Source organism: Loxodonta africana, chromosome 9 (assembly GCF_030014295.1).
Source record: "Loxodonta africana isolate mLoxAfr1 chromosome 9, mLoxAfr1.hap2, whole genome shotgun sequence".
Lineage (NCBI taxonomy): Eukaryota > Metazoa > Chordata > Mammalia > Proboscidea > Elephantidae > Loxodonta > Loxodonta africana.
This window is the reverse complement of record NC_087350.1, coordinates 78724583-78868761: the sequence shown is the minus strand read 5'-3', so window position 1 is coordinate 78868761 and position 144179 is coordinate 78724583. Positions and strand designations below refer to the sequence as shown.

The window sequence follows — 144179 nt, the reverse complement described above, 5'->3', positions numbered from 1 at the left end:
GACCCTCCACAGTTCAGTCTTTCCCGACATGAAAAACACATCCCGAATACCACAGCTTGCCTCAACACGCTTGTGCCAGTGGATCCAGCCTGTGGGTTGCTGGTTCTCGCAGGGTCAGGTCTGGCAACTCCTTGCTGCTTCTGAACCATCTCTCCCTCTCCCTGCCACTCAGTTCAATTCTCAGCTTTGCCTTTGATGTTCAGGGCTCCTAGATTGTCATATACAATCAATTCGCTTTTTTGGGGAGGGTCTTTGTTGTAAGAGGGACCACAGGAAAAGTCTGACTACTCCACCATCTTGGCCCCACCTCCCTTCCATCTTCTTCTGATGCTTCCTGCATTGTTCAGTATTTTGCACATAGAATCCTTCAATATTGCAACTCGAGGTTTGAATTTTTTCTTCAGTTCTTTCAGCTTGAGAAATGCCACGCATGTTCTTCTCTTTCGGCTTTCTATCTCCAGATCTTTGTACATTTCATTATAACACTTTACTTTGTCTTCTCAAGGTGACCTTTGAAATCTTCTGTTCGGCTGTTTAAAGTGATCATTTCTTCCTTTCATTTTAGCTATTCTACTTCCAAGAGCAAGTTTCAGAGTCTCTTCTGACCCATTTTGGTCTTTTCTTTCTTTCCTGGCTTTTTAATGACCTTTTGTTTTCTTTGTGTTTGATGTCCTTGATGTCACCCCACAACTCACCTGGTCTTTGGTCATTAGTGTTCAAAGAGTCAAATCTATTCTTGAGAAGTTCTCCAAATTCACATGGGATATACTCAAAGTTGTACTTTGGCTTTTGTGGACTTGTTTTAATCTCCTTCAGCTTCAACTTGAACTTGCATATGAGCAATTGATGGTCTGTTCTGTAGTCATTCCTGGCCTTATACTGACTGATGATATTGAGTTTCTCTCTTGTCTCTTTCCACAGATGTTGTCAACTTGATTACTGTGTATTCTATCCAGCGATGTCCATGTGTATAGTTGCCGCTTCTGTTGTTGAAAAAAGGTATTTGCAATGAGTAAGTCATTGGTTTTGCAAAATTCTATCTGTGATCCCCAGCATCTATCACCAAATCTTCGTTTTCAGCTTTCACATTCATATCACCAATAATTATCAATGCATCTTGCTTGCATGTTTGATCAGTTTCAGACTGCAGAATTTGGTAAAAATCTTCAGTTTCTTCATCTTTGGCTTTAGTGGTTGGTGTGTAAATTTGAATAGCAGTCATATTAACTGGTCTTCTTTGTAGGCGTATGGATATTATCTTATCACTGACAGCATTGTAGTAGTCCAGGAAAGATGCTGAAATCTTCTTTTTGACAACAAATGCAACACCATTCCTCTTCAGTTTGTCATTCCCGGAATAGTAGACCATATGATTGGCTGTTTCGGCATGGCCAATACCAGTCCATTTCAGCTCGCTAATGCCTAGATTATCAATCTTTATGTATTCCATTTCATTTTTGATGACTTCCAATTTTCCTAGATTCATACTTCATACATTTCACATTCTGATTATTAATGGAGGCTTGCAGCTGTTGCTGCTCATTTTGAGTGGTCCCACATCAGCAAATGAAGGTCCTGAAAGCTTGACTCCACCCACATCACTAAGGTCAGCTCTACTTTGAGGAGAAAGCTCTTCCCCAGTAGTATTTTGAGTGCCTTTCAACCCGAGGGGCTCATCTTCCAGCACAATACCAGACAATGTTCCACTGCTATTCACAAGGTTTTCACTGGCCAATTTTTTTTTAGAAGTAGATCATCCGTCCTTTTTCTTAGTCTGGAAGCTCCAGTGAAACCTGTTCACCATGGGTGACCCTGCTGGTATTTAAAATACCTGTGGCATAGCTTCCAGCATCACAGCAATATGCAAGCCACCACACTACGACAAACTGACAGATAAGTAGTGGTCCCTAAATTTAGACCACATCAAATTCCCGGGCAGGAACTTTCCTCCCACTATTCTCTGAGAGAGGATGGTGACCAGTGTAGATAGGCATATACCCTGTCCAGCATGAACTTTCTGGCATCAATGTTTGCTCTCCCAGTTACATTGAGGAAGGTTCCCCAATGGATGTGGTAGTTGGACTACAGTGAGGTGGGGCTAGAGGCAGGAACACCAGTTAGGAAGCAGTCAGGCTGTCAGCCCAGGACTCAGGAAACAAGAAGACAGCCCAGCCCATTAGCACTGAGGCATGATTTATGAGCAAATTTCCAATGGCTGAGAACAAGAAGGGTGTGCTCAGAGATGGAGGTCTCTCAGGGATTCTGCCAAAGGGAGAATGGGCCCACAGTCCTTCCATGAGGACAAGGCAAGGAGACAAGACTCTGTGAGTAAGGAGTGGAGGGAGAAGTTTCCCAGTGTCCTCTCCTTCACTTGTCCTGATTGGTGCCAGGCAGATTAGGCAGATAGAACCCTCTCCTCAGGCTGCCCCTGGTGGTCTCTACTCCATCAGCTCACTGGGCATTCCTTGGCTGACTGGAACAGGGAACCTGGGATTTGATCCTGCTGCTGTCTCTCCTCCATCCTCACCCCAACCTTCACTCTGAAAGCATTGTGTGCTCTCTCTTGCCTTCAGGCCTTTGCCTAAGCTGCTTCTCCCTTAGGAATGCTTTTCCTGTGAGGAATTCTCCACTTCTTCTTCCTCCACAGTGCAGCAACTGGAGCCCCAGCTGAGTGAGCGGCTCACTCCTTTTACTCCCACACAGCTATAGGGCTGTATGCCTCGCCTTGGGTTGTCACTTCTATCCCCATGCAGTCTGTCTGTCTCCCAGGATGAGCTCTGAGCTCTTCAGGGCCAGAGGCTATGTCTCATTCATACTATGACCCGCACAGTGCCCAGCACAGTGTAAAGCCACATCACGTGCTTAAGAAGTGAGGACAGAGAAGGCTGAAAGGAGGGGGCGGGGTGGCAGTTTCCTGCTGCTTTCTGTGGAGCTAAACTGTCCAATCCAGTAGCCACTCGCATATGGGGCTACTTAAATTTAACTTATTTAAATTAAATCAAATCTCCAGTTCCTTAGTCATATTAACTACGTTTCAAGGGCTCAATAGTCACATGTGGCTAGTGGTTACCAACTGGACATTGTAAATATAGAACATTTTCTTCATTGCAGAAAATTCTAGTGGACAGTGCCATTCGTGAAACTTAAACCATCGCTGCAGCTCTAAGGGAGAGCAGACCACTCTACACACTCCGTGCTCTCCAGTCTAGCACCTTGCACAAAACCAAGCACATCTTCCTTTTTCATCTCTCTTCTTTCTTTCCACCTATCTTCTCCACCCCTCTCCTTTCTCCGTCCCTCCGTAGGATCAGGAGAATAATTCTGAAGCCCTTCATGTGCAAGGGTCCGCAGTGTTCACAAGCCTTTTTATAGTCTTCGTATCTCAGACTCTACACTCAAGTCCTAAAAGGCATGCGTTATAATTTTCATTTTACATGTGAGGAAACCAAGTCTCAGAAAAATGAAGACACTTTCCCAATGTTACCCAGCTGCAAATTTTGGAGGCTAAATCAGACCTAAGTTTAGACTCCAGGCCCTTCTTTTTCCCCAGTGCCATATTGCCTCCCACTACAGGGTCATCTATCGTAATTCTACCTGCTATTTAGTGCACTAATCCCTTCAACAACAACCCTTTCAAGGGTTTATCCAGCTTTTGTTTAAATACTCCCCATGAAGTGAACTTCACTACCACTTCCTGAAGCAGTGCAATCCATCTTTGTATAGCTCTACTATAAAATTCTTGCTTATGATGAATCAAAATCAGTCTTCTTATAATCCCCCACCCTGGAACCTAAGAAATCATGTGATAATCCCCCACCCTGGAACCTAAGAAATCATGTGATACAGCCACAAAAATGTCTTCCATTACATCAAAGCCAGCTAGATTCCAGCCCCAGCTCACACCTCCACTTAAAGCAACCCTTTTTGCCCTTGGTTATTTAAAATCCAGCCTCCCTCCTGTGGATCTTCCCCACTGGCTTTGCCCCCTGGGGCTCCCACAGACAGAAGTGGTGACCATGCCCCCAAATTTGCTTTTGTCCTAGCTGTGGCCTCAACAAGCCATCAGAGACATGATACTGTCCCATTAGCGCAGAAGCCTCTTTATTCCATGGACCCCTCAAGAGGCCAAAATCATTTCAATAATAATCACCACTGCCATGTGTTCACCATGTGCCTTATTAAGTGCTCTGCTTATATTTGATCTCCAATAACCCTGCAAGGTGGTCGTTATTATTCCCATTTCAGAGACAAATAAGCTGCATATATACATGCCTGTTACACCAGGTAAGAAGATAGTTGCAGGTATCTGGAGAATAGATACAACCAGAGACAATTTTGGTTTGAGCCTGGGTCAGTCCCAGGACACAAGGCTCCAGGGAGAGTGGAGGAGTTTAGAAGTATATAGAATCTGATTATGAGCACAGTCCTTGAGTTAAGTCTAAGGTAAACTGCAGTCATTTACCAGCTGTGTAACCTTGAACAAGTCCCTTCGCCTCTCTGAGCCTCCATTTCTTCATATGTAAAATAGAGTTAGTACAGAGTATGGAGCTCAGAGAGTTAAGGTGAGGAGACAATGAATATTTTAGCTCTGTGCATGGTGCTTAGAAAGTGCGCAGCAACAAGAGCTAATACTGATACATCGGTAGTATCATGGAGAGACCAAACTGAGGCACAATGGCTTCCTGCACCCCCACATTGCTCCCCGAACACTCTTGATATCTGAGATGAGTTCAGATGTACTAAGTAGTGGGGAGGGGGGAGAGAGTGAGGAGCTGTGAGGGGCAGGGGCTGCCCCTGTGGGCCGCCAGGCATTACGTACAGCTTTCTACAGAAAAGAGAGAAGGGAATGGAGGAAACAAGGAGAGAGAAGTGGGGAGACAGAAAGGAAGAAGAAACTAAAAATGAAGACACCTCACTCTTGAGGAAAACGTGGCTTTGGGCAAGTTATTTTCCTCTCTGAGCCTCCATGCTCAACTTTATCAAACGGGGTAATAGCTCCTCACTTGGTGAGGGTGAGGTGAGGCGCTGTATGCGCAAGCCCTGGTCAGGTGTAGCCTGCAGGGGTGCTCGGTGAAGGTCCGTCTGCTTCTGGAGCAGCTGAGCAGCTCTTGTGGTGAGTTCTGGGCATCATGGCAGTGGCAGTCAGTCAAACAACAGAATACCTACAGTTTCTGGAGCACCTGCTGTGGGGCAATCCTGACGCGACCCTGGAGGAGGTTCCCTATCCTCAGTTTACAGGTGAAGAAACTGGCAGTTCAGTAGGGCTTACATGCCCACAGTCACTCAGTAAACCAGTTCTGTCCAGAGCCTAAGTTTCTTTCCTGACAACAAGCTGTGAAGACCTGTGAGCCAAGCCCTGGGTGCGGGAGTCTTTCAGCACATCTTCCGGCATAGGGGTCACCTCCACACACAGGGACCGCTCCCACTGTGTGTAATGGAGGGGCATTGGGCCACCATCCAGAGCCCTGAGTTCTAGTCCCCTCTCTGCTACAAAACAGCTGTGTAGCCTATGGCTAGTCCTTTCCCCTCCTAGGACTCCTGGGGTTTTCAGACTCTAACACTTGGAGATTGTGCAGACAGTAAAAATAAAAAGCTAGCAGAAAATCAGAGAAGCAAAATTTCTTAAATGGGAACAGAGTTCATTGTGTTCCTCCACCCTTAATAACCACTAATTAGTTAATTCCCCTGGCAGCAGGGTCAGTTATTGGGTATTATTATCCCCAATTTACAAGCAGGAGGTTGAACAGGCTCCAGGCAGGGATGGGATCAGTGAAAACAGCGCAGATGCTACAAATTGCTTCAGGATTGGGGAAGAGGGTGGTAGAAGGGAGACGGAGGCCTCAAGGGGGAGAGCCACACAGGAATTTGTTCCTGATCCTCATGGAGTTGAAGTCCCTTCAAGGGCATCTGAACCAGTGCTTCCGTGCACAGATGGGCAAACCAAGGCCCAGAGACTGGGAGATTCTGGCCCAAGGTCACACAGCCAGAATTGCAGATCAGGAGCACATGGTGCCGTGGCTGCTCTGCTGGGGGAGGGGGCTGGCTCCTGAAAGCTGGGCTCCCTCTGTGGCCCTCCCTGAATTCCTGGAGAAAGCAGCCAGCTGTAAGCCCCTGGGGATTATGTGTGTACTAATGGCCTGTGACAAAGGCAGCAGGATAAGCTCCTTGCTTTGCAGACTAAACAAGGCGCAAGAAGCCAAGTCAAACAAAAGCTGAGGTTTTCTGTTGGCCCGGCTGGTGGGCTAAAAGCTACTCAGCCTCGTGGGGGGCGAGGCCCGGAACCACCTCCCGGAATCCACTCTGGTGGCCTTTCTGCCTTTTGCCACTGAAGACTGGACGGAAACACATCCATGGCACATCTCTTCACGTCATGGCCACGCCTGCTTTGCAGTGTAAAATGTGCTTTACCACACTGCCCCTGGACAGGACACTGAGGGGCAAAGAGGGAAGGAAGACGCTTGTTCAGTCATATGGCAAGTCAGGCAGGACACTGAGACCCAAGGCCTCCTGCTTCCCCAGTCTACCACCGCCTTCCAATTATTCATTAAATTACTGCTGAGTGACACGTGAACACTGGGACAGAGGGAAATGTAACACTGGGATTTCTATCTGAAGTATTTTCCTGCCTAATGTCTCATCTGAGTCCATAAGCACAGGCTTTGGCAGCAGACAGGTCTGGGTTCAAGTCCCACTTCTTCTTTCTAGCCAGTCCCAAGACTTTGGCAAATGAGTTCACCTTTCTGAGCCTCAGATGCTTATCTCTGAAATGGAAGAAATAACAGTAACCCCCTCTTAGGGTTATTAGAATGATTAAATGAGTTAATGGATGCAAAGACTTTTGCTCCACGGTTGGTATTCAGTAAGCACTCAATTACTGTTGCTGCTATTAGCAACTCTGGCACTAACTGGCTGGATGGCCCTGGGTAAGGCTGAGGGTAATGTCCTCCACCTGATCTAAGTCTCACATTTTTCTCTCTCAAATGAGATGTCACCAAGACTTCTAACTCCAGAGCTCTGTGGTCTCCACCAACTTGTGCCAACTGAGACGACGGACCCCAGAAGCAAGGAATGAAGGTGGGAGCCTCAGTCAATTTCCTGTTTCCCTTTCTAGACCTGGCTGCTTGCCCCACCCCCAGCCACACACCTGCTCCAGGATGTCCTGGGTGTGAGTCCCCACTGCAGCCAGTCTGTCCATTTCCAGAACTGCTGCTGAGTCGTCCCTGGTGCCCTTCCAAAGATTTGCACAGGATTACAAATTATGAGACTTTTGACCTTAGGGAGAATTTGGAGATTAGGGCTGAGGATGAGGGTCAGGAAGATTTGGGGGCTGTGAGGCGAAAATAGCATTCCTCTCTTACCTGGGGGTAGTGTCTGAAAGGTATAAAAACGAACAAACAAAAAACCCAAACCCGTTGCTGTTGAGTCAATTCCCACTCATAGTTAGTTACCCTAGAAGACAGAGTAGAACTGCCCCATAGGGTTTCCAAGGCTGTAATCTTTATGGAAGCAAACTGCCACGTCTTTCTCCCGTGGAGCAGCTGGTGGGTTCAAACTGCCAAACTTTTGGTTAGCAGCTGAGCGCTTAACCACTGCACCACCAAGGCTCCTCCCTAAGGGTGTAGAGAGAGAAATCCTCCCTGCATTGCCTCAGGGAAAAACCGCTGGAGACACAAACACCCTCCTATCTCCAGAGAATTTACGGTCTCCAACAACCCCTTAGTCATATGACACAAGAAGCCCTCATGACAGCCCAAATTGTGCAGGAATTTTTCTGGTCCTTTCTGAACACAGCACCCTTCATATATTTTAGAACACCATTCTGAAAAAAAAAAACAAAACTGACAATGATTTGGTTTCAGGCCTGCAGCCATTTCTCACTCCTTTCTTGCTGGTTCCCAGCATGAGCAAGAAGGGATCTGCCTGGTGGGGATTAATGCATAGAATTCTCTCCCAGCCAGCGAGGTGGCAACAGGACTCGTGAGGAGATTACCTACCAGCCCCTGCTTACCTGTCTCTGTGTCAAGTTTAAGCCCCTGGAGGGTTGTGTGTAACACTCTTTACGAATCTTGAAAAATAGAGACCCTATAGCTGGGATTACAGGGTGTGGAGGCATTCTCGCCTTTCACATTGAGGCTTCGGATGCCTGCCAACTTCACTGAATCTGCCAGTTGCTGAGCCCTGCTTTACACAGAAGAAATTGATTCCAACCTGATTAAAATTAGTCACATCCCTCCACCTGGAGCAAAGGAGAATGAAGAACACCAAGGTCACACGACAACTAAGAGCCCAAGAGACAGAAAGGGCCACATGAAACAGAGACCTACATCATCCTGAAACCAGAACTAGTTGGTGCCCAGCCACAACCGATGACTGCCCTGACAGGGAGCACAACAGAGAACCCCTGAGGGAGCAGGAGATCAGTGGGATGCAGACCTCAAATTCTCATAAAAAGACCATACTTAATGGTCTGACTGAGACTGGAGGAATCCCGGCGGCCATGGTCCCCAAACCTTCTGTTGGCCCAGGACAGGAACCATCCCCGAAGACAACTCATCACACATGACTGGACAGTGGGTGGGAGACAGATGCTGATGAAGAGTGAGCTAATTATATCAGGTGGACACTTGAGATTGTGTTGGCATCTCCTGTCTGGAGGGAGGATGGGAGGATAGAGAGAGTGGGAAGCTGGCAAAATTGTCACAAAAGGAGAGACTGGAAGGGTTGACTCATTAGGGGGAGAGCAAGTGGGAGTACGGAGTAAGATGTATGTAAACTTATATGTGACAAACTGACTTGATTTGTAAACGTTCACTTGAAGCTCAATGAAAGTTAATAAAAAAAAAAAATTAGTCACATCCCTGAAGCCCTTTATCTTTGGAACACATCCTGGCACTGACCAATTTGGATTCAAAGGAGTGTTTCCAGACACAGGTATAGTTAGGAAAACGATGGATTCATGTTAAAGGCTCTGCTCTTCCAGACACTTGCTGTATGACCTTAACCAAAAAACCAAACCCAGTGCCGTCGAGTCGATTCCGATTCATAGTGACCCTACAGCACAGAGTAGAACTGCCCCATAGTTTCCAAGGAGCGCCTGGTGGATTCGAACTGCCGACCCTTTGGTTAGCAGCCGTAGGTCTTAACCACTATGCCACCAGGGTTTCCTGTATGACCTTAGGCAGGTCATTTTCCCTCTTTGGGCTTTGGTTTCCTAACCTGTTACCAACAGATAATAACCCCTGTCCATGCCTATTGTTCATGGTTAGGTAAAGGTGCTTTCTGAAATACGTATCATGGCACAAATTTAAGTGCTTATCACTGTCTTCTGGGAAAAAAAATGCTGAGAGCAATGTCTTCCAGGTCTCAGTCCATGGTGGAAATGTGGGGTAGCAATCAGATGGTTGTTATTGTGAAGAACAGGCTGGTCTTTATTCTGAGTTATGTATTTCCTACTTATTTTCTTTTTGGTTGTTAAGATTTTTTTTTTTTTTAATAAAATGACAGTAAACCATAGTTTTTTTTTTGCTAGTTTCTTTGCCCTGACCTGGTAAATGAAAAATCACCAATGCTGTGTAGAGTCCCCCCAGTTTGACTTGAAATATTGGCTAGTCTAAAAGTCTATGAACCATTGGCTTAATGGGCCAAGATCGTACCTGCTAAACTGTTTTTATTGGCAGGGAAGTGGCTAAGCTGTAGCATCTCAGAACTGCTGCAACCATGGGGACCCCAACCAGAAGAGCCTCCTTCCAGTCAGAAGAGAGTGTATGGTTCCCTCCCTCCACCATTTACCTGAAAGCTGCAGGCTCAGAGCACAGGAGCAGGGAAGCTGTCTGTACTCACACTGAAGGTCCGAGCACTTGGGAGAGCACAGCAACAGGCAGAAGTCAGTGCTGCCTAAAAGTAAAGCCATTCTTGGAGTAGGAAGTATTTCTGGCAGACGCTTTGTAGCGTGTAATGCCATCACAGTGGGAGGGAGAGAGACTTCTAATTCTCCTCTCTTCTCTCTTCTACCTTTCTAGACCTCCCATCAGTCTGAAATTGTTTCTCCTAAGTTGACCCTCAGTTTTTTTTATGTTTTTTTTTTTTTTTAACCTATTTTCCACTTCAGAGCGTTTCTATGTACAACATCATGCCTAACCCAGCCAGGGCAGGCTCCCCTCTTTTCATAAATCATTTTATACTCCCTTGGAAGGGTCTCTAGGGAAGAGAAGATTCAATATTCTTTCAGTGTCTTCTCTGAGTTTCACAGGCTTTCCTGAAAACTGCAAGTAAACAAAAATATTTTTGGTCCTGAAAAAAAGAAGCAAATGTTTTAGGAAATGTGCAATTTCCAAGAGGCAACATAGTGCAGTGGTTAGAGAATGGACTAGTTTCCTCATCTGTAAAATGGGGATAATAGTAGTTTTTTTTTTTTAACTCATAGATTTGTTGTGAGGATTAAATATACTAAAACACATGAAACATTTAGAACAGGGGTTGGCATATAGTATCAATATATAGTATCTGTTATTATTATAGGCATTTTGTGTTTTAATAAAATAAGTTTGCCTCAAAATCTAGATAAATTCCATCCCAAGGTGTGAAAGGAAGTTGTAAACTATAATCTCAAAAGTACTCCCTGTAATCTGATTACTCACAGAGAAAAGGAGAGGTAGAAAAAAGCAGAGTGGTGTGAAATGTCTTGATTTTCAAAACAGCAAAAGAAAGTAGGTCTTTAAAAGTACATTGATCTTCCCATCACCATAGGCATACACTCACTACTTCCCAAAGAATGACTCCCTGTCTTCCACTTTCCCCCCACCCAGGAACCAATAACCATTGGTCTCTATATATTTACCTGTTCTTGTCATCTGCTGTAAGTTAGGTCCTTGTCCTTTTGTGATTGACTTATTTCACTCAGCGTAATGCCTTCGAGGTTCATCCATCAGGACTTTATTTCTCTTTATGGCTGAGTAGTATTCCATTGCATGTATGTACCATATTTTGTTTATCCATTCATCTGTTGATGGGCACTTAGGTTATTTCTACCTATTTGCTATTGTGAATAGCTGCAGTGAAAATGGGTGCACATATGTCTGTCCAAATTGCTATTTTAGGTTCCTATTGATCAAGTACTTGATAGATGAATCCTGATCAAATGGGGGAAAATGTGGAGTAGAATTTCAGTTTTCTTATAGAATCTAAACTTACTGGGCTTGTTGACTGGAGGAACCCCTGCATCTGTTTCCCTGGAAAAAAGTCTTCAAACCTTGAATGAAAACTATATCCTGAAGTCACCTTTAAACTATAGCTTAGTTGAATTAGTAAAGAATGTTTGCCTTGAGCATTGTGCTCTTTTAGAGAATTATCTACATGAGATCAAATTGACAACAGGAACTCTAAAGCACAGATAAGTAGTTTAGGGGACATAAGTCTAAGTCAATGGTGGTGAAATAATATGAGTAAAGATAGCAAGAATGGTGACAAAACATGAAGAATGTGACCAATGTCACTGAACTATACATACAGAAATTGTCAAATGGATGCATATTCTGCTGTGTATATTTTCACCGAAAATGAAATAAACATATTTTTTAAAAAGATCAATTAAAAAAAAAAGCCTGCACTGATCTTATCAACAATGAAATCTCTTAGAAAGTAAAACAAAATGCCAAAGAGATGGAAAATAGTGGAGAACATGTAACAAAATTAGAATATTGATTCAGGAGAGTTGACTAATTGTTAATTCCAGGGAGAGAGAAAAGAGAGAATGGAAAATTATTTTTAAAAACAATATATTTCTCCATAACTGGAGGACATAAGTGTCCACAATGAAAGAATTCTTGAAAATAAGCTCTATGAATTAAAAAAAGATCCACACCAGGCAATCGCTGCAAAATTTTAGAACACTCGTGATAGAGAAAAGATCCTATAAGCTTCCAAAGCACAAAAACAGGCCACATACAAATCATCAGCAACCAAAATTACTGAAGACTTTTTTCTCAAAAGTAACACTAGAAATCAGGAGACAATGGAACAATGTCTTCAAATTTCTAAAGAAGACTATTTTTCTAGTCTAGAATTCATTGTCCAAGCAAACTACCAATCAAGTATGAGAATAGAATAAAAACATTTTTATGCAAGTGACAAAATATGTACTTCCTATCAGAGCTGAGTCAAGTCACATCAGAGGCTGAGGCAAAAGAAAATCAGTTACACTAAGCCTGTCTTTATTTTAAATTCTGATGCTTTATTCATCATGGATATTTTTTAATTAATTTTCTTAATATTACATTAAAATGTTTTTATCTTGATTACTGAGTGTTTGGTGTCCCCTTAAATTTTATGCTCAAGGCAAGTGCCTCATTTGCTTCACTAAACCCCAGTCTCATTTCCCACAATCTTTCTCAGGAAATTACTAAAATAAGTGCTCCATCAAAACAAAGGAGAAAACTAAGAAAGAGGAAGGCATGAATATAGGAAGCAGGGCATGCAACACAGGAGAAAGACGAAGGGAATCCCTGGAATGTTGGTAAAGGGTGATCCTAGGGTGATGGCTGTGCATGGGTCACAGAGGCCAAAAGATCTAGATTGGAGAAAGTCAGAAGACTCCAGGAGAGACTTCTTAAAGAAAACGAAACTTTCATCTTCCACAATGGTAAATCTTAAACTTGAAAAATTGGATAGTAGCAATTTAAACATGTTATTTAGAGATATGGAGTGAAAATACAAAAGAATTTAGCCAAAGAGTTAAAAAAAAAAAAAAGGTTGTCTTGCAGGAAGGAGAAATGGGAGAAGGAAAACAAGAGGGCTGCTCTTTTTTGGTACCAAATCTCATAGTGCTATTTGACTCTTTAAACTACGTGTATGTACAGCTTTGGTAAAAACAAAAACTTTTTTAAACTGATGTGTTGATAGGTGTTTTACAGGTTAGTTGTGACTAACAGGTACACTGAAACTAACAGGTAAGCTGAAACATTTGGGAATAATAAGGGAAAAAAAGTACAGAGAAAAAAAATCAAATTAAAAAAATCAAAGTGACTACTAACTCCAGGAAAAACAAAAAGAAGTAAAAGAGAAATATAGTATAATACTTAGCATTGAACAATATTTATAGCCATATTAATGTACACATTGAATATTGATTACACCAAAAATTAGTACAGTGAGAGAATGGAGGGAAAGTTAAAAAAGATTAATTAAAAGGGCTAAATCCTCTTCTGTAATAATAGGAAATCAACATATAATGCCTAAAATTGATAAATCAAGAAACAAAAGTATGTTGTTTAGAAATGCAGATAAAAGTATCAGAAGAAATAGCTGAAAGAGTAGGAAGTAATTATCTGGGGGAGCTGCCATGAGGAGTAAGAATGAATAAGAGAGTTAATTTTTATTATAAGTAAGACCTTTAGTATTATTTAACTTTTCAATATATGTACATGTATTTCTTGGATTAAACTGAAAATTAATTTAAAAATAAAACTAGAATCACATGACAGCTACAAGGAGGCTAATTTGGACTCCAAATAAGGAAGTACTTTCCAATACCTGGAGTTTTCCAACAGTGGAACTGGCTGCCCCTACAGATAGTGAGTTCCCTGTCATCAGAAGTATTTAAACAGAAACAATTTGTTCAGCTGTCAGAAATAAGGTAGAGGGCTCCAGCTTTGACCGGGAGGTTACACTAAATGATTTTTCTGACCCGTTTCACCTCCAAGACCCCTTACATTCTACACATCTGTGAAGGCTGCAATGTTATTGTCATTTACCTCCTAAGTAATATATCTTTGCATTTAATAAGCACCTTTTTTGTACCTATTTTTTTTCTTGCACTGCACCAGGTACTGGGTCCTAGGTCAGGGAAACCAAAATAGGTATACTATAGTGTCTGCCTATATAACAGTCATTGAAGTTCAGTGCTGGAAAGCCCCTCAGTATTTGGCTGATGGAGCCCCTCATTATACGGAGAAGGAAACTGAGGTCCTGAGAGGGCCAGCAACTTGCACAATGCCACCCAGCATTTGTGGCAGAGTCAGGCTCACATCCAGGCCTCTTGATTCCTATGCCAGTACTCTTTCTGTCACAATGCCTTCTCTGAGAAGCGTTGTCTTAAAAAACAACAAAAATGAAGCTTCTTCACAGTATTTTAATGATCTCAAGTTGACATCATTACAAAACAAAATTTATTTATTTATTTTTTTACTGTAACAAGGTTTGGCTTCTTGGATATCTGCTTCAGAAGGGCATGCAGTGAGCCTGCTAGACACACTCAGTCAAAATTCAGTGAACCCAAACCTCCAAGTCATTCACCAGAAAGAGCTAAACCAACAGAAATGAAACTAACTGGCATTGCTTTGTCTCACCATCTTGTGAGATGCGTGAGAATTCTTAGGTAGAGAGTTAGCCTATGGGTAAAACCCCAAATCATTTTGTGGAGTTTGTTATTGTTCCAATAGCTAGAAGACAGCCAACATCTGCATGTACCAACATCTCTGTGTAGTATCACTTCCTGGATCCTCGTTGCTTGATTTGGTTGTCCTGTCTTTGCCACCTTGAAAAAAGTACCATAATCTTGCTGAGCTTCAATTTCCTCATCCTCTTTTCGAAACTAAGAGTCATGATGGGTGTTAAACTAAACCACTGGTTCTGAGCCAGGGGCTATTTTGCCTACTATGCCTGCAGGGGACATTTGGCAACATCTGGAAACATTTTTGGTTGTCACCACTGAGATGGTGACATCCATTACTGTCATCTAATGTGTAGACGCTGGGGACGCTGCAAAACATCCTACAATGCACAGGGCAACCCCCAACACACACACACACACAGAATAATCCAGTCCAAAATGTCGATAGTGCTGCTGTTGAGAAATCCTAGGCTGGAATCTTTGTCTGCAAGTGACAGGAACTAAATTCCAACTTGTTTGATTTAAATAAAAAAAAAAAAAAGAGAGAGAGGGGTGGTTATTGGAAAGATATTATCATTGCTTAACAAAAGAGCTGGGAAAAAAAATCCCTCAGGAAGGATATGCCTTGGTGAGTAGAATGAGTGAATTCAATCCCCATCTGTTCCACCTGGATTATTTCTCCCCGTCTCTGTTTTTCTTTCTTTCCCATGTGACACAGTACTAGCCACCCAAGCTCTGAGTTCATATCCTCACAGCTCTTCAAATAGACAGGAAATGTCCTTTTCTTTCCCAGTTTCACTATGACAAATTCAGGGAAGAACCTCTGATTGGTCCATGTCTTAGTTATCTAGTGCTGCTGTAACAGAAATACCACAAGTGGGTGGCTTTAACAAATTTATTTTCTCACAGTTTAAGAAGCTAGAAGTCCGAATTAAGGGTGCTGGCTCTAAGGGAAGGGCTCTGTCGGCTCTGGAGGAAGGTACTTGTCTCTTTGGGCTTCTGCACCTCTCCCTCTCTTTCTTCTCTTCATATGGCTTGGCATTTCTCTTCTCCCATCTCTGCTTCTTTCACTTGCTCGTTTAATCTCTTTTATATCTCTAAAGAGATTAATTTAAGACACCCCCTACACTAATCCTGTCTCAGTAACATAACAAAAACAACCCATTCCCAAATGGGATCATAACCACACGCACGTTGTTATTGTTTAGTGCTGCCAAGTTTGTTCCAACCCATAGTGACCCTATGGGCAACAGAAGGAAATAGTTACCAGTGAGCCCTCCTCACAATGGTTGATATGTTTGAGCTCATTGTTGCAGCCACTGTGTCAATCCACCTAGTCAAGGCTGTTTCTCTTTTTCACTGACCCTCTACATTATCAAGCATGATGTCCTTCTCCAGGGACTGGTCCCTCCTGATAACATGTCGAAAGTATGTGAGACGAAGTCTTGCCATCCATAGGCATAGAGATTAGGATTTGCAACATCTATTTTTGAGGGACACAATTCAATCCATAACATTTCACCCTTTGGCCCCCCAAGATTCATGTGCTTACCACATGCAAAGCACATTCACCCCATCACATCATTCCAAAAGTCTTAAATCAACTCCAAGACCAAAATCTCATCTTCTGAATCATCTAAATCAAATACGGGTGAGACATTAGGAATATTCCATCCTGGGACAAAATTCCTTTTCATCTGGGAACCTATGAAATCTAGAATACAGGTTATCTGCTTCCAAAATACAATGGCAGAACAGGAACAAGGTAGACATTTTCATTACAAATGGGAGAAATTGGAGGGTAAAGAGGGATAACAGGCACCAAGCAAGTCCAAAGCCCAGCAAAACTATTTACATTAGCTCTTAAGGCTTGAAAATAATTCTCTGTTCTCTGAGACCATCTGGGCAATGGCCCTGCCCTCCAGATTCTGGGTGTTGGCCACTCTCCCTGGATTCTAAGTGGAGGCCCTTCAGCCCTGGGCTTCAGCTCTGCCTTGCAGGCCACTGGGAAGGCAACTCTGCTCCCTTGGCTTTAGGCAGCCCCATTCTCTTAGTACATCAGAGTGGTGACCAACTCCTTTGGCCCCAAAAATCCCCATTCTTCTGTCCCTGGGACATGGCAGCCCCATCTCCTCAGCTTTAGGCAGTGGCCCCATTCTCCTGGCCAAACTGAACAGCAAACCCACACTGTTCAACTGAGTTGGTGAAGATCTGACTCTTTGAAACCTAGGAAGCTGTAGCTCTACCGTTTGACATCCCAGAGGCCCTGGCCCCACCCTTTGAGACTCCAGAGGCTGTGGCCTCACCCGTTGAGACCAGGGCAGGTCTGCTTCCTGTTCTCCTTCCAACAGTCCTGCTGATCTCTGAGCTGCTCCAGGGATGGTCCTTTTCTTGTCTTGGAGGACAACAGATGTAGCTCCTTTGGCCTGTTCCTGCCTACAGAATTCCAAGAGGCAGACAGCCTTCTTTCCTTTTGATCTTTCTCTGTCTGCTTCAGTCTAAGCTGATGGGTTTTCTGCTGTGGTAGTTGGTTAGATCCATCAGTCACAGGCTTTATCTCTTTTACAAAAGATTGTGTACCCATGTCCTTAGTGAGAATTCTAGGACATGTGTCCTTAGTTTGTATAACAGAATTTTCCAAATCTTTCAGTTCTGTGTTCATTTTGCACAGTTTATTTTTAAGTCCATATCTTCCCTCTCTCATTTTACTGTAAGTGGCAAGAGAAACCACACGGTCCCTTTAAGATCTTGCTTATAAATCTCATCAGCCAGATATCCAAGTTTATCACTTACAGTTCTACCTTCCAACAAACATTTGAACATAGTTTAGGCAAGTTCTTTGCCACTGCATAAAAAGCATGAACCTTCCTCCACTGTCCAATCACACGTTCATCATTTTCTTTTAAAGCCTCACTGGAAGTACATTTAACGTCCACATTTCTAGCAACATTCTGTTGCTGGTTCCATATGTATTCTCTAAGATGACAGAGACTTTCTCTATAACTCTCCTCAATTCCTTCTAAGCCCTCACCAGAATTGTCTTTGACATCCATAATTCTACCAACAGTTTCTTCAAGGCAATCTAGGGTTTTACTATTAGGCATCTTAAAACTCTTCCAGCCTCCACTCATTACCCAATTCCAAAGCCACTTCCACATTTTAGGTGTTTGTTAGAGCAGCACCCCCACTTCTTGGTATCAAATTCTGTCTTAGTCATCTAGTACTGCTATAACAAAAATGCCATAATTGGGTGGCTTTAACAAACAGAAATTTGTTTTCTCACAGTTCAGCAGGCTAGAAGTCTGAATTCAGGGCACCAGCTCTAGCGGAAGGCTTTCTCTCTGTGTCAGCTCTAAAGAAACTTCCTTGTCTCTTTGAGCTTCTGCTCCTGGGCGATCTTCATGTGCCTTGGCATCTCTCTTCCCCCATCTTTGCTTTTTTCCACTTGCTTATTTAATCTTTTATATCTCAAAAAAGGTTGACTTAAGACACACCCTACACTAATCCTTTCTCATTAACGTAACAAAGACAATCCATTCCCAAATGGGATTTTAACCACAGGCATAGAGGCTAGGATTTACAACATGTATTTTGGGGGGACACAATTCAATCCATAAGAGTCTGCCTTGGGTTTCATGCTCAGTTCTGAACCAATGATTAAGGCCAGACAGAGTGAAGTACTATACAGTGATTGACCTAGCTTGGGACTCATGCTCACCCCTATGGCCAGAAGGATAGAATCTATTTCCTGAAGTGAGGGAAGAAGTTCTGGACAAAAACGATATGGAATAATAGGGTATTGGATATAAGGGTCAAACATCTGGGTGCTATTCCTGGCTCTGCCTCTAACTTGCAGTGTGACTGTGAGCAAGTGTCTTCCCTTCTCTGGACCCCAGTTTCTTACCTGTACAATGAAAAGGAAGACCAGAGGTCAAATGGCTTTTCCATCTCTAACATTTGATAACTTTTGGTTGGTTGTTAAGTGCTATTCATTACCCTAACAATGACAACATTTGAAAATATTTGCTAAATCCACTCAGACTACTGGTTCCAGGATATAATATTTTCAATCACATCATACGCATGTGAAAGCTGGACAACGAATAAGGAAGACCGAAGAAGAACTGATGCTTTTGAATTACGGTGTTGGCAAAGAGTACTGAATATCCCATGGACTGCCAAAAGAACAAACAAATCTGTCTTGGAAGAAGTACAACCAGAATGCTCCTTAGAAGCAAGGATGGCAAGGCTGTGTCTTACGCACTTTGGACATGTTGTCAGGAGGGATCAGTCCCTAGAGAAGGACATCATGCTTGGTACAGTGCAGTGTCAGCAGAAAAGAGGAAGACCCTCAATAAGGTGGATTGACACAGTGGCTGCAACAATGGGCTCGAGCATAACAACGATTGGAAAGATGGCACAGGACCGGGCAGTGTTTCGTTCTGTTGTGCATAGGGTCGCTATAAGCTGGAACCGACTCAATGGCACCAAACAACAACAATGGAAAAATATAGACAACTTTTTAATGATAATGAAAACAGCATCAACTAAAATGCTATAGAATCTACTCGTATTTCCAAAATGGTCCATGTATTTCTTTGTGTTTCTCAATTCAGACACCCCAAAGCCAATTATACGTTGTTTTTTTTTTTTTAATGAATTATTAGTGATAAATTCAAGGAAAATTGAATAAATGAATAAAGTCTGCTTTCAACTTGGTATACAAGTTTTATCTTAAGCCATACTGTGAAACGTATATAATCAAAACAAATAGATGATGTAGGGAAATCCCCAACAATATGGAAGATAAAGCAAAGATTTCAATGTCACCTACCATTCATTCATCTGACAAATATTTCCTGAGTACTCACTATGTGCCAGGCACTATTCGGTGATCCTAGAATTCATCAGTAAATAAAACACAGGTCCCTCCCCTGTGGAGCTTACATTCTAAGTGGATGCAGTTACATCCTAGTGATTGAAAAATAATTTCTTGAGTCCTAGTCCAACATCAGGAGAAAGTCAATACCTCTCAGCCCTTGCCAACCTTTCCATCCCCAAGAGAAATCCCGCTTACATACTCCAAATCCCACCAAACAGAACTTCTGGCTTGCCAACTCCAGGAATCACTAGTTCCTTACACCTCTTCTACTTGGAACCCTTTTGCCTTCTTCTCACATTTGTGTCCCCTCCTCTGGGAAGCCTCCTCTGATAGCTCTTCCCTCCTACCCTGTAGATTTAGCCCTTCCCTCCTCTCTGCTTCCAGAACCTCCTACGGTTGTATACCACACAGCATCTCTCGCTTTAAATTGAGATTATTTATGTCACTGCTTCCCTCATTGGACTGCAGGTTTTTTTTTATGGAAAGGAGGGAGTTTTATTTACCTGAAGGTTTTCAGAGCTTAACATTTAACACACACACACTCACACACCCCAAACCTGCTCTTCCTCCTCTGCTCCTCTTCTCAGCGAGTGGCACCCATATTCGCCCAGCTGCTCAAGTCAGAAACCTGGGCATCATCCTCAGTGAATCCCTGTCCCTCACCTCCCACATGCAACCAGTCCCAAGGCTCATCAAGTCTACCTCCATATATAATCTCACCTTTGGATGAATCACTCACTTTCCTTGGCCTGGGTCAATCTTGCCCATCCCTCATACCTGGCTAGTTCATTGCTCAGAGTCCCCTTTAACCTTGGCCTTCTCCAGGAAGCCTGCCTTGATCCCTACCCCTCCAGGCTGAGCTGGGCATCCCATCTCTGAGCAGCTTAGCACTCCTTTGTTTCCCAATTTGCATGGCAATTGTCCTTATCTCCTATTAGACTATATAAGCTCCATGATGACATGATCATGTTTATGACTATATCCCAGCTCCTAGCCCACTGCCTGAAATATGGTAAAAAAAAAAAAAAAATAGGTAGCCACTAATGATTTTTTAATAAGTTCAGGATCAAACTCATTTGGAGTCAAAAAGCCTGGATTCTACTCGTCTACCATTAACTATTTGGGTCATTATGCACTTAACTTCTCTGAGCCTCAACGTTCTCATCTATGAAATGGTCATTATAACTCCTTCCCAGTCTACCTCCAGAGCTGAACAGAAGGATCAAATGAGCTTTTTATATATATACACATATACATACACACACATATATGCCATTTATAATCTCTAAATAATTTTACACAGGTAAGGAATTATTTTAATTTTTTTTTTTTTTTTTTTTTTGCATTTTCTCTGGATCCTTGCAAATACAATTAGGTGCTGCTCACACTTGCATATTACCTCTAGGTGCAGCATTCAAGAAGAAAAATGTTGCCACTGCTCATCTCTGAGGAGATTTAGAAATTAAACGTTATGATTAAAGAATGGCTAACAGAACATCTTTGAAACAAATTGTACTGGAGGCACTACTGGAAACAACCTAAATTTTACTTAAGCAAACAACACCAAATTGCTACAAATTTTTAAAAGCTAGCCATTTATAATACTGCTATTAAGGAAATAACTGACAACTTAGAACAGAATAGAAAAAAAAAATCAAAGCAATCTTGAATTCAGTTTTACACCTACCAAATTAGCAAAACCACTTAAAAATGGTAACTCTTGATGCTGTTAGAATATAACCTGTGCATACCTTTGGGAAAATAAATTGATAATATAATATGTCAAGGACCAAAAAATAATTATATTCTTGGAAATTAATCCTAAACAAAAATGTCAACAGAATAAAAAGGCTTTACATGCAAAAATATGCAGTATTACTTGTAAATAATCAAAAATTGCAAATAACTACAGTAGTAAAGAAGTGATTTGGTAAAGTACGGCACATCCACTGAACGAAATATTTACAGTCACGGCCATGGTGTTTGTGGTCCCATCGACAAAGCCCCTGAGAGCCCTACTGGGCTGTTTCTGCGTGTTCAGGAAAGCGCCAAGCTCTCAGAACAGATCTTTGCTTAAGTGTTCAAGCAGGACAAGGCCAAGTTCTTCAAGGTGTTCCCAGTGAAGCTGTTCAGCTTAAGCCAGAGTTTGTGAAGTACCAGGGGCAATCAGCTGGCAGGAGCTCCAGGCCAGGTTGCAGCTAGCACTGGGCCCTCCAGTATTCCAGGAGCTCGGTACTGATTCTGCTCACAATGGGGCTATCTATACTATGCTGGCCTTGAAAGAGACTGTGGACATCTGAAGCACGGCTATGTCTTCTGCACTACTGCAGTTGGCTCCCCACCAAAATTAAGAAGACAGCCCAACTCTCTGGGGAGAAGAAGCTAAGTTCATTCTAAGAAGCAGGTGGTAAGAAGGCCTTTGACTCTGTGCTTCATGTTTGTAAGAGGGGTCCCAACGAACTACGCCTCCTGGTATTCACATCCTTGTGTATCTCTCTCCTTGAATCCAGGCTGGTCCAGGGACTCACTTGTAACCAACAGAATACAGCAGAAGTGATGCTGCGTGACTTCTGAGGCTACATCAGAAAAAGCCTTGTAGTGTCTATCTAGAGCTCTTGAAACACTTTCTCTGGAGCCCGCAGCCACCACATAAAAAGTCCAGTGACTGCCATATTGGAGAAGCCATGTGTAGGCATTCTGGTCAACGGTCCCACCAAGACATCAGACATATGAGCAAAGCTATCTTGGATCCTCCAGACCGTCCCACCCCCCAAATGAATCCCCCAAGCAACCTCAAAAGAATACCACATAAAGCAGAAGAAGCACTCAGCTGATCCCAGCCAGAGTTCCTGACCCACAAAATTATGAGACATAATAAAATTGTTGTTTGAAGCTAGTAAGTTTGAAGATAATTAGTATGCAGCAATACATAACCAGAGCACCACCTTTGAAGGATGCTCAGGAATAAACTCATTTTTCCAAAAACAGGTAAATAGTCAAGCATTTATCCTGCTTTTCCTTAAAGAACTGTACTTCATAGTTACCAAATAATTGATGAGAGCAAACTCTTCTTTATAGAAAAATCACAGCTAATAAATGAAAAGGAATATCAGAATTCGAATACCACCATTTTGAAATCCCTAGTGAAATAATAAAGCTAGGCAATAATGATCATCAATGACTGCTAAACTCATCAGGCAAAAAGTTGATGAGGAACATTATAATGGATGGATTAGGCTGAAAACACTTGAACCCATTGACCAATATCTGATTAATTACCCAAGATGAGAGAAAACCAGACATTACATGGCTCTTAATGTAAGGCAACAAGTCTTATATGGCACCCCCTCTGAATAATTCCAGCCCCTAAATCAAACCTGAATCTGAGATAACATCCAGATTTCACCATCAGGGCCCAGAAAAAGAAAAAAGACAAACCTTAAAAAAAAATACACAGCAAAAAGTGGGGTGGGGCGGGGGGGAGTGTGTTGTTTCCAGTGAAAAATCTCTGAGTGATCTGAATGCAAGAAAGACCTTCTTTACCTCTTCCCCCCTCACCAAATCCCCCTGCACTTACAGGCATCTGAAGTCACATTTTAAGGATGCATAATGGCGGGGAGTTTGGAGAGGGAACCAAATTATTAAGGAGGATTATACTGTCACCACTTGACACAATGGGGACTGCTGCTTTTAACTACTTTAAACAAGTCTTACTTCATACCAGAGCTGCGATTCAAGAAGGCGTCGCCATGGGAAGTGGATTCTGCCCACAAGATCAAATCTTTCTTCCTGGCTGAGTCTTTGAGTGCAAGCTCCCTCCCTACACAGTGAGAGGATAGATAGGGCTCTCAGAATGCACTTGAAATTCTTTTTTTTCCTTTTCATGGTGCCCTTGCAGCCAGGTGTCTTGGGAGGCCCAGGAATGAAGGCACCTCTGGATAAAGTGGTTGTCCTGCCTGAGACTGCAATCCCCAGTCAAGTGACTGCCCTTCTGTGGGTCTTTCTTTCCTCCAGATGAAATGAGAGGTAGTATGGCATAACGTTAGCCAGTGGGCTCTAGAGACAGGTGATTCCGTGACTCATCAGCTGTGCAACTGTGGGCAAGTTACAGAACCTCTCTGTGCCTTGTTTCCTTTTTATAGAGATGATAATATCTACTTCACACTGTCGTTGAAAGGATACATTAGATCATGTATGTACAGTGCTCAGCATACTCAAAAAATAGTTATTGCCATTATTTATATCTCCATAAAATATGGATGGGACCTAATGATCTTTAAAGATTTTCCTAATTCTACTGTTAGAGGTCTCAATTCATTTATGCTGGTGCTAAGGAGAAGGCATACCTGACATGGGAATTAAGGGCAAAAGTCAGCATACTCAAAATTACTCTTGTTAATCCCTCCATCATCCACTAACCTCTCAATCACTTGCTTCTCCATTCAGAGGTCTGGGCCATGGATTGATGGTAGCTGAGGGATCTTTCAGGGCATGGCATCTTGTCTCCTCCTAGGACCTGGAACATGAAAGCCTTAGACTCTCCTCCAATCAGAAGCAAAACTGCACTTCCTCCATTGCCTCTGAGTTCTCAGACATAGTCCTGGAGAGGGCCTCAGGGGTCACCTTCTATGATGGTTAATATTGTGTGTCAACTTGGCTGGGCCATAATTCTCAGTGTTTATATGGGATCACTCCCATGATGGGATTTGCTATGAGCACCCAATCAGTTGAAAAGGAGCTTCCTTGGGCATGTGGCTTGCATCCAAATATAAGCAGAAGGTCTGGCTTTTGCTTGCTCTGGATTCTGCATCTGGCTCCTGTTCATCTGACCTCCAGTTATTAGGACTTGAGCTAGCAGCTTACCTGCTGAACTTGGAATTCGTCAATCTTCACAGCCTGTGAGCAAGAGCCCTGCTCTTCGACCTGCCAATCTTGGGTTCGCCAGCCCCTGCGGCTACGTGAATCAGGAGAAGACTCTAACCTGATCCATGGATTTGGGATGCTCCAGCTTCTATGATCACATGAGCCATTTCCTTGATATAAATCTCACTCTCTATATGTATTTATACACTTTACTGGCTTTGCTTCTTTAGAGAACCCACCCTAAGACACCTTTCATAAAGTTCAGGGACGCCATGTGACATGGTCATCACCCAGTAATCAGGAACATGCTGCTTTGTTAGGCTCATTGACCTGTTCCCATCATTCCAAACAAGTGTTTTGAGCATCTACCATGAACAAAGTATGCTGAGCACTGTAGGAACAGAACAAGTCAAAGGTGATTTGCCCCTCGGGAAGGGCACAGTCTCCTACAACTTACAGATGTGGGCTCCAGCAACAGTAAAGTATAGTCAACAGTAGCCAGGGCCACTGGAAGCAAAAGCAGAGACTAACTACGGGGACTCAAGAGACAGGAAGAGTAACCCCATTTTCCTGGGAAGGTGACGTTGGACCTTGTCTTAGGCTGGGTTCTCTAGAAAAGCAGAGACTAACTACGGGGACTCAAGAGACAGGAAGAGTAACCCCATTTTCCTGGGAAGGTGACGTTGGACCTTGTCTTAGGCTGGGTTCTCTAGAAAAGCAAAAAAGTAAAGTGTACAAATATATATAGAGAAAGAGAATTATATCAAGGAAATGGCTCACACAGTTGTACAGCCTGTAACATCCCAAATCCATGGATCAGGATCGAGGCTTCTCCTGAGTCACATAGCCACAGGGCCTGCTGAACCCAAGATCGGCAGGTTAGAGAGCAGGGCTGTTGCTCACAGGCAGTGAAGATCAGTGAATACCAAGATCAGCAGACAAGACAGCAGGTAAGCTACTAGCTCAAGTCGTCCCAAGAACCAGGGGTCAGATGAACAAGAGCCAGCTGCAGGACCCAGAACAAGCAAATGCCCTCCAAGCCCTGCCAGAACATCCACCCACACTTAACGCAGGCCACACACCCAAGGAAACTCCCTTTCAGCCGACTGGCTACTCACGGCAGATCCCATCGTGGGGGTGATCACATATCAAATCTGAACAGGAAAGTGACCACATCACATGACTGCAAAAACACTTAGAATCATGGCCCAGCCAAGACGACACACAATCTTAACCATCATGCACCTTAACCTTGGAGGACAGGGAAGATCTGAAGTGCAAAAAATGGAGAAAAGATACCTCAGGATTAGGATGTGGCACGAGGCAGTGTAAAGGCAGTAATGCATGGGTTGCATCTGCAGAATGGTAGGTAGATCATACGGTTGGTTGAACGGGAAGCTGAGGCTGGAGAGGTTAACAGGGCCAGGTGGTGAAAGACCTTAGGTCAGGCTGAGGAGAGTACACTTTGTTGTGTTGGCAGCAGAGAGCCGGAGAGATGAATCTGGGCTTGGGAAGAGGACCCCAGCTGGGTATAAAGCTCTCCTCCACATACCTGTCCTAGACCCTTTCCTAAGAAAATGCACAGCACCCCCCTAGATTTGGAAAGCCCCAATCATAAATCTTTTGGCCCCAGAATCAATCCTTTCCACAGTGGCTTCAGCAGCAACTTTAGGGTCAAGAAAGGCAACCTTCTGGGGTCATGAGGAAATTCTCAGAAAGACCAAGAGAAAAAACATACTTTTTTTTCTCTACATAAATGTCATTTCTGGAGAAACCACATCAAGATGGAGTAGGGGTAGCGGAGGAGATGAAGGCTAAACGTAAGGAAGAAAGGATAGTGGCAAAGCCAGCACACTAAATAACCTGAAGGCTCACCTGCTGCAAAACACCCAGAAATGCAAGATACATTTTATGTTTTAGTCATTTTAGACGTATAGCTGAGTTCACAGGAAAATAAGGGCATTTTCCAAGATTAAAACCGAGTGACAGCTAAAAACCAGAGTAGAGAGGGGGCTGCTGCAGCCATACAGAGTGTAAAGCAGGAGCTGTCAGGGCAGCGGTAGAACTGGGAGGTTGCCTCCAGAGCAGGAGGGAAGCTTGGTAAGGATTGTGCTAGAAGGGCCCTGAGAGACTCACGCTGTCGTGCTTCTGAGTCCCTGACTGCCCTCTGCTTTCAGTGCTTGGAAAAGCCATGAAAATTTTGTCTCAGGAGACACTGGGACAGTGGAAAGAACCACTGACCTGGCTCTGCCTCGAGCTTCCCGCATTACTTCTTCCCTTCTCTAAGTCTCAATTTTGTCATCTTTTAAGTGGAAATGATGCCATTACAACTGACCTCATCTGTTACAGGGAGGATTTATTCATTCGTTCATTCTACAAATATGTATTGAGCAGGGAGTATGACAACGGCTAAGATATGGAATTGAACAGGATAAAATCCCTGCCTTCAAGGAGCTCACATTCTGATGAATACACAGATAAAATATAAAACAATATGGAAGTGTGGTTGCAGAGATATGTATAAGGTAGAGAGAAAAGCCAAGGTCAGGAGGGTTGGCAGACTCTGGAAGAGATGATGTCTGAGCTGTGTCTTGAAGGAGGAGTAGGAGTCATCTTTCACCACCTAAGCATGGAGTTCAGAGTTGATTTCCTAATTCAGTTTGAAGCCACTGGGTGTTCTTGCCATGTGCCTCCTCAGCATATGGACAGTAGCTCAAACCACACGAGTGGCTGAGATTATCCAGAGAAAGTCTGTAGAGTGACAAGAGCTGTAAGGCAAAAGTGGACCCTGAAAAACACTAACATATTAGGAAAGGACAGAGAAAGGGGAGTCACAGAGAAAACAAGTAACAGGAAAATTTAGTCTCAAGTGTACCAAAGGGGTAGGGTATCCAGAAGGAGAGGCTCCTCAGCTGTCAAATGCAGAAAAGAGGTCAAGTCAGATAAGGACTGGAAAGCTTCAAATGGGTTTGGCTATTAGGAGGTCTTGGTGTCCTCAGGGAAAACTAAGGTGGGACTGGGGGCAAAGTGCAGTGGGTAGATAAGTGAACAAGCAGTGATGAAGGAGGGATGGTAAATATAACCACTGTGAAAAAATTTAGATAAGAAATGTAGACCAGTTGAGAGGTAGATACAGGAAAGATGATTGCTGGAACAAGATCGTGGAGAGAGCAGGAGGGGCCGGATGAGGTTCAGAGTGGAGGTGGAGGGATGGACCTTCACCAGAACGACAGACACTCAGAGTAGCATGGGAATTGGGGTCTCTTAATCTAGGAGCTTTGGTTTCTGGAGACGACTGAGGTAACCAGACATGTGAGGCATCTCGGGATTAGACATGAAGGTCTCCTAGAGAAAGATGGACTTGAGACAGAAGGCATGTGGCTGATGGGCCACAGTTCTCTCCTGTACCTGCTAGTGGTGCAGCAACCACAGAGTGAACCTCATGAGGGACTGTTCTCTTAGCTGGTTGGCACTGGAGTTCACTGTGAGGCTTCTGGGCAGGAACCACCTACCTGAAACTGGATGCTTAGCCTACTTTTCTCTCTGGTGGTGCAGTGCTATGGCGATCTGAAGCACGAGGTATGCAAAGCCTGCCACTTTGCTCCTGGATGGTGCCATGGTGTGGCAGGCAGCTCCCAAAACATTCCACACAAGTGCTATTCATCTGAACACCATGGCGGTTTCTCAGCTGGAGTCTGTAAACCCACCCTCAAGCTTTCAGAGAGGATTTTAATTTTTTTTATCTTGATAATAGATAGCCTTAACAAATTATAATATTCTACATCAACTAGATGTAGGGTTGCCAAATAAAACACAGGATTCCCAGTAATATTTGAATTTCAGAGAAACAATGAATAATTTTTTAGTATAACTATATTCCAGATACTGTATGGGACATACTTATATTTAAAAATTACACTTTATCACTAACTATTGCCACCCAGTGCCAGTGCCCATGTTTGCACTGTTTATGATGAAATTAGGGCCAAGCAGTGGTACTTCATCTGTAACCGTCAATGAGAAAAGAAAGGCAGATGCAATCTCAAGGTGATGCGCTCATGCCAAATGAAGATGAAATGATATCTCAGAAGTTAGAATAAGAGAAAAGTTGCGGGAGAGCTGAGTCTTCCCACATACACAGTAGGGTAGCCATGATGGATTCAAAAGAACCTGCCCCTTAACAGGTCAGCCCCAACAGGTCAGCAGATACTCCAAACAAATTGGAGTATCTGCAGGAGAGGAGAAAGAAGAGGGAACAGAAAAATATTTAAATAAATCATAATCAATGACAACATACTGTATGATTCCACTTATGAAATGTCTAAAATAGGCAAGCCTATAGAAACAGAAGGTAGATTAGTGGTTGCCTAGGGCTGGGGAGAATGAGGGATCAGGAAATAACAGCTAAGGAGAGCAGGGTTTCTTTTTCGGGTAATGAAAATGTTCTAAAATCGACTGTAGTGAAGGATGCACATTATCCAAACATATACAATTGTTTTTGTTGTTAGCTGCTGGGGAGTTGATTCCCACTCATGGCGACCGTTTGTGTGTAAAGTAGAACTGCGCCATAGAGTTTTCAAGGCTGTGACCTTTTGGAAGCAGATCACCAGGCCTGTCTTGCAAGGCACCTCTGGGTGGGTGAGAACCGCCAACTTTTTGGTATTATACTATACTTGTGTAAGATGTTACCACTGGGGAAGAATGGAGGAAAAGTGCACAAGACTTCCCTGTATATTTATTTGCAACCTCTTATGAAGCTATAATTATTTCAAAATAAAATATATTTTTTAATGATTTTAACTCATTTGACCCAAAAGACAGCAAGAAAAAAGTAAAACGGGAACAAAGAACAGATGGGACAAATAGAAAACAAAGAACGAGATGATAAACCTAACCATATCAGTAATCACATTAAATGTAAACAGCCTTAACATCAAACTAAAAGGCACAGATTATCAGATTGGATTAATTATATTAAAGAAAAGCTAGACCCATCTATATGCCGCCCATAAGAAACACACTATATACAAACAGGTTAAGGAAAGGGATGGGGAAAGATATATCATGCTAACACTAATCAAGACAATGCTGGAATATCTACATTAGTACCAGACAAAGTAGATTTCTGAGCAAAGAACATTGCCAGAGATAGAAAAGTTCATTTTATAACGATAACCGAACCAAACCTGTTGCTGTCAAGTCGATTCCAACTCACGGCAACCCTACAGGACAGAATAGAACTGCCCCATATAGGGTTTCCAAGAAGCAGCTGGAGTCAGAGATTCTAAGCAGAAAAGGTGGGAGAACTGTTGACTGCGGTTACACGTAGAAGTACCCTTTCTCTCAAAATGTTTCTGTACAGTGAGCCAAAATTGCAGATAACCCAGGGACAGCTAGGTGATAACTCTATTTGACTCTTGGCTGCTAAGTTTAAGGTCGGCAGTTCAAACCCACCAGCCACTTCATGGGAGAAAGATGTGCAGTCGATTTTCTTAAAGATTACAGCCTTGGAAACCCTATGGGGCAGTTCTACTCTGTCCTATAGGCTTGATGTGAGTTGGAATCAACTTGATGGCAATGGGTTTGGTTTTTTTGTTTTGACATGGGCAGATTAACCAATAAGCAAGATACGCACAGGATTAATTGTGTTTACTTACTAATCTCCAATGCACTATTTCACATGAGTTTCACCATACCTTTCATGTGGTAAAAACAGGTGAAACTGTGCACTAGATTAGTAAGTAAGCACAAGCAAGCCCTGTGTACCTTGCTTATTGGGTAATCCATCCCTGCAGTGTATACCATTCATTACCTCCACAACTTGTTCAACACCCATCCCCTACGCCCAGCTGTTGTAGGAACCCACTAGATGGGGCCTACACTCAGAAGTTTAGACAAGGTGCTATGGAAGCATAAAAGAGGGACTAATGAATTTTTTTAGAAATGCTTTAAATTTGAGATAGCCATTTTTTCTGTTTTCATGATACAAACATGGGTCCCCACCTCGACAGCTCTGTGGCTGTAGGCAAATCCTTTCACCTTTCTGAAGCTCAGTTTCCTCAACTGTAAAACAGGAATAATAAGACCTACCTCCCATGGTTGTTGTGAGAACAAGAATGAGATAATGTCTCTGCAAGTGCTTTGTAAACTGTAAAGTTTTGTTTATCAGCCCAAGTTAATGCCATCACCATCATCATCGTCGTGACTGCTCCCCAGGGTGGTTCAGCCCAGAGGAGAGAGGGGATCCCAACCTGCCCCTGAGACTCTGCTGGAGGCAGAGCCTCTTTCTAATTAACTCTACCTGGCAGGAGTTCCTTGCTGGACATGTTTGCCTACGAGCAAAGAGCCAGGTGAGGCTTCCAGGGGCCGCCCACTGGCCCTGATGCACGGGGTAGGAATGGTGACTCACCAGCCTTCCTAACAGCCTCGCTGACAGGCTTCTTGGCCCAGCCTGGCAGAGGCTATAGAGGGCTGGCACGGGTGCAACGGGACCATTGGGTCTTTAAGGAGAGAAAGATGGTAAAATGGAAAGAGAAAGAGGAAGAAAAATGAGAGATAAAGGAAGATTAACTAAGGCAAAAAAAGGCAGAAGTAATGAAAAGGGGAGGAAAGAGGAAGGAAGAATGAAGGGGAGGGAAAGGGAGGGAAGGGGAAAAGAAGGGAGGGAGGAAAGGGGAAAGGGAGATAGAAAGGGGACAGGAAGAAGGAAGAGAAAGAAAGGAGAGAGGGAAGGACGGGGAAGGAAGAAGGGGAAAGGGAGTGATGGAAGAAAGGAATGCGGGAAGAATGGAAGGAATGAAACGGAAAAGAAAAGAGATAGAAGAAGGCAGTTAAGGGATGAAAAGGAGATTTTTTAAAGTAAAAGAAAAGCGGGAAGCCGGAGCTCGGTACAAGGAAGGACCTCGAACCAGCTTCTTCAGCGGTTCGGACTGAGCGCGCGGTGGGCGCGGAGGGCGCAGACAGGCGCGGAGGCGGGGTTGCTTCCCGTGACGTCATCGCGCTGCACCGCCTACCAGTCCCCGCGTCCCGGCGTTGTGAAATCGCTCGCCGCTGTAGTCGCCGGCCCGACGCGCGGGTACAGCTCTGCTTGGGTGGCTGCGAGTCCCTTGGCCTTGGCCTTCTGCGCGGCAAGCCCAGGCGGCGGGCGGACGATAATTGCCCAGGGACGCAGCACTTATCTGGGCCGGTTGTGCAAGGCACGCGGGAGGGAGGGCCCGGGGCGGCGGCTCTCACGGCTCAGCGGCCAGGCATGCGCGCGGGGGCGAGGGGCGGGCGAGGGTCCCAAGAAAAAAAAGGGCGCCTCCAAATGCTCCCGCTCGAGACGCCGCCCCCTCTGTAAGGAGCTGCGGAAGACCGCGATATCTTCGCTGGTGATGGCGAAGGAGGGCGGCCCTGCCGCCTGCTATCTTGTGATGTCGGACAGGTCACTTCGCTTTTGGCCCAGGGTCCTGTTCTGTATACCAAGCCCACTGCCGTCGAGTCGATTCCGACTCGTTGAGTAAAAGCACTACCTCTCGTGGTGATGGTGAGGAATTAATAATGTAGGTAAGACCCCTAGAACAGTGCCCAGCAGGTAACAGGTGTACGGCGAATGGGGGCAATTATTTCTCTTATCCCCCAGCCTGAGTGCTCACGCCACGTTTTATGGGGGGCTCTGCTGTCTGGCCTTCAATCAAGACCTGGGTTCAAATTTTGCGTGCTACTGGCTTGCTGGATGACCTTGGGGAATTTACCACCTCTCTACCGACTCTACCGACTCGACGGCAGTGGGTTTTTTTTTTTTTTTTTTGCCACTGAAGCTCGATGGTGATGATCCCCACCGGAGCAATCTGTTGGGAGGGTTAAATAAGGTGATCCTTGAGAAAGTGTCCGGGACATACTTTATCAGACTCTGCCAAGGCTCCTTTCCCTTAGCTTCCATGGCAATGGATGCTCCTGGTTTTCTTCCTCTCTAGCTTCTCCTTTCCAGTCTCTTTGCAGGCTCCTCCTCCCTTAAGAGTTGATGTGCCTTGGGGTTCTCTTTTAGACTCACCCTTGTGACTGCATCCTAAGACTTCAGGTCCCAGCAGCCACTTGTAGCCCACACCTCTCTTCCGTTGATCCAGATATTTACAGGAGACTTCCATTCTGTTTGGTCCCACAGGAACCTCACGTTCAGTGTGTCCCAGGCTGAACACATCGTCTTCCTATCCCCAAACCATAGGACAACTTCTAGGTTCTCCATTCTCTCCAGGCCAGAGGGTAACCTTAAGGCTTCCCCCTCTCATCCTCTAATTATCCAAACAATCACTAAGCCCTGTCCTTTCTACCTTATTAATGTACCTTCAGTCTGTCTTCTCTATTCCATCTAAGTGTCCCATATTGCACACTTAGAGGACTTCAACAACTAAGTGTCTCCCTGTCTCCAGTCTTGCCCCCTCCAGTCCATTCTCTGCACTGAAGCCAAAAGGACCTTTCTGAAATACAAATCTTGTCATTTCACTCCACATCTGTTTCCTGTGCATCCTTCCAATTTGTCTGGTTACTCACCTGCCCTCCAAATTCTAGCTACATGGCACTTATTTCAGTTCTCAGAGTACCATGCCTCTGGGCCTTCTCAAATGCTGTTCCCTTTGTCTGGAACACTGTTGTTTTTGTTAGGTGCCATCAACTCAGTTCCAACTTCTAACAACCCTACGTGCAACAGAACAAAATACTGCTCAGTCCTGCGCCATCCTCACAATCCTTGTTATGCTTGAGCCCATTGTTGCAGCCACTATGTCAATCCATCTTGTTGAGAGTCTTTTTTTTCCATGACCCTGTACTTTACCAAGTATGATGTCCTTCTCCAGGGACTGGTCTTTCCTAATAACATGTCGAAAGTATGTGAGACCAAGTCTTGCCGTCCTTCTAAGGAGCATTCTGGCTGTACTTCTTCCAAGACAGATGAGTTTGTTCTTTTGGCAGTCCGTGGTATATTCAATATTCTGCGCCAACATCACAATTCAAAGGCATCAGCTCTTCTTCAGTCTTCCTTAATCATGGTCCAGCTTTCACGTGCATATGAGGCAATTGAAAACACCATGGCTTGTGTCAGATGCACATTAGTCTTCGAGGTGACATCTTTGCTTTTCAACATCTTAAAAAGGTCTTTTGCAGCAGATTTGCCCAATGCAATGCGTCATTTGACTTCTTGACTCCTGCTTCCAGGGTGTTGATTGTGGATCCAAGTAAAATGAAATCCTTGACAACTTCAGTCTTTTCTCCGTTTATCATGATGTGGCTTATTGATCCAGTTTTGAGGATTTTTGTTTTCTTTATGTTGAGGTATAATCTATACTGAAGGCTGTGGTCTTTGATCTTCATTAGTAAGTGCTTCAAGTCCTCTTCACTTTCAGCAAGCAAGGTTGTACAGTCTGCGTAACACAGGTTGTGAATGAATCTTCCTCCAATCCTGATGCCCTGCTCTTCATATAGTCCAGTTTCTTGAATTATATGCTCAGCATACAGATCAGATAAGTATGGTGAATGGATACAACGCTGATGCACACCTTTCCTGACTTTAAACCACTCAGTATCCCCTTGTTCTGTTCAAACAGCTGCCTCTTGACCTATGTACAGGTTCCTCATGAGCACAATTAAGTATTCTGGAATTCCCATTCTTTGCAATGTTACCCATAATTTTTTATGGTCCACACAGTCAAATGCCTTTGCATAGTCAGTAAAACACAGGTAGATATCTTTTTGGTATTCCCCACTTTCAGCTAGGATCCATTTGATATCAGCAATGATAGCCCTGGTTCCACATTGTTTTCTGAATCTGACTTGAATTTCTGGCAGTTCCCTGTCAAAATACTACTGGAGCCACTTTTGTATCATCTTCAGCAAAATTTTATTTGCATGTGATGTTGATGATATTGTTTGATAATTTCTGCACTCGGTTGGATCACCTTGAGCATAGGCATAAATATGGATCTCTTCCAGTCGGTTGGTCAGGTAACTGTCTTCCACATTTCTTGGCATAGACCGGTGAGCACTTCCAGCACTTCATCCGTTTGTTGAAACATCTCAGTATTCTGTCAATTCCTGGAGCCTTGTTTTTCACCAGTGCCTTCAGTGCAGCTTGGACATCTTCCCTCAGTACCATTGGTTCTTGATCATATGGTACCTCCTGAAATGGTTGAACGTCAACCAATTCTTTTTGGTATAGTGACTGTATTCCTTCCATCTTTTGATGCTTCCTGCATCATTTAATATTTTCCATGTAAAATCTTTCAATATTGCAATTCAAGGCTTGAATTTTTTCTTCAGTTCTTTCAAACCCTTTTGGTTTTCTATCTCCAGATCTTTGCACATGTTATTATAGTACTTTGTCTTCTTGAGCTACCCGTTGAATCTTCTGTTCAGCTCTTTTACTTCATCATTTCTTCCATTCGCTTTAGCTACTCGACATTCAAGAGCAAATTTCAGAGTCTCTTCTGACATCCATTTTTGTCTTTTCTTTCTTTCCTGTCTTTTAAATGACCTCTTGCTTTCTTCATGTATGATGTCCTTGATGTTATTCCTCAGCTCATCTGACCTTTGGTCTTTAATGTTCAACGCATCAAATCTATTCTTGAGGTGGTCTCTAAATTCAAGTGGGATATACTCAAGGTTGTATCTTGGCTCTCGTGAACTTGTTCTAATTTTCTTCAGTTTCAACTTGAACTTGCATATAAGCAATTGATAATTGATGGTCTGTTCCACAGCCGGCCCCTGGCCTTGTTCTAATTGATATTGAGCTTTTCCACCATCTCTTTCCACAGTAGTCGATTTGATTCCTGTGTATTCCATCTGGCAAGGTCCACGTGTATAGTCGCTGCTTATGTTGTTGAAAAAAGGTATTTGCAATGAAGAAGTTATTTGTCTTGCAAAATTCTATTGTGCCGTCTCCAGCATCATTTCTATCACCAAGGCCATATTTTCCAACTACCGATCCTTCTTTATTTCCAACTTTCGCATTCAGATCACCAGTATTTATCAATGCATCCTGATTGCATGTTCAATCAATTTCAGACTGCAGAAGCTGGTAAAAATCTTCAATTTCTTCATTTTTGTCCTGTTACATCCCTTTTATTTTGCCCGCTTCTACTTATCCTGCAGATGTCTGCCTAGACGACACTTCCCTTTGTGGAGCTTTCCCTGATTTCCCCGACCCCTGCCTAACTTAGGCACCCTCCTGTTTTCTCTGTACATGGGAATACATGAACTCAAATAGTGAGTTTGTTTTGATACAGACTTTCTAGAGAGCAAAAGGAAATGTGTGTCAAAAATTCTTAAACATGTCCGTATCCTTTAACCCAGCAATTCCTTTTTGAGAAATTTAATCCAAGAAAATCTTAAAGATGTACTGAAATATTTAGAGACACTGATATTCATTAGAGTGAAAAAATGTAAATAACTGAAAGGTCCAACAATAGGGGATTGGTTAAATAAATGATATCATATCCACACAATGGAATACTTTGGAGCCATTAAAAATGTAAAAGACTGTGTAATATAAAAGTGGTCACAATATAATGTTAGGTGGGAAAAACAGGTTGTAAAATGTTAGGTATATGTTTATAGTATGCATGTAATTTTTAAATATGTTAAATCTTATGTTAATGAGACAGCATTAGCAAAGGGTGTGTTATAAGTCAATCACTTTTGAGATAACACAAGAGATTAAACAAGTGAGAAGCAGAAAGGGGGGAAGATAGATGCCAACCCAGATTAAGACTGTCCAAAAGTGGAAGCTCAAAAGAGACAAGGACCTTCCCCGAGAGCCAACAGAGAGAGAAGGCCTTCCCCTAGAGCCGGCACCGTGAATTTGGACTTCTAGCCAAACGAAATCAATTTCTGTTTGTTAAAGCAAAAAAACAATTTTTTTTTTTTACACAGAAAAAAGTAACTGGAAGGCTATATGCTAAAATGTTAATAGTAGTTATCTCTGAGTGATGGGATTATGGGTGATCTTAATTTGGTCCATTTTGTTTATTTTCTCCTATAATCCTATATTTTCTCTCTAGTTATGTGATTTTTTTTTTTTTTTAAATAAAATGTTGACAAATTGGAATGATTCTCCAAAGGCCTGAGCCAACCTTGCTGGAATGGTTGGACCTCTTGTGGCTCCTTACCTGTTTGAGAGGGGAGGGGCCTAGATGCCAGGCAAAAATGCCTCTCACCTTGTCTGACTCAAATACATGGCAAAGCCAGGAGGAAGAAAAAAACAATTGCTCTTTTGGTATAAATGGATACAGGAGGAGTTTTCATTCTTTGGAAAACTTGGCTTGGGTTTTTCTAGACTGGTGCTATTCAACAAGGCCTTGGAGATCTTCAGATCCCACCCCCTCATCTTGGAATTGGGGAACTGGAAACCTAAAGATGATTGGTGACTTGACGAAGATCACAGAGGAAGGTTAATGGCAGAGCTGGAATTTGAACATGTTTGCTTAATCCCTGGTACCTGCTTATTCCAACATATATTCCCACCCCCATCCTCCACAACTGATCCCAAGTCTTCCTCTACACACACACACACGCACGCACGCACGCACGCACACACACGCACGCACAGCGTACATGCGCTGACCTCTAGTTTTCCATCCAAAATCTATAGATGCAGAAACTAGACCAGCCTTGGATTCACTTGATTTATTACTACAAGAAGTTAACCAGGCTAAATCCCCCACCAAGCTCTCTTCTAAAGAGAAAAATTCAACTCTGTAATGATTATGTTCCAAACTCAACAGTTTTCTGTTTTGTGCCAGGCAGTTTTACATAAATCATTCTTTTCTAATCTCCAAACAACCCTACAATGTAGATACTTCATTGTAATTTTTCCTACGTCATTTTTCCGTACAAGGAAAATGAAGTTCAAATGGGCTATATTACCTTTTCAAGGTCACGGCAGTAAGTGGCATAGCCAAGATTTAAACTCCTGTTTTCAGGAGACCCCAGCCTGTACCAGTGTTTCCTTGGTCCACAGTGCCACACCAGCACACAGGTCCTTTTTATAGTCTCCAGAGAAGCATTTTGTGACTCACAGGAAATTGGAGCTAAAGAGACCTTGCAAGTCACCCAGTACGGCCTCCTCGTTCTTCAAATAAACCATGTTGTACAAAATGGTTTAAACCTTGAGCTCTGGACAGAGGACCTGAGTTTGAATTCTGCCTGTGCCACTAATTGTGTACCTTTGGGCAAGTTACTTAACCTCTCTGTGCCTCACATTCCTCATCTGTAGAGTAGGGATAATAATAGTACTTAATTCAGAGAATTGCTATGAGGATTAAATGAGTTACTACATGAAAGTACATAAAACAGTGCATGGCACATGGTTCTCCATAAATGGAAAGCTTTTATCGTCATCATCATTACACTGGACCATTATTACTACACTAAAGGTTTATGATGGGGTCTCCTGAGCCTTTTTTTTTTTTCACCCCACTGGGAATCTGCCTGTGGACTGCACATGTAGGCGTGACCCAAGTCTTTCCATGTGGAACCAAAAAGAAGCTCCTAAGGTCATGGCTGCCCCCAGTTGAAGGTATTACTAGCCTGTAGGAATAGTCAATAAACCTTGCTCAGTGAGTCAATGAGTAAAGACGTTGGTGAGATGCCAGTCAACTCTCCCCTCGGCTCTCAATGTGCAGGCAAGAGGCAGTGACACAGGGAAATGGCACAGGCAAAGCTGTTCTGGATGAGCCCTAGGGGACAGCTGGACACCCCTCTTCATCTTCAAAAAGGTGGTTCATGGGGCAACACCATCTGTTTCTAATGCCCTAAAGGGAAAAATTTGGCTCACTCAATTCAAGCACTTCTACAATTATGTTATTTGCTATGTTCCCAACTCTGTAGAGAGGAAAGTAAGTCAGCTCCAGGCCCTACTCTCAGGGAGCTCACATTCCAGCAGAACAAATAAACCATGACAAACTGCTATCCTGCAAGGTAGAAAATACTTGAGGCCCTGAGAAAGGGACAGATCAAAGACACCCAGAATCTAGAATAAGAGCTCTCACAGACAGTGTGGCAGACTGAGTAATAGCCCCCAAAGATATCCACATCCCAATCCCTGGGACCTGTGAATGTTACTTTACACAGTAAAAGCGATTTTGCTGATGCGGTTACATTAAGGATCTTGAGATGGTGAGATTGTCCTGAATTATCAAGTGGGCCTTAAATGTAAATCACAAGTATCCATATACAAGGGAAGCAGAGGGAGATTTGTCTACAGAAGGGGAGAAGTGATGATGGAAGCAAGGAGTTGACGTGATGTAAGGAAGGAGCCATGACCCAAGGAATGCAGGCAGCCTCCCAAAGCTAGAAAAGGCAACAGATTCTCCCAAAGAGTCTTCTAAAGGAACCATCCCTTCCAGCTTCTTGAATTTAGTCCATTGAAACTGATTTTGGACTTCCGGCCTCTGGAACTGTAAGAGAATAAGCTTATGTTGTTTTAAGACATTGAGTTTGTGGTAATTTGTTAGAGCAGTCATATGAAACTAATAGATAAATTGCTGCCTTTATATGCTAGGCACTAGAACTGGGTTTTATATATGAACTCTGGAGCTAGACTGCCTGGGCTCAAATCCTGGCTCCAGCCTTTCCATCTATGTGGTTTGGGTCATCTTACCTCCCTGTGCTTCAGTTTCTTCACTTACAGAAGAAAAATAATAATACCCCCAAAAAAAATTTTTTTTTTCATTAGAAATTATATTAGGAATGGTATGTAGGAGATATTACTAATGCTTTGGTTTTCCTTTTCTACGTGGACATTGAGGAATCTACACTTTCCCTTAAAGTAAAACGGAGCCCTGGTGGCACAGTAGTTAAGAGCTACAGCTGCTAATCAAAAGATCAGCAGTTTGAGTCTACCAGCCACTCCTTAGAAACCCTACTGGGCAGTTTTACTCCGTCCTATAGGGTCTCTGAGTTGGAATCCACTTGATGGCAACGGGTTATATGAAGTAAGATAGCATCAGGTGATTAGTTCTAGCCGATGAAATGTAAGCCTCCAGGCTGAGGCGTGAAAAGCCCATTTGTGATCCGAGCCGTGTAGCCTCTGATATCCTTATGCCTGTGGGCAAGTCACAAGCTCTCTCAGACTCAATGATGTGAACGTCTCCAATGTCCTTTCCAACACTCACTGTCTAGGACCCTCCACATCATGCGACAAAATGAGCAATAATGAGAGGAAGTGAGAAGTGAATTAAAAGGGTTCGGGGGGGCAGTGTGGATCACATGTCGGGGAGAGGGGAGAATGTAGTCCCCAGAGCATGTATGCTGTTGTTGTGTGCCATCGAGTCGATTTCAACTCATAGTGGTCCTACGTGACAGAGCAGAACTGCTCCAGAGGGTTTCCTAGGCTACAGACTTTACAAGAGCACATCACCAGGTCTTTCTTCCACAGAGCTGCTGGGTGGGTTCAAACTTTCTGGTTAGCAGCTGCGGGCTTATCCACTGTGTTGCCAGGGCTCCTACAGCATGTATACCTACCACCAAAGATGATATTAGATGGCACCAGGATGAACTTAGTTATTATCATAGCTCATTAATTTAATTATGGCAAATGATACAGATTTTTCATCTAAAGTTTCTTTCTAGAATAAATTTATGTTTTTAAAAAAGCAAGTTAATATAAAGATATTAATGAAATAATCTCACAGATGGTTTGCAGATAGGGTAAAAATTGTAAAGGAGGAATCAAAAGACTGAAATACGGGCAAATTTCCTGGAACAATGAAAAGCTCGTGGGCTTTGAAATCAGACATCTCTGGGTTTGCATCTAGTTCCTTCACCTGGCAGTGTGGCCTTGGTGAAGGTACTCCAGCTCTCTGAGATGGCTTCCTTATTATTTTATAATGGAGATTATTATCCCTACCTCATAGGGTGGGTGTGAGGATGATGACTTACTTTCACCATTGTTTGACCTTGTAGTCTTCCTTCTTATTTTTACCTGTGAGTTTTGATCCATCCAATTGAATCCACATTCCAGAAGACCTAGCTAGGTTCTGGGGGTGCAAAGCCTAGTTGGGCCAGCTTCCTACCCTCTAGGAGCTCCCAGACTGGAGAGGAAGATTGACACCAAAAAACTGGCACAGCCCAAGTGCCATGGGAGAGGGGAGATTCAGTGCTGTGGAGGCTCCAAGGAGATCCACAGGAGTCAGGAAGGGATATTGAGTCATGAGTAAGATTTCAATGGCAGATGTGGGCAGGGATGCATACCAGGTTACCTCACCTCTCTGAGCCTCAGTTTCCTCTATCATAAAACACAAACAATACCACTTACTTTTGCTCTGCTACTGGGAGGATTAAGTGGGATAAAGTATGGGAATCACCTACCACAGTGCAGGGTTCCAATAGGCCCTGGATAAATGGAGGCAATTACTTTATTATTATGTGGATAATAAAGCCCCAGTGGGTGGCCCCCTTCCATAATGGATTTATTCTCTCCTCCCCTGTGACTCACCTCCAGGGGGTTGCCCAGGGGCAGGGATGGCCCAGGCTCCTGGGCAGGTTGGAACCACAACACTCCCTGGAGAAAAACCTTTATTCAGAAGAGATCAACCCTCCCCAAAACCTCACCGTGTTCCATGCCCATATGTTACAGCCACAGATCCTTGGTCCCCAAGAGAAGAAACATGATCTTTCTCACAGTATCAGGGCTGAGCCTCAAGTCCAGATTTCCCCCATCTGAAGAGTGAAAGACCCTGTCCTCGTGTCAACTCCAGATCCTCCCAGCTTCACCCTCAAGAGCTGGCTACGCGGGAGCCCAGAGAGACCACCCGTTGGGAAGAAACAGGAGCCTTGGGTTCTGGAGACCTCGTTTAAATCTACCAATTTGCTGCCTAAACCAGGATAACAGGAACAGGAAACCAGGATAACAGTCCCTTCCCCCTCTGAAACTTCCACCCAGGACTGACAATCATAAACCAACAGGATGGCACCGGCCAATCAAAGCAAACACTGGCAGGGTCCTGGCAGCACCCCCCAGCCCCCAGGTGTTAACCCTTTGCCTGCTGGGGCTAGGGCTGTCCTGGGATTCTGGAAAGAAGCAGCAAAGCCAGGATAACAGGATGCAGCAATTCTTAGCCCCACTCATACACCTCTCCCTCACAGGGTGGTTGTGAGGGTCAAATGAGCTAGATGAGAGATGCCTTTCTCCACAGCTCATTCTTCCCTCGCCCCCCTAACTATGAAGAGAGAACTATGATATGGAGCCCAACCTCATCATTTCACTGATGCTGGTCTTATCCAAAGTCACACAAGCGAATCAGTTGCTCAGGCCATGGCTGGAACCAGCCTCCAGCCTCTAACCTGGTGTGCCTTCTCTTCTCAACCTGTCCAGGTCCAGAACTGGAAGCATTCCTTGACAGGGTGGGTGGTAAACAGACCAGATGAGAAGAGAGTGAAGGGGTGTATGGGGGAGGTGTTAGAACATGCAATATGTGTAGTGTATTTCCCAAAGTGGAAATGGGCCAACTTCACATCTCTCACCTCCTTCCCCCTCACCTCCCCTCAGGTGTCTAGGACTGGTTTTGACATACACCAGCTCCACCTCAAGGTCAAATTTGCATCCTCCAGTCCCTCTCTGAGGAAGGTCCCATCCCCAAGGGAGAGATGAAGACCTCATTCTTTTTTTGTTTAAGTTTTATTAAAGTAACATTTATATATCATAAAATTCATCCATTTTAAGTGTACAATACAATAATTTTTAGTAAATTTGCAGAGTTGTGCAACCATCACCACAGTTCAGTTTTAGAATATTTCCATTGTCCCACAAAGATCCTTCAAGCTGATTTGCAGCCAACCCCCATTCTCATCCCCAACCCTAAACCTAAAACAAACCCATGGCCAACAAGTTGATCCCGACTCACAGCAACCCTATAAGACAGAACAGAACTGCCCCATAGGGTTTCCAAGGCTGTGATCTTCACGGAAGCAGACTTCCACATCTTTCTCCCACAGAACGACTGGTGGGTTTGAACTGCTAACCTTTTGGTTAGTTCTTAACCACTGTGCCACCAGGGCTCCTTATCCCCAACCCCAGGCAACCACTAATCTGTTTTCCATTTCTGTAGATTTGCTTTTTCTGAACATTTCATATAAACGGAATCAAACAATAGATAGATCTTTGTGTCTGGCTTCTTTCACTTAGCGTGATGTTCTTGAGGCACGTCCATGTTATAGCATGTATCAATGCTTCACTCCTTACCTCATTTATTTTGTATCCTTGATACCCACACAGTGCCTGACACGTTGTTCTTGTTGTTGTTAGCTGCAGTCGAATTGATTCTGACCCGTGGCAACCCCATGTGTTCAAAGCATAAGTGCTCCATAGGGTTTTCAAGGCTGTGACTGTTCAGAAGCAGGCCTGTCTTCCAAGGCAGCCCTGGGTAGGTTTGAACCATCAACCTTTCGGCTAGTAGTCAAGCACCTAACTGCACTACCCAGGGCCTCCTCTTTGCACATAGTAAGTGCTAAGTAAAAGGCTGAGGAATCCCATAAAGAGATCAGATGTCCTTTCAAAATGAAGAAGTCCCAGTCATCCTCCAAGCTGCTGGGGACTAGGTGTTGGATCACCATCCCGCTGCCAATGATTTGAATATAATAATTTGTTTTTTGTTTGGTTTTGCTTTTTGTGGTAAAATATATATAACAAACCATTTTCCATTTTAACCTTTCCTAAGTGTACAATTCAATGACATTACTTGCTTTCACCATGTTGTGCAACGATCATCACTATATAAACTCATTGCCATCGAGTTGATTCCAACTCATATAGCGACCCTATAGAACAGAGTAGAGCTGCCCCAGAGGGTCTCCAAGGAGTAGCTGGTAGATTTGAACTGCCAACTTTTTGGTTAGCATCCGAGCTCTTAACCACTGTGCCAACTTGATAGCAATGTGTTTTTAAACTCATGACTGTACAGCAGTTTAACTGCCATGCCCTCGACCTCAGGGGGCGTGCAGCAGCATCCCATCCAATTATTTTGAATTTGCCCTTATTCCCCCATCATCCTGGCTCTGAAACCACGGTGACTCATTGCTCTGTGATTAACTCTCCTTCTTCAACTCCCGGTGGCTGAATTGCCTGAACTAGTTGGAGGAGAACGACACTCCAAATACAATTAGAGCTCTCTGAGTGGAAAACAGCTCTGTGGAAGGAGATATTTATCCTGAGTTGGCAAGGGCCACCCCCTGTCTCAGGAAGATAAGAAACCGAAGTTTTCTCCCTTGCCTCGGCACCGGTTTAATTGGTAGCTCTAAGAAGGAAAAAGGTTGACTGTCTTTTGTATGGTTAATACAGAAATATCTCTATAGAAAACATAAGCATTAAGTATTTTTTACGTGGGTTCCTGGACTCCCGGCCTCTGGCCTCTCAACGAAAATATCTACTGACTTTCTATTATTGTGTCAGGCACTGTGCTAAGTATAAACAGAGGAGGAGCACAGAAGTATTTTTTTTAAGTGTAGGCCCTGGAAAGAAGTCCCTGGGTGGTGCGAACAGTTAAGCACTCAACTACTAGCCAAAATTTGGTGGTTCAAACCCACTCAGAGGTGCCTCGGAAGACATGCCTGGTGATTTGCTTCTGAAAGGTCACAGCCATGAAAATCCTATGGAGCAGTTCTACACATGGAGTTGCCATGAGTCAGAATTGGCTCAATGGAACTGGTTTGGTTTGGGTTTGGGAGATGGAAAGACCTTATACAGAAGTCCCTCTTCCCCTACCAGGACTTTACAATTGCAGCCCTGCAGTGGAACAAGTTGTCATCACTCCTGGCATGCTCCACTCCATCTTGGAGACCCCAGAAAGGCCAAGGCTCCTTCTGTCAATTCCCCCAACACACCATCTACCTCATCCTTCATCATCCAGGGCAAATGCCCTTCCTCCAGAAGCCTCTTCCCACTTCCTAAATGCTGATACAGGTTCTCTTGCTTCTGAGATTAGCTGCCAATCTCTCTTGTGGCCTTTAACCCTTCCTACCAAGATTAGAGTGCTTGTTGTACGCCCCCCAGCTGGGTGAGCTCAAGAGCAGCATGCAGACCTGACACACAGAGACGCATAGCATGTTAGATGCAGGTCTGAATGGACAAACTGAACTTTCACGGGGCTTCTGGGTTCACAAATACTTTTCACACCTACACCTCCCCTTCACTTCCAGCATTTGCAAACTCCCCTTCTCTGAAAGCACTGGGTACACCCTGACTTGTATTACTGATGTCTGTGTCCAAGGAGGCTCTATACTCAAGCCTCTGAGCTCCCTGAGGAAGGGATTGGGTCCCAGGCATCTTTGTATCCAGAAATAGTTATTGCAAGACTTTACACAGGATTGAGACAAAAATTTGTTGGACTAAATTTGTTTTGCTTTAAAAAAAAAAAAACTTTAAGCCCCAAAATATTAATCACAGAATTATATAGTTATACTTGAGGTAACCTGGAAATAACCTAAATATCCAACAATAAGGAAATGACTAAGTTAATTATAATGAAGCTTGATGAAACATTCTGTAGCCATTCAAAATAATAAAATAAGTAATAACTAACAACATAGGAAAGCTTTTATGAAATAAGCAGAGAAAGTAGGTCATACAAATGTATACACACACTGATTACAGCTACAATTACTGACATGTATTGAGTACCAAGCATTTTATAAACACCATCCCATTTTACTCTTACAACGCTTTGAGTCAGGTATTACTATCCCACTTTTACAAATAAGAAAAAGGAGATTTGCACAGGTAAAATAAAATGTCCAAGGCCTCACAAAAACAGTTGGTAGAAAAAAAAAAACACAGCATGACTCAAACTCAGGTCTGTGCTAACCCAGAAGTCCAAGCTCTTAACCACTTTGTTATATTGCCTTCCAGCAAAATTAACTGTATAACGTAGCATTCCTGGAGAAACGAAAGCTGAAAATATTGTTCAGGGGGCCAGGTGATCTAAACAATGTTACTCAACATTATTTGAATACTAATTTTTAAATATTTTTAAGGATAAGAAACAAGATGTCAATGATGGGATTTCCTAAGGGCAGCAAAGTGGAAGAATAGCTGGAGACAGGGTATGCAGCTGAGAGCTTGGCTTGGGGATCAAACCAGGAAGCAGTTTTACCAGACAGGGGAGCATGACTTACTCACCTCAGTGTCATTTGAGGCCAGCACAGGGTGGGCAAAAGCTTCAGAAATGCTTAGTTGGTGAATGAATAAAGGAATGGATGAGTGACCCTGCAGAGTTGCATAGTAGGCTGCTGATGCTGACTATTGGGAGAAGTGATGGGCTGGTGCCAGGTACAGAGTATATGAGACCCAAGAGACAAAACAGACAGAGAGAGAGAATGTGTGTGTAGGTGGAACAAGAAAGGCAGGAGTAGACAAAGCCTTAGAGAGGCTGGTAAGACAAGCGTGAGGGGAAAGGGCTAGAGAAAGAGATGATCAGAGAAAAGGGGACTGGCCAAGGGCTTCTGCCCTCACTGGAGTCTTCACAGCAGACTGGACTTGATCATTCTCTGATCCCTCTCAGATAACACCATGGGGGTCTCCACCAGAGATCACCAGAAAGCCTGCCAAGAATTCAGCCATTCCTCATTCCACCTACTCCAGCCTCCAGGTTTTGTCTTCCCCTTCTTGGCCTGAAAGGTTTGGGCTTCCTGCAGACAAATCATGCCTTGTGAGCTGCTTTGCCTTCATTAGCTCATCTCATCCTCCAGCAATCGTGTAGGTAGGTTCTAGTATTACCCCCATTATACAGATGAGGATACTGAGACTTGGAGAGGGAAAGCAAACTGTCCACAGTCACATTCCTAGCGAAGGCTGCGCAAGGAGTCTGCTGGACTGGGTTCAAATCCCAAGACTGCCATTAATTCTCTCACCTTCCACACATGTAAGGTGGCATTAGAGATCCCTGCCCTCCTCCCTCCCAGAGTGGCTGCTAGAGTTATTGAGGGGATGGATTCAGAGCCACTTTGTAAATTAGGAAAACAGGAACTGGGGTGGGAAAGGGCCCAACCTGGGTTCAAATTCCAGCCTTATAGCTCACTTCCCGGTGACCATGACCAAGTTAGCCACTCTGGACTTATCTTTTTACCTACAAAATGAAGGGAGTAACACTGACCAGTGAGGATGTAATTAGATATCAAAAGTCAGGCATTTAGCACATGCCCTGACACAGGCAACCTAGGAAGTAGTGTCTCTAATAATCATAGAATGGTCAATCCAGGGGAAAACCCAGTTGCATAGTGGTTAAGAAATATGGCTGCTAACCAAAAGTGCAGCAGTTTGAATCCACCAGGCGCTCCTTGGAAACTCTATGGGATAGTACTACTCTGTCCTATAGGTTCACTATCAGTCGGAATCTACTCAACAGCAACAGGTTTGATTTTTTGGTTTGTCAATCCAGAAGCTCATTAATCATAGTATTTTGTTCTCATCAAAGGACAGGAAGCCATAGAGTCAAAGCCAGACCAGTATCAGGGAATGTTATTTACATGGAAATAAGAAAATTCTGGATAAACAAAACCAACCCAACCAGGTGTGAAAAATGAGATCCTGAGGCATTTGTATTTTTAGAAGCCATTTTGCCTGTCATTCTTGTTTCATTTCCCTAATTCTCTGTGGGGACAGGTTTTAAAATAATTTGACTGCTGATCTTCAAACACACCCTCACTCAAGGAGGTCAGCCAATGCCCTCCATTCGTTTTTCATTCATTCAATTGTTTGTCTATTCAGCAGTATTTACTCAGCACCTGGTGACTCAGTGGCTGACCAGACAAATTCTTGCCCTCAAGGAGCTTCTAGTCTTGTATAGAAAACAGACAAACCAACCACAAGTTGATGGGGAAGAGGGACAAACACAGAGAGCTTCCCTGAAGAGTTGGCATATGGACAGCTCTGTTTTCTTCAAATTTCCTTACTCCTTTCCTGCTAACCTGGAAATAACAACAGATAAAACAGCAGCCTTGGACCCAGAAATTGCTTTCACATATTGAGGGTGGCAGAGCCAACCAGCCAACCTGAATCCCTGATGGCCTAGTGGATCCAGCTATCTACCTGCTGTCAAGTACACACCAATATTTTTACTATTATATGAGAGTTATTAACTTTTATCTTTAAGTCACTATATTCTGAGGTGCCTTTGTCACAACATCATCTTAAGAAATTAAATAAATAACAACAGAATAAACCTAAATAAAAGTGAATTAATAAAATATTAAAGAATATGAACAGAAAGTAAATAATGTAAACAGAAATAAACTGCAGTAGAGAGGATCGAAAGTTGCCTCTTGGAAAAAATCTCATAAAATTGACAAAATCACATGTAACTAATTAAGAAAAAAGAAGATACAAAAAAATTAGGAATAGAAAAGTAAACATAATACCTACTGCAGTGATTAAGACTGAGAAAATATGCCAAACAACTTTATGCTAATAAGTTTGAAACTAGGTGAAATGGATAAATCCCTAGAGAAATATAATTTATAAAAACTGACTTAAAAAGAAATTAAAAACCTAAGTAGTCCTACAATCATGAATACTTTGAACTAAGTGTTAATTGTTAATTCAAAGGAAACAACAAACCCAAAAGATTTTAACAGCAAGTTCTTTCAAACATTTAAGAAAAGAATAATACCAATAGAGAATAAGAGATTATTCACCAATTATTTTATGATGCTCCCATAAACTTGAGATGAAAGCTTGAAAATAGCATTAAAAGAAAGGAAATTACAGACCAACCTTACTCATGAGCTAGATACAACAATCCCTGATAAAATATGGTGAAACATTACAACATTCCTTTAAGGTAGAGATCAAAACAAGGATGGCCATGATCATCGCTTGCATTCATCATTTTATTAAAAGCACTAAGGCAAGAAAAAGAAAAACGTTACACATAAAAAAAACACCAAACCCAGTGCCGGCTCATAGCGACTCTATAATACACACACACAAAAAGAAGCAAAAGTGTCATCCCTCACAGATTACACAATTATCCATGTAGAAAACCCACCCAAATCTAGCATAAATTATTAAATTTAATAAGATAGTTTAACCAGTCGCTGGATACAAAATAAATGTAAAAAAAATTTTTTAAACTTGTATTTGCAGCCCCCAGCAACAGGTGGAAAATGCAATTTAAGAACACTTGACATTTCCTATTTTACCCCCCAAAAAAGGCAAAGTATTAGGAACAATTTTAATAAGATGTGTAAGACTTTTATGGGAAAAAAATAGAATGCCATATTGATAGACATTAAGGAAAAGCTAACTAAACTGAAAAATATAGCATATTCATGAATTGGAAGGCTCACCATCATATAAACTTTTTAGCTTCAGCTACCAACTTAAGGGAAATACAGAAGACAGAGAAAAGGAGAGACTGGCAGGAGGGAGCTGCTGACTCATTAGGGGGAGAGTAAATGGGAGTATGTAGTAAGGTATATATAAGTTTATATGCAACAGACTGACTTGATTTGTAAACTTTCACTTAAAGCACAATAAAAATTATTTAAAAAAAGAAGAAGAAGATAGAGAAACATGTCAGACTACACCACAAAAATACAATCAGGAAAATCTAGGATATGGGAAATTCTACGAGGCCAACAACACCCAGTTCCTTCAATAAATAAATTTCAAGGAAAAGGTTAAAAATGAAGTGGGGAGATATATATAAAACGGGACTTAAAACACTCACAAATAATCCCAGGCAAAATATTTAAAAAATCAACAAACCAAATAACATTTATGAGACAACTGGAAATATGAGCCTTGCCTGAAAACTTAATAATATTAAGGAATTACTGTTAATTTCTTTAACGGGACAATTATATTGGGAGTTTGTAATCTTTTAGACATATACACTAAAATTATAAGAAATGAATTTATATGCTGTCTGGGATTTGCTTCAGAATAATATGATAGTAGGGGAAGGTGGGGGTATAAATAGGGCAGAAATGGACAAAGATTGTTGGTTATTGGGGCTGGGTGATAGGTGCCTGGGGGTACGTTATTCTATTTGTTTTTTATATGTTTGAAATTTCAATTTTTTTCCTCTTTTTCTGTCTATTGTAGTTAAACATACACACCAAAACATTCACCAACATAACAATTTCCACATTTACAACGCAATGACATTGATTATATTTTTCATGTTGTGCCACTGTTATTGCTGTCCTCATCCAAAATATTCCATCACCGTTAACATAAATTCGATGCCCCCAAACAAAACTCCCTCTCTCCTCCTCCCTCCCACCTGGAATTTCATTTTTTTTAATTACATATATTTAAAAAACCAAACCCCTTACCATCGAGTTGATTTCAACTCATAGCAACCCTATAGGACAGAGTAAACTGCACCACAGTGTTTCCAAGAGTGGCTGGTAGATTCGAACTGCTGACCAGTTAGCAGTCTGAGCTCTTAACCACTGTGCCACAAGGTCCTGATATATATATATACATGTATATATGTGTGTGTACGTATGATATGTATGTATGTATGACATAGACGTATATGATATATATGTATATGAATATATATGTGTATATATCATATGTATATGTGTGTGTGTATATATATGTGTGTATATATATATATATATATGGAGCCCTGGTGGCACAGTGGTTAAGAGTTTGGTTGGTAACCAAAAGGTAGGCAGTTCAAATCCACCAGCTGCTCCTTGGAAACCCTGTTGGGCAGCTTTACTCTGTCCTATAGGGTCACTATGGTTGGAAATCGACTCGACAGCAACAGGTTTGGTTTTTTTTTTTTTGTATATTATATATATATATATATATATATATATATATATAACAAATTTTCTTTAATTCATTTATAGATTTAATATGATCCTAATAAAATCTCAACAGGAAACTGATTAAATAAGTGTAAGATATATGTGTTAATAGAATACCAGGCAGCCATTAGAATGATGCTCTTGAAGAATATTTAAGGACATAGAAAGTTGTTTATAAATATTGGTAAGATAAAAGGCAGATTATAATGCATTATGTATAGCAAACACCCATTTATGTTTTAAAAAAAAAAGGAGGACAGGAACTGGGATAAGAAGGTTTTGCAGAAGGTTAAGTATCAGAGAGGTTAAACTAGCCAAGCAGTTCTTAACCTTCACTGTACATTAGAATCACCTAGGGAACGTTAAAGACGTGCAGATGCCCAGGCCCCACACCAAGAGTCAGTTTCACCCGGCCTTAGATGAGGCCCGAGCAGCGATAGATTTTAAAACATTTCCAGGTGATTCTAATGTGCAAGACTAAGAACCAGTTATCTAGACTTACAAAGAGAGGTGTAGATGGATGGAGAGCAGGAAGATCAACAGATGATGATGATGATAAGAAGAAGAAAGAGAAGGAGAAGGTAGGTAGGTAAGTAGGTAGGTACGTGGGTAGAAGACCCTCAACGAGATGGACCGACACAGTGGCTGCCACAATAGGCTCAAGCATAACAACAACTGGGCAGCGTTTCTTTCTGTTGTACCTGCGTTGCTATGAGTCAGAACCCACTCCAGGGCACCTAACAGCAATGTAGGTAGATAAGTGGGAGACTTGAAGGAAGGCAAGAAGGAGGGAGAAAAAGGAAGAAGAAGAAAGGAGGAAATTTAGAATGACACAGCCAGATCAGAAATCAACCAGAACTCAGTCCCTAGATGAACAAAGAAGAGAGTGAAACAAAAGTGAATATGGAAAAATTAAATTAAAAAGTAGATATGGCCTGCTGATCGCAATGAAATTTGTGGGTTATCTATTATTTATTAATTTAGAAACCATACCTTCTACTCATTTTCTAAAGGTATTTGAGATGTCTTAAAAGTTAAAGAGCTATTAAAAAATAAGAATAGAACCAATGAAAAAGAGCAGAAGATGTTACCAGGCAATTGGGATGAGTTTGCTACAAATGGCACAGCTAAATATGTCCTGAGTCTCCTAGCAGCTAAGGTGAAAGAGGAAATCCACCAGGTTATTGGGTTCTCAGTATATATTCACGGGCTGTTTGTATATGAAGGTCTCCCTCTTATTTCATTTGGCCCACTTTCTGTATCACATCCCCAATGAATCCAGGAGTGAACGTGAGTCTTTCCTTTACAAGGTTTGACTCAGCTAAGAAAGGAGGATTTGTCTCTGCTGGAGGGGACAAGTCAGAGCTCAGCTCCCTCCCCTGTGGAGTGCTAGACATCTGCTCAGAACCTGTCATCAAACAGCTCTGAAGAATAGCAGCTCCTGCCTGGCCTTGGTAGGCCGGTTTGAATGGCTGTTTGTTCAGCCTGAGCAGGCAGAGTCGGCCTGACAGTGATGGCCTGGTCGGTATTATGTAAGGGGACCCCCGCTTACCTGCCCATAGACAGACAAAGGGATGATTTGACAGGCAAAACAGAGCCGGCCTCCTCACTCCCAGGCAGCCAAGGGGCTATTCAAAGCTTGGCCTGGAAGATTTTCATGAGGTGCTGACATATGAAGCCGGAATGCGGCAGGAACACAGCAGAACTGACACCCCATGCAGTCAGGCATGGCAAGTGACTCCACATATCCAAACTGGGCCTTCAGGAGCTTTGACTAGGTCCCACCCATAAGAAAGAGGGAGAAACCTTGGGGGTGAGGGCCCCAGTTTCAGGCCTGAGCCTTCAGCAATCCTCACCTTTGCCACCACCCTTGTTACTTGTTCAACTGAGGAAAACCTTCCAGACCAGGCCTCTCTCCTTGAAGCACAGGACTAGGTCTAAAGAGTGGGGAGCACTTGGCCCCTGGGTTACTAACCAGGCTGGCCCTTGTCAGCTGCTGGTAGGGGTGGCAAAAGAACAGTTATTCAGTGCCTACCGCATAACAGGCCCTTGCTAGGGGGCTCTGCCCTCAGTCAATGATTTCGTCTTCACGGGAGCCCTAGAAAACATCCCGTGATCACTATTTTGCACATGAGGAAATGAAGTCTCCAGAAGAGTAACTTGCCCAAGGTCATACTGCTAGGAAATAGCAGAGCTGGAATTTAAACCCAGGACGCCCCAGCAGCTGAGTTGGACCTCCATTTACAAAACGACGCAGGTGGATTGGGCACTCTCTAGCAGCCCGTTTCAGCTCTGATTTTGGGTGATTCTGTAGGGGTAAGGGGAGAGAAAGATCACACTTTCTGCAGCTACCCTACCCCCTTAAAAAGCCAAAGCTTATATTATGGTCACGTTTGAGGATAGGCCAGGAATATTCTAATATAAATAATACCAAAACCAAAAACCAAACCCAGTGCCGTTGAGTCGATTCCGACTCATAGTGACCCAATAGGACAGAGTAGAACTGCCCCATAGAGTTTCCAAGGAGCACCTGGCTGATTCGAACTGCCGACCCTTTGGTTAGCAGCTGTAGCACTTAACCACTATGCCACCAGAGTTTCCATAAATAATACATATTTATATAAATAAATGTATATTTTAAAATATTTATATAAGCAAACGGCAGATCTGTAAGCCTGATTCAGTCAGAAGCAGGCAAGCAGCGTTCTGAGCAGCCAGCTCCTTCAGTCTATGTACAGAGATTGCTCAAGTGCGCACAGCACATTACAGTGTGCAAAGCCCTTTCCCTCCTTTCTCTCATTTAACACTCAGCATGGCCCTCTGGGAAACCTGGGTGGCATAGTGGCTAAGTGCATGGCTGCTAACCCAAAGGTCGGCACCTCGAATGGGCCAGGTGCTTTGGGAACTTTATGGGGCAGTTCTCTGTCCTATAGGGTTGCTATGAGTGGGAATTGACTCAAAGGCAATGGGTTTCATACCGCCTTCTGAGGGGAACAGGGCAGATGTCATCATTCCATTTTACTGACCAGGAAACTGATGCCACAGGGATGAAGTGACTTGCCCAGGCGCATAAGGAGAATAATACCAGAGCTGAGATGTGAACCCATAACTGGGTCCCTGACTCCATTGTCCTCTTTTCCTTTACACAATTCACCTGTAAACAGCAAGGAAGAGATGAATTCACTCAATCAAAACCTGATTTCGAGGCTTTCAAGTTTACCACCTGGTGGAAAACGGCCCAGTACAATGGAGCATTTTAAAGTCAAATTTGGGAAGAAGGGTGCATGCTCTGATACCAGGTGGGCTTGTGGCCACGGACAGTCAGCCTTACAGGGAGGCCAGAGGCCAGGCCTGTGCCCCCAGCATTGTAGCGTGGCAGCTGGAAGGCTGGAAGACATGGAATCTCTGAACACTGAAATCCTGAAATACTGCCAGATCCACAGATAGATAGCCACTGCCTGAGCCCTCAGCCACTACCCGGTGCACCAAGCTGTCCTGGTTGTCTGAGCCCTTCCCCTGGGGCTTTCCCCAAGATCTGGCAACTAAAGGGTTAAAGCCTGGCGCCCGGGGCAAGGGACTCTGTCCTAGCATTTCATTCTGATTGGTTCCCTGTCCCAGTGCTATAGCACTGTATACATTCTTTTCAGTCAACGCTCTTGCCCTACTGGTTCTTAAATATTTTTAATATTATGCCATTTGGCTAAAAGAGACCTTGGGGGAATGTCTCAGTGTATCCCAATTGTTTTGAGTGTCAGGATAATTTTTTAATTGCTACACATTTCACAGTCCTTGCAACATACATACCCGTACAATGGAAATACATTTTAGTAACCATTGAGTGAGAAAATTAGTCAAAAAATTACCAAAACTTCAGTAGCGTCTTTAAATGAATTTGCATTTTATTTATCACACAGCTTTACATACATTTGAAAATATAATCAGTGAATAATTTAGCAATACCTATATACTGGGGTTTGTGAGTGATTTGGAGTCCATGGGTGATGCAAATGGTTAACATAGTCGGCTGCTAACTGAAAAGATGGAAGTTTGAGTTGACCCAGAGGTATCTCAGAAGAAACGCCTGGCAATCTACATCCAAAAAATCAGCCATTGAAAACCTTATGAAGCACGGTTCTACTCTGACACATATGGGGAGACCATGAGTCTGAGTCAACTTAAAGGCAACTGTTTTTTGTTTCTGTTTTTTACTGGATGAATAATTCAATCAATAGACAATGTCTAGTGCTTAAATGGAAACCCTGGTGGTGTAGTGGTTAAGTGCTACAGCTGCTAACCAAAAGGTCAGCAATTCAAATCCACCAGGTACTCCTTGGAAACTCTGTGGGGCAGTTCTACTCTGTCCTCTAGGGTCACTATGAGTTGGAATCAACTCGATGGCAACAGGTTTGGTTTGGTTTTAGTTTTAGTGCTCATATGTTTTGCAGCACATCTTGCAGTCTTCATTTCCATGGGGTGAGAACCACTAATCTAGCCAACCAAACCTCGCCCTCAATTTTATGGTGAGGAAACTGGAGACGAGTGTGGACCTGCCCAAACTTATTAGTTACTTAGAGCTAAAACTTGAAGCAGCTTTACATCCAAGATTAATCAATCTTGGGGTGTCAAGTGGTGTTTTATCAGGGGATGCTGACAGGGCAGAGGACATCTTGGGCCACAGAAACTATTCATGGAGGTAGCCAGAAACAAAGACCTACTGCCCTTTATAGAAAATATGGATATAAAAAAAGTCTATAAGGAAAAGCACAAACATACTGAAAATGTTATGGTAATGAACACATAGATAACTTTTTACAATCTCATTTCCCAGATTTTCTGTGTTGTTGTTAGGTGCCGTCAACTCGGTTTCAATTTATAGCGACCCTATGTACAATGGAACAAAATACTGCCCTGTTCTGTGCCATCCTCAAAATTGTTGTTATGGTTGGGCCCATTGCTGCAGTCACTGTGTCAATCCATCTTGCTTAAGATCTTCTTTTTCAGTGACCCTCTACTTTACCAAGCATGATGTCCTTCTCTAGGGACTGGTCCCTCCTGATAACATGTCCTAAGTATGTTAGATGAAGTCTTGCCATCCCTGCTTCTAAGGAGCATTCTGGCTGTTCATTCTTCTGACAGTCCATGGTATATTCAATATTCTTCTCCAACACCATAATTCAAAGGCATCAATTCTTCTTTGGTCTTCTTTATTCATCGTCCAGCTTTCACATGCATGTGAGGCAACTGAAAACACCATGAATTAGGTCAGGTGCACCTTAGTCCTTAAAGTGACATCTTTGCCTTTTAACTCTTTAAAGAAGTCTTTTGCAGCAGATTTGCCCAATGCAATGTATCATTTGATTTATTGACTGAGTGTTGATTGTGGATACAAGTCAAATGAAATCCTTGACAACTTCAATCTTTAATTCATTTATCATGATGTTGCTTATTGCTCCACTAGTAAGGATTTTTGTTTTATGTTGAGGTGTAATCCATACTGAAAGCTGTAGTCTTTGGTCTTCATCAGTAAGTGCTTTAAGACCTCTTTGCTTTCAGCAAGCAAGGTTGTGTCATCTGCATATCACAGGTTGTTAATGAATCTTCCCCCAATCCTGATGCCGCATTCTTCTTCATATAGTCCAGCTTCTCTGATTATTTGCTCAGCATACAGACTGAGCAGGTATGGTGAAAGGATACAACCCCGATGGACACCTTTCCTGATTTTAAACTACGCAGTATCCCCTTGTTCTGTTCAAACAACTGCCTCCTAGTCTATGTACAAATTCCTCATGAGCATAACTAGGTGTTCTATAATATGGCTATATTACTTTTATCTTTAAGAATTGATCATTTTTCCAAAATTTGAAAACTAAGAACAGAATAAAGTATTTATTCCATCTATGAAGAACAGAATAAAATATCCCAACTATGAAGAAGTAATCTTTCTCCTGCAGAGTGGCTGGTAGATTCCAACTACCAATCTTTCTGTTACCAGTCAAGCACTTGAACGACTGCACCACCAGGGCTCCTACAGGCAGTTCTACTCTGTCCTATGGGTTTGCTATGAGTCAGAATTGACTTGACAGCTGCAATAGGTTTGGTTTGGTTTTGGTATGAAGAAGCAATGATTCCTATTAATTGAATCCATAGAAGAAATTAAAAAGGAAAATATTGAAACATATGACTATATGAAGTTTTTAAATATACCCAATCAAAATTTAAAAGGATAAGGAAATCAGGCTAGGAAAATATTTGCATCAAATTCATCAAGGCTACACACTCAAAATATAAGCTTATTAATTTTAAAAAATCAACTCTCAAGTATAAATAGGAAAAAGAGTTGATTTTCAACAAAGGTGTCAAGGCAATGATAATGATAATCTGTTCAACAACTGGATAGTCATATGGGGGGAAAATGAACCTCAGCCCTTATCTTACATCATATTTTAAAAGTTAGCTTGAAATGTATCATCCATCTCAATATAAGAGCTAAACCTTCTAGAAGACAAAAAGAATACCATAGTGACTTTGAGTTAGCCAAAGATTTCTTAAATAGGGCACAAAAATCACTAACTATAAAAAGAAAAAATACAATAAATTGGACTTCATCAAAATATAACATTTGCTCTTCAATATACACTGTTACAAAAAGAAAAAGGCAAGCCACAGACTGGGAGAAAATTTATTTGCAAATCATATATGTGACAAAGGATAGTGTCTTAGACTGGGTTCTCCAGGGAAGCAAAACCAGTAAAGCATATAAATATACATAGAAAGAAATTTATATCAAGGGAACAGCTTACGCAGTTGTAGAGGCTGGAACGTCCCAAGGTTGTGGATCAGGATAGAGGTTTCTCCTGATTCACATAGCTGCAGGGCCTGGTGAACCCAAGATCTGCAGGTCAGAGAGCAAGGCTCTTGTCTACAGAGTGTGAAGATCCACGGATCCCAAGATCAGCAGGCAAGGCCCCAAGGCTTCTCCTGATTCACATAGCTGCAGGAGCTGGTGAACTCAAGATTGGCAGGTTGGAGAGCAGGGCTCTTACTCACAGGCTGTGAAGATCAACAAATCTCAAGGTCGGCAGATAAGCTGCTAGCTCAAGTCCCAAGAACCAGAGAGCAGACGAACGGGAGGCAGCTGCAGGATCTAAAGCAGGCAAAAGCCAGAGCGTCCATTTATATTTGGATGCAGGCCACACACCCAAGGAAACTCCCTTTCAACTGATTGGCTACTCACAGCAGATCCCTTCATGGGGGTGATCACATATAAACACAGAAAATCATGGCCCAGCCCAGATGATACAAGATCTTAAGCATCACAGACAGTATCAAAAATATACAAAGAACTCTTACAACTCAGTAAGAAGACAAACAGCCCAATAAAAATCGGCAAAAGATTTCACCAAAAGCACTACATCAAAGAAGATTGATGGATTGAATTATGTCCTCCCAAAAATGTGTGTAACAACTTGGTTAGGCCATGATTCCCAGTATTCCGTGGTTGTCCTCCATTTTGTGATTGTAATTTTGTTAAGAGAACTAGGGTGGGATTGTAACACGACCCTTACTCAGGTCACCTCCCTGATCCAATGTAAAGTGAGTTTCCCTGGGATGTGGCCTGCACCACCTTTTATCTGTCAAAAGAGGTAAAAGGAAAAAGAAGGAAGCAGAAAGTTGGGGACCTCATACTACCAAGAAAGCAGCACTGGGAGCAGAGCACGTCCTTTGGACCCGGGGTTCCTGCACCTTAGAAGCTCCTCAGCCAGGGGAAGATTGAGGACAAGGACCTTCATTCAGAGCTGACAGAGAAAGCCATCCCCTGGAGCTGACACCCTGAATTTATACTTGTAACCTACTACACTGTGAGAGAATAAATTTCTCTCTGTTGAAGCCATCCACTTGTGGTATTTCTGTTATAGCAGCACTAGATGACTAAGACAGAATTTGGTACCAAGAGAGTGGAATGCTGCTCTAACAGATAACTTAACTGTGGAAGCGGTTTTGAAACTGTGAATGGATTGATTTGCAACAGCAGCAGAGAACCTGCAGTGGCAGAGAAGTGGCAACAGCAGAGAACCAGCAGGAGCAGAACCAAGAGACCATCACAAGACAGCTCTGGAGTAGACCCATGGAGCGAGAGAGCTGAGTGCCTGTGCACAGGAGGCTTCCTGGCAGAGTGGGGTGCCTCCAGGAACTTATCAGTGGAGCTAGGCTTGCTGACCCATGGAGCCAGACAGCTGAGTGCCTGTGTGCAGGAGGCTTCCTGGTGGAATGGGGTGCCTCCAGGAACTTACTGGTAGAGCTACAGAGCTTTGGAACACTTGCCCCAGCAGGGATGTGGGTGTGAGGCCCAAGGAGCTGTGTGAGGCCCAAGGAGCTGAGAGGCCAAGAAACCAGGAAGTAGAAGCTGAAGAGACAAAGAATACAAGAAGCTGAGGTGCCTCAGTCTCAAAAGGTATGGACATGTCCTATGGGGTTTCAAAGGGTGGAGCTATGGACTTTGGTGTTTCTAAGGGTGGAGCTGCCACTCAGATGGACAAAGAGAATGGTGTGCCTAAAGCCGAGGGAGCAGAGTTGCCATCCCAGTGGGCCTGGAAGGTGGAGTTGAAGCCCAGGGCTGAGCAGCCTCCACTCAGAATCCAAAGAGTGTGGCCAATACCTACAGTCTGGAAGGCACAGCCGTTGTGTAAATTGTCTCAGAACAGAGGGTTATTTTCAAAGCTTTGAGGGCTAAAGTAATGTGTTCTGCTGCCTTGCTTGGTGCCTGTTATCCCTTCTTTTCCTCTGGTTTGTCGCATTTGTAACGGAAATGTCTAGCTTGTGCCTGTTTTGCCATTGTGCATTTGGGAGCAGATAATTTGTATTCTAGATTTTACAGAGGAAGAGGTATTTTTGGATTTTGGACTTGGAGTTAGACTTTTGCTATGATATGAGAGGATGAATATGTTCTGCATGTTGCAAGGATATAATTTTAGGGGAGGACAAAGGATGGAATGTCATGGATTGAATTGTGTCCCCCCAAAAATGTGTGCATCAACTTGGTTAGGCCATGATTCCCAGTATTCTGTGGTTATCCTCCATTTTGTGATTCTAATTTTATGTTAAGAGGATTAGGGAGGGATTTTAATACCCCCTTATTTAGGTCACCTCCCTGATCCAATGTAAAGGGAGTTTCCCTGGGATGTGGCCTGCACCACCCTTTATCTCTCAAGAGAGACAAAAGGAAAAGGAAGCAAGTGGAGAGTTGGGGGACCTCATACCACCAAAAAGGCAGCACCTGGAGCAGAGCACATCCCTTGGACCTGGGGTCCCTGCACCTGAGGAGCTCCTCAACCAGGGGAAGACTGATGACAAGGAATCTTTCTCCAGAGCCGACAGAGAGAAAAAGCTGTCCCCTGGAGCTGATACCCTGAATTTGAACTTGTAACCTACTAGACTATGAGAGAATAAATTTCTCTTTGTTAAGCCACACCAATTCCTGACTCGCAGAAACTGTAAAATAATGTTTATTGTTTTCAGCCACTAAGTTTGGGGTAATTTGTTACACAGTCATAGATAACTAATACATTATTAGTCATTGTTGTTGTTAAGTGCCATCAGGTCGGCTCCGACTCATAGCAACCCTATGTACAACAGAATGAAACACTGCCCAATCCTGCACCATCCTCAAAATTGTTGCAATGTTTGAGCCCACTGTTGCAACCATTGTATCAATCCATCTCATTGAGAGTCTTCCTCTTTTTTGCTGACCTTCTACCAAGCATGATGTCCTTCTCCAGGGACTGGTCCCTCCTGATAACATGCCCTAAGTATGTGAGATGAAGTCTTGTTATCCTTGCTTCTAAGGAGCATTCTGGCTGTACTTCTTCCAGGACAGATTTGTTCATTCTTTTGGCAGTCCATCATATATTCAATATTCTTTGCCAACCCCATAATCCAAAGGCATCAATTCTTCGGTCTTCCTTATTCATTGTCCAGCTTTCGCATGCATACAAGGCAATTGAAAACACCATGGCTTGGGTCAAGTGCACCTTAATCCTTAAAGTGACACCTTTGCTTTTTAACACTTTGCAGAGGTCTTTTGCAGCAGATTTGTCCAATGCAATGAGTCGTTTGATCTCTTGACTGATGCTTCCATGGGCGTTGATTGTGGATCCAAGTAAAATGAAATCCTTGACAACTTCAACCTTTTCTCTGTTTATCATATGTTGATTACTGGTCCAGTTGTGAGGATTTTTGTTTTCTTTATGTTGAGGTGCAATCCATACTGAAGGCTGTAGTCTTTGATCTTCATTGGTAAGCACTTCAAGTCCTCTTTGCTTTCAACAAGCAAGGATGTGTCATCTGCATATAGCAGGTTGTTAACAAGTCTTCCTCCAATCCTAATGCGGTGTTCTTCTTCATATAGTCCTGCTCCTTGGAATATTTGCTCAGCATACAGACTAAATAAATATGGCGAAAAGATACAGCCCTGGCGCACACCTTCCTTAACTTTAAATCACACTGTATCCCCTTGTTCTGTTGGAACGACTGCCTCTTGATCTACGTACAGGTTCCTCATGAGCACAACTAAGTGTTCTAGAATCCTCATCCTTCACAATGTTATCCATAATTTGTTACGATCCACACAGTCTAATGCCTTTGTATAATCAATAAAACACAGGTAAACATCTTTCTGGCATTAGTCATTAAAAAAAAAATTTTTTTAGGGAAATGCAAATTAAAGCTACAATGGGATGCCACTATACACTCACTAAAATGGGTAAAATTAAAAAGATTGAACATATCAAGTATTGATGAGGAGGTGGAGCAACTGGAACTCTCATATACTTCGTTGGCAGTGTCTTAAAAGTTGAAACATACACATACCATACAATCCAGCCATTCCTGTCCTAAGTATTTATTTACCTGAGGGAAATGAAAACACATGTCCACACAAAGACTTGTACAAGAATGCTCATAGCAACTTTAGCAGCTTTGTTTGTAATAGCCAAAAATTCGAACAACCCAAAAGCCCATCAACAGGTAAATGGATAAACAAATTGTAGTACATCTATGTAATGAAATACTATTTAGCAATAAGAAGGAATAAACTGTTGATATCACAATAATATGGATGAATGTCAAAATAGCTATGCTGAGTGAAAGCAGTCAGATAAAAAAGAATACACTCTATTAATACTCTGTAAAATGTAAATTAATTTATATGACAAAGTAGATCAGTGACTGCCTAGGAATAGTGGTGGCTGGGAAAGTAGGCATGAGGAACCTTTTTGGAAGTGATGGATACGTTAATCACCTTGATTGTGGTGATTTCATGAATATAATATATGTCAAGACTCATCAAATTGTATAGCACAAATATGTGCAGTTTATTATACATCATTTATTTCTCAATAAAGCTGTATTTAAAAAAAAAAACAACAACAATTTATACCAAAGGAAATTTACTGAGTAAGGAAACACACAGGGAAAGCTTTCAATCTCACCATAATAATAAATGAAGTTAGGGCAATTATTAAGTTAAGGCAGTTATTAGATTATCAAAGATGATCACTGTTATTGCTACTATTAGCTTATATTGTTTGGATTTCTGTAAATTAGCAAGATACTCTTGGAGACACTTTGGCAGCACTATATTAAGAACAATCGAGCTGGATGAATGGAAATGGGGAAACCAAAGTCAAGAAGGGAAGAGTGCTGACACATCATGTGGTTGGCAACCAATGTCACAAAACAATATATGTATTAATTGTTTAATGAGAAACTCATTTGCTCTGTAAACTTTCACCTAAAGCACAATTAAAAAAAAAAAAAAGGCATACATCTTCAAGCAAGAAAAAAAAAACATCAAAATGTTCATGGCTCTGTAAACACCGTTCTTAGGAATTTGTCTTAAGGATATTTCAAAAGAAATAAAAACCTCTTTATACAATTACATTCACAGTGGCAACACCTATATCAAAGGTACTGGAAACTACCTAATTGCCCAGCTACAGTGAAAATGTTAAATCAACACGAGACCATTTCATTCATTATTACAGATGAAAAATGAGACTGGAGAAACAACATACAGATATGTTTACAAAATAATCCAAATGTTCTGTGTACAAAGACTACAGAATTGTACATACACTCTGGTTACACCTATGTAAACATACATATAATATGCACAAGAACACAAAAGAGGAGAAAAAAAAAGAACAGAAAACCGAGTACATGAACGCTAGGTAATTGGCATGTGGGTGAATTTTTTCCTTCTTGTTTTGACTCCTGTAATGTTAGGATGTTTTCATAACAGTTTTTAAAATGTCTCCTTGTTGTTTTTGGCTCAGTCTTCCAACCTGTGTGATTATTCTGGATCTTGAGTTTGTCAATTACTAGCATCAGCATATAAGTGCCCCATCAGCTTGCCTTCTATTTCTTCATCTAAGTCATTAATAAAATGCTAACAGACCTGGGTTGTGGTGTGAAGGACACACCTTTTTCTTCCCTTGATGGACGATGTCGTCACTGGTAGTCTGCTTAGGTTATTTCAATATCATAAATGACAGTTTCTAGAAACTCATTTCCCAAGAAGGAGAACTAGGAGGTGGGTCAGGAAAGTGAACCTGGAAAAGGAGGTAATGATGCTTACCTTTGCTTGGATGGTCTTGCTCACTCATTGTCAATCATCTGTGACTGGCTCCACTAAGGCACAGAAAATCATAGTAGGAGGTCTAGGAGGGGGTTAGAACTTTGAAAAAAAGAAGTGACAGGAGCCTGCAGAGGCTTTCGGAGGGCATTAATATGATTCTTTCAATAGTTACTTACCAAGTCCCTGCTTTATATAGATGGGGAGGCGAAAGCCCTGTCTTCAGAGAGTCAGGGTCTATCAGGACACTGACCCCATGTGGCAGCTAACTGGTGACGCTTCCCAAGCCTTTTCAACTCTACCTTCTTGTCATTCCTGGAAAGACCTTACCTCTCCTTCCTCTTGCTTCTCTCCATCCCCACAGCCCTTGCTCACATCTAGGGCTTCACTACTGCATTTTTCTCTACTGTTCCAGAGCCATGTTCCAGTGGTCTGCTTGGTCCCACCACCTAAGGGTAGTTTGACCTGTCCAGAGCTCAGAGAAAGCAGGGAGCCACACACACCAGAAGGACAAGCCCAGATCCCTTACCAACCCTATAACCCCCGGAGTTCCGCCCTACTCCATGGTGCACAGGATGCACATGACGGGTGGCATCAGGATTGGAGAATATGTCTCTGAAAGCACAAAGGCCGGGATCCAGCCCAAGGCCAAAGCTTTCCCAAACCCTCCTGATAAAAGGTTGAGCCAGACCTGCCAGGGCAGAGGCCAAGGCTGCAGATCTAAGACTGTAAGCCTCCAGGGCACCAGAGACAGAGGCTGCCCTGGTGAGACCCCGTCCAGTAGGGCCAAGTTGCCTGAACTGCCCCTCAAAGTCCTCTTCTTACCTCAAAGAGTCCCTGAGAGATAGAGCCTTATGCTAGCTGTGTAGGCCCACACCCCAGCTCTCTAAAAGGCTTGGGCAGCCTTCAGAAGGCTCACCTCAGTTTTTAGATTGCTCACAGATTCCACAAAGATTTCCAACCTAGAAATTTCATAAACATCCTGTGACCTCCTGTGAGCCTGCAGTCCTCGATTCTGAGCTTGGCCTAGAGGTATAGGTCCCTGACCTCAGGGTCCAAGGAGGCGGTCCCATATCAACCTTGGTGCCATGGTCATTCCCATGACACTCTTGCTTCCCATGCTAGTGAAGCACCCTCTGCACCCTTCTGCAGGCCCTGAATCTAGGGTAGAAGAGGCTGGTCTGAGTCTGAACACCCCACATGCCCTGCTCACCACCTGTGGAATGCCAGCCTCTGGGCTCTCCTGCTCACCTGCCTAGATGGAAGTATCTTTCCAATCACCATGCTTTTAGGTCCTGGGCACTGCCCATCCTCCTTAATGTACCTCTATTGCCTATAACTGTGTCTGTAGTCCTACCACCTGCCTCATCTCTCCCCAGCCCAGCCACTAAAGGACATACCTAATCTCTAGATTCCGGTCTCTCCCGGTCTGCACTATCCCTCCAACAAGCTCAGAATTCTGCTCTTACAAGAAGAATCTGGTCAAAATGGATACAGTGAACTTAGCCTTGCAATAAAACATAACTCAGAACACGTGTCTTCTATATTTTAATCACAAAGTGGATAATAGCTCAATGGAAGTAGTCTCTATTTGGCTTGCTCTTCTGCCTTTAGATCTGTAGGACTCTGCAACTTGCCAAGAGTGGCCAAAATTGGAAACTTGAGGGTGGTTAGTTTCATACTGAGCCTTGTCAAGGTGTTTCCTCCACCCTTCCTCCACACACCATCACTCACTCTCACCCCAGCCATCTCCAGTCACCTTACTCACCCTCTTCAAGAAGCTGTGTCCATGTCCAGCTCTCCCATTAGACAAGCAGCTCCTTTGACCGTACGCTTTTTGCATGACCAACCCCAACCCTACTTCACAATACTTTGCCTAGTTCTTTCACACGTAAGAGCACAATGCTTTTCCCTAGAAAATATGAAGGAATAAGACTTAAAATACCAAGGAACAACATTTAAAAACAAAAAGAACTCCCTAGAAATAGCTAAGGCTTGTTAAAAGTATAAGTTGCAGGTACTATGCTAAGCACTTTAATCCTTATCATTCTTATTATCCCCATTCTGTAGATAACTGAGGCTTGCTTTGTTGTTGTTAGTTCACGTACAATAGAAAGAAACATTGCCTGGTCCTATGCTATCTTCATGGTCATTGGTGTCCATTGTTGTGGCCACTGTGTGCCTTCAAGTCTAGGGGCCTCATCTTCCAGCACTATATTGGGCAATATTCTACTGTGATCCGTAGAGTTTTCACTGGATAATTTTCAGAAGTAGATCACCAGGCTCTTCTTCCCAGTCTTACTCTAGAAGCTCCTCTGAAACCTATCCACCAAGGGAGGCCCTGCTGGTATTTGAAATACTGGTGGCATTGCTTACAATACCATTTGAAAAAGAAAAAAAAAAAAAAAAAAACCACTGCCGTAGAATTAATTTCAACTCATAGCGACCCCCATAGGATTTCCAAGGCTATAAATCTTTACAGAAGCAGACTGGCACATCTTTCTCCCTTGGAGTGGCTGGTGGGTTCCAACTGTTGACCTTTTGGTTAGCAGCCAAGCCCTTTAACTACTGTGCCACCAGGGTTCTTGCCAGTATCATAGCAACTAGCAAGCTACCACAGTATGACAAGCTGACAGATGAGTGGTGGAAAGTGAGGATTATAAAGGTTAATTAACTTTCCAAAAGTGCCATAGCTAGGAAGCAGGGGAGCTGGGAATCAACCCAGGCTTGTCAGTGAATTGCTAAAACTGTATTAAGTCTTATGAAAAACTGATCTCATAGGATTCATGTTGGTTTCTAGCAATCTATACTAGTGTCAGTCACTGCTGTACTCATTCCTTGAGCTGGGTTCCCTTGCTGACCCCCAGCTCCTGGTCACATCTGGCTTCTTTCTTTTGGCCCCAGTGGTGAGGGGTGCCAGAAATGTTGGTGACTTGGTATTAACTTCCAAGGGAAAGGGAACCACCATTTTTCTTCTGAGAGTTTTCTGCTCTGCTTTCTGTCCTGGGTCTGCTTGCTACAGAAAGAAAAAAAATCTTTAAGTACTCAAAACTCTAACGTAGGAAGGAGCCTTAGAACCTCTAGATTCCCCTGCCCTGGCTTGGCTGACCCAATTCTCTGTCATAACCTATAAACTCAACCTGTCTAAAGGAGCAGAGGGAGAGAAGGCATCCTTCTCATTTTTGTAGAACTTTGTAGACTTACAAATATTACAAATGCATTGATCTATTTAATTCTTTGTGGCCTTTGGGACCAAAGGCAGGGGAAGTGAGAGGGAGCCCAGGACCCAAAGGCGAGTGGACAGAAAGTCAGAGGAGCTGACTTCCACTCCATACTGCCCAATCCTGCATCCTCTGGATGGACAACCATCTCTCTGGGCAGCGTCTCTCTCCACATGGTCCTGCAGAGCTAAAGGGCTGATACTAGCAGCCTGGGCCTGGCTAATATGGATTGGGGGCGAGAGACCTCACTCCCTGACTGTGCCCCCCAATGGGAATGACTCTGTAAAGCTGAACCCAGAAAGAAAGGACGGGGGGAGCACATTTATACAACGAGGCAGAAAGACCAGGAGGCCGAAGGAGACAGGCACTCCACATTGCAAGGCAGAGAAGGATGCAGGAAGTGAGCAGGCGGCTAAAAAGGAAGAATGAGAGCAAAAAGGCTGAAGGAAAGAGGCCGGAGGAAGTTTGGGCCGCCCTTTGCGGACACAACTGGCTCCCGGAGCCACCACACACCTCCCCGCTGTGGGCACCAAGCAGCCAGCCAGCGGGACTGGGGTGGCTGGAAGACCAGCCCAAGGCACAGCGCCACGTTCTACTCAGCCCAGCAGAGGACCTTGGAGGCATCACAGACCCGAATCAGAGGCCTGAGAGTGAAGAGGTCACTGCTTTTTCCTGTACCTCTGCGAGCTGAACTGGCAGCCAGGCTTCTCTTCTTTAAGAGCTGGGAGTGAGGGGAATCACCGGTCCTTTTGAGACTGCATTGCAAACCACGGACGATCCCCCGCAAACGAACACCCACAAGCTTCTATACAAACTCTGGGCTTTCTAGAGCCCCAAGGAGGCGCACGGAGCTCCGACGCAGCCCGAGACACTGGACGCCAACATTCCCCGAGGGCCGCCCCTGGCCCATGGTCCCAAATCTAACCCATGTGTCCCTCTCGCCGCCACCCCAGCCACAACCTCAGCTTTCCCAGGAGTCTCCACCACATGGCCGAGCCCGCTCCCATCTGAGGCCTCACCTCCACACCTCCCCTCTCGGGTCCGAGCGCTCCGCGTGGCCAAGGGAAACGCAAAACGCGAGAAGCTAGCCTGGGAGGTGGAGGTACGGGCCGAGATCGCAGCACGAGTCCCCCACTGGGCCTTGTGCAGTGGTATAAGTCTGCGCCCTCTCAGAGCGGTGACCCCTTCCGGTCGCCACCATCGTCACTCCGATCTCCAAGTCACCTCCTTTGCTCCCTGCTCCTGGGACTCGTGGGCAGAGTTGGGAGAGGACTCGGGGCAGGCACTTCCTCCCGGTGAGCCAGAAGGCTTGGGGGTGGGGGTGGGGGTGGGGGTAGGGTGGGGGCGGGGCGGGGGCGGGGGCGGGGGTGGGGGTGCGGGTGGGGGGGCAGGGGGACCCCCTCTTTCAGGGTCCCAGTTCCTCAGTCCGGCCGGAATAATATTTCTCCGTTCACTGGGTTTAAATAATGCGACACGGAGTAAGCACTGGGCGGCCCCACCGGCTCCCGAGGTCCCCGCAGCGCGGAGAGGGAGACAGGCCACGCCCGTGGGGGCCTCCGGACCCGGGATCTCCATTTCTTCACGAGAAATGTTCTCCTTTAGTCAACCAGTACTTCTCGAGGGTGGCACCTCGGCCCATGCCGGCAGCAGTTTGAATTTTCCCCAGCGGCTTGTCTTTTTCCACGTCCAAGAATTCGCCAGAGAACAACCTTAAAAGCGAAGAAAACGATCATGGCTTGGCGATGCGGCCGACTCCGTCCTCTTGACTTCCTGGAAGAGAGGGAGTGGTAGGGGGTCCCCCACTTCACAGATGGCGCAAATGAAGCCTAAGAAGGGCAGCGATGCCTCACGTCGGCCAGGGAGGCTATGAACCGAGCCGGAGGCCGGAGCCCTTACTTGCCCCGCTGTTACAAACCGACGCCTGCAGTCGTAGACAGGGCTGAGTGGCCGGACTCCCTGTGTGGCAGTGTCTAGCTCTTATGCCCTCTGGGGCCATACAGCCCGCTATCCCAAACAGACTGTCCCAGAGTCATCCAAACACAGGTCACTTTCAACGCTCCCACTGGTAACTAGATTCTTGGATCTGATTGATGAGCACCCAGCCCCGGGGCCTGGAAGGAGAGTGGCCTTGCAGGGGTCTTCGGCATAATAAACTAAGGAAAAACTGAGGGCCCTGCGGCGGGGCCAGGGAGGGGGGGCGAGGGGGAGGGGGGCAGTGTGAAGTCAGAAAGCCTTAGTTTCCCTCCGGTGTAGCCGCCTTTAAACAAGTCCCTTCCGCAATCTGGGCCTAGTTTCCTTCCAGCTTGAATTTCCAAGATTTCCTTAAGCGGAAGAGTGGATTATCTCGGTGTCCGTAGGAAGGGCATCTGGGGCAGGGGTGTGGAGGAATTTTCCATGACTCCTTAGCTCCCTTGTTTTATTTACAAACCCTCCAAGGTCACCTCAAACCTGCGAATGTGGTTGCCGCCGAAGAGCTCCGAGTCTTCCACGATCACCAGTCCCCTCCCCCCAAAAAAAATTCCACGAAAGAAAACTGTAAAAAATTGTACAAACAACGGTCTGCAACTGGGCAGGTTTCTCCAAGGGGTGTTGGGAATACACGCAGGGCAGAACACAGCCCAAAGCAAGTGGAACTCAACTGCTGGCGCCCACAGTCACACGAATCCACCTCTGCCACACTGGGAAAGCTGTCTACAGGGCTGGAACCCACCCTGGTAGCTTTCAAGTAATTCTCAGCAGGGTCTGTGATGCCTCAAAGGTTAAGGAGCACAGCATCAGAGAAGAGGGGAAGACTTGACCATGATCACCCCACCCCCCAGTAGGAAACAACAGAAAAAGCAGGGAAATGCCCAGACTCTGTAGGGACTTTTCCATATGGTTTTGATCCAAACGGGTAAACTGCCCCAGTTCACTCTGACCTGTGCACTTACTAAATTGTTTAATGGGGATTTTACATCACGGATTCATAGAATCTTCAAATTATAGAATTTTAGAAATGCATTATTAGAATAAAACATTTATGGAATAGGATCTTAGTGTCCTTTGTTCATGAAGATTGTAGAATCATGATCTGGGGCTTCTGGTCTCAGGATGCTAAGATCTTGGTCTCCCTCACACTGTAGCAGTAAAGTCTGAGAAAGAAGAATCGGAATTCTAGAACAACTGGGTCACAAACACCAGACACAGAGAATCAAGAAATCCTGAGACATGGAGACTTTTAACTATAGTCGCTGAACCTTAAAAGTCGGGGGACTGATTACTAAAGCGTAGGATTCTGAATATTAGAACCAGATTCTTGGAATTTACAGAACTCAATACTAACATTTTGAAATTAAGGAGGACAAGAGTTGCTGATTTATTGAACCTGAAATTTCCAATCAGGCATTCCTAGACAGAAATTCAAATTAAATAATTTATATCTTAGAGCTGCAAAAAGACATCTAAAAACTAGGAAGCAGAAGCTTCCTGTAGCAGGCATCAGATTTTCAGGCACAAAATCTTAGTCCGAGCATCTTAAAATATGACGACCAGGCTTTTATTCTTTGACCACCAGAAGCATAAAGTCACAGAAATATAATCAAAATCGAAGCATTTAGACTCCTGGTCATGGAATCTTAGAATTATAGAATCACATCCTTAAGATGTATGAAACGGCGATGTTAGGACAACGGTTTCAGAATTTAAAACGTGGAAATCCAAATCTCACAATCTTGGAAATACAGTCAAAGAACCACAGAAGCCCAGCTTTTTTTTTTTTATTAGATAAGCCCGTTAAAATAGAAACCTCTCTCTTTTTCCCCACTTTAGAAAAAACGAAATAGAAGGACACCTCGATTTTCACATCTTCGTTACTTTCGAAAAGGGAAGATGAGACTTTGTTGAGCGAGTGAAAAGCTCTCCCCCTCCGTTTGCTGGAGCACCCCTTGGCTGCAGGAGGCTACCAAGAAAACGGCGCGACTGATTCCACACACAGGTAGGCGGAGCGCGGATCTCGGCTCTTTGCCCGGTTCCCCCGAAATCAGCTGCCCAGCGTTTGGCCGGACTGAGCCTGCCCCGGCTCAGCGCCACGAAGAACACGATGAAAACCCGCGAAAGCCATGCCGTCTTGCTTCTGGCCAGAGCCCTCTGCTTGGGATCGCCAGCGCTCCTACAGCTCTGCCTCCAGGGAAAACTGCGTCCTAGCTGGGGCCAAGGGAGCCCTAGTTGCGCAGTGGTTCAAGTGCTCAGCTACCAACCGAAAGGTCGGCTGTTGAAGCCAAGAGCCGCTTGTCAGAGGAAAATGTGGCAGTCCGCTTCCAGAAAGATTTACAGCCTTGGAAACTCTATGGGGCAGCTCTACTGTGTCCTGCGGGGTCGCTATGAGTCGGAATCCACTCAATGGTCTGTGTTTGGTTTGGTTTTGATTTTTAACTGGGGCCTCGGGAGCCGGCACCAAGGCCAGGAATCTGAGGATACAGGGGCCTCGGAGATCCGCATATGCCCTCCTGCCCCCAACTCACAAAGGAGAAAACTTGTGAGGCCGCAGAGAGGACTCTGGCCAGTGGGACTATGGCCATGGGGAGTCTTTCAGAGCCCAGAGGGAAAGGACTCAAAAACCTGAAAACCACGAAGCAAAAATGCCGAGTGGGCTAGCCCCCTTCTCTTCGGAGATGCATCCACCCGACGCAGCCCCTTCCCCCCACGCCCACCTGGTGAGAGCCGCGGTGGGGGGGTAGGGGGGTCTTCGGAGCCACCAGAAGCTCTCTTGGACTGGGCGAGTTGCAGAAGAAAGAGCAAGAGCTTTCCCATCTTCCCCTGTAAGCCGTGTGCCACTCTCCATTATAGAGAGGGGTCTGGAGTTGCCCAAAGACGGATAATTACAGGAGGAAGATTTCCCCTAAATATCGACAGTGGGAGGATTCTTACGATCCAAACCCTTCGAATACTCGAGGTACCTGTGGCTCAGGGAGGGAAAGTGTCTGCCTCGGGCACACCGCGGGGAAGCGCATCCCTACTGAAGAAGCAGATTCGAGGCTCTGCTAAGCGGCCAAGTCGCGGTGAGACCATGGCATGTCGCTTACCCTCTCTGGACCTAGGATTCCTCCTCCGGAAAATGAGGGGACTGGAGAATGGAGTGTGCGCAAGCAGTCTTGACTAGGGTCGAAAATCCTGCTGAAAAGACCTTGGGAGGCAGTTAAAAAAAAAAAAAAAAAAAAACAAGGAGCAAATGACTTCTCCTTCCCCGTCCCCATTCCACAAGCACCAAGCACTCCCTCGGCGCAAAACAGCCCTTTTCCAACTGGTCCAATTCTCACCCTCTCAGGACAGAAAAGCGAGGCAAGTCCTTCCTTTCACCTGCGGATCTCAGCCCTCTGCAGAAGCCGGAGAAGGCCTGAAGCTCTGCGTTCAGCCGCTGAGGTCTCCGGAGCCAGTCCCTGGCCTCTCCCGGCCTCAGTCTCCCAGTTGGCGGCAGAAAAGCCTGCCCGAGGGATCTCCTAGTACCCTCCCTGCCTGTCGCTGAGAGGCTCCTGCTGCGCCGCCACCTGCGGAGGTGCGCCCGGGATTGGGGGGAGGGAGTGGGTAGTCGGGGGGCGGGCAGGAGCGGGCGCCGCCCCAAATTTCTCCGCGCCTTTAAGGAGAAGCCGGTGGAGGGAGGAGCCGGCCGGTGTGCGCCCCGCAGCTTTTAGCAAGTGGTCCCGGAGCTAGCAGCACAGCGCGGCGGTTAGAGTCCCAAGGCGCGGAAGGACGCATCAGCGGCCGCCCTCCTGGGCCCGCCACCCGACCTCGCCGCTGGGTCTCGCCTCCCTTCCCGCGGCGCAGCCCGCAGCCTCCGCCACCGGGGGCGCAGCATGGGCGGCCCTCTCCCGAACACGCCGCGCCTGGCTTAACTGCTCTCGCTTCGAACTCGCAGCCTCCTCCGCGCGCACGACCTCGCCGGGCAACCTGGGACCAGCGGGGACCCCAAACCAGCTGCAGCTGCCCCAGGCCGGGAAACTATCTCCTGGCGCGCCCGGGCCCGTGACCTCCTGGCACCAGCGCGCGAAGGACCTCTTAGCCGGCGCTGGGGGCTAATCCCGGTTCCTGAGCCGCCACCTGGTCTCGAGCACCGGAACACGAGCAAAGCCTCGACGAGGGATACATTCCTGAGCCTGAGCCGCGCCGGTCGGGAGACAGCGGGGGCCGAGTCCCCAGCGTATCTGCCGAGGAAGCTGTAGTCTCCCGGTGCCGGCCCGCTGGGACCCAAGAACTCTCTGCAGAAGGGCCCTGCACCCCCGTCGTGGTCCCCCGCACCTCGGATCCGCGTCTCCCAGGCGCGCCATCCCTCTGACCCTAGACAGCGGCCAGCGGCGCGGACGTCTCGGGGGCGCCGGCAGAGCGCGCCATGACCGCCGAGAGTGGGCCGCCCCCGCCGCCGCCGCCGCCGCCCCCGCCGCCGCAGCCCGAGGCGCTGGCGGTTGTGAAGGAGGAGCGCAGCGAGGCGGTGGTGGGGGCCGGGGTCCTGGCGGACGGCACGGGCCGGGGCGCAGGCGGGCGGCGGCGCAAGCGCCCCCTGCAGCGCGGGAAGCCGCCCTACAGCTACATCGCGCTCATCGCCATGGCCATAGCGCACGCGCCCGAGCGCCGCCTGACGCTGGGCGGCATCTACAAGTTCATCACTGAGCGCTTCCCCTTCTACCGCGACAACCCCAAGAAGTGGCAGAACAGCATCCGCCACAACCTCACGCTCAACGACTGCTTCCTCAAGATCCCGCGCGAGGCCGGCCGCCCGGGCAAGGGCAACTACTGGGCGCTCGACCCTAACGCCGAGGACATGTTCGAGAGCGGCAGCTTCCTGCGCCGCCGCAAGCGCTTCAAGCGCTCGGACCTCTCCACCTACCCGGCCTACATGCACGACGCGGCCGCCGCCGCAGCCGCCGCCGCCGCCGCCGCCGCTGCCGCCATCTTCCCGGGCGCTGTGCCCGCCGCGCGCCCGCCCTACCCGGGCGCCGTCTACGCGGGGTACGCGCCGCCGCCGCTCGCCGCGCCGCCCCCGGTCTACTACCCCGCGGCGTCTCCAGGCCCGTGCCGCGTCTTCGGCCTGATGCCCGAGCGGCCGCTCAGCCCCGAACTGGGCCCCGCGCCGTCGGGGTCCGCCGGGTCCTGCGCCTTTGCCTCGGCCGGCGCTCCCGCCACGACCACCGGCTACCAGCCCGCCGGCTGCGCTGGGACTCGGCCGGCCAACCCCGCGGCCTACGCAGCCGCCTATGCGGGCCCCGACGGCGCGTACCCGCAGGGCGCGGGCGGAGCGCTCTTCGCCGCCGCTAGCCGCCTGGCGGGGCCCGGCTCGCCCGCAGCAGGTGGAGGCGGGGGCGGTGTCGAGGGCACAGTGGATTTCTACGGGCGCACATCGCCCGCCCAGTTCGGAGCCCTGGGGCCCTGCTACAATCCTGGCGGGCAGTTGGGGGCGGGCAGTGGAGGCTCCTACCACGCTCGGCATGCGGCCGCCTATCCTGGCGGGGTGGATCGGTTCGTGTCCGCCATGTGAGCCGAGAGTTAGGGACGAAAACTCTTAGACATCTCGGCAGTCCACACGAACTAAGTTTCCACGCGGCCTGAGGACACAGCTGCATAAAGGACCAAACTGGGAGCTCTGTTTTACTTTTTGCGGAAGGGGCTGAGCGGGCAGGAGAGGCGCATGCCCCTGGCGCAGCGATTACACACCGAGTTCGCTTTGTAAACGGGAGGAGGTGGGGAGAGGCAGCCGCGACCCGACGGACTGGGACAAGGGACAGTCGGTAGGGCAAACTCCCAAAGGACATACCTTTCTCACCGCCTACCGAGTAGGGTTCTTGGCGATAAAGCGAAGTCTCGTACTGCCTACACCAGAGCCCAGGATCCGAATTCTGGGAAATCATACAGTTTCACCCTTCCCGGTGCTGCGCGGAACTCAGGCCTCTTGTGCCTTTGACTATGTTACTACAGTAAAAGGCAGCCTTCCTTCCCCTTAAAGTGAGGCCAGGTTTGCAGAAGGAGCCTTTCATATATATATATATAATCCACTCTGCATGATCGTGGGCTGGTTTTCCTTGCCGCTGATAGCCGCAGACCTAGCTTCAGTGTGCCTTCGCTCCGGTGTGATGTTGGCCCAGTCCCGTAACCCGTCCCAGTCTCCCCTTTTGTTACACAAGAGGGCTGCACAGTTGTATTCCCCCACTATTTGATGTTAAGGGCCCCATCATCGCGGGTGCCACCCTGGATATTTGGCGGTGTCCAAGCGGTACCCAGAGCCTACCTCCTACTCCGAGGACGCTAAACAGAGCGCATGGCAAGCGTCTAACCTAAAGTCCCAAGATTCCCTTTGGGCAGCGATTGTATTGTAGTTACTTGAATCTTTCCAGCAGAATGTGCTGGCCACTCCACAGCGATTACGGCCAGGACGTAACTCTGGTTTGCCAGTGAGGCAGGCTTAAAATACATCTGACCACTGTCCACTCTTCATCAAGCAGCTCTGCATCCAATAGGCTAATTAAAATCTAAAGATGAGAAGACTCAGGAAAAAGGAGCCCCATAGTGACAGCTTTCAGTGGAACGGTTTGGCTCTTTGAACCCTGGCACCTTCTGCTGCACCTTAGCTGTTGTCGGATGCAGAAAGGAAAGAAAAATTAATTGAGATGATCAGTGAAGTAAGCTTTAGAAAGAAACTCGATTTTCTAACTTTGTTTTGTTTGTTTGCTTGTTTGATTTTCTTCAAACAGCAGACTGACCAAAATCAGAAAATCCAACCGTTTTCCCACCTTTCTCTTGGGAAATTGTGTAAGTGTCCATTAGGGAGCAAAAAAATGCCAGCGTTAAATATTTCAGAGGCTCAGCAGGCTGCTGTCAGGTAAAACTGAGTGTTTAGATGAACTGTTTTAATAAAAGCCTTTGAGTGTGTGAGTTCTGGCAAGTGAAACACAGCCTCGTTTTTGACTGGTTGACTTGGTAGGGAAGGATGAAAAAGAAGACTGTATGAAAGCTATTGGTGGTTTTTAATTTTGGCCACTGCACTGTCCTGTTTACAAAGACATGTGAACATGGTTCAGTCCACACGGGGATTTGTCTAAATCGCTACTGTCGGATAGACATGTAATGTAAACCACATAGGTAGTTTTAAAATTTCTAGTAGCCACGTTAATAAAATAAGAAACATGAGAATAATTTTTAAAATGTATTTAGCCCCATATCCAAAGTATTATTTTGATATATAATCCATGTAAAATCATTGCGCTCCTTTACTGTTTTAATACCAGTGATTCCACATCTGGTGTGTGTTTTGCACTTAACAGCTCATCTAAATTTGGCCGAGCCACATTCCCAGTACTTGATAACCATGTGTGGCTAATGGCTACGGTATTGGACAGTGCAGCGACAGGTGGTGGTTCTCCGTGGCTTTGGTGGCAGTAAATAACCTGAAGGCAGGAGGCAGTTGGAGCACTGACCCTGGCCCTAGGGGGTTCAGATTCCAGACCCAGCCCTGTGACTCTGGACTTGTCAGAGGATTTAGGCCTCCCTCATCCTTGCAGGTCTGCAATTCAAGGTTCTCGATGTGCAGTTAGGAAGGCTGCCTCTCCCAGGCACAGAGATCAGAATGCCTCGCCTAGTTAGCAGGAGCCTGGAGTTGAGAGCCTTCCATCCGGGGAGTTCGTCTGTGACTGCTAGAACCCAACTGCAGAATTTTGGCGGGAGAAGCGAGGTCTCTACAGCCAGCTAGCGCAGGAGTTGAGCCTTTCTGTTTTCCTGATTCCTAAGAAGTCAAGCGCTTTGGCAGCGCCATTAACAAGCTGTGACCTTAAACTTGCTAAGTTCGGTTCATCTTCTGTCCTTATTTGTAAAAATAGGAATTCTTGACCCCGAACTCACAGGATCCTCCTAAGGTTAAATGAGACAGGGAAGGGGAAAACCTTTGTAAAATGTAAAGTTTAGGGCATAGGAGCGAGGAACGACTTTAAAATTTTAAAAAGCGCTGCCTTGACACGAAGCCTCCTGGAGCGTCTCGGTAAAAAGCCCAGGGAAGGGAAAAGATGGAGGGGGAAAGCGCGGGCGTCTTTGCCCCCCACACTCCTTGTTAGCTTGGGCGACAGACTAGGCTGGGCGAGGGAGGCTTTGTGGCGAAGAGGTGAGATTATGCCAAAAACGAGAGGCGCTCCGGGAGCGCTAGGCAGCTGCGGGGCGAAAACCTTGCGCACAGCGGGAGGGGCAGACACCCGCGAGGATCGAGGCGTTGAAGGCAGAGACAACCTTTCTCCGCTTCCCTTCCGGCTGACGACACCCAGAGCTGGCGCGCCACCGGGCCGGGCAGAGGGAGCTCCTCCAAGACGGTGCGCGCCACCCGGGCTGAGCCACAGCGGGCCACGGGCAGACCCTCCAGAACACGCGGCCTCTCAGATCCTGAAAACCTTCCACTGCCGCGTCGGGGAGCGTTCCAACTCAGGCGACCCCAAATCGCGGAACAGGACCTCCCAGTTCCCAATCTGAGGACTTAGAGATGGAAGGTGCGTGTCTTTTTCATTCTTTTTCTCCGTCTTTTTCTTTCTCTTATAAAAACAAAAATCTTTTGCCGCTCTCTGGGCCCTGCACTCCCAGCGTCGTGTGCAGGCGCCCCGGGCTGGGCGCAATTAGCTAGGTTCTTACCTAATTGCCCAAGGCTCGTTAGCATTCGTCCCAGAGCTGTAACATTTATTTTCTCACAAATTAACTTTGCTTGCAATTAAAGTTAGGAAACCAGCAACAAAAGCCGACTTGGCCCGAGGTCTTTTACTACAAAAATAGAGGTGGGAACCTTCTTCCCGGACTTGTTCCGGGAAAGATTCCCGCGGGCAGCGCTCGGGGCAAGCGGCTCAACCATCGAGGCCAAGCTGGAGCAGGAAGCCGCTCGCCGTGGTTGGCCTTGGCAGCGGCGCTGGCCCTCCGCCTCCTCTCGGTGACTCGTGTACTGAGAAGAGTGAGGAGAACCTTATTGAAATGACTTCTGGGCGATTTGAAGTCAACTAGATACCGGTGACACGAAGCTGCTCTGTGTACCTTACCCTTTACCGAGCCCATTCATAAACATAATTTCATTTACTACAAACTTTGTGAAAATTTTATTAAATTTTTTTTTTCTTTTTACAAAGTTGGTACATGGTCATTGTGAAAAAATACAGGTAGGCAAACAAAAAATTTAAAGGAACCCATAGTTGACCCAGAGAAAACAAGATTAACACCTCAGAGAGTATCTTTTCTAGCCCTTTCTCCTTGCCCATCCCCTCACTGCATACAGGAGACCTGAGTCTTTGCTTTGTCACCAAATTGCTGTGAGATATTGAACAAGTTCTTGCCTGCATTGGGTGGGACTCAGTTTCACCATCTGTAAAACTAGGACCAGACCCCTTTCAGCCTTACATTTTTTAACCCCTCTGTTTTGATGGAAACCCTGGTGGAGTAATGGTTAAGAGCTATGGCTGCTAACCAAAAGGTTGGCAGTTCAAGTCCACCAGGCACTCCTTGGAAACCATATGCTCTGTCCTATAGGGTCACTATGAGTCGGAATCGATTCGATGGCAATGGGCTTGGTTTTTTGGTTTTCTCTTTTGATGGTTTGAATCTGGGGCGCACTTCTGTACGGGCTAGAAGAGGGGCTGCAGAGAGGCTTGGAGCAGGAGGCATGCCCTCCGTGCCATTTTACACAAAAGGCTGAGGCCCTGAGGCCTCGGTGTCGGGCCATGGACTGACTAACAGGCATTTCCTGGCATTTTATTAGACCAGAATCTGCATTTCAGCAAATTCCTCAGGTGACTCCTATGCCTGGGCAAAGAGGCAGAACTTTGGAGAAATGAAAAATGTTTCATGTTGTTGAGATCCGAGACCCCAGAATAATTTCTTGTTTCTGGCCAAGAATCCCAGCACTGCAGCCTGCCTTGTGGCTCTGGCTGCAGAGAGGCAAGAGGGCCGAGGTGGAGCACTGTGCCTCCTCCTTTGGGTGACTTTCTTTCTAGGTCCTGAAACTTAGGCTGAGCAGGCTTTCGAGTGCCTCTCACCTCTTCGCCTCATCTTTCCAGCCTTACGGGTGACTGCGACAATAACATTCAACTGGAATGTACCTGAAAGCATCTTGAAAGCTGGGCTCCAATTAGAGCCAGTGTAGGAAATTTTTTAGGAACCCAGGCTTCTGACTCCCAGCTGAGGCACTTTTGGGAACTTGTGCTCTGATATCTGTGCTCTCCACCCTCAAGCGTATGTCATTTCCCATGTGGGGAATAAACTTGGCCTCTGATACCTCAGCTCTGTCCCTGAGTCTGGGATAGTTGGCTGTTTAGGAGAAAAAGAAGGCTTTCTTCCCAGGATGTAGTTACCAGCAGGAAGGGGTCCCTATGTCTGAGTCAGTTTGGGCTGAGGGATTCTCTGTTCGAGCATGTTAAGTGCCCCCTTCGACTGGCTAAGGCCCTCGGAGTCCTAATGACTCCTCCCCCACCCCAAACACACACACCTTTCCGAGAACTTGGGTCTGTGCTCATCCTGTTCTGAGAAACGCTGACCAGTGGGTGGGAGCTGGCTCACATCTATTCTCAATAATAGCAATAGATAGGAATACCCAGAGTGTGTGCACAGCTTCTCTACAGGGCCAAAGAAGGGCCACAAGACTTGCCCAAGATCTTACCACTGTAAATGTCCAAGCCTGGATCAGAATCTATGCCTCCCAGAGGGGAGACTGCATTTAGTTATCATCTTAATAAAAGCAATGTAGAAGATGAAGTAATCAGGCAGAGGTGGGGTGCAGCTTGGGGGACTGCCCTGTTAGAGCTTCCATTGTATGAATGGGCAAACTGAGCCTTGACTGGGTAAATAAATAGCTTAGAACCACCTACAAGAAAAGCCATCGGGTCAGTGCTTCTCAGTCAAAACTGAGTAGTAAACAAAAGAAAAGAATGGGGCAGGAGGAGGGAGGGTCCAGTGAGCTTGGTGCCTGGTCCCTCCTTGTCCTCTCTCCTGCATCTCCTCTCCCAGGCCTTTGCAGAGCTCCCGGAGTGGTCTTTGCTGTTTGGCCTCAGGAGAGGTGGATAATCTGCTCTCTTTGGAGTTCCCTGTCCCCTCATCAGCCCCGGACCTCCTCTCCGGAGAACCCCAACTCAGATTTCCAGCTCAGGCTAGAAGAGTTAGGCGGGCAGGAGCATTGTCGTCAGGGAGGCTGGGGATCAGCAGCCAGCCCCTCCCAGGGTGAGGACAGGATTGGGAAGGCAGAATGGGGTAGATCTCAGCCCTGCCTGTCTCACTGAGAACCTGGAGTTGCTTCTCCCAGGTGTGGGCAGAGCAGAGCCCCAGCCATGATTTTTCTGGTGTGGAGGCTTTCAGCAACCCAGAGGTAAAATGTGAGAACCACAGCCTAGGAAAGCTTACCCCCTACCTCGCTCTCACCACTGTTAGCCAGAGCCGCCCCATGGGTGTCCCTGTCTCCTCCCTCCATTCTGCCCCCACTGCCAGCCTCACCTTTCTGAGGCTGAGCTCCAGTCCCATGGGAGCAGACTTCTTGCCGTCTGCAGGAAAAGGCTCTTCACCTGATCCTCAGAACCCTCGTGACCCCGATGCCAACCTCTTCCCAGCCTCAGCTCCCATAGCTGCCCTTCCTGCACCCCTAGGCTCCAGCCAAACACACCACTTGCTGCTCCCCAGACACCCCCACACATTCCTATCACCATGCATTTGCTCTAATCATTCCCTCTCCAGGAACCACTCAACCCCATTTCATCCCTCTAAGGCCACTAGCCTTGTAGGAGCCCCATCGTCTCTCTACTGGATCACAGCCCCAACCTCTTAAGAGGTCTCCATGTTTCCCTTAGTGCTCCCCTCCACAACAGTGTGACTCATCCAAGCATCAGTCAGAGAGGTCCAGACCTCAGGACCAGAGACTGCTCATTCCTAAGCAGTCCTTTCAAGGGTCTCTTAAGTATATCTGTACAATGTTTTCAAAAGTTCCCCTCCAAATGGTTGAATTGGTGTATGTTTTGTTATATATATTCCCAAAAAGAAAAAAAAAAATTCCCCTCCCATGTAACACTGCAACTTTTCAGCAAAGCTTCATACAGTTGTCCAACCTTGTGTAAAGTGGAGCCTGCCCACACTTTCTCTGCCCTGTGCTCATAAAGAAAGAATGGTGCCCCACCATGGGACCACGTGCAGGAGTTATGGTGGTAGAGCTGAGAGCCACTGGAAGGACCATGTTGAGGACAACTCTACGGTGAGCAACTCTGGACAAAAACCACACAATCTACTCCTTTTCTGGCATATTCAAGAAGGTTGTGACACTACAGTTGTCTACTCAGCCATCTTCCCCCTTCTTTGCTCATCAAAACAAAAATAAAAACCTATTGCTGTCCAGTTGATTCCGACTCTTTGCTCACAGCACCCTGACTTTGTCCAGCTTTCAGTTGGTCAAGTGCTTTAGAAGAAGTTTTGCCTCTTGTCTATCCCAAAGGGTTAGTCTTGACTTGTCTAAGGTAAACATCACTCTTGCCAGTGATTGATTTAGAAACAGGCACAAAATCCATTCCTGGCCAATGAGACATCCAAGAAAGTCTCCTGGGGGCTTCTGAAGGGAAACATTTCTCTGCTCTTAAAAAGAGGAAAAAAACAAACAAAAACATTGCCATTGAGTTGAAGTAGAATTGCCCCATGGAGTTTCCAAGGCTATAACCTTTACGGAAGCAGACTGCCACATCTTTCTCCTGCAGATCCACTGGGTGGGTTCGAACTGCCAACCTTTCAGTTAGCAGCTGAGCACTTAACCACTGTGCCACCAGGGCTCCTATGGGGCAGTTCTATTCTGTCCTACTCTGTTCTGCTTTGTTGTTATGAGCTGAAATCAACTTGACAGCAATGGGTTTGGTTTTTAAAAAGAGACAGGGGAAGAGAAAAAGCCTTTTCATTTCCTACTTCTGGATGTTGTTTTTACATGACACCTGGAAGTATAGCAGCTGTGTTGGACCTGAAAGGGACCATCCTAAGAGAGCAAGCCAACCTGCTGAGGACGGTAGAGCAGAAAGGTGGGGAGAACCTGGGTGTCTGATGACATCTCTGAGCCACTGACAGAGCCAACCCTGGAACCATTATACTTGTGGGCTCCTATCATTAGCGATAATAAATGTCCCTCAAGTTTAAGCCTCCTTTGGTTGGGCTTTCTGTTTCTTACAGCCAAATGCATCCTAACTGATAGAGAAGGTGATAAGAGAAAACTGATTCTTGGTTTGTTCCCTTTGAGACTGCCCTTGCCATTCTTATAAATAAATGTGGAGCTTAGAAGTTATATAGTTGTACCTCTTGCTTTACAGAAGATAGAAACCAAAGACCAGAAGGGACTTGCCATGGTTGCACATTGAGTTAACATCTTATACCCCAGCCCAGGGCTCCTCACCACACCATTGCTCTTTCCCACCTTCAAGTGCCTTAGCAGTAGCGCAGCTGACTGATAACAATCCCGAAAAGCTCAAAGAACCAGTGGTGAGGGTGTACTAAGCACATTCACAAACATTAACTCTTTGGATCCTCACAACTGCTCTGGAGGCAGCAGGTTTCAGCTGCATTTTTCAGATGAGGAAACTGAGGTCTGAGAAGAGGAGATAGCTGGATCAAGGTCACATGACCTTTGCATGGGGGGCACTGGCCTTCAAGGAAGGTCTAACCAAGTCCCCAACAGAAGGAATCCAAGTCTGAGGATTTGCTCTCCCTGGATATGGGAACCAGGAGACTTGTGTGTTACTTTTGACTGGAGCTCCCAGGGAGTCGACTCTCTTTGGGACTCTGAGCAGGGAGCATCTTCCAGATCATGCAAGGCTTCAAGATAATGTCCGTGAAGTGTGTAGATCTGGTTGCTTCAGCCCCTACAAAGTGGGGGAGGGGGGAGGTTAATATCAAAGCTGAGGGGGACTAGCTGTGGCTCAAAACAAGCCCTACCATCATGGGGCCATGCCTTCTGTCACCCCACCCTGGCCCTCTCTGCTTCAGCCAGCATTGGTCCCACAGAGGCAAAGCTGCAGCGGCAGGCCCATAGTTTACAGAACACCTGGGAGAGGCTGCAGGTAGCTGGGTAATTTCCAAATTAATTGTCGGAGAAACCTAACAAAACAATCTACAGGCTAAGCATCCTGGGCGCTCGGCAGTGAGACTGACAGCCTGGAATTCAGAGAGCACAATGCCGCAGAGACCACAGATGGGGGAGCCCTTCCTCCTTGAGGGGAGGAGGTTGACTTCCTTCCAACAGGGACCTGCCCAGGCCTGTAGCTAGCTGATAGAGAGAAAAACTCCAGGACTGAAGTTGCTTTCCACCCAAATCCCCAAACTAAGATTCATAATTCCTGAAACACTACTGAGTGGTTGGCTGGCCCAGTGTCCTCACAGATACCTCGTTTCTCAGCAAGAGGCTTTCCATCCTCATTTTGAAGAGTTCCTCCTGAATCCTCCTCAGGAAACCTGGCTGTCCCTGCTGCCCTCTGCAGACTATAAATGCATGAGCCTGGTGTCGGTGATGATACTATGAATTAGTTGCATTTCACCTTTGTTTGGTACTTTGCAGTTTTCAGAGAGGCTGCCTGCATTCTTGACAAGAGTGCTGGCTCAGGTCCTGGCTCTGATACTCAGAGAAGCCTCTGCCTCAGCTTCCCCAGCTATCGACTGGTCACAACACTACCTTCCCTCTCTAATACCAATCATAATAGCTGACATTCAGTGAGCTATGTAGCAGGCACTGTGCTAGTGCTTGTCATGGATTATCATACTCAGTTCCCACATATTCAGCTAGAAGGTAGTTACTGTGAATTAAGAAATGGTGGAGCAGCATTTCAATCCAGGCAGTCTGGGTTCAGAACTTCCCAGTAGCAGTAGTTTGCATTATGGAGGGCCTTCTGGTTCTCAGAGAGGCACTGGCTACAAGTTGGAAGACCTAGGATCTTGTCCCAGTGTAGCCACCGACTCTGTGTGTGACTTTGGGTGAGTCCTTTCCCTTCAGCAGTCTCATCTGTTCAATGCATGGGTGTGTGCGGCTGGGGCGGCGGGGGACAGATGGTCCCTAATGCCTCTTTACAAGTCTAGTCTCCTTCCCCTGAATATCATGAGGATTCAATGGCATAATGGATGTGAAGGTTTTCATGAACTATAGCTTATCATTTTCAAGGCCCTTCCATTTTATTATCTCATGAAATCCTCACAACCACCCCAAAGCGAGTGAGATGGGGAGGTTTTACTATAGTCATTGTTATACCTGGGGAACTGAAGCCCCAAAATGAGTCACTCAGAAAGTAGAGTTGAGCCCAGACTGGACCTGGGCTCTGAGGCTCTGACCAGTGCTCTTGCTGTTACACCGTATAAATGTTTGTAAATGAATGAAAGCCCACAGTGCCCACCCGCTGCTGTGCCGGGCATAGTGACTTGCCTGCAGTGGATGCCCAGAGTACTGCAGACCTAGGAAAATGGTTTGGTAGGAAAAAGCTTGAGCATCATCAGCCCCACCTTGGATCCTCAGCCCGGGGTTCAGGGGGCCTTAGGACTGCCACCCACCCAGATCTGGCCTCTATCTTCTAGGCTGTTCAGATCTAGGGTGCCCAGGGATAACCTGGTTCTGTAGGTTGCCCCCAGCCCCCAGTCCTCTGTCCACCACCTATTGTGTATAACTTTTAGGCAGAGCACTGATGGTTGTCTTGTGTCTGATGTGCCCTGGGGCCCCAGACCTCATACCCCATCTCACCCACCCTGCCTGTTCCACATAATCTAGGGGTGTGGTAGGCAGCTTCTCACATGGCTCCCAGTGGGCCCTGCCTCCTGGTATTCATACCCTGTGTGATCCCCTCACTTTGAGTATAGGCTGGATCTAGTGGCTTGCTTCTAGGAATAGGATATGGCAAAAGTGATAGGATGTCCCTTCCGTGATTAAGTTATAAAGACTGTGACTTCCGTCTTGCTAGCACTCTCTTTTTTGCCCTCTCACTTGCTTGCTGTAATGAAGCGAGCTGCCATATCGTGAGCTGCTCTGGGGAGAAGCCCATATGATAAGGAACTGAGGCTGTACTTGTCCAACAGCCTGCAAAGAACTGAATCCTGCCAACCACCACGTGAGCGAGCTAGGAAGCAGATCCTTCCTATTTGCATCTTGAAATGACTGAAGCTTCTAGGAAACCCTGAAGCAGAGGACCCAGCTAAGCCATGCCCAGGTTCCTGACCTTATTCCTGAGATAATCAGTGTTGTTGTTTTAAACCACTAAGCTTTAGGGTAGTTTGTTATACAGCAATAGATAACTCATACACAGGGGACACTCTCACTTACACCATAATCTTATGCCAGGCTACCCCAGCTCAGCCAGAAGGGGTGGTCTGGGTTCTTCTGCCAGGTCAGCAAAGACTAGAAAAAGGGACCCTGAAGCTGGAGGATCCCCCCAGGCTTGTGCACACCTGATACTTAGGGGGGCGAGAAGTCTAAGGAGTCCTCCTGAGATGACAGAGGAAGGAGGATGGGGAAGCTGACCCCCAAGGGGCCTGGATCTGTACACAGGCCACTGGTTACCCTGCCAGGTGACACTGAGTATTTCACTACATCCATGAAGGGGATCCAAGTTTCAAATATCCAAATCCATCTTGCAGCCTTTTTTAAAAATAACTATTAAGTACAGCATTTATAAATGCAGATTCAACCCACTTTTCTTTTGGTCTTTAAGCCCAACATTAAGGTTAGAGTTAACTGCACCCAAAGGGAAGTATTATCTATTACAACCTGAAGCAAGAGGCTTACCTGTGGAGAGAGCATCCAGCCCCAATCTGGGCTGAAGTTTTCTTGGAATTATGTAAGTGACTTCTGCCCCAAACTGTTGGGACACTGCTTCTGAGAGAGGTAGTATTTCCTAGCATTCTCTTCTTCTGCATACTCAGAGCAAATGAGTATGCTCTAAGGGAGATACAGACACTCCCTGACACTGTGACAGGATTTTTCTGACTGTGCCATGGAAAAAGTAGGCAAGGTCTGCCATATTTTTAAGGACAGCTGTGAGTTCAAAAAGAAGATAGAACAGGGATAGGCTGAGGGAGCCAGGATGCATAGCAGCCTGCATGAAAAAGGCTTAGCTGAATCTTAACTCGCTATGAGTCAGAAGCATCACGAGGCTGCCACAATAATGAATTTTATTTGAGGCTGCATTAAAAGAAGTAGAGTGCCCAGAGTAAGGAGGCGATGATCCTGCCTGATTTTGCTCTGTTCAGAGTGCCTGGATTGCACCTGAGCTTTACACTTATTTTTTTTTTTTTGAGGTAAATATATAGATAAGAAAATATTTGCCATTTCTACGATCTTCGCATGTACAGTTCAGTGACATTAATTATGTTCTCATGTTGTTCAACCATCACCATTAACTATTCCCGATTTTTTCCATCACCCTTAACAGAACGATCTGCACACTTTTGGAGGGATATTGATTAACTGGAATGTACCAAGAGAAGGCAGTCAGGCTGGGGAAGGAGCTGCAGCCTACGTCCTAAGGGGCAGTTAGAAGACTTAGGCTTGTGTAGCCTGAAGAAAGTCAGAAGGGGAACATTTCCCTTCCTTCAAGTCTCTGAGGAGCTGTCAGGACGAAGGGAGAAGAAGGGGGCAGAGATAGGACCAATGCTATGGTGCATTAGATTTCACTCAATTAAAGGAAGAAGTTTCAAATAGTCGGGGCATCCCATGGCGGAACTGGCTACCTCAGGCAGTAATAAGTTCCCCATTTTGGAGAAGTATCCAAACAGAGTTGAAAAAGCAGTCAGTGTGGAGATGTTGTAAGGAAATCCACTCACTGGGTGGGGGTTGGGTCCAAATGACTATTGAAGACTCTCCCAGTCCTAAGTCTCTGGGATACCAGGTACCCACAGAAGACTAATCCACATCCACATCCACATTTCTTGGTTCCAAACAATAAAATATGACCCTGAATAATTAAGCAGTAGCAGGAATGTATTTGAAGGCTATGGGGTAGCTCAAAGAACTGGAGGGAAAGCTGAGGATTCAGGTCTTGGGAAGGACAGGATTCAAGAAGTAGCTAAGAGCCAGGTCCCAAGAGCTAATGCCTGAGCTCTTCTGGGTGCCAGTCACAGAGTTGCTCAGCTCACAGTTCAAATTCCAGGAGGCCTGTCTGACTGATCTCACCAGTGTCACCTACCCCCTTAACTGGTAGGGGGCAGGGCACTTTGACAAACAGAGTTCCATCATGACCACACCCAATGAAGGAGGGGTGACTTCCCCAAAGCAAACTCATGAAGATGCTATCAGAAGAAAGGGCTGCTGTGCTGGTGTAATAAGGGGATCTGAGTCTTGCTTTTGCCAGCTTAAGTCAGCAGAAAGTTGTCAATATGAATCTAAAGGCTGTTTCTCCAGTCTTTTCCATTGCAGTGAGAGCCATGATTTCCTTGATCCTATAAAAGGCACACAAACTGTATCAAGGTCAAGCCCCTGGGTTACATTGACACTTTGAGATATAGGTACAGATAACTCTGTGAAAGGGCACTGGGACTTCTGTTCCCACCAGCTGAAAAGATCCAAATGCCATTAAAGAAATTTCTAATGGAAATAGCTAAAATAGCTAGATAAAACATCTTTTAGAATGCATTGCTGAGTGAGCAAAAAAGTTTTTTAAAAAATCCATAGAGGCCTAAAATGAAATAAAAGCAGGAATTCAGGGAGATGAGAAAACCCTAATGGTAGATCATTCCTGGAAGATAGCTGCCAAATCCAAGTGGACTAGAGCTGTTTTGTAGCATCTGGAGGCACTGGAGGCAAGGAATAGAAATCTAGAGCCTACCCAAGATGGAGAATCTAAGAGAAAAGTATTGGAATTCCTAGAAGGATAAAAAAAAAAAAAAAAAAAAGATATACACTCAGGATAATGGTGAATGAAAATAAACCCATTGCACAGAAGGAGGCATTAAGGAAATTTGCCTTTTTCAACATTGGCACTGGGTAGAGGAGGGAAAAGGCATCCCAAAGATCCTCAACATAAGCCATCCTCACACCTGTTTTTGGCCTAAATTAATCTACCTTTGCAGCCCAAACCAACCAACCAAACCCACTACTTTTGAGTCAATTCCGACTCATAGCAACCTTATAAGACAGAGTAGAACTGCCTCATAGGGTTTCCAAGACTCTAAATCTTTGAGGAAGCAGATTGCCACATCATTCTCTTGTAGAGCAGCTGGTGGGTTCAAATCACCGACCCTTCAGTTAGCAGCCAAGCACTTAACCCCTGTGCCACCAGGGCACCTTCATCGAAGCCCAAACCATCTCAATTAGAGAAATTAAAGTGGTTTCAGGTTAGTAATACCTCCAAGCCAGCACTTCCCAGTATTTTTTTTTTTTTTTTTTACATTATGACACACATAGGAAATAATATTTATACAGAACAATGGTTAAGTAGACAAATTTGCTTGGGGCCAGAGATAACTCATACAAGACCTCTGGCCACCCTAGGCTACACCTAGCCATCCCGAGAAACCGAGCAGGTTAATATCTCAGCATACTTGTGATTCATTCACAGCGATCCAGAGTGCCACAGGCTGCAAACATCTGTTTCTCCCTGGAAAAAAGCAATTTAAAGACAAAACTTAATATTATTAAGATGTCAGTACTACCCAAAGTGATCTATAGATTCAATGCAATCCCAATCAAAATCCCAACAGCCTTCTTTACAGAAAAAGAAAAACATCCTCAACTTTATGTGGAATAGCAAGAAGCCCTGAATAACTAAAACAATGTTGAAAGAGAAGAACAAAGTAGGAAGGCTCACACCTTCTGATTTTAAAACATACTATAACAAAAACAAAAAAAACCTAAACTTGTTGCTGTCAGGTCAATTCTGACTCATAGCAGCCCTATACACAGAGTAGAACTGCCCATAAGGTTTCCAAGGCGCAGCTGGTGGATTCAAACTACTGACCTTTTAGTTAGCAGCTGAGCTCTTAACCACTGTGCCACCAAGGCTCCAAAACATACTATACAGCTACAGTAATCAAAAGAGCCTAGTGCTGGTACAACAGTAGACACATAGACCAATGGAATAGAATTGGAATAAGCCCACATATCTATGGTCAACTGATTTTTGTTAAGGGTGCTAAGTCCATTCAATGGGGAAAGAAGAGTCTCTTCGATAAATGGTGCCGTGAAAATTGGATTTCCACATGGAGAAAAATGAAACAGGATCCATGCCTCACACCACACACAAAAACAAATTCAAAATGGATTAAGGACCTAAATGTGCAAACTAAAACCATAAAATTCTTAGAACAAGCAGGAACTACACAGTCAGGCCTAGCTTTCAACAATGGATTATCTATTATAATAACAAAAGCACAAACGGCAAAAGACAAATAAATGGAACCTCATAAAAATTAAAAACTTTTGTTCATCCAAAGGCTTACCAAAAAAGTGAAAAGACAAGCTACCAGCTGGGAGACTATCTTCAGAAACCATGTATCTGACAGGAATCTAATAACCAAAAAATATATAAAACTGTGACAACAACAAAAAGACAACTCAATCATAAAATGGGCAAAGGACTTAATAGACATTTCACCAAAGAGGACATTCAAATGGCCACCAAATATATGAAAAGATGCTCAGCATCACTAGCCATCAGAGAGATGCAAATCAAAACCACAATGAGGTATTATTTCACTCCCACTAGGATGGCTAAGATTTAAAAAAAAGAAAGAAAGAAAATAACAAATGTTGGCAAGAATGTGGGGAAATTGGAACCCTTTACCCATGGCTGGTGGGAATGCAAAATGTACAGCTATTGTGGAGAACAGTGTGGCAGTTCCTCAAAAAAACTGAAAATAGAACTACCATAAACCAAAAAGAAATCTAAACCCATTGCTGTGGAGTCAATTCCAACTTATAGCAACCCTATAGGACAGAGTAGAACTGACCCATGCAGTTTCCAAGGAGCAGCTGGTGGATTCAAACTGCCAACCTTTCAACTAGCAGGCGTGAGGTTAAACACTCAGCCACCAGAACTACCATATAATTCAGGAATTCTACTCCTAGATATATACCCAAAAGACTTGAAACCGGAGACGCAAAAAGAGACTTGTACACCAGTGTTCATTGCAGCGCTATTCATAATAGCCAAGAGGTATAAACAATCTAAGATGCCCATCAACAGACGAATGGATAAACAAAGTGTTGTACCTACATACAATGGAATACCACTCAACCAGTAAAAGAAATGAAGTCTTGATACATGCCACAGTATGGATGGAACTTGAAGACATTATGCTAAGTGAAATAAGCCAGTCACAAAAGAATAAATATTATATGACCTCTCTTATATAAAAAGACAAGAAAGGCAAATGTATAGAAATCAAAGTTTATTAGGATTACCAGGTGTGGGAGGAGTGGGGAAAGGAGGTTAACAGTGATGGAAAAATCACATTGATTAAGGGTAGGGTTGCATAGCTGATTAATGTAATTGTTGTCAATAAGTTGTACACTTGTAAAAAGTTGAACCGGCAAAAGTTGTGTGATAAGATATATTTACAGCAACAACAAAAAAGAAACAATAGCTGCTGAGGCAGATTATGTACAACCAAAAACCTCATGGGATTTGGTTGCTTGGTTTGGAGGTTTAGGGTCACGGTTTCACGGGGAATTCCAGTTAATTGGCCTAATAACATGTTTAGCGCTGCCTGTTCTACCTTAGTTTGTGTAGTGCCTAAGGTCTTAAAAGCTAGCAAGTGGCCATTCGAGAAATGATTGGTCTGTATTCACCTGAGGAAGAACGAGAATCAAGAAAAGGAGGAGGATATGGGATATGTGGCTAATTGCCTCCATGAACAACTGCCACCTTTGCCATGAGACGAGAAAAACTGGATGGTGCCCAGCTTTCATATTGAACATTTTGATCAAAGATTCCACAAAAAAATTCTCATCAAAAGAGGAAAAATGCAAGAACAGAATTTTAAATTCCCAAGGACTCCAGACTTCCTGAAGCCATGGAGGGTGGATGAACCCCTGAAACTATTGTCCTGAGATCATCTTTATTAAACTTTGAACCAAAAATATCCCCTAAAGTCTTCTTAAAACCAAACAATAGTTTAGCTTCACTAGTAAAAAAATGTCTGCCATGAGCATTATGCTCTTTTAAGAACTATCTAAAAACCCAGTGCCGTTGAGTCGATTCTGATTCATATCGACCCTAGAGGACAGAGTGGAACTGCCCCGTAGAGTTTCCAAGGAGCGCCTGGCAGATTCGAACTGCCGACCCTTTGGTTAGTAGCCGTAGCACTTAACCACTACACTACCAGGGTTTATCTATACAGGATCAAATTGACAACAGCAACTCGAAAAATTAGACAGGAACCTTAGAGGGCAGTGATTTTAATGAGGGAGGAACAATTCAGAAAAAGGGGGTGAGAATGTTTGCACAACTCTAAGAATATAATCAACGTCACTAAATCGCACGTGTAGAAACTGCTGAATTCATGTGCGTTTTGCTGTGTATATTCTCAACAAAAAAGAAAAAACAAAAAAAAGACATATGAGGCATATTTATATTTGAATTATCAAACAAGGATTTAAAATAAATATGTTTAAAATGTTTTAAGAGATAAAGCAGAAGTGTGAAAATATGATCCAAGATCAAGACACCATAAAAAAAGACCAAGCATATTTGAAAAACAACCAAGTAAGACTTCTGATGATTAAACTAAAAAACTGATTGGATGGATTTAAGAGTATATTAGATACAGCTGATTAAATATTTACTTACCCAGAAGATAGTCCAGAGAGTCAAAGAGATAGAAACTACGAAAAAGAGTTAAGAGGCATGAAAACTGTGGAAACGCTAACATGCCTAATCAGAATTCCAGAAGGAGATAGAGAGCCATAGGAACTAATACAGCTGTCTACAAGAAACTCACTTCAAATATAACAATATAGGCAGGTTGAATGTAAAAGGACCAAAAAAAATGTTTTACCAGAGACAAATAGAAACATTATATAAAGATAAAAGGGTAAATCTACCAAGAAGGCATCGCAGTCCTAAATGTGTATGAACCAAACAACAAGCTGCAAAGTAAGTGAAGCAAAAACTGATAGACCAGATAGGAGAAATAGACAAGTCCACAAGTACAGCTGGAGATTAGAAAATAGAAAATCAGCCAGGACACAGAATTCAACAACACCATCAAACAACAGGATCTAACTGGCATTTATAGACCATTTCACCCCAAAACAACAGAATACACATGTATTTCAAGAGCCTATAGAACATGTTCCAGCATAGACCATATCCTGGGCTATAAAACAAACCTCAACAAGTTTAAGAGAACTGAAAGCACACAAAATGAGTTCTCCAAGAAAGATAACAGGAAAATCTCCAAATACTTGAAAACTGCATAACAAACTAAATATTCCTTGAGTCAAGGAGGAATTCACAGGGAGATTAAAAATACACATGGAAGTGAATGGAAGTGAAAATACAACATTTCATAATTTTGTGGGACACAGCTAAAGCCATTCTGAGAGGGAAATTTATAGCACTTTTAAATGCATACGTTAAAAAAGAGGAAGCATCTCAAATCAATAACATAAGCTCCCACCCCTGAACTCTTCTTAAAAACAAACAATAATTTAGCTTAAACAGTAAAGGATGCCTGCTTTGAGCACTGTGCTCTTTCAAGATCTATCTATATGGGATCAAATTAACAACAGCAACTCAAAAAGATTAGATAAGAAACTTAGGGGCCAGTAAGTTTATGTTAATGGGGGAGGAACAACTCAGAAAAGGAGGGTGAGAATTGTTGCACAACTTGAAGAATGTTATCAATGTCACTGAACTGCCCATGTAGAAATTGTTGGATTGGTGTTTGTTTTGCTGTGTATATTCCCAACAATAACAACAAAGTAAATAAATTTTTTTCAAAAAAGAAGGGGTACAGGCACAAAGGATATGGGTATGAATATATAAAAGGGCAATTTGAGGGAGAGGTTCTGTATCTTGACAGTATCAATGTCCCTATGCTGACTGTGTACTACAGTTTCCCAAAATGTTACCACTGGGTAAAACTAGGTAAAGGTACACAGGATCTCTCTGTATTATTTCTTATAAGTGATGTGAATCTATAATTATCTCAAAATAATAAGTTTAAATTTTTAAGACAGAGATGTCAGGTTAATATCAAAATCAAGCTTTGGTTACTGTGATAATATCAGACAAAAAATATTTCACAGCAAACAAACAACCTCACTAGAAACAAAATGCATTACTTCATAATAACAGAATTTTCAAATCACCAGGTAGATAATAATTCTAAATTTGTATGTGTCTAATAACATATCTTTAAAATACATAGAACAAAAATTGGACGATGAATAAGGAAGACTGAAGAAAAACTGATGCCTTTGAATTGTGGTGTTGGTGAAGAGTATGACTATACCATGGACTGCCATAAGAACAAACAAATCTGTCTTGGAAGAAGTACAACCAGACTGCTCCTTAGAAGCAGGATGGTGAGACTATGTCTCACAGACTTTGGGCATGTTATCAGGAGGGATCAGTCCCTGAAGAAGGAAATGATGTTTGGTAAGGTAGAGAATCAGTGAAAAAGAAGAAGACCCTCAATGAGATGGATTGACACAGTGGCTGCAACAATGGGCTCAAGCATAACGACAACTATGATGATGGTGCAGGACCAGGCAGTGTTTCGTTCTGTTATACCAGGTTTGCTGTGGGTTGGAACTGACTTAATGGCATCCATCAACAACAACAAAAAAATTTAAGCGAACACATCTCTCTCAACAATAACAGCTCAAGCAGACAAAAATATCCTAAGGATAGTGAATATTTGAATAGCTCAATTGATAAATGCGACCTAAGGGTCACACCTGGAACTTGGCACCCAACAATAGGAGAAAACTATTTTTTGCTAGCACACATGGAATGTTTACAACTGTTGGTCAGATGATAGCCCATAAAGCAAGCCTCAAAAGATTGGTATTACCATTAACTCTGGCCACAATGTTAGAAATCAAAACCAAAAAATAATTTAAGACCTACATGTTTGAAAAACTTAAAAGAAGAAATCATAATAAAATGTTTTAAATATTTTAAATCAAACCATAACTAAAATATTGCATACCAAAATCTGAGAGATAGGGCTAAAGTAGTACTTAGAGGAAAAATTATAGCCTTAATAATATTTACCTTAAAAAAAGAAGTGTTCTGAAAGATTATATAGGAAACTTACGGGGCAGTGAATTTATGTTAATGGGGGAGGAACAACTCAGAAAAGGAGGATGAGACTGGTTGCATAACTCAAAGAATGTAATCAGTGTCACTAAATGGTATATGTAGAAACTGTTAAATTGGATATGTTTTGCTGTGTATACTCTCAGCAGCAACAACAAAAGAAATAAGGTTTTTTTTTAAAAAAAGAAGTGTTCAAAAGTAATTAGCTAAGCATTCTAACATAAGAACTAAGAAATTAGAACAATAATAAACCTGAAGAAAGTAGAAGATAAAGATAAAAAAGAATAAAATAGAGAAAATACAATGCAGAGATATTAAAAAAAAAAAAAAAGTATGTATTTTTGAAAAAAAAAACCAAACCCAGTGCTGCCAAGTCGATTCCGACTCATAGCAACCCTATAGGGCAGAGTAGAACTGCTCCATAGAGTTTCCGAGGAGTGCCTGGCAGATTCGAACTGCTGACCCTTCGATTAGCAGCTGTAGCATTTAACCACTATGCCACCGGGGTTTCCATATTTTTGAAAAGTTTAATGAAATAGACAAACTTCTGATGAGACTCTTAAAAAGAGACAGAGACTAAGAGGGAAAGAAGGCTCCAATAAATAAAAGTAGTTATGAAAACAATAAACACAGATATATCAGAGATTTAAAGTAAAATTTTTACAACTTTATATTGATGAATTTGAAAATGAAGGCAAATGGGTATATTTCTATTGAGTTGTCTACTTCTGTAATTTTATTGTTAATCTTCTGAATTTCTGATTGCTGTCTGTCTATGGATTTTTCCAGCTTATTAAATTTTTCATTATGTTCCTGAATAATCTTTCTAATTTCTTCAATTGCTTTATCTGTGTGTTCCTTGGCTTGTTCTGCGTATTGCCTCACTTCCTTCCTGATGTTTTGAAGGGTTCTGTATATTAAACTTTTGTATTCTGTGTCTGGTAATTCCAGGAATGCACTTTCATGTAGAAGATCCCTGGATTCTTTGTTTTGAAAGCTTGTTGAGGTGATCATGGTCTGTTTCTTTATGTGACTTGATATTGACAGTTGTCTCCTAGCCATCTATAAGTTATTGTATCAGTTTATGTTTGCTTACCGTGTCGTAGCTTCTTGCTTTGTTTTGTTTTGATATGCCCAAATAAGTTGCTTGAGTGAGCTAGCTTGATTATCTTCGCCTTTGGAGCTCTGGTGTCCTGTCCCCAGCTGGCTAGAGCTGTTATCAGGTATATCAGTCTAGGCGTCCATTCACTTTTCTTGTATGAATTCAGCTCAGGTGTCCAGGTAGCTGATCATCAAGTGTGTGGTACAGGCTCTGTCCTACAGTCTTAGAGGGGCAGGGGTGATTGGCGTACGCACTGGTACCTGGTTGCAGCAGGGGGTCACGCTCTGAACAAGGCAGGGGGCTGAGAACTGACCCCCGAGTGTCTCTGAGGAAAGCGCATCCCTGTTCCCTAAAGCATGCAGGTGGGTGGGTTCTGCAGATGGACCATGGGCACCCAATGTTTTTGGTTGTAAGGACTGTGAGGTGCCAGTAATCTTTGTACCCCTGTCGCGAGTGGCTGGGTGACCTGAGTGGAGCTACCAGTCCTTAGGCCCCTGACGTGGGTAGGTGAGGACCCTGTTTAACAGGCAAAGCAATGTCAAACATCAAACACCCACCTTTCCAGCGCACAGCTGAAACGGTTGGAGTCTGCCAGCAAGGGCCTATTCTCCTCAAATAGGCCCACACACGTCCATGCAGAAGGGAAAAGTGCTCAAAGTCCACAGACTGTTTATGCCTGGACAGAAGCAGCTTCTGTCCTGAGCTCCCCCAGTTAGTGGAGCTGGCAAATTATCTTTTTCCCCAAATGCAAATTTTTTCCTTCTCCAAGGCCAGGAGGATGGCTCTAGGCACTCAACAGGGCCTGTCTCAGGCCCAGGGAATTCAGCCACTGAAGCCAGCTTGGGGGTGGGAGGGCGCGGTAAAATATACGCAAGTACTTAGCTTTTGCCGAGAGAGCCATTCTTCTCAGATTCTGGAGGTGTGAGTAGGTAACTCCTCTCTGCTTCTGAACCGTCTCTCCCCCTACCCCTCTGTTCGTTTTCTAAGCTTGCCTTTGATGCTCAGGGCTCCTAGCTTGTCATAAGTATACTCGTTTCACTTGTTTTTTTCAGGTCTTTGTTGTAAAGAGGGCTTGCAGGAAGCATCTGTTTATTCTACCATCTTGGCTCCACCTTAAATGGGTATATTTCTAGAAAAACTCATGTTACCGAACTGATTGTGAAGTAGAAAATCGGGTAGTTATTGTGGCAGATTGCAAATTCCTCTATCTCAGTATACATGCCCCTTTGCAATGGAGTTTTCCATTTCTCCCATCCAGAGCTGTAGACTAGTATCCAACCCCTTGAATCTAGGTTGGCCTTGTGACTTGTTTTGACCAATAGAATATGACACAAGAGTCCTTTTAAGTGACTTTCAAGGCTAGGCCTTAGAAACCTTAAAGTTTCTGTTTCACCCTCTTGGAACCTTGCCTTGAGACCACTAAGGAAGATGGTTAGCCCCCAAAGAAGAGAAGTGCCAACTCCAAGGCAACAAATGACAGCAACATGTGCTAAACAACATGCTGATATACTCTGACATATATCAGTGCTGACCGTCCTTCAGTCACTCATAGGTCACCTTCGTTGTTGTGTGGGGTTTTTCTCCATATATACATGTAACTGATGCTAGTATTTACATAGTATCTTTCTTTACACTGGCCCACACTGTGTCAAATCATCCACCCAACATGGTACCTTCAACACCTGATGCAGGATACCTATCAACCTGTTGCCATCGAGTCGATTCTGACTCATAATGATCCTATAAGACAGAGTAGGACTGCCCCATGGAGTTTCCAAGGAGCACCTAGTGAATTCGAACTGCCAACCTTTTGGCTATCAGCCATAGCTCTTAACCACTATGTCACCAGGGTTTCCAATACAGGATAGGTACTTGTTCAATATTTGTTGAATATAATTAAATTTCTCTTTCAATTCTCAGTATCACCTCCATGGAAAAAAACTAATTCCCTAAGTATCTAGTCAATTAGTATAACTCTAATTTCTGTAACAAATAAAGCCCAGAATTTTGAAATTTGACACAAAGGATCTTCCTGGTCGCCAGATGATTTTGCTGTGTGTGGCAATTCAAGGACCCCAGGCTCTTGCCATCTCATGGCTCTCCCATACCCTAGGTTCCCATCTTCCTATAAATCCAGACAGCAGAGGTGAAAGAGAGCATGGAAAAGGCACCCTCAGCCCCTCTTCTTCAGAGCCTAGGTCCAGAAGTGACACACATCAAGTATGTTCATCTTCCATAGAGGAGAACCACTCCCAAGGCCACAGCTGAATGCAAAGGGGCCTGGGAAATGGAGTTGCTGGCTGGGCAGCTGCTTCCCAGTAATGGATGACTCAACACTGTGGAACCAGGTGCATCCATCTCAGTGGACAGATAGCTGGCCCTGTCTCAGAGCGTGTAAGGTATTGCCAGCTCACATCTCAGGTGTCATCTTTGGCCCCCAGAATGTCCCCTCCACAGCGCACTGTCATGCAGGTCAACTGAGTCACCCAAACCATTTAAATGGCAGTGAATGCCACACCTCTGATGTAGTCAAGAGGGGATATATTAGACAAACTTCTGTCTATTGTGTGAATTCTTGAATCCGATTATCTAACCCAATCTCTCCCACCCTCTACCATTAGACAAATAGTAAAACCAAGAGAGGGGAAAAGACCGTTCGTGGTTAAATAGCAAGTCAGGGGCTGTATAGGACTCTGAGCTGCCAGCACTGGGTTGACAGCAGAGGGGCCCATCCCACCCCCCTTTCGTGGACGCAGCCCAGGGAATTAGTTCTGATGCCCATGCCTCACTCTGGAGTTCCCAACACCTCTTCTTGGATCTAGGCCCTTTCAAAAGGAGCATTTCAAATAGGAACCATCAACACCAGGGAGGGCGGGTCTTAATCCAAAGAGGATCACTAGCTTCAACCAAGCGACGGATATCTATCAGCACCTCTCGTTCTTCCACCATTTATCTATCTGCTAATTATCTGGGATTAAGAATTGACACGGAGCGACATGGTCATTAACCACATATTTGCACGGCTTATTCATGTTAGTGGGGCTGCTCGGTCTCACCAAGTCTAATTAGACACGCCCACAGTGCTGCACAACATATCTGCATCTGCCAGGCTGTCAGCAGCCAATAAAGGACTGCAGGAAGTGTTGACTTCCAAAGGAACTTGGCTCTTGGCAAAAGCATTTTTGCAGGCACGCTGGGCGTCTCAGCTTCTGGCAGTACGAACTGCGGCTTAACTCAGAGCATGCATTCAATCATTTTGTCAAACGTTCGTTAACTCAGGCACTGTACCAGGCAGGACACTGGCCCCAGGAGGCTCTACAAAGGTGAATGGGACACTGTCCCTTACCTCTCAGAGATTTATCTCCAGATGAAAAAACACAAGCAAGCAGAGAGAGATAAGAGCCATGAGAGGGAGAAGCAACATGCTATGGGAATGCGGCACAGGGAGATGTTTGTTTGGTCTGAGAAATCAGGAGGGTCTTCACAGAGGAGGTGGCATTTTCAGCATATAGCCAGAGAGAGGAATTCCAAGATGAAGGAACAGCAAAGCCAAGGGCACAGAAATATTTGAGACAAAGAGGGAGTAGCCTAGTGTGCACAGGCCACAGAAGGGAAGGAGGCAGCCTGGTAGACTGGGGTCATGTCACAGGTGAGAAGGAAGTGGCCTGGTAGACTGGGGTCAGGCCACAAGTGAGAAAGAGGTGGCCTGGTAGACTGGGTCATATCATGGAGAGCTTTGAGTCCTTTGCTGGGACTTGGAACATATTCCCCTGGGCATGAGAAACAAGGGAAGGGACTCTGTTTTGGGGAGTGTGTGTGTGTGTGTGTGTGTGTGTGTGTGTAAACATTTATTGAAGTGTAACATACAGAGCAGTGTAAACATTTTCACAAACTGAACACACCTATGTAAACAGCACCTGAATGAAAAAAACAAATCCCTACTAAAACTCCAGAAGCCCCCTTTGTGCCCCATTTCAGGCATTTCCCACACGCAAGAGGCACCACTATCCTGACTTTAACACCATAAATTCGTTTTCCCTGTTTTCTTGTGTGTGGCTTCTTTCACTCAACATGATATCTGTTAAATTCATCCATGTTGTAATAAATGCAGTTTAATAAATATCCTACTTTATGAATATATCATGATTGTTGTTGAGTCTTTGTGCAGTGTCTAGTTTTGGGGGTATGAACCTTCCTTCTTGTACATGACTTTTGGTGCCCATTGGATGTATATCTGCTGGGTCATAGGATATGCATATGTGTTTACTTGAGTAAAAAAAAACTAATTTTCCAAAGTCGTTTTACCAATTTACATATCCACTAGGAATGTGTGAGAGCTCTAGTTGCTGTATATCCTTGTCAACACTTCGTATTATCAGTCTTCTTATGTTTTATGCTTGCTTTTGGAGGGAGTGAAATTATCCCACCTGTGGTGAAGGATAGTTACTCTGGCAACAGAATAAAGTGTGGTGGTTAGGAAAGAGAAATCCTGGAGCAAAGGGATGAGTCATGAGGCCAGGCACTACAGCCCAGAGGCAGGTAATGAAATAAGCGGCAAAAGAGCTGGAATGAAAAAGATAAAAGGAGCTGCTATAGGGGTGGGATCTGCAGGACTTGGAGATAAGATAGAAGTGTCTTAAGAGGGAGATGTTGGAGGGTTTCTGTATGGCATGACTGACTGGGTGAAGGGTTCCAGGTTTGAAGGTAGGAGAAGGTACTGTGTTTAAGATGTCTATAGGCCAAGGAGATAGAGGTATCCAACAAGCTGTTGGCCAGATGGGTCTGTTGCTTAGCGATGGGGTCAATACTGGAGACAGAGCTAGGAGTAATCATCAGAGAGGTGGGGGCTGAAGCCACGGTTGTGGCTGAGATTTCCCAAGAGGGTTATGTGGAATGAAAGAGGAAAGCTGAAGACCAGACGCCTACCTTTAGGGGATGAACGGAGGAAGAAGTACATCGCTTCCCTCTGAAATGCTGGCAGGGCCTGTGAAGCATGAGTCAGGACACCCTTCAAGCCCCAGCAGTAGCCTCAACAGCCTAGGGTCCTTCTCATTGGCCACAGTTTTCGTCCAAATGAACTTGCATCACTAATCTCAACAGCTGTATTGCGAAAGCCGCATCAGATTGCGTACCTCTGACAGCGTCCTGGGGAAATTGGGCACCAAAGAATCACAGCATCTCGGGGCTGGGAGTCTTCCTCACCACCTCCACAACATTCCTGCCAACTAGCTATCCAGTTTCCAAGCAGCAATCTCATAACTTCCCACGGCAGCCCATTCCATCATCGGGCAAGTGAGGATGCCAGAAGACCTTTTCTTACAAATGCAGTCTCACAGTGTTGGAAGTCGAAGGCAAAGATAAAGCAGCATTCCAGTAGTAATGACCCTGGATAGAGTAACTTGCAAGGGCTCTGCATGCTGGAAAATCTCTCTCTGTTCTTCTACCAACCAGCATCTTCTGGCCGGGGGTGGGGCCACGGTATTTTACTCCCTCCAGGAAGCTGCAGTGATTTCACTGACATTCGCGCCCTTGCTGGGAATGTGCTCATCCGCTACGGGCATTCCTCTGGCTTCACCGAGCAATGAGTACTAGGGCCCTGGAATTGGGCCAGCCTCTCAGGACTGAAGTGGTGCATGCTACAGCACGGACCCTCCAGGCTGGACACGTGGGAAGAATGAGCAGCTGTGAGCTGACTGCGAGACCACTGCAAGCAAGGGGGGCATGATGCCATTCTGTTCAACATTCTTTCTAAGTACTTACCTGCACCTGGCCCTGAGTGGGTCTCTGGAGAAGAAGAAGGAAGATGGATATGATTAAGAAACGGTCCTCACCCTTGGTCAGATTGGTAGATGTGGAAGAGACAAGCATGCAAGAGGAAATGTGGCTGAACTTTTTTATTTTTTGCTTTATTTATTTTATTTTCTGTTATATAAATTAACCCACTTATTATAGGCTAAGCTTCTTAGTCATAGCGACCCTATAGGACAGTGGAACTGCCCCACTGGATTTCCAAGGCTATAATCTTTAAGGGGAGCCCTGGTGGTACAGTGGTTAAGAGCTTGGCTGCTAACTAAAAGGTCAGCAGTTTGAATCCACCAGCCACTCTTTGGAAACCCTATGGGCAGTTCAACTCTGTCCCATAGGGTTGCTGTGAGTCAGAATTGACTTGATGCCAATGGGTTTGGTTTTGGGTTGTTTAATCTTTAAGGAAGCAGACTGCCACATCTTTCTCCTGTAGAGCAGCTGGTGGGTTCCAGCTGCTGTTCTTTTGGTTAGCAGCCAAACACTTAACCACTGTGCCATCAGAGCTCCATAAAAAAAAAAAAAACCAAACCCAGTGCCATCGAGTTGATCCCAACTCATAGCGACCCTATAGGGCAGAGTAGAACTGCCCCATAGAGTTTCCAAGGAGCACCTGGCAGATCTGAACTCCCAACCCTTTGGTTAGCAGCCATAGCACTTAACCACTACGCCACCAGGATTTCCTCAGAGCTCCATAGTATAGGCTAAAGATGTTTCCAATGGTGGCGCTCTATTGCTTTTCAATCCCTTCAGTCTTCTGAGGGCAGATTGTACTGTGACTGCAGAAGTAGTGGCATAGGTCCAGGCCCCACTGGCTACTGTTCTCATGAAGGAACCACAGTGCCAGATCCCACAGCTCGTCACTTCATCTTGGTTTTGCCACAGAAGGAGCAAGTGTACTTGCATGCTGGCTGATTTCAATTTTCTTCACCATTTTCCTGAGGGAGGTGCCATAACAGGTCCCATGTTTACCGATGATCCTGACCTTCTTGGTGTGTTTAGCCATGGCACTGCAAACTAGCTGCAAGCTCAGAAAGGAGGCTTTTGCTTTATTTTCATAAATTAGTTTGTACTTACTTTTGCAATGCAATATTTATAAATTATTGTAAAAATAGTATTAAAATGCCGCTTTTAACAAGACCCGGCAGTCCCCTGCCCTGCCCTGCCCTGCCGTACTCCCACCCCCCGCCCCCGCCCCGTCCTGTTCCCCAGAGGTAACTTTCAACTCTGTAAGCTATTTCTTCTGAGGGTTACCTCTGTATTTCTTGATTTTTTTTTTTTTAGCTTGTACCCAGGTGGTTAAGTATTTATTTATTTTGGTTGTTGTTTCTTTATTCTCTCTCTTTTTTTTTTTTTTCAATTTTATTGTGCTTTAGGTGAGAGTTTATAGCGCAAATTAGTTTCTCATTCAAAAATTTATGTACAAACTATTTTGTGACATTGGTTGCAATCCCCTCAGTATGACGGCACTCTCCCTCTTTCTATCCCAGTTTCCCCATGTCCGTTTGTTCACTTTCCTGTCCCTTTCTGTCTTCTCATCTTACTTTTGGGCAGGAGTTGCCCATTTAGTTGGTTACCTCTGTATTTCTAATTCATATGCCATAACAGAGACTTTCCAAAATCCAGGTTCTCCTCTTTTTCCTGGGCACACACCCAACCTCATTTCTCAGCATGCCCCTGCCCCCATCCTTGTAGTTAGACACAGTCATGTGACTGAGTTTAGCCAACGACAGTGAGCAGAAGAGCTAACTGCCAGTTCTAGGTCTGGCCTCTCAAATCACACGTGTGCTCTTCTCTTACCTGTCTCCTCCGGGCCTGCCTGGAATGGAGATGACCTCCAGGAGGACTTTGAAGCCATATACTGAAGCCATATGCTAAAGAGCCTCTGTCTTCCCAAACGTCTGAATAAAAGAGAGAAGGAAGACCAACCCACCAGTCTGCTTCCACCCACTCAGTACAGCTGTGTAAGAAGAAATAAACTTCTGATATGTTTGAACCACTGCACATTTTGACACTTGTTTGGTACAGTTTTGCCTACCTTAACTATTATATGTACATATATTGATTACTGAAGTACTTTGGTGGTACAAACAGTTATGTTTGGCTGCCAACCCAAAGGTTGGAGGTTCGAGTCCACCCAGAGGCGCCTTGGAAGAAAGTCCTGTATCAGGCATTAAAAACCCTTTGGAGCACAGTTCTACTCTGACACACATGGGGTCACCATGAGTTGGAATTGACTTGATGGCAACTATTTTGTTGTTGTTGTTTATATTGATTATCAATTAGGAAGTGCACTAGTAACACAAATCTGAAAATGGTGCTTGTCTTAGTCATTTAGTGCCACTATAACAGAAATACCACAAGTGGATGGCTTCAACAAAGAGAAATTTATTCCCTCATAGTTTAGGAGACTAGATGTCCAAATTCAGGAAGCCAGCACAAGGGGAAGGCTTTCTCTCTCTGTCCATGCTGGGGGAAGGAAGGTCCTTGTCATCAATCTTCTCCTGATCTAGGAGCTTCTCAGCTCAGGGACGCCAGGTCCAAACGATGCGCTTCTCTCCTGCTTCATTCTTTGTGGTATGAGGTCCCTCTGTCCCTCTGCTTGCTTCTCTCTTTTATATCTCAAAAAACATTGACTTAAAACACAACCTCATCTTGTAGATTGAGTCCTGCTTCATTAACATAACTTCCTCTAATTCTTTCTCATTAACATCATAGACGTAGAATTTATAACACATAGGAAAATCATATCAGATGACAAAATGGTGAACAATCAACACAACAGTGGGAATCATAGACTAGCCAAGTTGATGCGCATTTTTTTTGGAGGACACAATTCAATCCATAACAGTGCTCAAACAAGTTAGGGTGTTATTTTTCTTTGACATAAAAAGAAGTCCAAATTATGACAGTAGCTTCATCATACCAAAGGACCAGACTCCTTACGGCTTTCTCGTTTAGAGCTGTCATCTTTTGGATGTGACCCTCTACCTCTGTCTCAGTCCTTCATTATAGTTGTGAGAGCTCTAGCCATTCTATCCTCATTTCAGGCAGGAAGAAGTGGGAGGGTAAAGGGAAAAAAGGGAAAATGCCAGTTGAGTCACCCCTCTGGACTCTGCTGACACTTCAGTGTCACCCCCAGGGTGCTTCTGCTTGCATTTCAACTGTGAGAACTGTATTATAGGCCACCCCCACTGCAAGGAAGACTGGGAAATGTAATTTGTAGCTGAGTACTCTGCCATCCCAAATAAAACCGGTGTCTGTCAGTAAATAAGAAAGGGAGAACGGATATTGAATAGGTAACAGTAGTCTTTATCGTAATTGCAATTTCTTATTTTTTTTTTAATTTGTAATTTGTGTTTTGAGTTCCTACTGTGGAAGATAAAGATTCGTTCTATACTTTCCTTTGCTTCCGGTTTACCCTTCTCTCAGGCTACCAATATATTTATTCAATGTTTACTGTTCTTCAGTGTTCACTTTATTATGATGAATAAAACTTGTTTTCTGATGAACCAAGTAGTAAATATATATTATGTATTAAATTTCTTTTCTTATACAATTTTTGTTTTTCTTAAGAGCTTCTCTCTCTCTCTGTCTTTGGTTTGTTAGGGGATTGGAGAGTAACTGCTAATGGGTATGAGGTGAGATGTTGTTCTGGAATTAGAGAGTGATGGTGGCTACACAACCTTGTGAATATTCTAAAAACCACTGAATTGTACAAAATAAAATGGTGAATTTTATGATACGTGAATTATATCTCAATAAAAAAAGGTTAATTAGTACTGTAAGTCTTTTAACAAAAACAGCAGCCTCTTCTGCCACAAGTCCTCTTTCCCAGAGGCAATCACTTCAAACTCTTTTAGCTGTTTCTCGTACTGTTCACCTGTTTTTAAATAAAATGCTTTCTTTAATATTTCTTGATTTATTCGTTTTGGACATTATATATTGACCCCTTAATATGGACCATGAGAATTTGGCTTTCAATGCTATTTCTATGCTGTTGTTGTTGTTGTTGGGTGCCATCGAGTTGGTTCCAACTCATAGCGACCCTATGTACAACAAAAGGAAATACTGCCTGGTCCTGCGCCATACCCACAATCATCTTTATGCTTGAGTCCATTGTTGCAGCCATTGTGTCAATCCATCTTGTTAAGGGTCTTCTTTTTTGCTGACTCTCTACCAAGCATGATGTCCTTCTCCAGGAACTGATCCTTCCTGATAACTTGTCCAAATTATGTGAGATAATCTTGCCATTCTTGCTTCAAGGAGCATTCTGGTTGTACTTCTTCCAAGACAGACTTTTTCATTCTTTTGGCAGCCCGTGGTATATTCAATAATCCTAGCTGACATAGCTGAACTCTATGAAGAAGAACGGGGCATCAAGATTGGAGGAAGACTCATTAACAACCTGCATTATGCAGATGACACAAACTTGCTTGCTGAAAGGGAAGAGGACTTGAAGTACTTACTGATGAAGATCAAAGACCACAGCCTTCAGTATAGATTACACCTCAACGTAAAGAAAACAAAGATCCTGACAAATGGACCAATAAGCAACATCATGATAAATAGAGAAAATACTGAAGTCATCAAGGATTTCATTTTCCTTGGATCCACAATCAGCAGCCATGGAAGCAGCAGTCAAGAAACCAAAAGACGCATTGCGTTGGGCAAATCTGCTGCAAAAGACCTCTTTAAAGTGTTGAAAAGCAAAGATGTCACCTTGAAGACTAACGTGCACCTGACCCAAGCCATGGTGTTTTCAATCACCTTGCATGCATGTAAAGCTGGATGATGAATAAGGAAGATGGAAGAACTGATGCCTTTGATTCCATGCTCCTAGTGGAGTTATAATTTTTTATTGACTCAACGTTCAGGGTAGATATTAACACGGCTATATAAGGCCTTTCTTAAATGTCAGGTGATCTTTGGTTTTCTGGTTATATTTAAGAGTAAGACCTTAAATGTTCGGGGCCTCTATATGTGGGGGTGTTTCACTTTAGAGTGAGCTGAGTTTTGTGGGCAGATCCTCAGATGTCAGTATCTGTAGATCTTTCCTCTAGGAAAGGACTCTCCAATCTCCTGCCTGGGGTTGTGTGCCTGAAAAGAAAATCCTGGCACGAGAGGTAGTAAAGGTGGTTGCTGGGGAGTGGGGACTTGGAGAGCAGGGTTCTATTGCCCTGTGTGCAGACTTCCAGTTAATTACCGCATTTCACCCCACTCTGCTCTACTTGGATCCTTGAGCTCAAAAACTCTTGAGTTCAAATTCTCCAGACAGATACCACCGATCACTGCCCTGACAGGGAACACAACATCGAATCCCTGATGGACCAGGAGAACAGTGGGATATGCAGATCTCAAATTCTTGTAAAAAGACCAGGCTTAATGGTCTGACTGAGACTGGAGGGACCCTGATGGTCATGGTCCCTGGACCCTTTGTTAGCCCAAGATTGGAACCATTCCCAAAGCCAACTCTACAGACAAGGATTGGACTGGACTATAAGAAGGACAATGATACAGGTGAAGAGTGAGCTTCCTGGCTCAGAAAGACACTTGAGACTATATGGGCAACTCCTGTCTGGTGGCAAGATGAGAAGAAAGAGGGGGACAGGAGCTGGCTGAATGGAAATGGGGAATACAGGATGGAGAGGAGGAATGTGCTGCCTCATTAGGAGGAGAGCAGCTAGGATAGGAGTACATAGCAACTTGTATATAACTTTTTGTATGAGAGACTGACTTGATTCGTAAACTTTCACCTAAAGCACAATAAATTAATTAAAAAAAAATTCTCCAGACAGAGATGGAGGGATGGGATGAGTTAGAGAAGAGGAAGGTAATTTAAATATTTTTAAGTTCCCAATTATTTATTGCTAATACATGAAATAAAATAAATTTTTCTTTTTTGACTTTATATCCTGTGACCTTTTTAAAGTCACTTATTAGTTCTAGTAGTGTTTTATTGATTCTTTAGAATTTCTATGTAGATAATCATGTCATCTGTAAATAAAGACCGTTATATTTGTTCCTTTCCAACCTGTATGCTTTTTCCTTTTCTTGCCTTATTACATTCGCTAGCATCTCCAGTAAAATATGGAATAGAAGTGGTCTTGGTCCTGATCTTATGAGATAAAGCATTGAATATTTCACCATTAAGTATGGTATTAGCTATATGTTTTTTTGTAGATGCTCTTCATTAGATTGAGTAATCTTTTTTTCTATTTTTAGTTTTCAAAGAGTTTTATCAGGAAAGGATATTGGATTTTGTCAAATGCTTTTTCTCTGTCTGTTGAAATAATCACACAACTTTTTTTTTTAGTTTGTAAATACAGTGAATTATAGTTATTGACTTTTTATGTTTTTTGTGGTAAATATACAGGTAACAAAACATTTGCCATTTCAGCAATCTTCACATGTGCAGTTCAGTGACTTTAAATATGTTCATCACATTGGTTGATTTTTTAATGTCACACCAACCCTGCATTTCTTGAATAAATCCCTTTAACATACAATTGAATTCAATTTGGTAAAATTTTGCTTAGAATTTTTGCATCTATGTTCATGATGGGCATTAGTCTGTAGTTTTCTTGTGATGTTTTTGTCTGGTTTTGGTATCAGTGTAATGCTGGAATTATAGAATGATTTGGGAAGTATTCCCTTCCCTTCAGTATTTTGGAAGAGTTTGTATAAAATTGTTTTTTTTTTTTTTTTTTTTCCTTAAATATTTGATAGAATTCACCAGTGAGGTCATCTGGGCCTGAAGTTTTCTTTGTGGGAAGGCTTTTAACTACAATTTCTTTTTTTTTTTAATTAGGTGTAGAGCTATTCAGGTTATACATATTTCCACTATTCAACAAATCTGTGAAAGACACAAAACTCTGAGTGAGTTTTGATAATATGTGTCTTTCACAGAATTTGTTCATTTGGTCTAAATTGCTGAATTTATTGGCATAAAGTTGTTGATAATATTCCTTTTAATATCTGTAGAATCTATAGGATGTCACTTATTTCATTCTGGTAATTTGTACTGGTAATTTGTATCTTCTCTCTTTTCCCGTTCAGTGAGGCTAGAAGTTTATCCAGTTGGGCTTTTATTTGTTGATTTTCTCTGTTGTTTTTCATTGGTTTCCACTTTGGTCTTTATTATTTCCTCTCTTCTGCTTATTTTAGTTTACTCTTCTTTGCTGCCACTTACTGGGGTTTCAGCAGGCAACAGAAACAAATGCATGAGTTCACTCTATGTTCATCCGGAAGTCAGGGATGTGATTTGAGAGAAAGAAGTGATGAGCTCAGTTTTAGTGCCCCTTTTTTCTCTTCCATTTGTATTCATGGAACTGTCTTCTGCAGATTCTCTTATTCTAGAAACCTTGGAGTTAGTGGTTAAGAGTGTTGGTGCTGCACATTGACAGACTCAGGATTTATACCCAAGTCTTCCCCCTTTCCAACTGTGTGATCTTGTAGAAGTATCTTAATGTCCTTGAACTTCAGTTTGTTCATCTGTAGAATGGAAATAATAATAGTATATTTTCTTATAAGTTTGCTATGAGGATTAAATTAGATTGTCTGTTTTAAACTCTCAGCTCCATACCTGGCCCAAAGTGCTTGTTAGCTATTATTTGTTACTCTTTCATCATAAAACTCCAGCCTATTCTAAAGACTTCCTCATCATTTAAGGACTTTATTATGTTAACCTTTACTGTTAGATAAGCTCCACTTTTCCAATCCTCCTCTCAAGAGTGTGGTAACCAGATGTATCAGCAAACACTCCAGAATTTAGTGATTTAAAATAATGAACTTCTTTTTTTCCCCCCTCATTGTCCTGGGTATTGTCTGGGTAGTTTTTCTGGTCTAGGCCAACTTCACTAGAGCTGGGTAATCTACCATGCCCGCTTTATGTGTCTGGAGACCGATTCGTTATGAGCTGGGACTCAGCAATGTACCTTCTCATAGTTCAGTAGGATAACCAGGCTTGTTCCCGTGATGGTGGAAGGGTTTCCATCAGAAAGAGAGGGCAAGCTCTGAGAGCCATGCTTCTCCCGCCTCATGACCCACTGGGCATTTTGTGCAAAGCTTCACAGATCAACACATTTTATATCACTTATTTTCCCCCTTTCCTTGTCATTTTCAAGCACTCCTTGCTCATGTTTTCCTACTATATTGAAGTATCTTTGTGTGTGACTTTACATCTTGGCAAAGATAGGAAGTTAGGCGAAGAGTTAAGAAAGGCCTGGCAATCTAATTCCCAAAAATCAGCCATTGAAAACCCTGTGGAGGAGAGGAAGTGGGGATTTTTTTTTGCTTAGGTAGCATTGAGTTTATGTTAATGGTGGTGGAATGATTTTCAAAACGAAAGTGAGAATGGTTGTACAACTCGAAGCATGTAATCAATGTCACTGAATTGCACATGTAGAAATTGTTGAGATGGTGTATGTTTTGTTATGTATATTTTCATCACAATTTAAAAAGAAAGAAAACCCTCTGGAACACAGTTCTACTCTGTACACATGCGGCTGCCATGAATCAGAATCGATTCGATGACAACTGGTTCTGCCTTGATTCCTGGACCTGACGCCCCTGGGAAGCCTGTGTAGCCTCTCCAGGACTCAGGCCCTGCCTTGGCTCTGCCAGTTCTCTCAGGCCTTGACCACTCCCCCTAGCCAAGCAGGGCCTGAGCCCCTGTCTGTTGCCAGCCCTACTCCATCCCACACAGGCTCTGCTCTGCTCACCTGCCAACAGGCCAGCCTGGTCTTCTTCCTGCCTCCCCTCCCACCTCAGCACTGCCCCCTTGCCCAGTGGGCACAGTCTGTCTCCAGCTCCTCTCCTTCCTGCTGACTCAAATGACAGAACTCAGAGTTCCCATTTGGACAGTGGACAAGGGCCAGTCCTGGGGACGCAGAGAGAGCAATTCCCACCAGTCCCATTGCCTGTGAGTTCCCTAAATGCAAGTAGACACAGAGCCAGAGGGTGGAGCTGATGAGTGAGTGGATCCTGCAAGCAGAGACCCATCCCTTAGTCCAGGAGATTGGGCAAACTGCACAGGTTTGGTGAGTACTGGGCTAAGGAGCTCTCTGGCGGCTCAGCCCTCTGCCGACACACCATCCAAATGGGTGCCTGACTCCTGCCTGGAGGCACAATGCCTTATCCAAAACCCTGTCTCTGGAAGGACAGAAAACGTCAGTGCATCCTCAGGGACAAAGCGGCCCAGGCTCAGCCAGCTATCTGTTGCAAGCTGGCTCAGCTCCACAGCTGATGTGTGACTGACCTGATGGTTTTTGGTGTTATGATCCACAGTTGATGTTCCAGGAGAAAGTAAATGTGTTTCTAACCGTATTTATCTGATATTTCTAGGTGTGTGTGTTTTTGGGGGGAAGGATATGTAGACATCTCTTTAGATATATAAATATATCCCATATGTGATGTTCCAGGAGAAAGCAAGTATGTCTCTAACCATCTTTACCAGATATTTTTTAAGGGGGGGATATATAGATATCTATTTAGATATATAAATTTATCTAACTTATTTGTTAAGCTACACTAACATATCAGGTACATTCCAGTTTGAGTATAGGACATTTTGTTCTCCATATGTTTCCATATAAAAATAATGTGCAGCGGTGATTAGAAGAAAAATCACAACATCCTGAGGTGAATAAAGTGAAAAGCTGCCTTCCCCCATAAGCCCCCAGAGACCCTCCCCAGAGGTAACTATTGTTAGCATTTTTTTCCTTCAGCCTTCTAGAAATTGTCTACGCATGTGTAAACATGGATTTGTATAACCTTGTATTACACATATGAATAGAATATTTTAATGTATACTGTTCATGACCTGTTTACAAGCTTTCTCACATGGCTTTATGGCTAAATCATTTTATAATACAGACAGTCCCTGACTTAGAAGCATGTGGTATCCCAAAATTTAATTTGTAAGTCAGATTTCTGGAATTCAAAACACCTTTCCAGAGAAATAATGTTCTAAATCATGGGTTGGCAAACTTTTTCCAAAAAAGACCCCATAGTAAATATTTTCGGCTTTTCGAGCCACAGTATCTGTCACATGGGGCTGCCATGAATGGAATCAACTCAACGGCAACTGGTTTTTTGACTGGCAGAGTCCCCCAAAATCTGTTTGTCCAGCCAAGTAAGCCAGAGCGGAGCGGTAAAGAAAGGGTGCCAGCGATGGGAAGCACAATAAAAATATTACATAAGTTCACAGGTCATTTAAGAGTTGACAAAATACTTGCCCGAGGATTATCCTTGTGATAACTCCGTAAGGCCAGGGATTTGGAGCTGGGTGCAATGACTTGCCCAAGGTGACAGAGCTAGCGCCCGGCAGAGCAGAAGCCAGGGCTTCAAGTTTCTGAGCCTAAACCCAGCACTCTCCACATTTCCCACTCTGCTTCCCAGGAGGTTCCATGCAGATCTGGTGGGCGTGGTTGTTTCTGTCCTCTCACCCTGATTTTCATTTAGTGGTTGGATTTCCATGACCACCACTGTACTAATTAAAGCGTCCTGCGCTTAAGCCTGCAGAACTGCTGTCCCTCACTTAAACCAGGAGGGTTGGCTAAGCATCCACATCTACACTGGGGAGGCAGTAGGGCCAAGCTGGGAAGAGAGCAGACTCCGCGGTCAGCCTGGGTAGGCTGAAATCCTAGATACGTGGCTGACCAGCTGTGTGAACTGAGCATGCTACTTAACCTCTAATCAGTGTATGAAAAACACACAAACCAGTGCCAAGCACATATAACAGTTGAGTAGCATACAAATTTCCATTGAGTCCTCATCTGACTTCTTTTGGGACTGTATCATAAATAGAAAACCACCCACAAGAGGTTGATTCTTTTATGTTTTCAACTTCATTTCTTCCTTCCAAGGGAAAAAAGTCACACACACCTCAACACAGTGAATGCCTTATGCACCCATGCTGACGGGTTTGGCTAACGAGTCTACCTGGTTGTGCACAGCCCCCTGGAATATAACTGATCCGACCCCTTAAGCCAGCTCCAATTTAAGATAAATTTAATAAATAGCAATCGTCCTTCTAATCTCTTTCTACATGTGATTGACAGGCATTTCTGGGAAAAGTTACTGTTCTTTAAGCTGGGACAGATGGACCTAAAGGCAAAATTACCTGAACACCTTCTCAAAACTGTGACAATCAGGTATCAGGGGCTCCCCCTGCAGGCACCAGAACGTAAAGGCTAAAATTCAAGGTGGATGTCATTTATATATCCCGTTCTTTTGAAAAAGTTTACAAGATGAAAAGGAATATATACTTGCCTCAAACTTCTCATCTTTCTGAAAGGTGTAAGTTCATGAAATGGATATTCTAACTTCCTCACAACAGGACACCTGAAGTACATGCCCGCAGACCCAAAAGGTCACACCAGGGACTCATTGGAGCAGGGGAGCTTGAGAGCACGTTATAGGAGAAATGGTTTAAGAAAATGGGGGTGCTCAACTAGTGAAGGCCAAGAAGTGGGAGCTGGAACTGTCTGACAGTTTAATGTGTGGAAGCAAGGAGCCTTACTCTGTGTGGTCCCACTCATGGGCGGAGCTTTTATCTCATATATAGGACATTTTTATAATGAGCACTGTCCATATAGAGTGAGCAGCACAGGGCAGGTGTGAAGACCTCATGAATGAGGGTGTCTAAGCAAGGCCTGGAAAGTCAAACACTGGGAATACTGAAGAAAAGACCCATGAACTGGCAGAGTTCCTTTTTTGCTCTAAAGTTCTGCAGATGTAGAATAAAACCCCAAACAAGAGAACGGTCTCCTTGCTAGGATGGCTGGTATCATTCCCAGAGTTACTTTTTTCCATAAGCATCAACATTTTGTGCTTCAAGCCGTGATTCACTTTCAAAATAATTTTTTAAGAGAAAAAAACATTAAAATCAAACAAAAGAGTAGACCGTACCGTCAATCTCCTGGTTCTCATATTGTGCTAGTTACATAAGGTATCATCACTGGGGGGAGCTAGTTGAAGGGTACATGGGGCTGCTATTTTACAACTTCAGTGAATCTGTAATTATTTCAAAATATAGTTTTGTTTTTAATCAAATTTAAGGTATTTTCCCAAGAAGTTCTAAGTAAAATCAAAGACAACAACTACAAGCCCATTTAGTTCCACGGTACAGTGTCATCCGCCACAAACGACTCTACAAGTATCTACAAGCAAAGGGTTCATTTCAAAACCATGATCAATCGGCTATTAAGATTTACAACTATGATTAGGAATGCCTATGTCATGTTGACAGGTGTCTAATTTGGTTACACTGACCATAAATCTTCAGTTATCTGGGATCACATCACTCGAATTACTTACAGGCAATACATTCTTACAACTGCTTCCTACTATGTACACACACACAGGAACCTTGAACAGACTTAATTGCTGATTTATCAAACTGTATTACAATGATTTGCTTAAGTCTTACTTCCTCTCCTACCCATGATTTGCAACAAGAACTGTATCGTGTTCATCTCATTTTATCACCAAAACCTAACCCACAGTAGGTTCTCAATAGTCACAGAGTGAGTAAGACGTGAACCAGTAATTACTTTCTTTGAAGATCCTTTTCTGATACAAAGACATTCAAAGAAATTCAAAGAGTCTCTTTTTCAGGATCAGGATTAAATATATATATTTATTAAAATATATTTTATATATAACATATAAATACGTATATGTCAGTCTCTGAAACACAGGTTTAATGTGTTTATAAAAACCGTCTGCTTTTGATTTGTTAATTTCTAAAGACATTGCAACTCAGAATAAAATAGAGGGCTTTTCCAGGCATGAAAACCAATGTCAATGACTGAACAGATCCCCTCAGCTTGAAATCTCCTGCTATAATGGTCTCTTTGCCTAATCTTACCAAGTCCCAAGAACAATCAGCTTCTTTCAGAACTCAGTGAGACAGGATCATCTTTGAATTCTTTATAGTAACAGGCCAAAACGCAAAAGGCAGTTGCTCTACATTTTCTGTTAAGTTTATTAAAAGACGTTTTTCCAATAAACAGTTTGCACAACCCAAATCACTCAGTGAGACTACAAAGTGTTACTTCCTTCTGCAAAGAAGATACATTATTTGCTTGTAAAGAAAATCCAAATATCACATCCAAAGGTCAACTCAAAGATGTAATGGAGAATCGTTAAGATCCCAGAGACACCAAGGAATCTGCAGGGTCGTTCATCTGAACAGGCTCAGAGGCATGCTGGATCCTCAGAACTTCTGCAAAGCCATCACCAAACCAGCAAGTGACATGTGCTATGTCTACGGTAAAATAGAAAAGACGGTCTTGGCAGAGCTTCCGTCGATACACAGACCGAGGATCCGCTGACAGCACGGCCTCGATGGCGCACTTTGCTTCTCCTGCTGATTGAAAATATTTAAATGCAGTTTGACCAACACCTGCAATGAGAAGAACACAATCTAACTCTCAAAATTGTGCAGGTCACATTTCATTACCATTAACTTCAATACAGAATTTGGCTGGTTCCTTGAACAATCACTTAAAACAAACAGAGTTTGGAAATCTATTTAGTCATTACCAGAAATCACCTGTGGCCCACTCTGGGCAGGGATCTGACCCCCGTGGTGGCCCCTGCTCTCTAGGAATATTAACATCAAGTTTTCTGCTTTCCAGTTCTCTCAAGATAAAAACGCAAGTCCTCACAATAGCCTATAAAACCCTTCCCTGTAGCCACTCTGACCTCAGCTTCTTCCACTCTGCTCCAGCCACGTAGCCTCAAACGTGCAGCAGCCGTTCTCAGCAAACACTCTACTGAGTGCCTGGAATGAGCTGTGCTGAATGAACAGCTGTTGAATGAAACACATCAGATGATGGTGTTGCCCAGTATTGTTTTATACTTCCGTGTTTCTTTTCAGCAGTCATACTGACAAATACTCCATGTAACTGCCTTCAGGTATACCAAGCTTGGTTCCACCTCATAGTAAAAGCTCACCCGTCATTCAGAAATAAAAAAACTGAAGGCACCTGGCTCACCTGAGCTGAGATGCCTGAGGTCCATCTCGGCGTGAGGGGTGAATCGAACTTCTAACGTGGTCACAGGCGCCTCTCTTACCCAGGCAGGAACCATACTGTAGGGGGCTTCATCAGCAGCCCTGGAAGGGTAGTGAAGGGGCCCAGGCTGTGTCTCCACACTGTTTCCCTGTAGGATCACTGCCTTTTGCCCCCTCCTTGACCTCTTATCTGTGCCTTCCTCAGAAAAGCTCTTCTCCAGGTGACATGAGCCAACCTGCTCTTCTGCCACAGTCGAATTCTGGCCACTTCTTGATTCTAAACCAAAACCTGCTGCTATCTCCTCCTCATGCTTAGGAGAGTGTCGAATTTTTGCTCTGTCATCACATTCCATGTGTTTCTCTTCTGAGGTTCTGTCTTCGAGACATTTAGGTTTCTCCTTAGTGCTCTTGTAGGGTTGTGGTTCAATGTACCCTGAGAGCTGTTGCTGGTCACAGTTATCAGTCATGCCACGAGACTGAAACTCAGTTTTTGGTTTATGTTTGCTACCTTGTAAATTAAAGTCTCCTAAGGGCTCAGTCAAACTCTGTGGAGAGTCATAGTCAGCTATGTAGGGCTTTATGTCCAAAACAGGTGTCCCATGTATCATGTCAATTCCAGAGAGGTAGATAGCTCCACCTATAACGTGAAAAAAAAAATTATCTTAAGGATATCAATTAACAATGATGAATAGTGCAAACAATGAAAGAACGTAACTGTACCTAAAAATTCTCTTTCTGCTGCCATCTGCTTATGCCTCACCAAGCTTACTCACAACGTTCTTATATGCACCAGGCTCTTTACACCCGGTACCAATGTGTGATTCTTTTTCTGCCTGGAGACCCATCCTCTTCTTCCCTGTCAAATTCCCACTTGCTCTACAAGGCCCTCAAATCACAGCTCTCCTACAAAGCCTTTCTGGCTCCTCCAGACACAAGCATGCTTTCCGACAGGTTGCTACAGAGGAGCCTGCGCACACATCTCCACTAGAGTACTTCCTGCACAGCACAGCAGTGACCTGCTTAAAGGGGCTCTGCCCCAGGTGGAGGGCAGGACCCCTGGGCACAGGGTGCGGTTGGCTTCTTAAATGTCAAGTTGTCACTGAGCATTAATTTTTGAACTCTTACTAATTTTTAACCATTCTATATTTACTATTTAATGGATACAAAGTCTTACAAGTTATTTTTGAATAATATAATTGCTTTTGATATATGGAACGACATGACAAACTGCGGGTGCCCTATGAGAGTGTATTTCAAAGTGTTGTTTGTTTGGTCCTTTTTTTCTTATTGTGCTTTAAGTCAAAGTTTACAGTTCAAGTTAGTTTCTCATATAAAGACTTATACACATATTGTTATGTGACCTAGCTGCTCTTCCTATATTGGGACAGCACACTCCTCCTTTCCACCCCAGATTTCCCATGTCCATTCAACCAGCTCCTGGCCCTTTCTGCCTTCTCATCTCACGTCCGGACAGGAGCTGCCCTAAATGTATCTACTTGAGCTAGGAAGCACACTCCTCACAAGAATCATTTTATGTTTTATAGACCAGTCTTTGTCTGAAGAGTTGGCTTCAGGAATGGTTTTAGTTTTGGGCTAGCCGGGAGTCCATGGGCCATGTCTCCTTCATGTCTCCCTTCAGTCTCAGTCAGACCATTAAGTCTGGTCTTTTTACTAGAATTTGAGTTCTGCACCTCACTTTTCTCCTGCTCTGTCAGGGACTCTCTGTTGAGTTCCCTGTCAGGGAAGTCATTGGTGGTAGCCAGGCACCATCTCATTCATCTGGTCTCAGGCTGATGGAGTCTCTGGTTTATGTGGCCCTTTCTGTCCCTTGGGCTCATATTTTTCTTGTGTCTAAAAGTGCTTTTAATGCTAGCATTCTCGTCAATCATTTTATTTTCTTCAATGCCTAGTGGTTCTCAGGGGTTAGCACCCTTGGCACTAGTCTAAATAACAGCCAATGGTGAACACTATGTTGACTTTATAAGACTTTCTTTGGGTAAGGAAAACAAGTTAAAAGTAGACATGAAACAGGTTACCTTCTACCTTTTCCAGTTTGGCCAGGGTCAGTCCTATGGCATTGGGGCGATGGGGGCTTCTCGTGGAAAAAACACCAGTCTTTGCACCATTCAGCCTAGGAGGCTGCACTTTTGCCTTACAGCTCAAACGACCATTTTTGTGAAAAACAAACAAAATCCTATCGGAAAGAAACCAAACCAAGAAATAAAAGAGCAAAAATTATTTTCTCACATATCTGGGGGGAGGGGAACACTTTAATCTCCCAAAATTAAACAGAAAGAATGCTTCTCACATGAATGTTCTCCACGACATACTGTTAAGTAAAGAAAACATATTCCATTTTTTAAAACAAACACCCACACGACGTGTATATTTACGCTTCTATGTGCATCTAAAAAAAAAAAAGAAAATGTCTGGCAGGATACACACCAAGCTGTTAAAAGTGATGATCTCAGAAGAGTGTGGGAGGGGTAGGGAAAGCAGAAAAGGGGAAAACAGAAGAGATGAGGAGAAATTTCTTTATAAACTTTTGAATTCATTTGGATAAGCAGCAATTTTTTTCACTTAACAATCCAACCGAGATCAGATAAACTAGGTCAGAACACCCAGGTTTCTCTCTTCCTACTTTCTACTCTACCCATGTCTCTGAATTTACATGAAAAACAAATGAAACTACTTCAAAATAAACAATTTTAGGTTTTCACCTGTAAAGCTCAATATTATCAGTCAGAACAAGACCAGGGGCTGGCCAACTGTGGAACACATCATCAATTGCTCATATGCAAATTCAAGTTGAAGCTGAAGAAAATTAAAACAAGTCCACAAGAGCGAAGCACAACCTTGAGTGTATCTCACGTGAATTTGGAGGCCATCTCAAGAACAGATTTGACACATTGAACACTAGTGACCAAAGACCAGATGAGTTACTGGATGACATCAAGGACATCGTACATTAAGAAAGCAAGAGGTCATTGAAAAGACAGGAAAGAAATAAAAGACCAAAATGGATGTCAGAAGAGACTCTGAAACTTGCTCTCGACATTGGGTAGCTAAAGCAAATGGAAGAAATGATGAAGTACAAGAGGTAAACAGACGATTTTAAAGGGCAGCTCGAGAAGACAAAGTAAAGTATTACAATGACATATGCAAAGACCTGGAATTAGAAAACCAAAAGGGAAGAACACGCTCGGCATTTCTCAAGCTGAAAGAATTAAGAAAAAAATTAAGCCTTGAGTTGCAATACTGAAGGATTCTACAGGGAATATATTAAATGATGCAGGAAGCATCAAAAGAAGATGGAAGGAACACATACAGTCACTGTACCAAAAAGAATCAGTCGATGTTCAACCACTTCAGGAGGCAGCATATGATCAAGAACTGCTGGTACTGAAGGAAGAAGTCCAAGCTACACTGAAGACACTGGTGAAAAACAAAGCTCCAGGAATTGACAGAATACCAATTGAGATGTTTCAACAAATGGACACAGTGCCAGCGGTGCTCACTGGTTTATGTCAAGAAATTTGGAAGACAGCTACCTGGTCAACCAACTGGAAGAGATCCATATTTGCACCCACTTCAAAGAAACGTGATACAACAGAAAGCAAAAATTATCAAACGATATCATTAATATCACACGCAAGTAAAATTTTGCTAAGATCTTTCAAAAGTGGTTGCAGAAGTACATGGACAGGTAACTGCTAGAAATTCAAGCCAGATGCAGAAAAGGACATAAAATGAGGGATATCATTGCTGATGTCAGATAAATCTTGGTTTAAAGCAGAGAATACCAGAAACTGTGTTTTACTGACTATACAAAGGCACTTGACTGTGTGGATCCTAACAAATTATGGATAACATTACAAAGAATGGGAATTTCAGGACACTTAATTGTGCTCATGAGGAACCTGTACATAGATCAAGACGCAGTTGTTCGAACAGAACAAGCGGATACTGCGTGGTTTAAAGTCAGGAGAGATGTGCATCAGGGTTGTCTCCTTTCACCATACTTATTCAATCTGTATGCTGAGCAAATAATCCAAGAAGCTGGACTAAATGAAGAACGAGGCATCAGGATTAAAGGAAGACTTCATTAACAACTTGCATTATGCAGATGACACAACCTTGCTTGCTGAAAGCGAAGAGGACTTGAAGCACTTACTGATGAAGACCAAAGACTACAGCCTTCAGGATGGATTACACTTCAACATAAAGAAATCAAAAATCCACACAACTGGACCAATAAGTGACATCATGATAAACAGAGGTAATACTGAACTTGTTAAGGATTTCATTTTACTTGCATCCACAATCAACGTCCACAGAAGCAGCAGTCAAGAAATCAAACAACACATTGCTTTCTGCAAATATGCTGTAAAAGACCTCTTTAAAGTGTTAAAAAGCAAAGATGTCACTGTGAGGACTAAGGTGCACCTGACCAAAGCCATGGTTATTTTCAATCTCATATGCATATGAAAGCTGGACAATGAACAAGGAAGACAGAAGAATTGATCCCTTAGAAGTATGGTGTTGGCAAAGAATACTGGATATATATCTTGGGCTGCCAGAAGAACTAACAAATCTATCCTAGAGGAAGTACAGCCAGAATGCTCTTAGAAGCAAGGATGGCAAGACTTTGGACATGTTATCAGGAGGGACCAGTCCCTGGAGAAGGACATCATGCTTGGTAAAGCAGACTGTCATCCAAAAAGAGGACGACCCTCAATGAAGTGACTGACACAGTGGCTGCAACAATGGGCTCAAGCATAGCAAAGATTGAGGATGGTGCAGGCCTGGGCAGTGTTTTGTTCTGTCGTACACAGGGTCACTATGAGTTAGAATCGACTCTATGGAACCTAACAAAAATGAAGAAACTTAGACCAATTCAGCCTGCTGAATTTGAAGTGAGGCAGAATGGACAGAGATCGATAACCATATAAAAAAAAAAACAAAAACTCTGCCACTGAGTCAATTCCAACTCATAAAAGCCCTACAGGACAGACTGGAATTGCCCCATAGTATTTCCAAGGCTGAAATCTTTACAGAAGCAGATTGCCACATCTTTCTCCCATGGAGCGGCTAATGGGTTCGAACCATGACCATTCAGTTAGCAGCCTAGAGCTTTAACAACTGCGCCATAACACTTTATTAAAAGTATCCAAATTTCTAAGATTCCCTTTGCCTTTCAGAAAGAACAGACTTAAGTCTTCACAGGTCTAGAGCAGGGTTCTGAAAACTTTTTCTGCAAAGGGTCAGAGATCAACACTTTAGGTTTTGTGGGCCAACCGGTCTCAACAATTCCGCTGGAAGCACAAAAGCAGCCACAGACAATACATAAACAATGGGCGTGACTGTGTTCCAATAAAACTCAGTTACGAAAACAGGTGGTGGGCTGGATTTGGTCTATAGGCCACAGTTTTCTGACCCTCCGGTCTAGAGGACAGAATAATGAATGATCATAAGCAGAATCGATGAGGTAGCATATTTCCGCTCAACAGAAAGCATCTGACACAATTAGAAACAACTTCAAGTGGAATATGCAGCCACGTCAGTGGGTCCTGAGCTTCCCTGAGGGGGCCCACGCTGTGCTGACATATGCAGGAAGGCAGTACAAGAATTTCATGCAATAGACAACGGTGATATGTATGGCTGCCTCCAAGGTTGTCCCCAATTGTAGTTCACTCAGTGACAAGCTCTGACCCAAAATACCACTTCTAACTATAACACAACTTACCAAACATGAGAAAACTGATCTAGGCCCATCAATGAATGTTCAGGATTATTAAAGATGCTCTTTCTAATCTTCAAACAAGCCCGTGAAAGGCTACAAATGGATGGCTGCCTTGGAGTACCATTCTTGGCTGAGAAACATGATTCCAAGTAGCCAATTGGCTCAGTTAACAGGTTTCCTACAGAAGAAAATTGCGTAAGAAATTATTAGTCAAAACATTAAACAAAAGATCTAGAAAAATACTTTTTGGAATGCACTGATTTCATAGCTTTTAAATCTACCAGATGCTATACATATATAAAAAAATGGTTTTTTTTTAGTATTCACCATTACAGACACATAGTAGTGTCCCTTTAGATGATATCCTAGAAAGAGCACTTGTCTAAGAAAGAAAGAAAAAAATGGTAAGAGAAAAAGGATATTTTAGAAAACCTATTATGGCTATAGGGTCCGTGCATGGCACAAATAGTTTGCACTTGGCAACTAGCTGAAAGGTTGGCAGTTTGAACACAACCAGCAGCACCGTGGTACAAAGGCCTGGTGATCTGCTTCTGTAAAAATTATAGTGAAGAAAACCCTATGGAGCTCAGTTCCATTCTGTAATACATAAGGTCAGCTTGAGTTAGAATCAACTTGTTGACATAAGACAACAGGCAACAACAATCTGGCAGTGTACAACAATTTTTTGAAGTGAACACATGCTTTCACTACTTGTCATGGATTGAACTGTGTCCCCCACAAATATATGTCAACTTGGCTAGGCCATGATTCCCAGTATTGTGTGATCGTCTACCATTTTGTCATCTGATGTGATTATCCTCTGTGTTCTAAATCCTACCTTTATGAAGTTAATGAGGCAGAATTACAGGCAGTATGTTAATGAGGTAGGACTCAAATCTACAAGATTAGGTTGTATCTTAAACCAATCTCTTTTGAGAAGTAAGAGACAGAAGCAAGCAGAGAGATAGGGGACCTCATACCATGAAGAAAGAAGCACCAGGAGCATAGCATGTCCTTTGGACTAGGGTCCCTGCTGAGAAGCTCTTCAACCAGGGGAAGAATGACAAGAACCTTTCCCCAGAGATGACAGAGAGAGAAAGCCTTCCCCTGGAGCTGGCACCCTGAATTCAAACTTCTAGTCTCCTAAACTCTGAGAAAATTAATTTCTCTTTGTTAAAGCCATCCACTTATGGTGTTTGTTATAACAGCAATGGATAACTAAGACACCAAATAACTGTACTTCTAAGAAATTTGACCTAAGTTAAACACTTAAAGCATACACAAAGATTTTAGCTTCAAGAACTTCCATTTAGAACAATGAAAACTAGCAGTAACCAACACCCATTAATAGGAAACTGGTTAAATAAGTTAAAGGACATCTATAAAACAAAACAGTACGCCACCCTTTAAAGTGAAAAGTATTAACTGCAATAGAAAGAAGATTTTAATGAAGTTTAATAATACTAATCTTAAAAAGTAGGCTATAAAACAAAGACTCGCATATCACTTTATTTTTCTAGTGTGTCTGAATGACTCCAGAAGCATCACAAGATGGAAGGAATACACAGTCACTGTACCAAAAAGAAATGGTTGACGTTCAATCACAGCAGCAGGTAGCATATGGTCAAGAACTGATGGTACTGAAGAAAGACGTCCAAGCTGCACTGAAGACACAGGCGTTGACAGAATACCAATGAAAGGGGCCGCATGAGAACGAAACTGTAGGGGCCTAGTCCCAGGTGTTATCGCGTTGTTTCTGCACGGCTTGCATAGTTAGCTTTTGCATACCCCCGTGATTTTGTGATTTCTGGTTGGTTTCCTCCCTTCCCTCTCCCATTCTCCATGATTCTATAAAGTTTAAAGTTAACCTATATTCCTCTTCAACAACCAGAACAAAGATCAATAAGATCTGGGATGAGACAACTACACAATGGGGGCTCATCTTGTGACCGAAACCAGGATGGCATCAGAGGACCTCTAAAGAATACCCACAGAAAGTCAACATGTCTGAAATGTGGTCAACATGCCCTCCCCCACAAAGGGGGGAACTGCCATTCTCCAAATTCTTCAAGCCTAAGCCCTAACCCTAAAACCCTCTGGTAGGTCTCAAGCAGACAGATTTTTGGAGGAACCCATCCCCTCTGTCTTTTGTATATATACATATATAATAAAGCCCTCTTACCTCACCCGTCTCAGTATTGGCTTTATGGCAGATGGCTCGAATCCGTGTTTTGTGGTAACACCAACTGAGATGTTTCAACAAATGGATGCAGTGCTGGAAGTGCTCACTGGTCTATGCCAAGAAATTTGGAAGACAGCTACCTGGTCAACCAGCTGGAAGAGATCCCTATTTATGCCTATTCCAAGGAAACGTGACCCAACCAAATGCAGAAATTATGGAACAATATCATTAGTATCACATGAAAGTAAAATTTTCCTGAAGATCATTCAAAAGCGATTGCAGCAGAACACTGACAGGAGCTCCCAGAAATTCAAGCCGAATGCAGAAGGGGACATGGAATAAGGGTTATCACTACTGATGTCAGATGGATCTTGGCTGAAAGCAGAAAGATGTTTACCCAGGTTTTATTGATTATGCAAAGGCATTTGACTGTGTGGATCATAACAAATTACGGACAACACTACAAAGAAAGGTAACTCCAAGACACTTAATTGTGCTCATGAGGAACCTGTACATAGATCAAGAGGCAGCTGTTCGAACAGAACAAGGGGACACTGCATGGTTTAAAGTCAGGAGAGATGTGCATCAGGGTTGTATCCTTTCACCAGACTTACATAATCTGTATGCTGAGCAAATAATCCAAGAAGCAGGACTATCTGCAGAACAGGGCATCAGAACTGGTGAAAGACTCACTAACAACCTGCATTATGCAGACGATATGACCTTGCTTGCTGAAAGTAAAGAGGACTTGAAGCACTTACTGATGAAGATCAAAGACTATATAGTCTTTAGTGTGGGTTACACCTCAACATAAAGAAAACAAAAATCCTCACAACTGGGCCAATAAGCAACACCATGATAAACAGAGAAAAGACTGAAGTTGTCAAGGATTTCATTTTAGCTGGATCCACATCAACACCCAAGGAAGCAGGAGTCAAGATATCAAATGATGCACTGCATTTGGCAAATGTGCTGTGAAAGACCTCTTAAAAGTGTTGAAAAGCAAAGATGTCACCTTGAAGACTAAGGTGTACCTGACCCAAGCCATAGTGTTTTCAAGGGCCTCATATGCATATAAAAGATGAACAATGAATAAGAAAGACGGAAGAACTGATGCCTTTGAATTACGGTCTTGGCAAAGAATACTGAATATACCATGGACTACCAAAACTAACAAATCTGTCTTGGAAGAAGTACAGGTAGAATGCTCCTTAAAAGCAAGGATGGCCAGACTTCATCTCATTTACTTTGGACGTGTTATCAGGAGGGTCCATCCACTGTAGAAAGGACATCATGCTTGGTACAGAGTCCGCGAAAAAACAGGAAGACCCTCAATGAGATGGACTGACACAGTTGCTTCAACAGTGGGCTCAAGCATAACAACAATCATGAAGATGGCACAGAACTGAGCAGTGTTTCGTTCTTTTGTACATGGGGTCACTATTGACAGCACCTAAGAAGACCATGCAACTGAAACAAGTATGGAACGTATACACCAAGATATTAACAGAGGCTTTCACTGGGTGATGGCAGCCTATTTTTCTTCCCTTTGCTTCCTATAGTTTCTAAAATTAATATACTTCTCTCCATGCCTGCTATATTATTCTTGATGTTAGTTGCCCTCCAGTTGATTCAGACTCATGGTGACCCCACATGCGTACAGTAGAAATGCTCCAGGGTTTTCAAGGCCATGACCTTTCAGAAGCAGATCGCCTGTCTTCCAAGGGACTCTGGGTGGGTTCCAACCACCAACCTTTCAACTAGTAGTGGAATGCTTAACCGTTTGTGCCACCTGGGGACTCCTATCCCCTCTCTGTGTTGCTGTGTGCCCTGGAATGTATTCTGACTCAAAGGCACCCTATAAGACCGAGTAGAACCGTCCCATAGGGTTTCCAAGGCTGTAATCTTCATGGGAGTAGCCTGCCACATCTCTCTCCTGCAGAGCCACTGCTGGATTAGAACCCATCAACCTTTCCCTTAAGCGGAGCGCTTTAAAAACTGAGACACCCCTACGTAAAGTAGTGTAAACAAACTCACACTTGGCTTTCCACGCTCCTTTCAAAATTACTTCCACCCTCAAAACTTTCCCCCTTTTCCCTTTTATTTCCTACAGCACAGGATGCCCTCTCCAGAGACATTAAGTGGTTCCTAACCGGCACAAGGAGCCCTGGTGACACAGCGGTTAAGAGCTACAGCTGCTAACCAAAAGGTCGGCAGTTCAACTCTACACTGTCCTATAAGGTCACCACGAGTTGGAATCCACTAGACGGCAAAGGTTTGAGTTTTTTGTTGTTGATAACCGGCACGACGCAAGCTGTCCTCTCCTACTGGAGCCAGAACTCCCTAAGACAAAGAACGTAACACTGCCAACCAGCCAAGTTCAGGAACACAGCAGCCACTTAGAAAAGGACGGGCTGATTGACGTCATCCCACTAGGCTCAGACACATCACGTGGTCCGATGAGCACGTGAGCGTCCCTTCGCGATAGTAAGCGGGGTGACGCACGCAAATTCAAGATCTCGCGACTCACTTCCCTCTTACGGTGAAGTCAGCTTGAGCCTAGGCTGCTTTTGAGTACCGTACCGCCACCCTCTTGGAAGTTACCTGTCTCCAGAGCCGGCTTGACACACCCGCACGGGGTCGCTGTGGGCCGAGGCCCTCCCTCCTCCAAGCCGCGCATGGTCACCGATCTCTTGTTGCCTGGCTGACTCGTCAAGCCTTCCGCTTCCGTTCGCCATGCCTTGGCGCCTGCGCAGTAGTTGCGCCAGCGGCGTGGCGCGGCTATAGGCTTGGACGTGCTCACTGGGAGTCGGGGCGCGTGCTGGCGGCGGCCGTGGAGTGGGCGTCCACGCTGGGCGGTGCCTCGGGTCGGCGGTGGGTTCCTTTGGCGCGGGTGTCACTGTGTTTGCTCTGGGCTGCTGCGGTTGGCCGTTCGACCCGGGCAGTAGCGCTACCGAATTCCCCGCGCTTTCCGAGAGGGAACGCACGGATGAAGATTGCTGCACAAAGATGTCTCTCGTGGCATTATTAATAAGCAAAACATTGGAAGCAGTCTACATATTAAACGAATAATCCTATTTTTTTTAAGGTATGTGTACAGGCAGTTGTTCGGTGCCGTGGAGTGGTTCCGACTCACAGCGATCATATGTACAACGGAAGGAAACGTCCAGTCATACGCCATCCTCGTGGTTGTTGTTATGCTTGAACCCATTGTTGGAGCCAGTGTCAATCCATAAACCAAACCCGTTGCTGTAGAGTCGATCCCGACTCATAGCGACCCCACAGGCCAGAGTAGAACTGCCCCATAGAGTTTCCAAGGAGCACCGGGTGGATTTGAACTGCCGACCTCTTGGTTAGCAGCCGTAGCTCTTAACCACTACCCCACCAGGGTTTCTGTATCAATCCATAGACACAAGAAAAAAGAGAGGATGTTAGGAAATAAGAATTCTTTTTGGCTGGTGGAAATACACAGATGATTAGTTCTACTTCCATGTATGTTCCAAATTTTCCGTAATAAAAATGTTGCATCAAAAAAGAACCAAGAAACCTTATTTCAAGTCTGTCTTAGTGGAGCCGCACACTGGAGTAGGGCTTAAGAGACTTTCTTGTGTTCCATACCTCACAGGAGCTAAAGTGAGAATGAAATGATGAGAGTCAACATGCTGTGTCAGTTGGGGGGATTGTTGTTTCTTGGCAGCTCTGAAAGGTTGAGGGCCAGTTATCTTTTTTTTTTTTTTAATCCCATGGATGACCAATTGTCCTTGTATTGGTAGCCTGTCCTTTACCAACTGACTTGTAATGCCATGTCTCACATGTATCAAGTTTCTCTGTATACGTAATTCTGTTTCTGGGCTTTTATCTCTTAAAAAAATTTTTTTTTTTATCTATTTCTATTGCCTGCAGTATGAAATATTCATAAGCATGCAAGTAAGTCTACAGATTTAAAAGCTTAACAGGAAAAGCTGTTTCTAAGCCAATTCAATTTGTCATAGACTAGTAGAAAATAACGGCAGTAGGTGCCAAGATTGTGGTTAAAAACAAACAAGAACTTTAAATTTAATCAAATTTTTACATATGTCCTTGGGCAAGTGTTTTCCACTTGACAATTGGAAAAGGCTACTATTACTCTCTTTTCAGCAGGGCAGCTGGAGAACAAGTTTGAGAATCGTTGGGCTGGCTGCACATGATAAACTGAGGCGGAAATAGCTGCACTTGCCACTAGATGGTGGTGGTGGTGTTGCTGAAAGTGATAAGTCTTCCTTAATCTGTGGAAAGATGCGTGCTGTAGAAGATGAGCTGATATTTGCCTTCCTGGCCTTAAAGACTGGAAGGTAAGGTAAAGATTAGATAATCATACATACAAAAATATGTAATTACCAAGTATGACAAGTACTGAAATGCAAAACAGACTTGGAGACATTGATGAAGTAGATTCCTACCTTTCATAGGTAAAAATTCCCTTACTGAAAACAAGAATTTAAATGAAATATGTAGCACTTTTAAATATGCTGTATGATTTGAGGTTTTTATTATCTTGCCTAGAATCATCTCTTATTATTCTAGTTTATAAGACTTAGTTCTTTCTCTGGAGGTAAAGCCTAGGAATCTGACTTAAAAAAAAACACTGTAATTGATTCCGAAACGTGATCATCAGCCTACACTTTGAGAAACACTTCTCAGCATAATGATTCTTAACCACTCTTTTGGGTGAAGGACCCCTTTGAGAACCGATTATAGCTGTGGAGTTCCTCACTCATCATATTTAATATCACAGAGTTCATGGATTGTTAAGAACAACCATTGTATCTACCTTGGAAGAAGGGCAGCACAAAGTTGGGATTGATGAATTTATGAAAACTTCAGTTCAGACTGACCTCAATGTTCTAAGTCAAGTAGAAAACTGGGACATTTTTAGATGCACAGTGGTTTTCGAATGAAGAGAGTGAGAAAACAGAGGTTGTGTGTATATAGGGTGGGGTAGTGTAAGAGAGCAGGTAGAAAGGGTCCTGGAAGATAGAGATTGCTCTTCCTCTAACATACTGTATTCCTCTTGCCATCTACTTCCCCATCTCTTTCACTTTTATGTCCCTGTACCTCCTACATATGCAAATCTTTTAAGTTTCATCTTAATGCAACACTACTAAAATTTGAGATTTCAGTTTATAGTCTTTATTTTCTAATCTTTATTTAGTTCCCAATTTGTGCTTTCACATACACTCCTTTATTTGACCCAATTCTGACTTGTAGCAACTCTATAGGTCAGATTAAAACTGCCTCGTAGGGTTTCCAAGCCTGTAAATCTTTATGGAAGCAGACTGCCACATCTTTCTCTCACGGAGTGGCTGGTGGATTGGAACCACTGATCTTCTGGTTAACAGCCAAGCATTTTAACCACTGCACCACCAAGGCGCTTCTTACTTCCAAACCACTTAGGCAGGTGAAATTGAGATAGAAGAACCATCCCAAAGATGGAGCATCGTGATTATGGTGGATAAGGTTGTGTGTCTACTTGTCTGGGCTATGATTCTGGCAGTTATATAATGATGTTATTTGGCAGTTATGTAATGATGTAGTTATCCTCCATTTTGTGATATAATGTAATCATCTTCCTGATGTGATCAGATATGATCAGCCAATCAGTTGTAAGGGGAGTTTCTTTGGGGATGTGGCCTGCATCCAGTATACATGGATGTTCTGGCAAAGCTCGTTGGCTTTTGCTCACTCTGGATCTCGCATCCAGCTCAGCATTGTCTGACTTCCGGTCCTTGGGACTTGAGCCAGTAGCCTGCCATATTGCCTGCTAGTCTTGGGACTCGTCAGCCTCCATAGCTTGCCATCATACCTGCCAATCTTGGGATTCATCAGCCTCCAAAGCTTATGAGCCATCAGCCTGCTGTCTGACCTGCCGATCTTGGGATTTGTCAGCCTCCACAGCTTGTGAGCCAGTAGTTTGCTGTCTGACCTGCCAGTCTTGGGTTTGTCAGCCCCTGCAGCTATGTGAGTCAGGTGGACTCCAGCCTGATGCCTGACCCACAGACTTGGGACTTTCCAGCCTCTACAACCACATGAGCCATTCCCTTGATATAAATCTCTCTCTCTCTCTAAATATATATAAAACCAAACCCATTGCCATTGAGTCGATTCCAACTAATAGCGACCATATAGGACAGAGTAGAATTGCTCCATGCGGTTTCCATGGAGCGCCTGGTGGATTCAAACTGTTGACCTTTTCTTTCACAGCTGTAGCACTTAACCACTGCACCGCCAGGATTTCCATACGTGTGTGTGTATGTGTGTGTATTTCACTGGTTTTAACCTTTTTAGGTTTTTTTTTAGACAACCCAGCCTAAGACAGTGGTGAAAGACACTGAGATAATTTAGCCTTTCTGAGGTTATTCCCTCATCCATTAAAATGGGAATGATAATCACTCCCTAGTTGATTTCACAGTCTTTTCAAGCAGGTCAAATGAAAGTGTATGTGAAAGTATAAATTCTGAAGTACTACCCAGATGTAAGGGGTTGTTAAGTGGTTGTGCAACCTGGAATGTTACTTGAGTAATATAGAGTATGAGTAATGATTGTACAATGAATATACCCTGAGGTGGGAAAAACTTAATGTTTGGGGAGGAAAAGAAAAAAAAAAAAGAGAGGCAGCATTGTAACCTCCCACTAAACGAGTGTTTCTCAGCCCTAGCTGCATATTAAATCACCTGGAGAGCTTTTTTTTTTTTTGTGCTCCATAGGGTTTTCTTTTCTTTCTTTCTTTCTTTCTTTTTTTTATTATTGTACTTTAGATGAAGGTTTATAGAATAGCTTCGCAATAAACAGTTCACCTGGAGAGCTTTTAAACCCCACTGTCATCAAGTCAATTCCGACTCATAGTAGAACTGCCCCATAGGGTTCTTCAAGGCTGTAAATCTTTATGGAAGCAGAATGCCACATCTTTCTCCTGCAGAGTGGCTGGTGGGTTCAAACTGCCAACCTTTTGGTTAGCAGCTGAGTACTTTAACCACTGTACCACCAGGTCTCCTTTTAAACTTAAAAAAAAAAAAATCTGTTGCCATCAAGTCAATTCCAACTCATCATGACCCTAGAGGACAGAGTAGAGCTGCCCCATAGTTTCTAAGGAGCGGCTGGTGGATTCCAACTGCTGACTTTTGGTTAGGAGCCTGAACTCTTAACCACTGCTCCACCAGGGCTCCTTTTTAAACTAAAAATACCCTAAATGCTATATGGTATCCTGGATTGGATCCTGAAGCATGAAAAGGATATTAGTGGAAAAACTAACTAGTGAAATCAGAATACAGTCTGTAGTTCGGTTAATGGTAATGTAACAATCTTAATTTCTTAGTATTGACAAATGGTTATGTAAGATGTTAACATTACACTAATTAGGGCAAACACTTTCTGTACTATCTTTTCAACTTTTCTATTATTGTAAAATTACTCCTCCAAAACAGGTTACTTAAAGCAAAAAAAAAAGTTAAAAATACGTATACCTGTGCCTGACCTCACCCTGGACAGTTGAATCAGAATCCCTGGAGAAAGGGTCTGGGCATCTGTATTTTTAAAATCTTACCCAGAGTTTCTAATGCCCCAGGAGGTTCACCAGAAATGCCTCAGGAACTGGGATCTTTGTTCTTTGCTATAGCCTAGTACCTAGCACAGTATCTATATGGAAAGCTTGAGTACTTGTGCCCTTGCTGAGTGACCCTCATTTGCAAAAGTCTCCTTTACTTGGAATCCTCTTTAGTTACAGAAAGAAAAATGAAAAAAAAAAAAAAAACCTGAACCCCTGCCCCAAAAAATACCAGGAAGATTTTCAGACATCTTCCCACCCAGAATAGTTCCTATCCCTGACCCCAGTCTCTTATGGTTTCCAGTTCATCCTGACTATTATCACCAAATAAATATTCCTAAAATACTAAATCTGCCACTCCATTGTTCAAAAGTCTTACCTAGGTCCCCATTACCTAAAAGGTAAGTGATAATTACTCCTTAGTTAGGTACACAAAATTTTCTACCATCTGTCTAGTAATACCAAATTGCTTGCATGCTAGTCTACTATTCCATATGAAACCTATACTAACTAGGGTAGTTTGCATGCAGTTCTCCTGACATGTCTGGAACTCGCCCTTCTCTGTGTCACATACGGTAGTGTTGCTTATCTTCACCTATACTAATCCTCTCCATATTTGTCATGGATTGAATTGTGTCCCCCAAAAATATGTGTTATCAATTTGGCTAGGCCATGATTCCCAGTATTTTGTGGTGCACCATTTTGTCATCTGACATGATTTTCCTGTGTGTTGTAAATCCTACCTCTATGATGTTAATGAGGTAGGGTAGGTAGCAGTTGTGTTAGTGAGGTAGGATTCAATCTACAAGATTGGATTGTGTCTTGAGGCAATCTCTTTTGGGATGTAGAGGAAAGTGGGGAGCAGAGAGACAGGGGGACCTCATACTACCAAGAAAGTAGCGCCAGGAGCAGAGCGTATCCTTTGGACCCGGGGTTCCTGCATGGAGAAGCTCCTAGTACAGTGGAAGATTAATGACAAGAACCTTCCTCCAGAGCCGACAGAGAGAGAGAAAGCCTTCCCCTAGAGCTGAGGCCCTGAATTTGGACTTCTAGCCTACTAGACTGTGAGAAAATAAATTTCTGTTTGTTAAAGCCATCCACTTGTGGTATTTCTGTTATAGCAGCACTAGATGACTAAAACAACATTTCAAGACTCCCCTTTTCAGGTCACTCCAGCAAAAAGTGAGCATTTCCTTTATTGTTTCTATTATTCAAAGCGTGCTAGCATTTACTATTTACCTTTGTAATTATTTATTTTCCATTTTATTCCCCCATGAAACTAGACTAAATTCCTGGTGAGCAGGGACTATGTCTTATAGGCCTTCTAACCCCCAGTGATTAACATGATGCCATCCACACAGTTAAGCATGTAATAATTATTTAATATACAGTTTGCACAAATAGAATATTTAAAAAGTTAAAATATAATATCAAAATTCAAATACAAAAGTAAACTACACTCATCCCTCTAAGATTATCTTTGAAGATGTACCAAAATGATAAAAATTGCTAATAAAATTAACTAAAAGAGCCAACTAAAACCTGAATAAAATTTTGATGTTATTGTTACATTAATAATTGAACAAAGTTTACAAGAAAACTATATACTTCTAAAATTTTTTAAATGTTAAGAATTAATCAATTATCTACCATTAATATTTAGGGAGAGGGAAATTATTCAGCCCTCCTCCTTCCCTTTTTTTTGCTTTTCTCATCACCACACACACACACACAAGCAAGATACTGTCTATGTAACAGAGCCTAAAAAAACCATGTTAGTTCTCTCGTTCAGACATGGTCTATAAATGGAAAAACGACTAAGTTAAAATTGTAATGACTGTTGTAGAGATGTATATTCCATTGGATGGTAACTATTATGGCTGAGCATTGTTAAAATAAAACATAGCTATAGATGTCATTTTCTGGGTGATCCTCTTGAGGACTGTTCAAATTTGATGGTGTTCCTGGTTCTTCTGCTTTGGGTTTTTCTTTGATTTCTGTAATATCAAATACAATTTAAAAAATAGGTTCAATAAATAGTATTGGGACAATCAACTATTCATTTGGAAAAAAAATCTCTACCTCACACCATGCACAAAATAAATTTTAGATAGATTAAAGATTATAATACCATAAATGTTTAAAATATAGAATATTTTTCTAATCCTAGGATTAGAAAGACATTTCTAATCATGCCACAGAGACCAGAAACTACAAAGGAAAAGGCTGACATGGTTGACTAGCTAAAAATTAAAATTCTATATGGAAAAAACCACTATAAGCATAGTTAAAACAAGCAATTGGAAAAAATATTTACAACCTATATATAGGTAAAAGTTTAATAACTATGCTATTTTAAAAGGTTTTTAATCAATTAAAAGAGGCAAACATCCCAAAATAAAAATGTGACAAAAATTCTAACAGGCAATTCACACACATGCAAAATCCAGATTTTCAATAGTCATAAAACAATGCCCACTAGCATTAATAATCAAAGAGAAAACTAAAACAATAAGGTATTATCTAAAAATAAAGACAGAACCTACCAGACAGGCAAGGGTTCTTAAATTCCTTTAAATGTAATAATATACAGTATTGGCAAGGGTGTGGGGGAAGGGCGCTTTCATCAACTCTTGGTTTGTACGAATTGGTACAACGTTTCTGGAGGCTAGTCTGGCTAAATGTATCTGATCTTTAAATGAGAAGTCTTTGACCCAGAAATTCCACTTCTAGGGATTTAGCCAAAGGAAATAATCAGACAAATTTATCTTTTCAGTGCCTCAGTTTCCTTATACATAAAATGGTACAATATTACTTATCCAATAGGATTGTTAATAGTGAACAAAGATAATCCACAGGGAATGTTTAATTCAGTGTCTGGCACATAAAAAAAAATTTTTTTTTAATAAATGCTAGCCCAATAAATATACTTCCGATGATGTCCATTAAACTTTGTTAAAAGAGTTAAAAAAGGAACTAAGCTACCACCAGGATTTCTTTAGAAAGCAGTTCCTTGGGCGTAACTGATCTGATAGATTCAGCCCCTGTCTGATCCACCTACAATTCCATACAAAGAGAAACAACAGTCTCAGTTTTGTCCCTGAGGCAAGAAAAGATCCACCACCCTCAAAGAAAGGTCACATGATTTTCAAAAGTCTGTGATTGCCAAAGAAAGAAAGGAGAAAGCTTTTCAGCAACAAATATTGAAAAAGAAGGGGTTTGTGGTAAACCTGACAAATCTTACAAGAATGATTTCTGGCAAAAGGATCATATTTTATGCTTTTGTCTCTCCCTCAGTGCCTTTTATCATGAATTTACTTGCCTTTAGTTTATCAGGAAAACTAAAATTTCTAGAAAAAAACCTTATTCATCAAGCTTTTTGTTAATCTAGACTTAATTGTCCTTTAAGATATTTTGTACATAACTTATCCTATATTGGGTTTCTTTCCCTCACTGACTACAGCTTCTCAAAATGGATAGTATGTGTAAGTACCTACTGTACATGCTTGCATTTTCAATTATTTTCTTTTAATTTTTTTGGAAATGTGCCAAGACAGACATTGGTTGAATGAAAAACCTTTTTTACTTGGAACTAGCCAGTGACATTCATGGTACATGTTGAGATAATAGGCTAACCTGAGATTGTCAAAGAAGGTTGGAAATCAGCACTCTGGTGGGAATCTACCTTTGTTGGTGCTGTGATTATAAATGGGAAACACAATTAAGTGATACTGTCACTGTCTTGTCTCCAATGAACAGCCCCTACCTCGAGGACTAGTATAAAAATCCTTGGCATCTTCCTGGTGTGCCATAGGATCCTGGCCTTCAGGCCCACCTGTTTCTTGGTGTGGCTCTGGAAAGCATTCTTTAGGCACATTTTTATTTGCACATGTCTTAGTAGAGAGGTCTTCAGGACCAGATGTTTCTTCATATATTTTAGGTGAATATTCTTCAGATCTAGGTGTTTCTTGATATATTTCAGGAGAATGTTCTTCAGGCCCAGGTTTCTCTCGGTATATTTCAGGAGAATGTTCTTCAGGCCCAGGTGTTTCTTGGACGGTTTTAGGAGATGGGGCTTTAGGCACAGTCACTTCTTTATATGTTTTATGAGAGGAGTATTCAGGTTCAGTTGTTTCTTGGTATGTTTTTGTAGAAAGGTCTTCAGGCACAGCTGTATCTTGTATTTTAGGAAAGAAGCTTTTGTTCTCAGCTGTACCTTGATCTGGTTCAGAATTCCATTCCTTGGGTTCAGTTGTTTTTTGGTCTGTCTCAAGAGGGTAGCCTTTAGGCACATCTGGTTTAGGGTATACTTCAGGAGAGCATCCTTCTAGGCCAGCTGTATCTTCAGATGTTTTAGAAGGAAGGGCTGTCACTACAAATGTTCCTTGGCACATTTTAGGAGAAAGGTCTTCAGGTTCAGCCATATCTGGGTGCATTTTGGAAGGATGGTCTTGAAGTACAGCTATTTCTTGGCACATTTCAGGAGAGAAGTCTTCGGGTTCAGCTATATCTTGGTGTGTTTCAGAAGGGTGATTTTGTGCCCCTGTTTCTTGGTACTCAGAAGAATTTTTCTGATGTATAATGCTTTCTTGACATGTTTCAGAAAAGTATTCCTCAGCCACTGCTTTTTCTTGGGAGGTTCCAGGAGGTAAGGCTTTGGTTACACTCCCAGGAGGCTCAGTTTCTCGCTCTGTAGGTACCAGTGCTTTCTCTGTCATTTCCTTTTCTATTTGTGGCTCAGGATCCACCTTCAGTACTGCAGTTTGTTGTCTCTTTCTGCATCTTCTTTCATTTCCTTTTCCTGTTTTCTGCCGCTTGCTTTTCTTCTGTTCTCTGTGGAAAGATCAGAATTAGTGTCAGCAACAGGGCTACAGAATTCAAACAAATGCTTAGTAATAAAGACCCAGGCTTCCCACTGCCTTGTTGCATGACCTTGAACAAGTTACTTAATCTCTTTGAGTTCAGTCTCCTTGTTTGTAAAATGAAGGAACGGTGCTAGATGTTCTCAATGGTCGGGAGAGGAAATGTCCCTCCGGGCCTTTTTGGCTTTGCTCACCAGGAAACTTCTTCGGGGGTGTGTGTGTGTGTGTGTGTGTGTGTGTGTGTGTTAGCATATAATTAAAGTTTGGTTATAGAAAATTATAATTCTTGTTATAAATAGATTAGCATTCTGTTGGAAGCTTAGGGGACATTTAGTTTGTTAATGGAGGAACAATTCAGAAAAGGAGGGTGAGAATGGTTGCCATAACTCGAAGAATGTCACTGAATTGTACATGCAGAAATTGTTGAATTGGTACATATTCTGCCATGTATATTTTCAACAATAAAAATAAAATATTAAAAAATAGCATTCTGATCCTACTTTGGAGAGTGGCATCTGGGGTCTTAAATGCTGGCAAGTGGCCATCTAAGATGCATCAGTTGGTCTCAATCCACCTGGAGCAAAGGAGAATGAAGAACAGCAAAGACATATGGTAAAGATGAGCCCAAGAGACAGAAAGGGCCACATAAACCAGAGACTACATCAGCCTGAGACCAGAAGAACTAGATGGTGGCCGGCTACAACCGATAACTGCCCTGACAGGGAACACAACAGAGAACCCCTGAGGGAGCAGGAGAGCAGTGGGATGCAGACCCCAAGTTATTGTAAAAAGACCAGACTTCATGGTCCAACTGAGACTAGAAGGACCCCAGAAGTGATGGTCCTCAGACCTTCTGTTAGCCCAAGAGAGGAACCATTCCCAAAGCCAACTCTTCAGACAGGGATTGGACTGGACTATGGGCTAGAAAATGATACTGGTAAAGAGTGGGCTTCTTGGCTCAAGCAGACACATGAGACTGTGTGGGCACTCCCTGTCTGCAGAAGAGATGAGAGGACAGAGGGGGTCAGAACCTGGCTGAATGGACATGAAAATAGAGAGTGGAGGGAAGGAGTGTGCTGTCTTATTAGAGGGAGAGCAACTAGGAGTATATAGCAAGGTGTATATAAGTTTTTGTATGCGAGACTGACTTGGTTTGTAAACTTTCACTTAAAGCACAATAAATATTTTAAAAAACTAGCATTCTGGTTTATACACGAGTGTCTTTGGATTTAGCATGTGTGTTAGCCCATTACCACCTGGGTAAACTGATACGATTGAGTTTCTAGATCCACAAAGCTGCAGATCCACCCAGGCATGACTCCTGTCTGTGCAGCCTGCAGGTGGATGATATATGTAGCTTGCTTATCATTTACAGTGTCTCATGTAAAGAATGCTAATTAGCTATGTTGTTGTAGTTATGTGCCATCTAATCAATTCAGACTCATAGTGACCCTATAGGACAGAGTAGAACTGCCCCATAGGGTTTCCAAGGGGTGGCTGGTGGATCTGAACTGCCAGCCTTTTTGGTTAGCAGCCAAGCTCTTAACCAGTGCGCCACCAGGGTTCCACTAATTAACTGTAGTACGCATCACATAACTGTACTGTAAGCTGTGTCAAAAGCTGCAAACACATTTCTTAAGGTTAAGAGGCCTGTAGAAAGGCATGAACAACCACATCACATTACTCCTAATTAGCAGCTAGATTGAAGATCTAGAAGATGAAAGGATATGCCTGGAAATTGCAGCCAGTGACAAACTGTTAGACACTACAAATATAACCAAATACAGATGGCTAATACAGATGGGCTCAAGGGGAAAAAAGATCCTATAAATAAGCATGTCATCTTTTTTCTAAACATGTTGAAATTCTGCTCCATGCTACCTGCTCCATGGAGCCTTCTCTAACGGACCACCGGCTGCAATGCTCTTCCTGCCCAGCACTCCTGTAGGCTTTATTATGGGGATCCTGCTTAAGGGGAGGAACATAGGCTGCCTCCTACTGTATTAGTACAGGAGAACCCTTATTTCTTTTAGTAAACTAGATGTTCTTTGGAAATAAAACCATTGTTTTTTGAAGTCCTTGTAGTATTCATAGATTCTTACACATTAAAAAAAATGTATACCTTGCTCTACTTTTGTGTAATCAACACCTATGGAAGCAGTAGTCAAGAAATCAAACGACGTATTGCATTGGGCAAATCTGCTGTAAAAGACCTCTTTAAGGTGTTCAAAAGCAAAGATGTCATTTGAGGACTAAGGTGCGCCTGATCTAAGCCATGGTATTTTCAGTTGCCTCATATGCATTTGAAAGCTGGGCAGTGAATAAGGAAGACCGAAGAAGAACTGATGCCTTTGAATGGTTTTGGTGAAGAATATTGAATGTACCATGGACTGCCAGAAGAACAAACAAATCTGTCTTGGTAGAAGTACAACTGGAGTGCTTCTTGGAAGCAAGGGTGGCGAGGCTTCGTCTCACATACTTTGGACATGTTATCAGGAGGGACCAGTCCCTGGAGAAGGACATCGTGCTTGGTCAAGGAAAAAGAGGAAGACCCTCAAAGAGATGGATTGACACAGTGCCTGCAACGATGGGCTCAAACATAGCAACGATTCTGAGGATGGTGCAGGACTGGGCAGCGTTTTGTTCTATTGTACATAGGGTTGCTACGAGTCAAAACTGACTCAACGGCAGAGAACAACATCACTTTAGTGTATGTTTAAAAATTTTAAGAATGATTACATCACCAAACTCAGTTTGTGGTCAATATCAAAAAACTGTGTGTATGATTGTATACATATATATTAGGACAGTCAAAAATAAATACTAAAAATCATATAGAAGAAGGGGGAATCTAAAGATCGTTATGGCACCTTACCATTTTGAACTATAACTCCAAGCAACCATGGTAACAAGATGAATTGTAATAAAGTTCTTATGGTCAGATTTAAAAAAAAAGGTATATCTGAATTCTTCAGGAAACACTTTTTTTTTTCCCTAGATATTAAATCCTAAAGAATTTTTTATATAGATCTCTATATAACAGAATCTGAGTAATATAATGTACGCGCCTTCCCTGGTAGTTTTTGAGAAATATAAAAATATCCGTGTGGCCTAGACTTTAGTCCGTCCTCTAACACCTATCAACAATGCGATTTTGGGCAGGTCACTTAAGCCTTAGTTTCCTCATCTGTAAAATGGGGGGAATATCTGCCCAACCTCACATGGTTTTTGTAAGAATTACATTTAATAAATTAGATGAGAAAATTATCCAGATATAAATATAACCAAAAAACCCAAACTTGTTGCCATCTAGTCTATTCTAACTCATAGCAACCCTATAGGTCAAAGTAGAACTGCCCCATAGGGTTTCCAAGGAGCCGCTGGTGGATTTGAACTGCCGACCCTTTGGTTAGCAACCAAGCTCTTAACCACTGAGTCACCAGAGCCTCAAATACAAATTAGTTCTCTAAAATTAAAGTAGGAAACACAGTGTTCCCTATGTGCCATGAACGGTTTTAAGTTATTTACTTATTGCTATCTCATATAATCTTCACATCCACCTATAAAGTAGATACTGTTACTATCTCCATTTTATAGATGACAAAACTGAGGCACAGAGAAGTTGAGGAGCTTGCCCAAGGTCAATTGGCTAGGAAGCTGGGGAGCCAGGCTTTGAATCTAGTCACTCTGGCTTTAGCAGCCAGACTCTTAACAGTTGCACTGTGCTGTTTCTCCGGAACTAAGCTTTCACTGTGTGCAGTACCTAGTAGTGAGAAAAGAGGATACAGCCCTCAGTAGTATAGAGATATGTTGCCAAAGCAAGACCAGCCAGGTGCCAAGAGGTCCACCAAGGCGTCATCTACCTTGATAAATGTCTCAGTGTTGTCCCCTCAGCCCAGCAAGCTCAGAACCCCAATTCTGTCAGCACACTGAGCCTAGCTAGCTCCAGTCCCCAGGGACCAAGCACATCAACGAGGCTCAAAGAGACTGATAGGTAAACCAAAAGCCCAATGTATAACAGGGAGAAATACAGAGTCACTCAGAAGAGAATGTTTGAGCTAGCAAATGAAAGCACTCTTTCTCTGTAGGCAAGTATGGGGAGCCAAGTAATGATTCCAGGCTGCTTGGTGGCTGCAGTATTAGGGAAACTAATTGGATAATCTTCAACAGTCACCTGCCGCAGGACCCGAGTACAGGATTCTCTGTTACAACATATGTTCAATTCAAAAAAAAACTCACTTTCTGCAGAACCATGCACTAAAAGTAACAGTGGTTAAGGGGGGTGGGGGGAATAGGGTTGAGGCAAAGGACTCAAAATCTATGCAGCTATTTAATACTGGCAGAGATCATTTGAATAGTACAGACAGGCAGGTAAGTATGACTGGAGGCTGCCTCAGGAGATAGAAAAAATACACAGAAGCAACAGCGTAAATGCAGCTTGCAGACGCTGAGACCATGCAAATAAGAGGGGCGCTCTGAGCCAGCGGTGCAGCCGTTAAGCTGGGCATAGGAGGAAGCGCAGCCTGCCACCTGCGGACAGCTGTGCGAGGTGGGAGGTGGTGGTGGTGAGCTTATCTGGGGAGGGAGCTGTGAATGCAGGCACTCGTTTTCAATTTTCATAAAATACTGCTGAAAAGGATCTTGCTTATACATTGCAAGCCAAGCTGACGGCTTTTCCTGTTGAAGATTTTAATTCTATTCCACTATTCTGGCTCCCCTTGAAAAATCACGAACCAGTGCCTCTGCCACATTATACGGACATCATTCTCCTATTTACCAATCCTATGTGAGCTAAATGAGCTCTGGGTGCTGCAGTGGTTAAGCACTCAGCTGCAAACCAAAAGGTCAGAGGTTCAAACCTATCAGCTGCTCAGCAGGAGAAAGATGTGGCAGCCTGCTTCCCTAAAGATTAAAGCCTTGGAAGCCCTGTGGAGCAGTTCTACTCTGTCCTACAGGTCAGCTCACCGGCAGTGGGTTTGGTGGTTTTAATTATATCCCCAAGGAGCCCTGGTGGCGCAGTGGTTAAGTGCTCAGCTGCTCACTGACAGGTTAGGAGTTTGAACCCATCAGCCATTCTGTGGGAAAAAGATGTGGCAGTCTGCTTCTTTAAAGATTACAGCCTTGGAAACCCTAGGAGGAAGTTCTACTCTGTTCTATAGGGTCACTTTGATTCGGAATCAGCTCAACCGCAGTGGGTTTACGTGAGCTGATTGGCACTGTAGAAACGTGTGTTACAGCAGAGCACTGTGTAATAGCATTACAGACAGTACTCAAGCCGTGGGGGAGCAGAGTCCTCTCTTGAGAAGAGGGCTTAGTTAGATCAGTGGTTCTCAACTGGGGGTGATTTTGCCCACTAGGGGGCATTTGGCAACGTCTGGACATGTTTTAAATTGTCACAGCTGAAGGCCCTGGTGCTACTGGCATCTAGAGGGTAGAGGCCAGAGATTGTTAAACGGAGATGCACAGGACAGCCCCCCACAACAAAGAATTACACTGACCACAGCACAGTGTAGAGGTTGAGACACACTGGCTTAGATGGGTGTTGTACTTCGGGCTCTTTGGGCTCCCTTTTCTATCTTCAGGCTAGCCCTTGTTTTCACAGTCATACTCTAAATGGATGTAAATAGATGCTGCCTCACTTACGATCACGTTCTGTACTCTGTCACCGAGATTACATAGAGGTGACTTTGACTGGAGGTTCAAGACTCCCCAGACTCTTCTGTCACTCACTTACTCCATGGAGAGTTAATCACACCTGTACAATAAAGATTTGACTAATAGGAAGCTTAGAGAACACTCTCAGAGGCTTCCTCAGTGATGTTCCCCACTCCCAACAACATGATGCTTACATGTTTCTGTGATCACAGTAGCTGAACCCCAGGCCTCTCAACAATATAACTGGATTGCTTGATGCTCTAATTAAAAGAGACCAGGGATAAAATTCTGTTCCCACCATTTTACTAGCTATGTGAACTCAGGCATGAGATTTAACTCATCAGAGACTTACTTTTCCTTTTTAGTAAAACAGAGATTCCAAAAAACCAAACCTGTTGTCGTTGAGTTGGTTCCGACTCATATCGACCCTACAGGACAGAATAGAACCGCCCCATAGGGCTTCCAAGGCTGTAAACCTTTATGGAAAAAGACTGCCACATCTTTCTCCCACGGAGCACCTGGTGGGTTCTAACCACTGACCCTTTGGTTAGCAGCCGAGCACTTAACAACTGCACCGTCTTGAGCCTTAAAATAGAGATTATAATGCCTGACTCACAGGATTGTTGGAAATATAAAATATAGTCTGTGAAAGTGCTGAGCACTACTTGACATGTAACATATACTCGATAAATACTAGTTCCTTCCCTTGCGCTGATACCATACCCAAATAGCCACTGGGAAGTTTGTTTTTCTTCTGCTGCAACTTTTCTTTTTCTGAGTTGCTCCCGGTTTCGCAAACTCCAAGTTCCAATGACTTCTGTAGAACCAAAATGAAAGTTATAGGAAAAAGTGATGAATTATGGCATTTATCAGTCAAAGAGTCCTATGGAAAGGTGATAAAATCTCTATGCTGGGTGTCTAAGATTTTTCTCCTCTAGCTTTTTGAGGACCACTTTTCAGATAGTATTTATACATGAATGTGTTATCAACCTATTCCTTTCTTCAAAATGATTTTTACATATTGTATAAATAGAAGAAAAAAATCACTCATGCTCTGCCATCCTTAGCATGGTAGCCTGCTGTCATTTTATTCATTTCCATCCAATCCCTGTATTACACAATATTAAACAAGTTGTAATATAGCATATTACAATTTTGTATCTCTTTAGCCTAACATTGTATCAAATATTTTCCACAGTACAGTCTTCATAATTATAATTTTAATGATTACATGATACTTAATCAAGCTGATGTATTGTTATTTACCTAACCGTTTGACTTGTAGTGGGCATTCAGGTTGTTGACAGTTCTTTTTTGCTATTGCAGACCAAAGTATAATAAGCATATTCATGCTGATAGCATTTTCTTTCTTTAGGATTATTTCTTTAGGGTTATGTTTTTCCAGGTTCTTTGAAATATTAAAGTTATTATCAAAAAAGCTTCTGTTGCCATGCAAGTTTGAGGAGAGTTATTAGGTCTTTGACAGAGAGTTTCCTGAGCCTTTACTATGCGAGCCTGCACTGTGGCTCCCAGAAGGGACAAAGTATGCGGCACGACCACGGTGCCTTGTTCTTAGGACACCACCACCAGCTGCCGCTGCGCCGACGCGGGCTCACGGTGACCCCACGTGTGTCCGCCAGGGGCCGCTGCGCTGACGCGGGCTCACAGTGACCCCACGTGTGTCCGCCAGCTGCCGCTGCGCCGACGCGGGCTCACAGTGACCCCACGTGTGTCCGCCAGCTGCCGCTGCGCCGACGCGGGCTTACAGTGACCCCACGTGTGTCCAAGGAGAACTGTGCTCCATAGGGTTTTCAATGGCTGATTTTTCAGAAGTAGATTGCCAGGCCTTTCTTCTGAGGCTCCTCTGAGTGGACCCAAACCTCCAACCTTTCGGTGAACAGCTGGGCACCTGAACCATTTGCATCATGTGGGGGCTTCTATTCTTAGGACAGGGGTTCTTAACGGTGAACTTGGATGGGAAAAAATTACACCTTTATTTTTACCAACCTCTAATTAAAATGACTATTTCCGTCAATTATGAATGTAGGCCACAAACCGTGGTAGTTTTAGCAGTAGCTGTGGCTTTGTCACGCAAAGAAATGACAGACTTGATTTTCATGTCACATTACCATTGCTGCAGGTACCTCAAAATATCATTTATTTACATCAATATCATTTATACACAGCATAAATATCATTATGCTAGCTATTAGACCCAGCACTGGATCTTGTTGTTTAACGCACCTACAAACACATATATTACTGTATTTCAAGCTTCCTTTTTTTTTATTTTGATAATCATGTTTTGATAACTCGATTTCCTTTCCAATCCTATGTATTTAATGTCCTATGTTTAAATTTTTTTATTCTAAGAGGGGGTCTGTAGGCTTCATCAGCATGGCACAAAAAAAAAAGTTTAAGAACCCTCTCTTAGTGTATCTCAAGGCCTAGGATTCTGCAAAACATTTTGAGAAATGCTGCTTTAGGACAGACCCAAGGAGCAGGATTCGTGAGTCAAGAGAATAAACACAATTACAGTTCTGGCTACTCAGTGCCACAGCTTTTTCTAAAAGTTACACCAAATTTATGCTGCCGTAGGAGCATACGGGTATATTTGTTTTACCACATCCATACAGTATTGTATATTTTCCCTATCTTTTGTTTTAATAATTTTCTTACTAATAATTTATTTATTATACTACCTTGTGTTTTCTGTCTTATTAGAATCTTAGTGCTAGAAGGCTCCTCAGGAAGTTACACAGTCTCAGTTTTTCCCACCTAAACTTATATGAACCTACTCAGTGATGCCTTTTTTTTTTTTTTTGCCAGATCCATAAAGCATAGGCAAGTAATCACAACCCCAATTCCTCCCAACAGCCACTGCCTCTGAAGGTCTCTTTCATTACCTGGAGCATGGTTCTCTTGTTGATGAGGAGCAGGTGTCCCATGGAGTTTCACATGAGATTGGTCTGTTCCTAAATCCATCTTGCCGCAGTACCTTCCTGCTATTTAGTCTGACTTCCACAAGCAGCTTAGGAGCTTTTTTAAAATATCAAAAGTAACTAACACTTAAACACACGCACACACAAGTTCACTTGTCACTTGACTTCCCGCCTAAATGTTTTATCTGGTTGGACCACAGCTGCAGGCTAATTCTGCTTTATCACCCTGTGCAGGTGTGAGAAGGGGGAAAATGGCTGGTGCTAGGTCCTCCTCCTCTAATAGGGTGCTCTTCACACAGGCAGGGACTCTGGCCACAGCCTGGTGTGCCACAGACCTCAGGACTGCAGTCATTTGGTTCTACCTGCCACAAAGTGTGGGGATCTGATGTCCTTGTTTACATAGGGGGGTGGCTGGTGTGGAAAGAGCACTGGGTGCAGGCTCTCACCAGCTCTGTGACTCTGTTTCCTCCTTTAAAAAGTGGGTAAATAATTCCTGTCTTGCCTACTTCATACAGTTCTCGTGGAAGTGAAAATAATGGACGAGCAAATTTTGAAGTGTGCGATACAGATGTGAAATTCTCAGCTACTGTTTCTCTGCACGTGGCTTTTTTTTCTCCTGAGTCTCTTGCAAAATAATGTTGTCTTGCCATGTATCCTGTTAGACTTAAATAAATAAAACATAAAGAGAAGAACCAAACTAGGAATTCAAAGCAAATTTAAACCCTTTTCTGCTCACCCAATCATTCAGAAGAAATCTAAGATAACTAGAGACATCCACTGTTACTCGTCAAGGGGAAGGTCAAAATCATTTCTCAATGAAAACATTGCCATGTTGTGAAGTTAAATTGAAATCAAAGGAACTATGCCATCTTTTGATGGGTCGCCCTGTTTGTAAAGGCAAAGAGGCAGAGAGGGCCATGGTTCTACTAAGGAAGGAACCTGAGCCCTTCCTGATGCGGGCAGCCAGCCTGGGAGATGCAGGGCTAACACAGAGGCTGAACTGAAGACAGCATGAATTCCAGCATTTCTATTCCCCGAGTCTGTGGCCTTGGGCATGTTAGATAGACTCAGGAACAATATTGGCTTCTACTTCTTGGGGTTGTTGGAATGATTAATTCAGATCGTCCATATAAGGCATTTTATATGTGCCTGGGATATTGAATATATACAAAAAACCCAAACTCATTGCTGTCCAGTTGATTCCGACTCATAGTGACCTTATGAGACAGAGTAGAACTGCCCCACGGGGTTTCCAAGAAGCAGCTGGTGGATTCAAACTGCCAACCAC

At 43.6% G+C, this 144179-nt stretch overlaps 3 protein-coding genes and 1 pseudogene across 8 annotated transcripts; 1 reads left to right on the top strand and 3 right to left on the bottom strand.

Moving 5' to 3' along the window:
- The first annotated feature begins 72135 nt into the window (after positions 1-72135).
- Positions 72136-73278, top strand: FOXE1 (forkhead box E1). Its single transcript, XM_003407578.2, has one exon. The coding sequence runs from the start codon at positions 72136-72138 to the stop codon at positions 73276-73278; it is 1143 nt and encodes a 380-aa protein (XP_003407626.2).
- A 27175-nt stretch (positions 73279-100453) lies between these two features.
- Positions 100454-100966, bottom strand: LOC111749874 (large ribosomal subunit protein eL43-like; annotated as a pseudogene).
- Positions 100967-106572: 5606 nt separating this feature from the next.
- Positions 106573-124610, bottom strand: TRMO (tRNA methyltransferase O). Of its 6 annotated transcripts, XR_010323058.1 has the most exons (6): positions 124458-124610; positions 119675-119849; positions 115965-116122; positions 113912-114565; positions 113619-113724; positions 113231-113316 (listed from the first exon to the last, which is right to left on the bottom strand). XR_010323058.1 is itself a non-coding variant. In XM_064291692.1 (5 exons), exons 1-5 carry the CDS (start codon positions 124531-124533, stop codon positions 113057-113059), a joined length of 1323 nt encoding a protein of 440 aa, XP_064147762.1. In that variant the 5' UTR covers positions 124534-124610; the 3' UTR covers positions 106573-113056. The 6 variants fall into 6 exon arrangements, 5 of the variants coding, with proteins under 5 accessions (XP_064147762.1, XP_064147763.1, XP_064147765.1 ...); XM_064291692.1 differs by lacking the exon at positions 113619-113724 and having other exon boundaries at positions 106573-113316; XM_064291694.1 differs by lacking the exon at positions 113231-113316 and having other exon boundaries at positions 113338-113724.
- A 5864-nt stretch (positions 124611-130474) lies between these two features.
- Positions 130475-143378, bottom strand: HEMGN (hemogen). The gene is made up of 4 exons (XM_003407842.3): positions 142856-143378; positions 140673-140766; positions 133199-134265; positions 130475-131429 (listed from the first exon to the last, which is right to left on the bottom strand). The coding sequence occupies exons 1-4, from the start codon at positions 142932-142934 to the stop codon at positions 131323-131325; spliced, it is 1347 nt and encodes a 448-aa protein (XP_003407890.1). The 5' UTR covers positions 142935-143378; the 3' UTR covers positions 130475-131322.
- Between the last annotated feature and the right edge of the window lie 801 nt (positions 143379-144179).

Coding starts and splice junctions, on each gene's coding strand:
- FOXE1 (XM_003407578.2), top strand. CDS start 72,136: ATGACCGCCGAGAGTGGGCCGCCCCCGCCGCCGCCGCCGCCGCCCCCG.
- HEMGN (XM_003407842.3), bottom strand. CDS start 142,934: ATGGATTTAGGAACAGACCAATCTCATGTGAAACTCCATGGGACACCT. Junction 140,767..142,855: donor ACAAGAGAACCATGCTCCAG/GTAATGAAAGAG, acceptor TTGGTTCTACAG/AAGTCATTGGAACTTGGAGT. Junction 134,266..140,672: donor ACTTCCCAGTGGCTATTTGG/GTATGGTATCAG, acceptor ATCTTTCCACAG/AGAACAGAAGAAAAGCAAGC.
- TRMO (XM_064291692.1), bottom strand. CDS start 124,533: ATGCGCGGCTTGGAGGAGGGAGGGCCTCGGCCCACAGCGACCCCGTGC. Junction 116,123..119,674: donor GATCAGTTTTCTCATGTTTG/GTAAGTTGTGTT, acceptor TCTTTCCGATAG/GATTTTGTTTGTTTTTCACA. Junction 113,317..113,911: donor CCTCAGGCATCTCAGCTCAG/GTGAGCCAGGTG, acceptor TTCTCATTGCAG/GTGTTGGTCAAACTGCATTT.